This window comes from Sardina pilchardus, chromosome 1 (genome assembly GCF_963854185.1).
Source record: "Sardina pilchardus chromosome 1, fSarPil1.1, whole genome shotgun sequence".
NCBI lineage: Eukaryota > Metazoa > Chordata > Actinopteri > Clupeiformes > Clupeidae > Sardina > Sardina pilchardus.
The window spans coordinates 23,340,490-23,484,668 of NC_084994.1; the positions used below are offsets into that span (position 1 = coordinate 23,340,490).

Below are 144,179 nucleotides of genomic sequence, written 5' to 3' on the forward strand. Positions count from 1 at the left end.
ATAAAAGCTGCAGATCATAGACAGAGAAAGCATATGCTCTGAGAACAGAACACAACTGCATGTCAAGTGTAGCCGAGGGTCTGTCTACGCAGAAACAACAAGTGCATTTCTACATGTTCGTGACAAAATGTGGGGGATAGAATCGCGTTTCAGTGGGAATGCTGCAACTTATGTCTTTTTCTTCTAAAGACAATTATGTACGATATAAATGACAATTTATTTTTTTTACCGACCCGACCAAACATGACCCGCATATCATTAAAAATATTTTTTCTTGACCCATAACCGCGGGTGACCGCGGGTGACCGCGGTCGCCCGCTCGATTTGGATCAGCCCGCGCATCACTGATACATACATACACACACTCAATCGCAAAAAAATGTAGTTGTGCATCTTCAAATGGATGAAATAACACCACCAAACCCAATCAATGTCGAAATGTTGATTATATGCACGATTTTATCGTAAATTAGTTTTTGTCAACGTTAATGTGTCAGCATGAAGATGCACTTAGTTTACCAAATCTGACAGCAGGTCCAAAAATTAATTGTGACATTTACTGTAGGCTACACTCTTATCTCTGACCTAATGTATAGCCTTCGAGGCTTTTCATTATGTAAACCAGCCCAATAACACACAACTTATAGACGTACAGCCTAGATCATGTAAAAGTAGTTTTAGCGCAGTGAAACTTACTTTAATCACTCTTTTTTTAATCAATTCGCTTTGAAGAGACTTCCGTGGATTCACTTCCATTCAATATGTAACCGGCAGAGTAACTGTTGTGTCCTCTTGTGCTCACCGTAGCTCCCCTTCCCTCAGTCACGCCCCCAGTTAGCTTGCCAGTGGCTAGTCACTCATTAGCGGCAAGGGCATTTGGTTTAAAACCGGCACATCGGGTGGACTAGTAAGTGATCCCTCTGCTCGTACGTCCTCCTCACACTGTTCGCTGCGCGGTCGCCTTGGAAAGGTGTTTAACTGTGTACCAGACGCTTCCGGGTAGTATATTGTAGATCTACCGAAGGTCTTGGCTGAAAGACGCCGTGCGAACGCTGTGCAAACGCTCTCACTGTCTCTTGGAAGACTCGTAAGGTTTGCGTACGGGGATGTAACCAGGGAGTCCCATTCCCATTTAGGTTGAGTGTTGTATTCGGAGAGAAAGATTGTCACTGCTGCTTTGCCTCCGGTGAATTTAATGTATGCGTAGCTCTTGCCTCATTTTGTTTTCTTTATTTTGTTATTTTGCTTGCTCATTTGATTTGGCCTAAACATAGGCGTGGCTCATGATTATATTATCTGCCCTCTTCTCTGTGTGTCAGTAATAGGTGTGGTATTGGCTGCCCCAGTAGTCTGCTGTGGTAATGTACGGTGTTAATGCTAACATCTAGTTTTGCTTATTCTTGACCCAACCAGTTAGGCTTAACTGCAACACAAGTCTCTCCTTCTCCCTTCCAGAGAAACAGAGTGTTGAAGCTGTTCCGTGGGGCAGGTCGCTGATTCTGAGTCCTCCTCTTCGCGCATTTCACACAGTATTTGTAGTGGTAACGTGCACCTCACTATTTGCAGTGATCACTCTTTGTAGTACCTGTGCCTTTGAGTATGTGCGTGTGTATGTTTGTGTGAATAGGCAACAGCATCAGCAACACGGGTGGTGTGTCGGTCTCACTCCTCTTCCAGGACAGGTAACCTCGCCCTAACAGCTGATTCATTGGAACCATTGATTGTTCGTATTTTCATATCTCTGGTGGCAGCCACTACCTCCCTCTTGCTGGCCTAATAGGCCCAATATGCGTATCCCTACGTATACTGAGAAATAAAACTCCATACTGCTTTTTACTGAACTCTTGTTAATAAATATTGTTTATTTTTATATTGAAATACCACGTCTCTGTCATTACTTCAGTATCTGTGTGTGGGAACCCTCTTGTCTAAATTAAGGTGTTGGAGGTCTAGCTTAAGTAAATCTTGGTGTGAGAGTCCCCAGGTGGCGTAGTCGAGCACCCTAGAGTCAAGACCTTTTGTCATATGACTGCGTAGGTCACAAACTGGCGTAGTCGGCAGGATTAGTATACAGAGACGTGTGTATTTTCAATTGTTTCGTTTTTGTTTCATGTGGTTATTTGTTGTGTTTCTTTCTGAGCTACTGTTTAAGAGGCAATACACTTTCTAGTAGGTAATAGAGGCAAAGCAGCAGCTGGTACATCGGGGGACCCGACGACTGTACCAGGAGACGCCATATCGCCACACACTCTTGCTGCCAACCCAGAAGTAACCTATCCCTTCTGTTTCAGTTATGTCTGAAGAGTTACAGGAACTGAGGGAGCAGGTGCAGCAGCTTCAAGCGGACAAGGACCGATTGCTGTATCTCCCTAGGGAAAGGAAATGTCCTGTGTTCAGGGGCAGATCTGGTGTTGGTATTGATGAATGGGTGGAAGAAGTGAATGTGTGTGTGCGTGCAAGAAAGTTGGGTTCACGTGACGAAGCCTATTTTATGTTTGATCATTTAGATGGTGAAGCAAAAGATGAGATACGTTATAGGTCTAGGGAAGAGAGGGAAGACCCAAAGGAAATCATATCTATTCTTAAAGATCTTTATGGATGTTCAACCTCTTATGTTGCCCTACAAGAGAAGTTTTTCTCCAGGAAACAGCTTGATGGAGAGTCCCTGCAGGAGTATTCCCATGCTCTTCTCTCTTTAATGGATAAGGTGAAACAAACTTCTCCTGCTGAATCACTGCCCCAATCTGACTTACTATTACGTGACCAGTTTGTAGAACATGTCATTGACTCTGACCTCCGTAGAGAATTAAAACGGTTGGTGCGCCAGACTCCAAGGATGTCCATGTTGGATGTGAGGGCAGCAGCCATTCGGTGGGAGCGTGAAGGTAGGCCCAGTGATTTCAGTCGGGGTAGAAGTTATTCTGTCCCTTCCCTCTGCGCTATGCAGTCCTCTAGGAACCAGTATATTCCCCCTCCCCCTGTGAACCCAGCTAGTTCAGAAATGGCAGAGTTGAGAGCAATGTTGCTGAAACAACAGGAACAGATTAATGTGTTAACTAGCAGCTTGACTGCTTTACAGGGACCTACACGCTATGTCAGGTCTAGCCGCCCTTCCCCTGTCACCTGTAGGCGCTGTCAAAAACCCGGTCACTATGCAAGAGAATGTGACAATGAGCGAGTGGCCCCCTCTCCGACTTTAGATCCCCAAACCCATCGTCGGGCTGACTCCACTTCTCAGACGTCGGAAAACTAGCTCCCTCCAATGTGCAGAGCCACACGTTGGGTGGGGGCAGTATGGGCTCTCAGAGACAAACCCCGGCACGCCATACTGTGTCATCTCTTGTTGGACAGTGCCCCCAGGTAGCTGTCAGGGTAGGGGGAGTAATAGTTAACTGTTTATTGGATACAGGGTCCATGGTGTCCACTATGGTGGAAAGTTTCTTTTTAGACAATTTTCAAGACCAGCTCCAGCATTGTCATTGGTTGCAGCTTCGTGCTGCAAATGGTTTAGCAATACCCTACACAGGCTATGCAGAGTTAACTGTTGAGTTGCTAGGAAGAGTAATCCCTCATCGTGGCTGGTTAGTAGTGAAAGATCCCCCAGGTCAGCCTCTTCCATCTGCAGTGCCTGGTGTACTGGGAATGAATGTAATTCGAGAATGTTATGATGAGCTGTTTGGCCAGCATGGCCCCGCCCTTTTTGACCTTCCACCAGTGGTTCACGCTTCACCTCCATGGCAGAGAGCTCTGCAACATTGCCACTTAGCCCAGTTCAATTTCCCTGGAACTAAGACAGGGGTGGTTAAAGTTCGGGGTCGGAGGCCCATCCACATTCCTGGCGGCACTGTCAAGTTGGTGCCTGCCACCTGTTCTCCCCAGTTCTGTAGCGCCCCTGCTGTTCTTTTTGAGCCGGTTACCACTTCGTTACCTGAGGGCCTTCTTGTTTCACCTGCCCTAGTTCAGGTAGAGCAAGGTACAGCTTTTATTCCCATTGTTAATGTTGGATTTACCCGTGCTACAATTTACCCCCGTAGTTCAATAGGTGTAGTGGCCCATGTCACAGTTGAAAGTCTTCCTTCAGGCATTACGGAGGTTGCTCAGGGAGCTAATACTGTCACCGCCACCCTCAAGGCTCACACTGGGCAGGTAAACGGTGTGAAGGAGAAGATTCAGGCCATTGACCTGTCCGTGCTCTCAGAGCCTGACCAAGAGCGTGTGAGGGCCTTCCTGTTGAGGCATGAGTCTGTTTTCTCAGCGTTTGAGGGTGATCTTGGCTGTACCAACCTGCTGTCACACGACATTCCCCTGTTAGACGATCAGCCTGTTAGGCAGAGGTATAGGCGTCTCCCCCCTTCTGACTATGAGGCTGTGAAGGCCCACTTACAGCAGCTTTTAGACAGCCAGGTTATCCGGGAAAGTAGTAGCCCCTATGCCTCTCCCATTGTTCTGGTGAGGAAGAAGGATGGCAGCCTCCGCATGTGTGTGGATTACCGACAACTCAATCGCAAGACACGGAGGGATGCCTTTCCCCTTCCTCGCATAGAAGAGTCCCTAGATGCATTGTCTGGGGCACAGTGGTTTTCTACGCTGGATTTAGCTAGCGGCTATAACCAGGTACCAGTGACCGAGGAAGACCGCCCAAAGACTGCCTTTTGCACGCCCTTTGGGTTATTCGAGTTCAATCGAATGCCCTTTGGGCTATGCAATGCTCCAGGCACCTTCCAGCGTTTAATGGAGAGGATGTTTGGAGCCCAAAATTGTCAGTCCCTCCTACTGTACCTGGACGACATCATAGTGTTTTCGTCTAACGTCAATGACCACATGACCCGCCTAGACTTAGTGTTGAGCCGACTCCAGAAAGAGGGTTTAAAGGCTAAACTGGAGAAATGTTGTTTCTTTAGGAAAGAGGTCCAGTATCTGGGCCATTTGATCTCCTGTGAAGGCGTGTCTACGGACCCAGCCAAGGTGTCTGCCGTCGCCAACTGGCCCCACCCTACCAATGTCTCGGAGTTGAGATCTTTTCTTGGATTTGCTAGTTACTATAGACGATTTGTTGAGGGATTTTCAAAACTAGCTGCCCCGTTACATCGTCTGGTAGCTGAGCTGGCAGGGACTAAGACAAGGAAGGGCCACGGACCACGGCTAGATGGATCCTGGACCGACTCCTCCGAGCAGAGTTTCCAGGAGTTGAAGAGGAGGTTAGTGAATTCACCCACTCTGGCTTTTGCTAACTTCACTCTCCCCTTCATCCTTGAGGTGGACGCCAGCCATATTGGTCTTGGAGCGGTGCTCTCGCAAGAGCAGGATGGAAAAGTTCGCCCAATTGCCTACGCCAGCCGTAGTCTTAGTCCTCCTGAGAAAAACTATAGTTCCATGAAGCTGGAGTTCCTAGGCATGAAATGGGCAATGACGGAGAAGTTCCGGGAGTATTTGTGGGGCCAACAGTGTACAGTCTGGACCGATAACAACCCTTTGAGCCATCTTGATGCTGCGAAGTTGGGTGCAACTGAGCAGCGATGGGTAGCTGAGTTGTCTGCTTACAACTACACCATTCGCTACCGTTCAGGTCGGTCGAATAAGAATGCAGACTCTCTGTCCAGACAACCCGCTGCAGGGACTGCTCTACCTGTGCCCGTGCAGCAAGCTGCCCAACGAGAGGGGTGTCTTCAGGTAACCCAAGCGGCCATGTCTGTCTTTCCTGCTCGTACCACTGAGGACCTAAAGTCTCTGCAAGCAGCAGATCCAACTATCAGTGCCTTCCTCCCATTCTGGCGGGTGCGGAAGTCCCCTACCACTACAGCCCGGGAACGTCTACCTGGACCAACCAAGGTACTATTCCGCCACTGGGATCGCATGGTGGAAACTGCTGGTCTGCTGTACCGCCGGATTCACCGGCCTGACGGAGGTGAGGAGGTTTACCAACTCCTGCTGCCAGGATGCCTAAGGGGTGAAGTTCTTAAACAGCTCCACGATGATCACGGCCATCAGGGCATCGAACGCACCACTGAGCTAGTGCGGCAGAGGTGCTATTGGCCAGGGATGAGGGACGACATCAAACAGTGGTGCCTAGATTGTGTGCGATGTACCCTCGCCAAGGCCGGTCACCTCAAGCCCCATGCACCCATGGGACATCTGATGGCAGCCCGTCCTAACCAGATCCTAGCAGTGGACTTCACCTTTCTGGAGCCTTCCAGAGATGGTAAGGAGCAGGTGTTAATAATAACTGATGTGTTTTCTAAGTTCACACAGGCGGTGCCTACCCGGGACCAGAAGGCGGCGACAGTGGCCAATGTGCTGGTCCGGGAGTGGTTCTTCCGGTACGGGGTCCCTGCTCGCCTCCACTCCGACCAAGGCCGCTGTTTGGACAGTGCGACCGGTTTAACCGCACAATGCACGATCTGTTGCGCACCCTCTCGGCTGAGCAGAAGAGTCGCTGGCCTGAGTATCTGCCTCAGCTGGTGTTCAGCTACAACACCACCATCCATCAGTCAACTGGTGAGTCTCCACATCTCATTATGTTTGGTCAGGAGCCTCAACTACCTGTTGATTTCCTTTTGGGCAGGGTACCAGAACCAGAAGATGGCAGAGTGAGTGAGTGGGTGCAGGAACATCAGAGACGTCTAACTGTGGCTTTCCATGGGGCTAGAGAACGGTTACAGGCGGCTGCAGCACGGAGGAAGGAACGGCATGACCAAGGAGCACAGAGTGTTCCATTGGAGGTAGGACAGTTTGTCTTTCTCAGAGACCATGGAGTGAGAGGGCGCACCAAGATCCAAGATGCCTGGAGCCCAACCCTACATCAAGTGGTCCGAGCCCCACCTCCTGGTGGTGTGGTATACTCAGTAGCCCCCGTGCATGACCTCAACAGGAGTCGGCAAGTACATCGGACGATGCTGAAGCTTGCTCGTCCACCTCACTGCCCAGAGCCCCCCGGTGTACCCATGGAGCACCCGACAGCAGTCGCTCAGGAGACTGAAGATGATCACACCGGTCAGTGGGTCCTTGTAAGGGCACCCGGAGCCCAGATACAGCCTGCCCATCTTCACCCAGTTGCCCCACCTCCTGAATCGTCTGGTCCGGCCAGCCCCGTGGTGCAAGTCGAACTGCCCGCTCCGGTTCCATTGACCCCTACAGCAGCTAGCCCCGACCACGGTATCCTAGCTCCACGAAAGACCTCCCGGACCAATGCCGGAACCCATGGAAATCTCCATCACCTTCCAGTGTCAGTGGTGAGTAGGGCAGACGGGGCTATGAACTCCCAGGTACCTAGTTCTAGTAGTGGGGTAACAGCAGTTTTCAGACCCTGGTGTTAACATGGCTATTTGGTTGTTGTTTTTCTTGTCACACTTTTGTCCGCTTTATTTTATTTCTTTTTCTTTGTATCTGCGGGACGCCGACAAAGAACGGGGGGGTAGAATGTAACCGGCAGAGTAACTGTTGTGTCCTCTTGTGCTCACCGTAGCTCCCCTTCCCTCAGTCACGCCCCCAGTTAGCTTGCCAGTGGCTAGTCACTCATTAGCGGCAAGGGCATTTGGTTTAAAACCGGCACATCGGGTGGACTAGTAAGTGATCCCTCTGCTCGTACGTCCTCCTCACACTGTTCGCTGCGCGGTCGCCTTGGAAAGGTGTTTAACTGTGTACCAGACGCTTCCGGGTAGTATATTGTAGATCTACCGAAGGTCTTGGCTGAAAGACGCCGTGCGAACGCTGTGCAAACGCTCTCACTGTCTCTTGGAAGACTCGTAAGGTTTGCGTACGGGGATGTAACCAGGGAGTCCCATTCCCATTTAGGTTGAGTGTTGTATTCGGAGAGAAAGATTGTCACTGCTGCTTTGCCTCCGGTGAATTTAATGTATGCGTAGCTCTTGCCTCATTTTGTTTTCTTTATTTTGTTATTTTGCTTGCTCATTTGATTTGGCCTAAACATAGGCGTGGCTCATGATTATATTATCTGCCCTCTTCTCTGTGTGTCAGTAATAGGTGTGGTATTGGCTGCCCCAGTAGTCTGCTGTGGTAATGTACGGTGTTAATGCTAACATCTAGTTTTGCTTATTCTTGACCCAACCAGTTAGGCTTAACTGCAACACAAGTCTCTCCTTCTCCCTTCCAGAGAAACAGAGTGTTGAAGCTGTTCCGTGGGGCAGGTCGCTGATTCTGAGTCCTCCTCTTCGCGCATTTCACACAGTATTTGTAGTGGTAACGTGCACCTCACTATTTGCAGTGATCACTCTTTGTAGTACCTGTGCCTTTGAGTATGTGCGTGTGTATGTTTGTGTGAATAGGCAACAGCATCAGCAACACGGGTGGTGTGTCGGTCTCACTCCTCTTCCAGGACAGGTAACCTCGCCCTAACAGCTGATTCATTGGAACCATTGATTGTTCGTATTTTCATATCTCTGGTGGCAGCCACTACCTCCCTCTTGCTGGCCTAATAGGCCCAATATGCGTATCCCTACGTATACTGAGAAATAAAACTCCATACTGCTTTTTACTGAACTCTTGTTAATAAATATTGTTTATTTTTATATTGAAATACCACGTCTCTGTCATTACTTCAGTATCTGTGTGTGGGAACCCTCTTGTCTAAATTAAGGTGTTGGAGGTCTAGCTTAAGTAAATCTTGGTGTGAGAGTCCCCAGGTGGCGTAGTCGAGCACCCTAGAGTCAAGACCTTTTGTCATATGACTGCGTAGGTCACAAACAGGACTAGGCAGAGCCCCTTTAGGGAGAGCCGGTCCACTTCCTATTAACTCCATTGTACCGGATTGTTCCTGCAATCTGTTGAAATTCCGATAGGGGCGTTGCCGAGCAAGTGATAAATGAATTGTGGTCTATGGGGCTAAGCGGCTAGAACTCGTTTTTTTCACAGTTGACAACTTCTTTTCTTAATGTACATTGTCGTAGTAGCTACCTGAGTATAGGTTTTCCACTGGAAATGAAATAAAAAGTCACTCATGTCCTTTCTGCTTTTCATAGGATGGGCCGTTTTCCCTGTAACATGCTAGCATTTAGCTCATGGATGCTCGCGACAATCGCGACCGATTACGACCGTCGTGAAGCTGAACCTTCTTTTAGGTCTATGGCCGTAAAGTGGTTCGCTTGTGTCACGTGACATGAAAACTTTGAAAGGGTTTTTAGGAATAACAACAAATATTGAAAATTGCATTGGTCAGCTGATTGTCAAGTCAAGTTATCCTGCATCGCATGCATTAATGCAATATCAGGAGAAAAAAATATATAAAGACAAATGTGGCATTGGGGGGTTCAGCTCATAGACAGTAAAAGATATGGACAGAGCTATCACGTAGACGGCAGCAGAGACAGAGGAAGCAAATTTCAACGTTTTTTTTAGGTCTTCTTATTCCGTCATAGGTCTCCTGCGCAGGCTCAGATGTCGTACATGTGACGTAGGCACGTAGTCTGACCGAGTCTGACCTATGGCGACGCTTTACTCTCGCTGGACGCATGCGCCTTTAACACTTTAGCATTGACTTTCGAAAAACGTTAATTACTCCGCCGATAAGACAGTTACGAGATTATTATGTCAATTTCACAATGTAGTATGTACCCCGACAATAGAAAATGTTCATATAAAGGCTTAAAACGCTTCAGCTGTAACGTTATTTGATGTCAAAGTGGCGCTTACGCCCCATAGGATTCAATGGAATGGCCAGCTAGCCACGGTCTTCTCGTTAGCATGGCGGCCGCCATACTGTCTACACTCTCAGAACGTTCGCTGCCCCCTTGGTTCAGCTCCATTGCTACCCATTCATTCATCACTTGCTCGCGATCGCCCTCTAGTTGCAGTACCATGCGGAAGTATTTAGCAAGTGGTCCTTCTCCCCTTATTAGACATTCTCTGGACTAGGCAACTAATATGGAAGCCCGTTTCCGCCACTTGGTGGAAAAAAACTGGCAGATACTAAGTCATAATTATGAGATGCAAAGTCGTAATTATGAGATAGAAAGTCATAATTATGAGATAAAAAGTCATAATTATGAGATGCAAAGTCATAATTATGAGATAAAAAGTCGAAATTATGAGATAGAAAGTCATAATTATGAGATAAAAAGTCATAATTATGAGATAAAAAGTCATAATTATGAGATAAAAAGTCGAAATTATGAGATAAAAAGTCATAATTATGAGATAAAAAGTCGAAATTATGAGATACTTTCTCATAATTATGAGATGGTAAGTCATAATTATGAGATTATAATAAAGTCGTAATTAAGATTATAAAGTCAAAATTTTGACTTTATTGGTTGGTAGCCTGCCTTGACCTCGCATCACTTCCTTCCCGTTCAAAACTGTTGCCGGCAGTGTTGCGCACGTTCACACTCTTCAGTAGCCGGCCTACCTAAATCTAACAAGTTAGGATTATTAAAACAATATTTGAGATGGGAAAGTGGTGCTAAATTTCTATAAACTTTATTCAGTGAACGGGTAAAGCCGTCTGTTTGTAAGCAAAATCAAGAAATACGATCTCTTAGTTCTGTTTACCGTTACCTAGCAACCCCAACAACAAGTGAGTAAATAATTAGTATTCTTCGTCCCATTACAGCAGGGCGTAGTGCAGCGGGTTAATGATCGGTTTACCATGCCTGAGGTGTGGGGTTCGACTCCCAGTAGACCTGCTGTTTTTTGCATATCAAAGTATGATCGATTACTTCTTTTTTCTTAGATGACGTTGCCTCGCGGCAAATAAGAGTTTGTGCTTTTTGAACCTATAATATATGACAGGTTCAAAAAGCACAAACTCTTATTTGCCGCGAGGTAAAGTCATCTAAGAAAAAAGAAGTAATCGATCGTACTGTGACATGCAAAAAGCAGCAGGCCTACTGGGAGTCGAACCTTACATCTCTGGCATGGTAAATCGATCATTAACCCGCTGCACTACGCCCTGCTGAGATGGAATTGAAGAATACTAATTATTCATTCACTTGTTGTTGGGGTTGCTAGGTAACGGTAAACAGAACTAAAAGATCGTATTTCTTGATTTTGCTTACAAACGGACGGCTTTACCCGTTCACTGAATAAAGTTTATGGAAATTTAGCACCACTTTCCCATCTCAAATATTGTTTTAATAATCCTAACTTGCTAGATTTAGGTAGGCCGGCTACTGAAGAGTGTGAACCAAAGATTCTAGAACAGAGCAAGATGGATCACTGGCCGGAGAACACGTTGGATTTTTTGAAGTACATTTTAACGCTCCATGGGCGCCATTTTGGTAAGCCGAAAAGTAATAAATCGTGCCTTTCACACGGCCAGATCATTACCGAGTAACAAAACAAAACAAAAAACAGCTGGCAACGGCAAAAACAGCTGTTGAGGTGGGTTTATATGATTGGAACTGTGTCAGAAATGTTGCTGAGCTTACCGAAATGGCGTCCTGTACCGTACTTCATTCTTTTGACGCAACTGATCCATCTTGCTCTGTTCTAGAATCTTTGGTGTGAACGTGCGCAACACTGCCGGCAACAGTTTTGAACGGGAAGGAAGTGATGCGAGGTCAAGGCAGACTACCAACCAATAAAGTCAAAATTTTGACTTTATAATCTTAATTACGACTTTATTATAATCTCATAATTATGACTTACCATCTCATAATTATGAGAAAGTATCTCATAATTTCGACTTTTTATCTCATAATTATGACTTTTTATCTCATAATTATGACTTTTTATCTCATAATTTCGACTTTTTATCTCATAATGATGACTTTCTATCTCATAATTTCGACTTTTTATCTCATAATTACGACTTTTTATCTCATAATTATGACTTTTTATCTCATAATTTCGACTTTCCTATCTCATAATTATGACTTTTTATCTCATAATTATGACTTTTTATCTCATAATTATGACTTTCTATCTCATAATTTCGACTTTTTATCTCATAATTATGACTTTGCATCTCATAATTATGACTTTCTATCTCATAATTACGACTTTGCATCTCATAATTATGACTTAGTATCTGCCAGTTTTTTTCCACCAAGTGGCGGAAACGGGCTTCCATAAACTAAAGACTGAAAACCAGGAAGAGCTTTTCGCTCTGACGTGACGTAATAGGCTCAGTGCACTAAAATCACTTAGTACTGCCGTTTGACTTCCGGTGGAGCGTTAACTATATTGAAACGGCATCTTCTGTTTTATTCTGCTCCCTAAATATTCACTAAGACACGAAATATCTTGTTTTCCCAATAATACAAATTTCTTCGTGCTCAAATCCTTCTTTATCGTAAAGTGTTGATTCGCTAGGTGCAACACTCAACTGGGTCCGTGTAGACACGAATTACCATAGCAATAGCTGCAGGTTCTAACATACCGGAAATCTAACGGCAGTACTAAAAACGCTTGTGCACAGAGCCTATTGCAGTTATTGCATTGGTTATGAGATGGTATAATCTTGAGTTATTGTTTGATTTAAATAGACTATGCTGGCTTCTTGTGTGTGTGTAATAAAGTAGTGGTGACTGGTTAGGGACAATATTACCACAGTTGTGTATCCATTAATTTAAATAAACCTATTTCTGTTTATTAAAGGAGCATTTCACCCATTTGCATTAAGCTTTATATTGTTAGAAACCCAGTCATATTTTTGAATGGTCGTGCGTCATTCCCTCATTTTCCCCTGAGATGGGAGGAAAAAAGCCAAAAACGTACTTTTGGGTTATGTGGATAAAAGCCAATAACTCCCAGAATTCCCTGCCTTTCACTGCCTTACCAAGCCACCCACCGGGAAGTAGCTACAAGTACACAGAAGGACTCATTAATGTAACATTTTGCCATTAATAATGATTCTGATGATGAAATGTCCCGCAAATTGACAGCATATGCTAGAATACCCGACCTTTAACAAGTATTAGTATCGCTAATACTATTTGTGCAATAACATTAGGCTAGCTGACCTTGTGAAAGATAGTCCATCCTAGTTTGAGCCATCCCGGGCAAAGCCTCCTAATCGACAGCCAGTGATCCTGATCGACAGCCATGCTTGCTGCAGGCCTTGATGGAGGCCTCCTGTTCTGTGCTGTATTACGACTCGTACAGGTAATCTTGTGCATCAAATTTACATACCAGATCTTCAGAATCCCCATTTGCCATATCAGTTTCAATATCAGCATTCAATGAATTAGTATTTAATATTAAATTGTAGTTACTTTTATTCACGTTTGTTCAAAGATTTAGTGTAGGCTAAGCCGTTTTCACTCCCTACTTCGATGCAGCTCCATAGGTTCCCATTCAATTCGGTCATGTTTACCCTAAATGGGGGTGGGTGCGTGCAACACACACAAAGTTTCCTGATGTGTACGTATTGTCATTGCTTAATCAAATCAATTTGTGATAACATATTTTTTTATTACTTATGTGCATTAATAATGTAGGAATATTTATTTGATTATTCCTTAATAATACTTCAACTTCAACTTCATGGAAACACATTGTGTTGTGCAAAAAGTTTACATATGTCTCCATTCCTGAAAAAAATATTGTTATGAAGAATATGTGCATTTCTCCCATAGGGACATGTTGTGTTCTATAGTAATTATTCATTCATATTGATGCAAATGATTTACTGTACTTCTGAGATTTTGATTTTCTTGAGATATTTCTACTACTTAAACAGTCATGTATTCATCATCTCACAATATTAATAAAAATAAATACTGTAAACACAGTGCAAAGACAAGCACAGTAAAGAGTAGTGGTTTTATTTCTTATAAAATGAAATATACATTTTGCACAAATATTACTCCAGGCAGTTAACAGTAACGTTAGCTTGGACGCTACGCAGGAACTCTATGAATGGACCTACTACAGTGCAGCGGAAATCTATGGGTCTCTAGCAAACACCTAGCCAGTCCTTAGCAGTGCACCTTGTGCGCTAGTTTATTGCTGGATGGAAGGCTATCCCTCAGTAGCACCAAAACGATGAAAAACAACATCTATGCAGGAAAAGCTCTAACTAGCCAAGTCAAAACAAACATTGAAGTGTGAAGACTATCATCTCACCAAAAGAGGTCATAGAGTACAATTATATCATATATAAAACAACTATTGTAGGCCTATACATTCTAAAATTGTACAAAAATATATATTTTAAAATATCACAATTTATTTCATATTCAAAAAAATATTTACCAGGCATGCTAAACAACAATGATCACAAAAATATGTAGGCTATAAAATCTGATGTCAACACACAATTCTTATGTTCACAGGTACAATGTTGTAAAACCAGACTCATTTACTTTGTGAATAGAGTCTGGGACCTCATGATTGGAACATGTTGGTAATGTGATGGGCCTAGACTTTCAAGTCAACGTTAACGTTTAAAGGGCCACTTCACTGATTAGCAATAAGCTTTGTATCTTTAGAAAACCAGTCATGTTTTTGAATGGTCGTGCATCATTCCCTTAGTTTGCCCTGAGATGGGAGAAATAAGGATTTCAATGTTGGACTTCCTGCTGTCAATGTTGTAAAAATCATCATTTTACATCATTGAAAGCAGGAAGTCCTATTCATGGGCTTAATTGAAATCCGTATTTCTCCCATCTCAAGGCAAACTGAGGGAATGATGCACGACCATTCAAAAACATGACTGGTTTTCTAAAGATACAAACCTTAATGCTAATCGGTGAAGTGTCCCTTTAAGTCAGGGGTCGGCAACCTGCGGCTCTGGAGCCGCATGCGGCTCTTTAGCGCGACCCTGGTGGCTCCCTGGAGCGTCTTCAAACATGTATGAAAATGAATGGGGGGATTTTTGTTTGTTTGTTTTAATATGGTTTCTGTATGAGGACAAACCTTCTTAACGTTTTCCAATGTTGTAAAAATGTGCATAATAAATATTAACGTTCAACATTTCTGTCAACGAAGATTTGATAGCCTGCGACACACGTTTCAGGGCCAGGCAGGTGGCTGTAAACCTATGGTTGTAAACAAACCGGCAGGTGTGTCAGCATGGCCATGCCATGGATCCCAAAGGGAAAAAGAGAAAGATAGCCGATGAGATCAGGGAATTTAAGCCAGAATGGACCGAATAATTTGCTTTCATTGCCATTGCGGAAGGATTGCCTGCATGTTTGCTTTGTAATGAGAAGTTGGCGAACAACAAAAAGAGAAAGACATTTAGAAAGACATTTTCAGGGAAGGCACGCTACATTTGCAGCCGACTACCAAGTTGGGACTGAGAGAAAAAGTGCGATTGCAGTAGCCTACTTCTGGAGAAATTTTGTTGCAACCTGAGAGATATTAAAACGTGGAAAACAGCGGTTCACGGATGGTGATTACACGAAGTTGAACTTAAAGCACCATATACAGCGGAGTAGTCACGTGGTGTGTCATTCTCTCCGACATGCGCTGCAGGGAAAAACATTTAATCATGAAAGCTCATTATGTAGCCTCGTTGTAGCCTACTCAGTCATTTTGATAGTAGGCTAATATAGATAATATACACTTACAGCCTGTGTTGCCTTCATATAAGGCTTACATGAGGCTTTTAATTTTTTGCGGCTCCAGACAGATTTGTTTTTTGTTTTTTTGGTCCAAAATGGCTCTTTGAACATTTTGGGTTGCCGACCCCTGCTTTAAGTCATTGGCCCAGCCTAACCAATACCATTGATCAGGATTCCTAATGTGTAAGGGATAACGGCCGAAGAGGTGACTGGTTCGATGGAAATAATGGCTAGGTGGAGGTTTAGAACTCTGGCGATGTGTAAAGCATGCAGACGGAGTTACCTCCACCTAGCCATTATTTCCATCGAACCGGTCACCTCGAAGGCCGTTATCCCGCTTATCTCCCGTTTGTATTCATCACCTGTATATTTAGAATATCATTTTAGTCCACCGTTGCCACTTGTGTAGTGTTCATTTCCTATTACAATGTAAACGTTTACATCCCTAAAACTGCCTTGATTGTAGAACTACTTTCCGCCACATACAGTATCAACTTTCTACTTGCAGGACTGCGGTTACTAGTTCTAAATGGATGGTTGCTATGGCCAGTCGTTAGTTTTAGGAATAGTATTTTAGGATTATAACGCTGGACTCTTGTTGCTGGGCTGCTCCAGTAGCCTATCCCCCTTGAGCTGGTAATAATTGCACTGTAGTCCAGGTCTAGGTAGAACCAGCCGGGGGTTAAAGGAATACGCCACCCAAAAATGAAATTAAGCTAGTCTCGGTCACCCCCAGAGTTAGAACAGTGAAAAAAACCCGGTTAAAATCCGTCCGGGCATTCTCCTGCTTTGGGAGCAGCGATTTTAGCTTTAGCTTAGCACAGTTGCTGTAGAAGAGGGGTGTCAGTGAGCACGTCCTCCAAAAAAGCGACCGAGACGTCTACATTTTTTTCTAAATATATCTTGGGAGCCGTGTGTTCAAAACGAGTACAAATCATAATGCAAAATCGAACGAGACTATTACCTGGGCAGATCTTTACTTGGAACTATATTCAGCCTCATCGCCGACGAAGCACCGCTAGCTAGGCGCAAAGTTCTCACGTAGCACCACTTGAGTTGGGAGCATAGGTTGGGAGTTTACAAGACTGCTACGTGAGAACTTTGCGCCTAGCTAGCGGTGCTTCGTCGGCGATGAGGCTGAATATAGTTCCAATTGGTGCATTATGTAGTAACCAACCAAAATTGACATTTCCGTTGATTAAAAACAGCATGATAATGTGTATTTTACTCAAAAATGCTAAGTAAGAGGACAGTATGTCAACTATTGCTCAGCTTACATTGTAACAATCCACCTTTTAACTTTGGTTGTGCTCATTTAAACGCACAAGGGGTTCTTTTCAATTAATATTTGCAGTCATATTAGTCATGAGATCAAGTTTGGAGGTTAAGTGCTTCTGATAGTTAACCAATTTATTGTCAACTGGATGATGAATGACAGCAATTCTATAGGCAAGATGGGTGTGCTATGCATTCTGTTTTCTGTTGTCAGATATTATTATATTATTGACTAAGTTAGAGCTATGACATAGCCAACCATAAGCTAAGCTAACACATATTATCATAAAAGGTTAAGGTTTTCTTTTGAAGTTCATTGAGGACATAGTATCTCAGTCTAAATCCTGCTTAGTTTGTAGTACAACAAAGTAAAATTAATAATAATAAATATAGCCGCAAGCGGTGATGGCGGGCCAGGACATTTCGGAATCTATAAAAGAAATACGTACTTGTTGGTGGGCATGTGCATTAGCAACACACATGCCCACCAAATTTGGTTAATTTTCATCAATGTATGTGTCAACCACAACAGACAACAGGCTAGGTGGCGTTATAGAGTCCCTAAGCCACACCCTAGGCCAGAGCTCTGTCTCTGACTAAGGCTTAGTTCACACTGGCAGTCGAAATCCGATTTTTTGCTTATCTGGATTGTATATAGCTTGAATTTTGGGTAGTCTGAACTGCCAAAGGTGAAGGTGGTTTCAATATCACTTACTATCGGATATGACTCAATCTGAACAGTCGAACCACTTGAATAGGATTTCAACGTATCCCTTTCGTCATTTGCACTGCGACAAACAATTGCAAAGTAATTCTGAGTGACGGAAGTGATTAATTGATTGATTCAGCGCGTGCGCCAGGCCATGAGAACAGTCAGTCAGAAAGATCAGATTCTGATCGGATATGCAAGACATCGGATTTCGACTGCCAGTGTGAACTAACTGCAGCAATAACACACAAGCCTACCTAATTGTCGTGAATTAATGTGTCAACCATAATAGACAATGTGCTAGGTGGCGCTATAGAGTCCCTAAGCCACACCCTAGGCCAGAGCTCTATCCCTGGCTAGCTGTAGCAATAACACACATGCCCACCAATTGTGGCTCATTTTCGTAAATGTATCAACCACAACAGACAATGCGCTAGGTGGCGATATAGAGTCCCTAAGCCACACCCTAGGCCAGAGCTCTGTTTCTGACTAGCGGCAGCAATAACATAGCCGGACGAGCCAGACCCACATCAAGATGTAGGGTCTGGACACTCACCGTAGACAGGGCTCAATCGGAGGGGTGGGATAAACAGTTGTCTTTCAAATTCCCTCCCCGCAATAGGATAACGCTAAACGAATCATCTTCTTGTTTTCAAGTAGCAGGATGCGTAACCTTCCCTCTCCACGCAATAGGATAATGCTAAACGAATCATCTTCTTGTTTTCAAATAACAGGATGCGTTACCGTCGCAACTTCTGGTCGCATGTCAGTCACCATTATGTTAAGCCCACCCACCGATCTATACACGCTGTGATTGGACCGCTGGTGCTGGGGGTTCTCAGCTCCCTGGCTCAATGGATCGTGTCTAGACTGCCCCGCCAGCCAAATTACATTTGCTGCCACTAAGGGCGTCTAGATTTCTAGGCTAGCAATAACACACAAGCTCACCAAATTTGATTCATTTCGTGAATGTATATGTCAACCACAACAGGTAACACATTAGGTGGCGTTATAGAGTCCCTAAGCCACACCCTAGGCTAGAGCTCTGTCTCTGACTAGCGATAGCAATAACACATGTGCCCACCAAATTTGGTTCATTTCCGTGAATGTATGTGTCAACCACAACAGATAATGTGCTGATAGGTGGCGCTATAGAGTCCCTAAGCCACACCCTAGGCCAAAGCTCTGTCTCTGATTAGCGATAGCAATAACACACAAGTCCACCAAATTTGGTTCATTTTCGTGAATGTTTGTGTCAACCACAACAGATAACGTGCTGCTAGGTGGCGCTATAGAGTCCCGAAGCCACACCTTAGGCCAGAGCTCTGTCTCTGACTAGCAGAAGCAATTCCACATATAGCTGCCAGGTTACATCCCATTTAAAACCTTTTTTCTGCCTATAACACCAACTTCCTGTTTGTTAATAAGACGCCATAATTCTGAATTTCGCCATTTCAATATACTTCGAAAATTAAAAAATCTGGTCGCAATTCCTCTTGAGAAACTGCTCAAGATCATTTTAGAGCTTATATGACATGATTTCGATAAACCGTCTAGGAGAGTGTTTCAAAATATGTGCAAAAATCATAATCATAACTCAAATTCTTCTTCAAAGATTCACTATTAAGTTTAAATGTAAAATTGAATTTAATAGAACACACATATCCACCAAATCTGGGCCATTTCCATGAATGTATGTGTCTACCACAACAGACAACACGTTAGCTGGCGCTATAGAGTCCCTGAGCCACATCCTTGGCCAGAGCTCTGTCACTTAGTAGTGTTACCAATTCCACACATAGCTGCCAAATTTCAAAAGTTTCAGAGCATGCCAAGTTGGTGAAAAAAAGGCAAAACGTGGCCCGGAAGAAATTTAATCTGAGCAAAAACAATGAGGCCTTGCACCTACGGTGCAGCCGCTTCAGCGGCCGCACCTTGGTGCCCGGGCCCTAATAATTTACGTTTGAACATTGTCATACACTAGCAGGCCTTGCCTAGCCAGTAATAGACACCATGAATCCCAATCAGTACCTTGCAGGAGGAGCAATATCAAGTAGTGGCTTAGGCTAAGTGCCTGAACAGCATAAATCAAATGGAATTCTGATAGGCAGTTCCCTCTATATACTGACAGTTTGGCTATATGTGTGTGAAATGTGAGTCATGGCCTGTTTTACTGTAGGTAAAGAACATTGTTAAAATTCACTTATTATTCTGCAGTTCCATTGTGTGATCAGTGTGTTAGGCTGTATGTTGCAGCTGAATTGTTTTTCATTTAGTTGCTTAAATACTTAATTGCATCGTTAAATTAATACTTATTTGTAAGCATTAATTTTGAGTAAAATACACATTATTAAGCTGTTTTTATTCAATGAAAATGTCAATTTCGGTTGGTTATTACATAATGCACCAATTGTTACATTTGGCAAAAAAAAAAAAAACGCAACACCCGCATTATGTAGTAACAACCGCAATATGTAATAACTTATTACATAATGCAGCAAAATGTATTACATATTGCGTTCAAGAAGTTTATTACATAATGCGGCAGATTATTACAGAATGCGGCAATTATTACATAATGGCGTGCACATTTATTACATTATTACATAATGCGGTGTTATTACATAATGCGGTGCTACAAGCCTTATGTCGTGTGCAGTCTGTTAAATAGTCTAGATTTCATGATCTGTACCCATTTTTTTTGCATCGGGGGGGGGGGGGGTGGGTTCTTTGAGATTGTGTTATCTGATCTGTGATTTCACCATCTCATTTAATAAAGGATTAGTCTGTTTGAGGGCCAGCCTTGAAGAAAGTCAAAGTCAAAATGTTTTGTGTAACCCATTTCTCCTAGATGTGATTGATCTCAGTTTATGTCTATCTAAGCCTTCTGACCACTGATCTGTGAGTCAAGACTGTAACATTTTCCTCTGACATCAGTGTTTCTTGTTTATTTCTCTCTAAAATAATTTAGGATATCCTGCATTGCGGACTATAGGAAGATGTCATATAGTCATGAGGTCTCTCAAGGTTTTTCACCAGGTACTTATCCCATTGCTTAAGAATCCTGTAGAACTCCTCCTGGGCGTGACCTCCTTTATTTTCAATCATGACTAACAGAGTGTGGTTCTGTTCGGCTTTTGAGGCCTTGCTCGTCACCACGTCTCTCTCCAGAGAGTTCAGAACTCCACAACTCTCCAGATCAGTGAGGATGGGCGCCAGGAGCCCGAGACGAGTCTCCAGCGCTGCTTTGTGTCTGTGGAAGAAGTCCTGACCTGGCGGGGTGTAGGGACTTGACAGCATGGTATCCAGACCTGGAACAGGAGGCTTCGGATATTAAAGTGTTCTGGGGTAAGATGAACATGAACAGAAAATCAGCCAGTATTTAGGTTTTATTTTAGGTTTTCCTATTAGATTCAGGAGGGGTGTAGCAGCCGATAATGTAATAAAGTCCAATAACGTAATAATGATCAATAACATAATAATTGTATTGTAATAAAGCCAATAATGTAATAATTTGCCAATATGTAATAACATTTCTGAACCAATAATGTAATAATGTTTTGCCAATAATAGAATAAGTTACTACATTATTTTAGTTACTACATTATTTGCTGGTTATTACGTTATTTTATCGGCTTGGTTGGGGGAAAAAATATAAACATGTAATAACTGCAACCAATAATATAATAACATACTGATATCACTTCATTTAAGGTTTATTTACTAGATAAAAAGTGTCACACTTCCATGGCACAGTACTTAGCTCTGACAAATAGCTTGAAATTATAAAAAGACAAAGTACAGATGGTACGGGTTGAGAATGCTCCTTTCTTTCCCGCACATCGGGACTCCCGAAGCATCGGGAAAACTGCAACCGCAAGGGGGCAACATAGACCGCCCTAATAATATGAAGGTTCGGCTCATGGAAAAACCCGAGGACACCGCGCTGGTGACAAGCGGAGAAAAGAGACATGACGCTCGGCATGTTAGATTGCAGTTGCAGAGCCTACCTCACAGCTCTCTCACTCGACGTAGCCTATAACTCTGTCAGTCCAGCAGAGATGCCAGAGCAACGTTTTGGTCAATGGAGAGGGAGAGAAATGCTCCGCATATCCGTCTCATTTAATCATTAAAATGAAAGTGATGACTGGCGAAATTAATCAAACAACGTTTCAATAAACCATTGTTGAAATGAATGAAAATGGTTTTAGAAACCTATAGGCCTATCAGAAGGAAATAGCCTTCAATTCAACCTGAAATAGGCTACTCGAAAGGCAACCTTAGATTAATTCATGAATTCATTAGGCTACGGTTACAAGACCGCATTTCCGTGAATAGGCTATTATTGTCAATGTCAAGGCGAAGACGAAAGAGATGGACAAGATGGACATGTTGGCTACATTTACATGCTAGGAATACTTAGAAATGTGTATAGGCTATTTTAAAACGGAGGCATGTTCATTTTAACCGGCGACGCTGAGTAGCCTACATGTACCCAGCACTTGTTATCACAGATTTTGTCCCCACCACTTTTGACGACTGAAAATAAAATGTATTTAACAGAAATCTCTTTAATACATGCCTATGTTTGTCACTTTACTTATAACCGTAGGCTACATGCATGGAGAAGATCGCGCATTTTGTAACATTGTAACAATGGATGGTCAGATATGCGATAGGGCAGTGAGGGTGATTCATTGTAACCATCGACTAGGAGGCCTATAGCTCCGCAATATAAGTTTCTAGCAACGTATGTATCGTATGCATGTTCATGTTGATTCAGAGATGGGCGTCAAGCTATATGACAGCATTTTATCATGTGGTGAATTAATAACTAACGTCAGTTTAACATGTCAGAACTTTTGATCGGCGTTTCAAGTCCATGATGCGAATAAAGCATGACGGTGTTAACAATCGAGCTGTGGCGCAACTGGTTGAAGCATGTGCAAGGTCCGCCAGCTATCGGGGTTCGAAACCCACTCGAAGAACCTCTCCGGAACTCATCAAGAGAAAAGTTGTCGTTTTATTAAAAAATGAAAGATTTTCTGTTTTGCGATTTTTTTTATGTTTGCGATGTCTGCTGAAAAGAAAAGTTAATAGCCTATGTGAATTCGTGGTTCAGCGCACACTCACGCACATTTTTACATTGACATAGTGTCGGGCTCAGGTGTCTGTCGAGAGAGAAGAGGGAGAGGCAGTCGTCCTCAGTGCCGGTAGGCTATAATGTAGTGAACTGGTTAGACGAGTGTGGGGGAGGGGACATGATCGCACAAGACAATTGCTCTTCATGAAATGGATCTCACATACGGCTGTCGATTTTTAAATGTAGCCTAGGCCTACTACACCACTTGCGAAATCGGACGTGGCACATAGCCTAATTATTAGGCTACTGGATTTAATATAGCAAATCCATGGACTTTGTTCATCCTATATATACAATAAGTATAACATCCGACAATCCAAAACGATAACGAGATCTCCCAGAAACGAAAAACAAGTTTGTTGAGTAGCCTAGTCCTTCCAACAATCTCAGCTTTTGCGTTTGATAGATAAAAGGCATCCTGTCCTGCTGTATTCCAATGAGAAAAAAAAACATCCAAGGTATAGGGTCACGGTAATGCAGAATGCATGAATCTCTCTCTCTCTCTCTCTCTCTTTCTCTCTCTCTCTCTCTCTCTCTAGCCTATATATAGACCTGGCTTTTTACCAAATGGCGAACCTCGAAAATTATTTAGGATATAGAGCCGTGTCCATTACGCACTACAGTTATTATGACCGCCGCTAGCGTAGCTAGCGAAGCGGTCATATAGTTGTTGTCAAAGTTTTTTTTTTTTTTTTTTTTTTTTTTCCGGTCATTTTTTGGTCAACGATTCCCGGGACACCGTAACACCGGGGCACATGAAACTTGGTGGGCATGTAGCCCCAGTAGACTTGTGCGGAAAAATTTTGTTTCGTCCCCGGGGGTCACTCCCCCCCCGCGCTGCCCCCGCCCGAAGCCCAAAAATTGCAGTTTTTCTTACATAACTACCTGAACCGTGGCACCGAGGATGACAAATTTTTTATGGTATGTTGGTCTCAAGAGCTCGGATCAACTTAGCTTATAACCAGTCATTTGTGATTTGCACCCCCATGGTAAAAATTGAAAATGTAATGTAATACTGCTTTAATTGCCCCTATCTTCAGATGAGATGCTATGAACTGCACCAAATTTCATGTGTATGATTAACCTGGCACCCTCTGGGATTATGCCAAGTTTTGTGGAATTTCATCCATGGGGGGCTATAATAAATGTATTTATGTGTGCATTTAGTGAATGGTCCCTCAACGTGGCTGTTCTACACTGAAGCCTAGAATGGCCTGTGCCCCATGTAGCTGTGTCACTGGCCACCCCCGTGGCTACCCTGTGCTTACCAAATAAAACAATTATGTATTTATTACGATTTTATATGAGAACGTCAAAAGCAGAACTAATGCAACAACGTTCAAACACTGCAGCCTGCTGCCACTGGTGTGTGGCGCTGGCGCTGCTCAGTGAGTGATAGATCAGATCAGAGAGAAGAAGACAAACGAAGAAGATGGAGTTATGATTTCTCAGTTCCGAATGGCGGCCATATTGGAATTTTCTTTACTGTCTATGCTAGTTTCACACTACTCTCATGTTGCAGTAAGCTAAACGATTTCATATCTTACGTGACTTGTTGTTCTTGCACGTAACTGTGTAACCGTCAGGCTTAGAAGTTGGTAAATGTCTTTACGTTTAGAAACGTTATCAAGCAAACTCCTCCGAGCAGATGCGAATAGCCTACAATGTCAGTAGGCCTACTCAAACCACCAGTCGCAGGCTTAGGACTAGGTAAGTAAAACATATCTTCTCTATATCTCTACCATTTTCATTTTAAAAACTGTATTTAAAGCGAACACATGTTTCCAAAATGTATTTATAGAGTCTGTACATGTGGTCCCTAGCTTGGTTTGCCCGAAAATTAAGTGGAAATATCCTTTAGAAGTGTTTAGGTGCTAGTTCGCATGTAACAGCATCTGAATTAATGAACTGGCATGGTGCATTTATACCTGACGATCTCTTTCAAGTAATTTAAATAAAAACCGGACCTCATGGTTAGTATTTATAGAGTCTGTACATGTGGTCCCTAGCTTGGTTTGTCTGAAAATTAAGTGGAAATATCCTTTAGTAGTGTTTGTACTCTAGGCACCAGTTAGCATGTAACAGCATGTGAATGAATGAACTGGCCACTAGCATGGTGCATTTATACCTGACGATCTCTTTCAAGTTATTTGAATAAAAAACTGACATCATGGTTAGTATTTATAGAGTCTGTACATGTGGTCCCTAGCCTGGTTTGTCTGAGAATTAAGTAGAAATATCCTTTAGAAGTGTTTGTACTCTAGGCGCTAGTTAGCATGTAACAGCATCTGAATGAATTAACTGGCCACTACTGTATGGTGCATTTATACCTGACGATCTCTTTCAAGTCATTTAAATAAAAAATGGATATTATGGTTAGTATTTGTAGAGTCTGTACATGTGGTCCCTTGCTTGGTTTGTCTGAAAATTAAGTGGAAATATCCTTTAGAAGTGTTTGTACTTTAGGCGCTAGTTAGCATGTGCCAGGTGTCATACCATTGCAGTAATCATCTCACTAAACACGTCTTTTCATATCCAATCTGTTCAACAGAGTTTGCCAGTCAGAAAAAAAAAAAAAAAAAAAAGAGTTTGCCAGTCAGACCACTACACCTTTGCCAGCACCACCACCCAGCAAGCTTCATCAACTCCAGCCATGCCGGTAAATACAGTGCCTATTGACAGCCTACACACCCTGTTCAAATGCCAGTAGCTTTGTTCATTGTTAAATCCTGTTGTTCTTAAATGTGTTATTGTGTTTTGGAAAGGTATTGCATTACATTACTCTTCACCTTTTGCTTTTGTAGTAGAAAACATGAAAAGGTAGTAAATTCAGCTCAATTTTGCTATTTTGGGAGGAAACACCACCAAAGATGCTGTTTAAGAGGATGCTGGGCCGGGCTTTGAGGAGGTCCCTGGCGCTCCAAATTAATTATACTGGTGCAGCAGGAAAGGTGGCTTTATAAGTCCTTACATCTGAAGAGTGTGTTGCATAATATCATTATTAAAAATAATTTTAATACATTGTTTAAGCATGTACAATAAATAAAGCATGTAAATGAGCATGTAAAATAAATAAACAAAAGCATGTAAAATAAATAAATAAACAAAATGTATTGAACCTAATACTATGTGTGGTGAGTCTGTGTGATAGTTGCTGAGGATAAATGTTTTTATATTGGATTATTAAATTACAGAATACATTTATAGGTTTCTCATCAGCAGGCACTGTCTTCACCTTAGTAAATTTGGTAACTTTGGTAAGCCCTGTAAATAATTGTAAATTGTTCTGATTGAGGGCAAATGGAAAGTGTTATAATGTATTATTGCTATTTTAGTACATCATTTTCATTATTATGGCCATAAATAAGGCCAATTAGAAGCTGGTGGGTAGTAAGCGGCAAAAGGGTGGCCCTTTATCTGGAGCCACTTCTGAGCCGCCGGTGGACCGCCAGAGAACTGATGAGCAAAACTCCAGCGGGCCACTGGTGGGTACCCGCGTTGGACCGCCAACTCTGCCGCTGGTTTGTAACAGTAATTTTAGCATTGCCCATGGTGGATTAAATGATTGCAAAATATTTATTGAGGTGAGTTTAACAAGTGTAATTTCATTGGCATATAATTCAGGCCTAAAGTAGATGGCTAAATGGCTACAATAGAAGGATACACGAAAAGCCCAAACTACCAAAATCTTCATATTTTATTACCACAGTTTCTATCTATAGGCCTCTCTTATTTGGTATACTGACTAGACATTATGGAACAAACAGAGGCTATTCATCTGTATTTCAGTATCTCAGTAGGTTAAAGTATTTTTAGATACCTCCTTGAAATTACTTTTTTGCAGGTTGTGATGTCTTCTATATATTGTTGACGTTACTGTCAAAATGGCGTAACTGTTAAATTCCAATATAGTGAGTAGGCTATTGGCAAAACCGATTTCCATTTTTATGTTGAGCCGGCAGGGGGCTCAGTTTAAAAAGTAACTAAGTTCACACACACACACACACATCAACAGATTCACACGCACAGATAAACACACTTCTACGGATTCCACACACACACACGCACACATGCACATTCACACACACACAGACAGACACACACACATCTTTATACAAGCAAACTCACACATGCACACACTCATATACACATGAGCTGCAAGAGTAGGAGATATATACATACAGTATATTGCACAAATCGGAGATACAGGAAAGTTGACAAGCGTAATTCGTTTTGGAGAGAATGTGCAGAACTGAGCGGCGGTCATATTGTGTACCGCTATGCGGTGCATCTAGTTTTTTAGGCTATTGTTTTATTTGAGTGTTTTTGTCTACCATGGCAAACATAGTTGAAACGTTCGCTCTAAACTTATGTATTGTTTTAAGAGAATATGCCAATGATAATGGCACTTTGTAAAAACAACAAATTCTTAGGATTTGTCCTCTCACCTGCAGCAGGCCCATTCAAAAGCCCATCCACCTCATTTGCATTTGAAAGAGCCAATCACTAAAGTGACACATTAAGTCTGGAAAAAGTAGCAAGCTAGCCTACTTTATGAGTTTTTTTGACCCCTCTAATAAATTGCCTATAGGCCTACTACGATATGGAGGAAGGGCTGCCTAACTGTTCCCCCTAAGAGTTTTTTCATAAGATAAAATGTTTACGCTATTTAAGTTTAGGATTTGGTAGACAAGACAACCTCGGAAAAGTTCTTCAGATAAACATTTTTTTATTGAATTAAAGGAAAGAAAATGTATCACCGGGGTTTCGGGGCTTGCGAAGGCATTCGTTGATCTTATCGATGCAGTCCTTGCGGCCACTTCTTCCCATCGTAAGAAACTTTCTGTGTAGTGTTGACAACACAAAGGCCTTCACGTTGTGTGGCAGTGCTTGCTTGCCCTTCGATCCATCCCAGTTGGTGGTTTTGCACCTGTCCCTGAGTTATAGTCTATATGAGTAAGCGCTTATGCTCTGACCGCATAATAAAAGAAGCACCTGCATTCCACAGCAGTGCTTATGGCAAGGCTATTAACACCTGTCACTGAGCTATGGACAAGCAGTTATGCTCGAAAATTATCATAATAACAGACACACCTAATTGTATGGCTCTATGTTTAAACACATACAATTAGCAAGCATTTCCTCCCGATAGCAGCAACGTTTGCTTTCTTTTTCTGTCGGTCCGCGGTTGCTTGGTCAATTGCGCAGCAAATTATCAGATCACCGGACCTAATTTCACTCCATGTCTCGCGGACCAGCAGCAGTCTCCACGTTTCGCGGCCCATAGTTTGAGAAACGCTGCATTAAAGTGTCATTTGGTTGTAGGCTATATGTTTAGCGATTTCTTTGTGTGTTTTTCATTGTAGTGTGTGTGCATTGAGTAGTTCCTTAAAATACGGTAGAGCGTCCCGTAGCCTATCTGTTCAATACGGAAGAAGACTAACTATTACCTATATATTTCTTATACGAAACGCGAAGAAAAAATACGAGGACTGACCGTCTCGTTTCTCCGCGTTTCCCCCAATACCATGGCGACAAAGAGAAATAGCCTAAATATGATTTGACATTTAAGCTGATTGCTGACAAATTTGCCACACAATTCGGGAGAAGCAGCGGACAGGAGCGCCACCACAAGCAAGCACTTCTAGCCCAAATTAACATGGCAACGTTGCCTATGACTAAAGTGTCTAAGTAGGCTAGTCCTACTAATATTACATTTGATTGGTAGCATGTTTGTAGCGCGCCAGTTTACCCATCCCCTACATCAAAACAGCTTAGAATCAATCAAAGAATCAGCTGTATCGGCGTTAGGCTGTAGGCGATTTTCTATAACCATTTCAACTGTCAATTTCAACAATGGTTTATTGAAACGTCGTTTGATTAATTTCGCCAGTCATCACCTTCATTTTAATGATTAAATGAGATTAAGGAGTCGACTATTGACGGATATGCGGTCTTCATCATTAAATGCAGCTGAAATGCGGGATGAAACTTTCTGCCACCTGGTGGTTGTTTGGATACATTGCCTTAGCCTCGAAAAAAATCGGCTTGACAGCCTGCGGGATCTCTTCGGGAGTCCCGCGGGAGAGGGTGCATTCTCAACCCGTACCCACTGTAAGGTAACGGTACATCTTTCTAATATGACTAGCTGCTAGAATGAAATCTCTGACAACAGCTCAATAAACAGCAAGGAAATGTGTGCTTTGAGTGGATATTGGTATTTGTACTGCTAGGTCCATTAGGCCTACGATTTCCAGAATAACATGATTCAAACACTGCCGAAGAAAATTAAATGTGTGTAAGGGTCGCGTATGTAACTCTTCTCGGCTTATACTTTGTTAAATGTAACATTTCCACCGTTTAAATAAAAAAAACATGTTAACAAAATAGTTACGACGGGACTTACACCTAGGGGAAGGGTGGTGTAAGTTAGTGTGTCATTTAAGTCATAACTTAGTGCCTACGTTGAAACTATCTGCTTGGTGCAACCCCTTCTATTTTAGTAGGTCGTAAACCTCAACGTAGCGCCAGTTTACGTTCGAACTAAGCTAAGATGGAACTTACGTTCAGCTGGTGCAACCGGCTGCAGATCTCCAATGGCTCAGTGGCCGCGTTTACATTATGTTTTTTAATTCCGAATTAGTTTATTCGGAATTACATAGATCGGAATTAAAATATTCTCCTTCGAGTTTACATGGAAATAATAATTCCGAATTGGCGTTTACATGGGACATAGGTTAATTCCGCTTTAATTCAATTTATTGTATCCCGCTGAACGTCTGGGGGTCAGGAAGGGTTCCGATTGGACAGGCGGCGCATGATCGTAGCCTAATTAATGTCTACCGGAAGAAAGCTTAAGCTGGCTAGCGGCTTTTTTGTCATCTCGAGTTAACGTTACAGCATGGACAATAACATAATGAAAACGGTTTTCGCAGTCATTCTGATAATAGGCCTACTATTTAACCGGAATAAACTTTGAATCGGAATGAAGGTTTACATGATCAAGCGATGAGTTAATTCCGATTTAACATCAGAATAAACCACCCACTTTATTCGGAATGAAGTTTCATTCCGAATAAACATTTTCAAGTGGAATAAAAGTTTACATGGTCTTTTTTAAAGCGGAATTAATTTTAATTTAATAAAGCTCTCATGTAAACGCAGGGACTGTCAGATCGTCTGCAATCCAAGGCTCTCCTGTGTGTTGGCTATCCCAATCTGACTCCTATCTTTGACCTGGACCTAATCTCTGTCAGTTCTTCAGGCCTGGTAAACCATCCTGCACTCTGCCTGTCATTACCATTACCTGCCTATCTGTCTGTGCTATCACCAGTGTGCCTGCTCGCCTGCTTCTGCCTGCTTCGGCCTGCCTGCCCGCCTGCCAGACGTGCGTGTGTTCCCTGAAGCAGGCCCGTCGCAATAAGGCAAGCAAACTCGGCAATTGCTTAGGGCCCCGAGCTTGCCTGATACATAGTAACATTTAGCATATGATGGAGGTGGCTTTTAGCTAGTTGGGTGGCAGCAGGCTAAGAAAAATAGTGATCTTTCAAAGTTAACATTCATCAGAAGCCTAGGATATGCCAGCTTGACAACGAGCGAGTATAGAACTAATGACTGGCTTTTGGCCATAGCAACCATCCATTTAGAACTAACGACTGTCATTGGCCTTTGGCAATAGCAACCATCCATTTAGAACTAGTAACGGCAGTTTGTCTTGTAAGTTGATTGAAATGTGTCGGGGAAAAGTAGTTCTACAAAACAAGACAGTTCTTGCGATTAAAACGTTTCAATTATTACTGGAAATTAACATAATGCAAGTGGCAACAGTAGAATAAGCGGGATAATGGACTTCACGCTGTTCGATTATGTACAGATTATATGACGCTGCACGATTATCGATTACATCGATTATATGACGCTGCATGTCAGGGTCCGGTTCACCCTGTCGGGACCTATTTCCCGATAATGACCGGCATTCTATACATTATCCTGCTTATTACACGGCTACTTGCCAAAACGAGAAAATAAACAACAGTTTGTCTTTAGCAATGACTTGGCTACCGTTTCGTGGTTCCGCTAACAAAATAAATAGTTCGCCACACAGATAAAAGTTGACAGTTTCAGGTGTTGCATGGCAACATCCTACTAGCTGAGTTTCACTTTCATTAGCTACGTTTACATGCAACCATCGGAATGACCAATCGGATCGGTCAATCGGATCGGTGGAAGTTTACATGGCAAGGAGTATTTTGGATGCGCGCGTTTACATGTCAGCTTCACGCGCATATAGCCTGCTAGCAGTTTTGCTCCCCGAGATGGACGTGAGAGCTTAATAGCCTATGACGTTTGAGGCGTGAGATATGCCCTACTTCCAATCCTCTGCCTCTGCTTTCTTCTGTTCAAAAGCAACATCATAGGCCTAGAGTTTCGTTTCTTTTCCTTATAATTAGAATGACTAAAACGACGAAAATATAAACTAAAATTGCGTCCTCCTAACACACTCACTGGCTGCTTTCACACTGCACAGCAAGTCGGTCAGCAAATGCTAACTTCATGCACGGTCATACTGAAGTATTCCAAAGCCAAAAATATAGCTGATTATCCTGTAATCTGACGGGGTAGCAAACCACCAAAACGTCTGACTGTTCGCTAGTTGGTTTGCACCTCAGATGTTGTTCAACAAGTCCCAGCAACACAAATTCAAACTTGTACGGAAATGCATTCAATCAGGTCCTTGCCGTCTACCTAGCTTCCACACTGTTCTTTCAGACATCGCAAAATATCTGTCTCCACTGTAGTCTCCGAAACATAGCCTACCTGTTAATATTTGGCTTTCAGAAAACGAGACTTCATCACTGCATTTCAGTCGTTGCTTTTACCAAAGCCTACGCAGCTGCCAGTTAGCGTAGCCTATCCAACTGCCTACAGCCTAGTAGGCTACTTCCTAAACTTCAAAGATGCTGTCAGATTTTGTGGTTGTTTTGAAAGTGTCACGAAACTAAATAGCCTATTCTTCCGATGCCATGTTATCCGTCACTGTTCAATCCATAGACCTAAAAGAAACATATGTGACCATTCATAGCGAAATCAGTCGTTTTGCGCACAACGTTATTTTGAGAAAATCAACAATAACAAACTTCCGGGTTAAAATGTTGAATTTCACGTTTTCGCCTCATTCGACTGTATACAGTCTACAGTTTCATATCGTGAACGCATTTCACGGAAAAACATACGTTTTGACTGTTAAACCCGGCGAAGATTCAACACATTTGCTGTCATTCCCGTTGTGCACGCGCTGCTTAAAAAGGTGATTTCTCCTCTTCTGGCATATCGTGACAGGAGAACCATGTCAACTTTGGATGCTGTTATCTTAGCGATAGTTTGTGTAATACCCTCGATATACATATCGTTGGAAAGCTTAGTTTATGGCCGTTCACGTGAGCACAATAACTTAATTTAGAGGACCCCTTACTAGTTTTCATGTAGCCCAGAGGGTGCTGCGACAGTCCTGAGGCAGAGGTATGGTGTCATCAAAATGATCTAGTAGAGTTGTAGTTTGTGCTTTTTCTGTAATGTAGTCTATCTACTTGTATTGTGCTCATTATATACATTGGCTACGTTGTTTTTATATCTTGCCAATGTTAGTTGGTTAGAGTTAGCTAGTTTGCAGAGCGTGCGGTTGTGGCTGCTATCGGTGTGAATGATATAGGCTACGTACAGAAATCGATGCGTCTTGCGTGATGCATGTCTGATTGCTATTTTTATATTTTGTGCTTTAGACAGAGCAATAAACAGCAAATTAAGGTTACACCGTGTTGCTTGGTTTTATGTAATAAAACCTGCCTGTAGCCGGCTACTTCAGCAAAACCCAGTTTCGATTTTAAAAACGCAATTGCGTGAGAGGGAGAATGCCTCTTTGCGGCTATTTATTCAATTGTATGGGGCACTAACATGAGATTGCTAGCTGTTGGCCACTTAACTAACGTTACCTAGTCAGTAAACTACCACTAAAATCATGTTTTTATTATAGCCTAGGCCTACATAGGCTATTCCCATGCTGATGCATCGGTGCAGTCTCCGGTTTCCTGTAGCCTACAGCCCCCGGTTTTGGTTGCCCGTCCCCGGGGAAAATACAGTAAAACTACCTAGCCCCCCCGTTTTTTGAAGACAAAACTTATATGTATTTAAATCGGATTGAGTCAACCTGAAAATGTCCCAGTTTTTATCCCACATTTTTGGGATTATCTTCCCGGTTTGGGCGGTCCCGAACATCGTCACCTTATCTTAAAATAGCCTAATTAACACCACTGTAAGAGGGGTTAACTAGATAAATGTATGATATGGAAAGCCAATTGGAACAAACTTGGGGCAGACAATAAGGGATAAAGGAAAACTGGGGGTAACAAATAAAGATAGGAGCCTAAAATTGAACATTTCTCTAGATCTATCTGTCTTTCTCTTCCATTCAAACGGGCAGTGTGGGCAGTCATATTGGGCGAAATCGGTCGTAAATATGGCGGCGTTCTACTTGATAGTGACGTAGGTGGCACAAATGAATACATGACAACTATTTTACTACCGGACGTGTCCGTTCCACCTCTTTCAATCCGACCCAAATTTCAATCAGATCGGCGATTTTCATTCCGATTGTCTTGTTTACATGAAGGAATTTCAACCCGATTGGGCCTGAATCGGATTAGAAAGGGTGCATGTAAACGTAGCTACTGAAATGCCATTGCAAAAACCGAATGTATTTGTTGCGGATGGATATGACAGACTTGAATTAGAAGCACAAAACCCATTTTCTTCGACAGCGGTCTGTTATACTTAGCAACGGTCTGTTATCGAGAAATATCAGACCTTGGGAAGGCCCATTCAAGTGAATAGAGCATTCTACAGCATTACGAAGAGCCATGTAATAAACAAACTTAATACACTTTTCTAAATGGAACGTCCCTTCGCTTCGGGCCGTATAACCATCTAGAACATGCATTAACTTTGTATAATCAAACGGCGTGTCGTCCATTATCCCTTACATATGCAGCCCCTGTGTATTAACCAAGCTGAATAAATTGCGCAAACTTAAGGTAGAGCCAATAAATAAAGACAGAGCATTTATGGTCATGATTTCGAGCTATTTGAAAGAGTGACATGGAAATGTGACACTTTTTATCCAGTAAATAAACCTTAAATGAAGTGAATCTCAAACTGCCTCTCTGACATATCAACATGGATGAGGGCACACCACCTTCAGCTAAACCTCTCCAAAATAGAATTGCTGTTCCTCCCAGCCAAACCTACAATATATCATGACATCAACATCAAAATCGACTCCTTGTCTGTTGCACCCACCAGGGCTGGACTGGGACCAAAAACGGCCCGGGCATTTTTGGCCATAGTGGCCCACCATGATAATTTACACGATAAAACATATGTGCACACTGTTTTGCTTGTAAAACATATTTAAGTAAACCGCAGTAGCCTGCATGGAAGCGAGTAGACTAGCCTACCCTTGCTAAAAAAAATATTAATTATTATTATACTATATATTTTATATTTCTATATATATTATATTATTATCTCTCTCTCTCTCTCTCTCTCACACACACACACCCACTTGAGTGACCTTTAAACCAGCAAGGATGAGGTTGTGCACAAAATATCATATGCTATTAAATGCTTCACTAAATAAAACCTGCTATAATTTATGTTGAGCATTTGCACAGTTTTAGCCAACAATTCACCTTGATACTATTTAGTGAAGATGTATAGGCTACACATCCCAAAACATTTTCATTGTTAATTCCATGGGCTATCACCATTCCTGTTTCATTCCATGCGTCTGACTGCATGTCTGTGTGTATGGGTGTCTGCTTGTCTGCGCAAAGAAATTTGATAGTTTGCTTGTTGTACTGCGTCAAGATTGACAACAATTTCGACCAATCGTGACTGTCTTAAGATTTCAGAAGGTTGATGGCGAGCCGACAACTCGTTAATTTGATGGGTATCGCAATTCAAATGCATGCGAGAGGGGTAGGCCTACACAAAAACCACACAAAAAGACGCGCTCACACTATAAAACTTTGTTTTGATTAACTGGGTGCCTAATCCTACATAGTAGGCAGGTTACATCTAAAAGAAGCAAGGGGAAGCAGCAGTCGCAGATTTCAAACTTTTAATTGTTCGTTGTGCGCCCAAAAAGTTCAGCCAACATTTCGGCTACTTCTTACCTGGCTCACAGTAGCTATTCTGACCTCCTCCTCAATCTGTCCCTGCTGGGTCACGTCTCTCACCTCTTCCTCCTCCTCCGAATCAATTTGAATAGCTACTCCTTCCTCTGCGTAACTACTCTGTTGCACACTCGCATGTGCCTCTCTGAAGCCTGTGCACTCGGTGCGGCTTCTGCACTGCTGCTATGTCGACGGCCCAGTTTGAACTTGTGGTGGCAAACATTTCTGTAATTTTAGCACATTTTTGCTGCATCCACTTGTAGGCTTTCGCCTTTTATCTCGCAACTTCTCTGCGCCCCCCTTACGCTTTTGTGGTTTGTCTTTGTACAATTTCATATACGGACGGTCTCAAACTCCGGTCGAACTTCAGTCAAGAGGGAGATGAGGCCGGGAGGGAGACATGGGAGGGGCCTGGGATGTCATTGGACTAGCCCAATGTCCATTAAGGCAGTCAACCAATGGGCCGCGATTCGCTACCGTTGCGGCCGTAAGCTATATAAATCAGCCTATTTTTTATTATTATTATTATTATTATTAGTAAATTATGACCGCGTCGGCCCAAATATATGCGTCGGCCCACCGGGCATTGCCCAGTATGCCCTATGGCCAGTCCATGCCTGGCACCCACCAGGACTGCAAGAAATTTAGGAGTCGTTCTTGACAACCAACTGACCTTCTCTGATCATGTAGCCTCAGTAGCCAGGTCATGCCGCTACGCGCTATACAACATACGGAAAATCAGGACCTACTTGACTCAAGATGCTACCCAACTCCTGGTACAGGCAATAGTCATCTCTCGACATGACTACTGTAACGCCCTCCTGACAGGTCTCCCAGCCTGCGCTGTAAAACCCCTTCAAATGATCCAGAATGCAGCAGCACGCCTGGTCTACAACCAACCCAGAAGGGCGCATGTCACCCCACTGCTCATCCAGCTACACTGGCTACCGCTGGCCGCCCGCATCAAATTCAAGACTCTAACGCTTGCCTACAAAGTACTCTCCGGCTCTGCCCCCACCTATCTGAATGCCCTCATACAGACATATGCTACCACACGACCGCTGCGCTCCTCAGCTGAGCGACGTCTAGCTCTTCCGCCAGCACGCACAGGTCAATCCAAACTTTTCTGATCTGTCGTCCCTCGTTGGTGGAATGCACTATCTTTTCCTACTAGGGCAGGGGCATCCTTAGCCATCTTCAAAAAAGGTCTGAAAACCCAGCTCTTCAAGGAACACCTCCTCTCATAGCACTACTTTAGACAATCGCACTCATTCATGCACTTATTACACACTTATTACACCCATTGACGCACTTATTGTGGCTTTTTATTGTTAGAAATGCTCTTAAAAACCTAAATGTTTTTTCCATGTTGTAAGTCGCTTTGGTTAAAAAGCGTCAGACAAATGAAATGTAATGTAATATCAGTATGTTATTACATTATTGGCTGCAGTTATTACATTTTTACTTTCAGCTTGTATGCCCTTGCAAACTAGATCTTGACCTCTTAACCATGGGTCATAGTGTTTAGCATTAAAAACTACTATTTGAGTGTAGGCAGATTCTTCACTCATAGAAGTAATGATATGTGAGTGTATGTATGTGTGTAGAGTATGTTATGTGAATAGGGAGATATTGCACAAAAACTGTATTACACTTCATACTGTTGTGTTGTGTGCGCTGGGTTGTATTTTAAAATGTGTAATTGAGCATTGTGGTGGTTTACTGTGTGTGATAAGGCCCTGTCAACACTATGCCGAGTAAATATGAATGTACAGTAATAAAAACCTCACTCTCACATTTTCTCTAAACCTACAGCTTTTGGACACCCAATTAGTGGTTTTATAATGTCTTATCTACCAGCAAATTGGGGAAACCTCAGAACAACTGTACTTGGGTTTTGGTCATGGGAACTATGTACAAAGCACCTTAGCAAAGTTCACTGCTTACCTACTGATGTCTCACTCCTCTGGTAAGCTGTTAATAGAAACAATATTAAACTACAATTCAACCAATTGTTTCTTAACATTGTTCGACTTACAGTATCTAACAAAAGTCACAATTCTGCAAATATTTTGTCCTCGTTTTTGTGGCCAGAGGTTTAGACATTAATGGCTGTGTGTTGAGCTATTTTGAGGAGACAGTCAAATTTACACTTATACAAGCTGTACTTTACATTTAAACAAAGTGTAATTTCTTCAGTGTTGTCCCATGAAAAGATATAATACAATATTTATAAACATGTGAGGGATGTACTCACTTTTGTGAGATACTGTATACTTAAAAAGTACATTTCAAAAAGTGTCTGAAATCTTTTTACCTGGTAGGTTTATATAAGTATACCAAACACAATCATCACCAGTATTACGTAGATGCAGATGAATGGGTTCCATTTTGGGTAAGACCACCTGAAATGTTGGACAGTAGTGTTGATGGCTGTCATCAAATGTACCCTTCTGAAAGAGAAGAGGAGTTAATCTCATAATCTTTGACTGAACCATTATAAATCATTATTCATCAATCTGTATACCTGTGGAACGACTATGTGACCCTTCGGGTTGCAGGTAAGACTATATTCCTCATCTGGGATAAGATTACAAGCTGGTGGGTTATCAATGTAAATCTCTGTTCTCGTTTCTGGCAATGTTCTCCTCTTGTGACATATCTGAAATCCGAAGAATACCAAGAAACACAATTAAACTCTATGGCCATTTTAAATATTGGTAATCTAAATCTGTGCACTAATATGATTCTGATAATATAATAATGTATTTCCAATTTAAAGGTGAACTATGCAAAAATATTTTTTTAGCTTAACTAACTTAAGCCTTCAGCTTCAGAGTCATTGGAATGGTTATTTGACTTATTTCAGGTTGAATGACGGCTGTCTCACTTCCCGCTAGCGCCTCTGAGCGGAAAAAAACACGCATACAAAAAGAGAAAGTCTCAAGCCTCGCGATCATGCTCATGAAAAGGCAGACTGACCGATTGACTTCAACTTCAACTTTATTTTGTCCTCCAATGGGGCAATTCATTTGCAGGAGTGAAGAGCACAACACAACATACAACACAAACCACTCACATAAAGGGACAGATCACAGATGACAAAGGACAGATCACAGATGACAGCCAAAGATAACACGATGATAAGATGCACAAAATAACAAACAAACTGTACTGTGCCTAGACCAAGCTGGCCAAAGTGCTATTTGACTAAAGTGCACTGTGCAATAAGCTACCTCCTTCTCTTGGAGTTGAGGAGGGAGACAGCAGAGGGGATAAAATATGCTTATATCTGTTGGTTTTGATTGGTGGAAGTCTGAAAAGGGAACCAGAAAGGAAGGAGCTCAAATTGTTGGTATAGTGGGTGGGAGCTATCACACAGGATGGTTTTTGCTTTATTGTACAACCTTTTATTGCACATATTCTGCAAGGTTTCCTGTTCCAAACTAATTATTTTGCTGCTGATGTTGACCACTCTGGACAATAGATTTTTGTTTTTGACATTGAGTGATTGAAACCAAAAGATAAAAGAGAAGGTAAGCACAGACTCAACAAAAGAACGGTAAAACATGATCAACAGAGTCCTGTCAACTTGAAACTTTGCCAGTTTCCTAAGACAAAATTTCCTAAGACACTGCTCTTGTACACTGAAACAGTGTTGGACTCAAAGGTCAGTTTTCTATCAATAATGGTACCTAAGTACTTATAAGAGTCCACTAATTCAATGTCTTGACCCTGTATTGCAGTGTTAACAGGAGAAGGTTGTGAACTTCTAAAATCAATAGTCATGTCCTTCGTCTTAGGGGCATTAATTGCTAAAAATGAGTCTTGACACCAATTCATAAAATAATCAACAACTGGGCCATGCGAGAATTCATCCCTGTTCAACAGGCTCACTATCACCGTGTCGGCAGCAAACTTGAAAATGTGGTGGTTCTTATGTGCTTCTGCAATCATTAGTGTACATAATGTACAGTAGAGGAGAGAGAGCACATCCCTGCGGGATCCCTGCAGGAACAATACTATTATCCACAGAGAACTGGTCAATGAGTTTCTGTACCAGCAAATGAGGCTGGATAGTATTAAAGGCTGATGAGAAATCCACAAATAATAGTCTGGCATGAGTGCTAGAGACCTCAAGGTGGCGATAGATAAAATTAAGCAGGGTTAAAGTTGCATCTTGCACACCCCTTTTTGATCTATAAGCAAACTGCAAGGGGTCAAGCAAGTGTTCTGTCCTGGTTAATATTTTTCTTTACAAGTTTTTCAAATGATTTAATCACTAATGAGGTCAGAGCTATGGGCCTGAAATCATTCAAGGTCTTTGGACGGATGGTTTTAGCAACAGGTAGGACTATAATGGAATGTTTCCACATGGCAGGGACCCTCTGCAAAGAAAATGACATGTTAAAAATATGAGTATAAATATGACCCAACTGTTCCGCACAGTGGATGAGCAAACGGCTGCCAATGTTATCTAGACCGGCACTTGTTCTGAATTCGCAATGTTTGAAGGAGTTTATGACAGTGTGGACATTTTAAGGTCTTAAGGTCTTTCTTTTAAGGTGGCTCTTTCTTTACTAAAATCGTGCAGCTCAAATCTACAATAAAAAATATTTAGCTCATTTGCCAGGACCTGATCTGAAGAAAAGCCCTCTACCGCCACTTTTTTCCTGGTTTCATTGGTTTGCCCTGTCATTAACTTGAGGCAGTCCCAAGCAGAGCCCAGATTGTTGTTGCTTAGTTTATTCTCAACTTTCTGTTTGTAGAGCAGTTTAGACCTTCTGGTCTCCTGCTTAAACTCTTTTTGGACAGACACAAGCTCTAAAAGATTTCCAGTTTTAAAAATATGCTTCTTTTTATTTAGTAGCATTTTCAGATTTTTACTAACCCAAGGTTTGCTATTGGGGAATATTTTAACAGTCTTTTCAGGAATAACAATGTCCTCACAGTATGTAATCCAGGAGCTGACCACATCCGTCAGTTCATCCATGTCACCGGAGGATTCCTGGAACACATCCCAGGCTGTACTGTCCAGGCAGCCCTACAGGGTAGAGATGGCTTCCTCAGACTATATTTTGACAACTTTAGTGGCCACCTTCCCCCTCTGGAGAGACGTGCGGTAGGTAGGGATAAGGTGCACACAGCAATGATCAGCTGAGCCCAGCGGAGGGAGAGGGATTGCCTTATAAGCGTCTTTTATAGTACCATAGCACCGGTTGAGAATCTTGTTATTCCTTGTGGGGCAGGATACATACTGGAAAAAGTTACTGAGAGTCTTGTCCAGCGAACAGTGGTTAAAATCACCTTGGATTAAGTTGAGGGCGTCTGGAGAAAGCAGCTGGAGTTTCTGCACAGACTGGAAGATCTGCTCAACAAGCCCTGGGTGAATGTACACCACTGTTATAAAGATCTGTGAAAATTTCCGAGGCAAATAGAGCGGGCGGACAGACACAGAGAGTAACACAATGTCTTTGGTGCAAATACTCTCTCTAACAAGGACATTATTGACCGTTCGCAAAACCCCGCCCTCGAACGGCTATTGCCCAATCCTAGCTCAGCAACGGTAACTAAGTAGACGGGCGCCCGTCAAACATTAAGAATTCAGCAAGACGGTGCAATGATGCGCCTATGGCACGAGAAAGTCATACACCAGGTACCCCAAAAGTTTAGATGGAGGGGACGTTTATTCGCCTTTCCAAAGCCCAAAGCCCAAGTGGAAAGATGCCGACAATGGATTAAGCAGTGTGGGAGACCTCAATCACAGCTAAATGTCTCAACGATTCATAACTTTCCATATCAGAACGACACCTTATCACCCTCTTACATCACGTATGTGGCACATTAATCTCTTTACACACTAAGACGGCGGATTCGTAAAGAAACACAAGTATCCACACCTTAAGTGTATCTAACTTGAAAGAAGTACAAAACTGCTTGGAGGTTAGCCTACGTCTGCTCGAAGGTAATCAAAGCTAGCATATTTAAGTTTTAAGTTAGAACACTAACTGATCAGCAAAACCCGTAGTAGGAAATGCAGGCAGCCTGCTAGCTGTTCGCCCGTCAATGCACTGATTGATTATTTTGCTATCCACACAGATCATTTTTAGCAAGAGGTTGACGGTCATTAGAGGCTATAAAATCTATAAAACGGAACGTCTACTATGAAACTTGCAAAATAAATGTATACTTTCACCCAAGCAGCGTCAGGTGCACCAGTGCAACCTATATATTTTTTTCAATACATTTTGGGCGCATTTGAGCCCTGTAGAACGTCTGTTCTCATTTGTTTGACGGGCGTAGTAACAATAACTAGGGGGCGCGGCTTTTGCGAACGATCAATTACCCCAACGCTCATTTATGTGTAGACACACCCCACCTCCACACGACTTGCCGGTGATCTTGGTGTCTCGGTCCATACGAAACAGAGCTCCGAACCCATCAATCACCACGTCGCTGTCGGGGTCCAACTCCCCAAGCCAGGTCTCTGTGACTGCCAGGATGCAGGCCTCTCTGTACTCATGTTGGTGACGAATGAGAGTCTTAAGTTCCTCAGTCTTGTTACGAAGAGATCTTGCGTTGGATAATATGATTGAAGGCAGCGGAATGCGAGACAGTGATTGCCATCTCAAGCGCATCCTCACTCCCCCTCTTCTCACCCGCTTCCTCGGTTTGTGCCGAGCTCTGTTAAAGTCACTGTTTCCATGGTCTCCGTGGCAAAGTTCCTCGAGGTTAGGAGAAACAAAATCTGCGGGTGGCTTGCAGTTCCCAATACTACTGTGCTGGAGCAAGAAGTCCCTGGAGTAGGTAATCCTGTTTCCTTCAGAGACAATGCACAGCCCTCCCGTCAAGAGAAACGCGAACGCCAACATAACCAGTGCAAAAAGTAGGGTGTTGAGGGGTGTTGTAAAATATACATGCTAAAACTGTAAGCTCAGCAGAGAAATCTGCAAGCGTAAAAGGAGCGAAAAAGAAAAGCGAAAGCGAAACTGGCGATAAAATTGCCAAACCTGCATATAGTCCGGGAGCCAAATGCCATAATATAGGTGAACCTGGCTTTGTCGGTTAAAGTTTTTTTTTTTGCAGAATCTAGTAGACTAGGGGTACCTCTTTAAGATTCAAGAGGGTGCCCGGTGATATCCCTTGGGCAATTTCGTATATTAAGCCTTTCTTGTCCAATGTGTTGACTATAAGGCGGATATACTACAGGTGAATAGGGTAAAAAAATTAACAAGCAGATATCACTATGAAACTTCACCAGTTGATTACTTAGATCAATATGAAAAATAAATGTATTACAAGTTTCCTGAAATTTAATGTTTGAATATGCAAATTAGGTATGATGTAATTAAATATGCGCTGATTTGCATAAACGTAAAAAGATCAAATCTGAACATTGGACAAAGCCAGTTTCAATTTTTTTCTTTTCATTTTGTTGACATAAGAGATGGAAAGTATTATAGAGAGGGAATTATGGATATCTCATTTAGTTATTCAGTAAATCAGAAAATACTATACCAGCCTTTAAAAAATCCATTTTCGCCATGTTTTTTGGAATAAAATGTCATGTAAATCAGGCTGAGAATCATATATCAACAAACCCCTCTGCAAAATCCTTCTAAACATGGTTAGGTATAAGACTGAAAAGTTTGGTGTATGTAGATGCTTGTGAAGTGGAGATTTTGTTCTCCGAGTGAGAGAGGAAACTCATCCATATCCGCCTTATATTCAACACATTGGACAAGAAAGGCTTAATATACAAAATTGCCCAAGGGATATCACCGGGCACCCTCTTAAATCTTAAAGAGGTACACCTACTCTACTAGATTCAGCAAAAAAAAAAAAAACTTTAACCAACAAAACCAGGTCTGACCTGGGTTGGTTGCAACCTGACCCCATGGCTTAGTGACTGGTCTGGTCTCCCAAAAGCTCACGAGAACCTTAAAGGAACACTTCACTTTTGTCGGTTAAAGTTTTTTTTTTTGCTGAATCTAGTAGAGTAGGTGTACCTCTTTAAGATTTAAGAGGGTGCCCGGTCAGCGCATATTTAATTACATCATACCTATTTTGCATATTCAAACATTAAATTTCAGAAAACTTGTAATACATTTATTTTTCATATTGATCCAAGTAATCAACTGGTGAAGTTTCATAGTGATATCTGCTTGTTAATTTTTTTACCCTATTCATCTGTAGTATATCCGCCTTATAGTCAACACATTGGACAAGAAAGGCTTAATATACGAAATTGCCCAAGGGATATCACCGGGCACCCTATTAAATCTTAAAGAGGTACCCCTAGTCTACTAGATTCTGCAAAAAAAAAAACTTTAACCGACAAAACCAGGTCTGACCCCATGGCTCCCTGACTAATACCGTAAAACTTCAAATACCGTAAAACTCCAAACAATAGCCCGGCCTTTTATTTTGCCAAATCACCAAAATGCTCCGGCGTGTATTTGAGACAGGCCTTTAATTTAGTGTTGTTAGTTGAGTGTAGGCTCATTGTAGGATTAGAAATAACTACCCAATAGCATAAACAGACGGAAAGCATGACAACAGGAGGTTACCACATTATATTACGGTAGGCTACTTTATTTAGCCTATAATTCGAATATGTTTCACAAATCAGATCGTATTAGAATTAGCCTACTATAATAGGCTGTCTTAAATTATTGCCAGCTTAAAATAACGAAACGATGTGACAGCGGGCTGAACAATACAAGTTACCATCGAGCCTATGAACTTGTTGCCCCTGATAACACATCAACAATAAAGAATGAATGCTACCCTGTAAAACAACCGCAATCATGTGATTAAAAATGTGATTGATTGGCGAATTCCTCCTCCTCGTCGCTCTCCTCCACTTGCCTGCCTTGCTTGCGCAGCTTCCGACCAGATGCGCAGGGCTCTCCCTCTTTGGAGACAGACGTTGCAGCTCAGCCTTTACGCACCCTCTTTGGATCAACCGAGAAATATCTTGCCACTGCTTCTCCCGAATTTTATTCGGCAAATTTGACAACTGTCAGCTTAAATGTCATTTAAATCAAATCATGTCTTTGTCTTTTTCTTTTTAGCCATGGTATTGAGAGAAATGAGAGAAAGTGAAACTAAACAAAGAAAGTTTGTGATAAAATATGTTGTGTAGTGCGCAAATTTAACAAAATGGCATTAATTAAATAATGCAGAACTTAGCATAGGCCAATGTTGAAAAAAGTCAACCATTTGGAACTCTGGCTTTCACCTCCCCAGTCATGCAATTATAATTTTAGAGTGCGCAATCTGCACCATGCTGGCTTAAACAGACGATCTGACGGGTATAAGAAGAATAAATACAACCCGAAACTAAAAAAACAGACCAGGCTTCTGTTTGAGACCGGCCTTTAACCCAAATCTGTAGCCACACCAGGCGTTAAAAGAGACCCTATGCAACTTTCTGCAGGAGACGATTGCTCTTTGTTTACATCTGGAAGTCTGAGACGTAGAACCACGCTTGCAATTTATATATTTAAATCTAGCCTATACATGTATAAATATACACGCTAAAGCTGTCGGGGAAGCTCTGCAGAGAAAATGCAAGCATAAAACGAGCGAAAACGAACAACGAAACCGAAACCAGAGATGAAATCGCCAATCCTGCATAGTTCCTCTTTAACTCATTGGCTGCCAGCGATTTTCAGTGCAGAGCGCTCCATACTGCCAGACGTTTTACAGCATTTTGACTGTTTTTCCAAGATCCACCGAACGGTGAGCTTTATGACTATGTAAACACCGAAGGTACCAAATGAAAGAGTAGACTCTCTTCTTTCACCAGGAAAAACGGCTTGTTTCTATCGTTTTCCGTTCTTTAGTAATCGTCAGTAGAACATGGGTTAGTTTTGCTAAAAACACCTGTTTTTGACCAAAACATGGAGAAAACGATCTTTTTGTGAAAATCAACTTTTTAACGGTAGCGTTTCAGTAGTATGTCAACCACGATTGCACTGTTATCTCGTCAGTCTCGTCAAGGTTGCTAGGGACTGTGATGGTCGCTAAAGACTCTGAACAGGATGCTAGACTTAGCAAGCTAGCACTAGCAAGGTTGTTGTTAGTCTATATCACAATATCCAATGTAAATGGATCATACCGTTCACGTGTTTTCCATCCTTGATGTAAGAAGTAAGCATATTTATTCCCTGCATCGCGTGCAAACTAGATCCACTGTGGTCGATCTTCAGTGTGTTTGCTAGTTGTCTCTGCATGACTTGTGCACTCTAGGCAGATACTAATGATCCAAATGGCACTGTTGCCATCTAGAGGTTCGGATCGCCAGTGCAGTCTGTTTACAAGCCTGAAACTCTGCCAGATCGTTCCCAAGCCCACCCAGGAGCCCTCCCCATTGAAAACGGCAATTGACGTCTATAGACATAAATGGCAGTCAACGTATGTGTCTAAATTGACGTTTAAAGACGTCAATGGCAGTTAATGAGTTAAAAGAGACATGCATCTATTTGGGACTCGGATATTGTTTGAAGTTTTACGGTAATAGCCGAGTCCCAAATAGACGCATATCTCTTTTAAACGCCTGGTGTAGCTACAGGTTTGGGTTTAAGGCCGGTCTCAAATAGAAGCCTGGTTTGTTTTTTAGTTTCGGGTTGTATTTAATCTTCTCAAACCCACCAGATTGTCTGTTTAAGCCAGTATGGTGCAAATTGCGCACACTAAAATTCTAATTAAATGACTGTGGAGGTGAAAGCCAGAGTTCCAAATGGTTTCAAATTTGCGCACTAGACATTTTATCACTTCACAGGACAGACTCCGCTACTCGCATGCTGGCAACACAACAAGGTTCACGAGGTATGTTAAGTTTTAGTTTCTCTCGTTTCTCCGCGTTTCTCTCAATACCATGGCGACAACGAGAAAGAAATATGATTTGACATTTAACAGTTTGCCGAACAAAATTCGGGAGAAGCAGCGCCAAGAATTTTCTCGGTTGATCCAAAGAGGGTGCAAGAATGGCGACGTCTGTCCAAAGAGGGAGAGCCCTGCGCATCTGGTCGGGAGCTGTTAGCGCAAGCAAGGCAGGCAGAGTTAGCGGAGGCCGGTGAGGGAGAAGTGGAGGAGAGCGACGAGGAGGAGGAATTCGCCAATGAACTTGTAGTTGAGGATCGTGGTGATGATAGCGATAAATTGGGTAATTTTTAGGGCTGGGACTCGATTAAAAAAATTAATCTAATTAATTAGAGGCTTTGTAATTAATTAATCGAAATTAATCGCATTTTAATTGTATATAAATATATGACCTGAGAACAGTGAGAAGTATTTTTTTTTCACATGGATTTTTAGTATAGCCTACTATTGGATAATGACTGAATACATAGGCCTAAGCTTATGCAACAAAAATATTGTTTATTAATAAGTCCAACAGACCAGTGGAATTTTTGCCATAAAGTGTAGCAATACCATATTTAGAAATAGTACATTTTCAGAAATTCATGTAGCCTATAGATAGGTAGACCTTCTGTAAACTATAATACTGTGATATCCTGTTAATTGTGTCACCTGTTACCTTGAGTTGAGTTCATGAAATTGTTGTGTCCCTTTAAGGGGAACTGGGGGGCGGAGTTTACGTGTGTGCGTGTGTGCTTGTATGCGGTTCTGAGTGTGAAGTTTCTTTTAGGTCTATGAAAGTTGCACATGGAATTAGGTGCGGTGGATTACTGTTATAAGCGTGAGTTGTGGCTGTAACAGCAACTCGGTTGCTATTTGTTTAATAAATAAAGCTCAGAGGTTTCCCTCAAGTGTCTGGAGTATCACAATACTTTGTCCACGCTAGCAGCTAGCTGCTTTATGTTTTGCACTGAGGTGATACCTACGGTGATACGTCCTTGTTGCATAGGTTGCACACAAGACACAACCATGCTCTTATCTACGCTTCCATCCGTTCGTTTTTTGTAACAACATTTCCCATCCACGGGGCCAACCAACGCGGTCACATCAGCTTCTTTGTTCATGTTCACTGTGCCACTGTGGTTTGTTTTGTCTGAACCGAACTCATGCGCGTTACTTGGTGCTCCAGTATAATCGGTCCGTCTGAAACTCATCCAGTGAGAAACGTTCCGCGGTGCAAAAATAAATAGGCATACGATTAAAATGCGTCAATTTTTTTAACGCATTAATGTTTGTGTAATTAATTAATCGTAATTAACGCGCTAAAGTCCCGGCCCTAGTAATTTTTAATCACATGATTGCAGTTGTTTTATTGTTGATGTGTTTTGGGCAACAGGTTCATAGGCTCGATGGTAACTTATATTGTTCAGCCCATTGCCGTCACATCGTTTCGTTATTTTAAACTGCCAATAATCTAAGATATATTATAGTAGGCTAATTCTAACATGATCGGATTTCTGAAACACATTCGAATGATAAATAAAGTCAATAATGTGGTATGTTGGTAACCTCCTGCTCCTGCTGTCATGCTTTCTGTCTGCTTATGCTATTTGGTAGTTATAATTTATCCCCTTTAATTCCACACTGAAAAAAAATAATCACTGGATTTACTTGATTTTATCATCTACATTGGTTGCACATGAATGAAATGTCTAGGTTTACGAAACTGTGCATACTGTAAAAAAGGGAAACTCAGGGCTGTCCAATTTATCAGACCATATTATGTAACTATTACATACAATAGTTTAGTTTTGAATGAGACACATCCTTATTGTGTTCCAATAGTCATTCCAATTGAGTAATCCATTTTTCTAATTGAGTCATGTAAGGTAAGCGTATACAAGGGGGACAAGGAAAAGAGGGTTTTTCACAGTTACTAAACCACAAAACATAAAATGAAACACTCATGTTTTTCTATCAAACACAATGTCATAAAGTTGAACTGACATAGCATAGCCACAACGAATTTATCCAAAATAATTATGTAAGGTCAATGTGAAGCATCGAACCAGTAAGGCAAATGAACACATGGGACCGTTTTCTTTTTACAGTACATGCACAGACATTCAAAAAGATCACTACACACCACAACTTCATCTCAGATTAATTATTTGTGCCCTATTCATATTCCTTTATCTGTCAAATTGTATAGGTAATGTTGGGAATCTTAGCTGGAAATGAAATGTTAACTGCCTTCGAAAATCCTACCTCAAAGAGATCAACATTTTTTGGCATCAATAAAACCTTCAGTTGACTTGTGTTTTTGTTAAGAAAGAGTATGACCAGAGCTTTTTCTTCCTTTTTGCTTCTTTCCTGGGCAAGTCCAAACTTGCAGAATCCAGTGATGTTTAAAAACACATGGGTGTCTGAAATTCTCAGAGGCTGGAGTATCTCAAACTTTGAGTCAGTCACATGTATTATGGCTAGTGATGAAGTCTCATCACCTGCAGAAACACAACAGGACAAAGAATAGTCTTTGGCACTCATCGGTAATTTACCAGTAACACAGCTAGTAGCATTTTGACTATTGGATTGATTTTGGACGGACATTTTAAACGCAAGTGGTCATTCCTACATACAGCACCCTTAAAAATGGACTACATTAGCAAAACTTTTAGACTAAGCTGAAAGAAGCTTAATTCATTGATTAATTTGATTGATTTAAAAGGCTCACTGCTTCAATATCAGCCACTCACTGGAAATGATGTGGCAGTGTGGAAACCCCAGCTGTCTGACTGTCCCCTGAAGACCTTTCATCTTGAACAGAGGTCCCGCTGCCACTAAACCTTCTTGTTCCAGCTTCTTGTAGTCCCAGGGAGCTGTGTGGTACTGCACCTCAGCTGCTGTGGCTGTTTTGAATATCAGTCCTGTGTAACAACACTGGTACACACCTTCGGAGCTACAGCTGAACCTGTAATCAGAGCCACAGGGATAAGCAAATCATACACATTTATTCAAGTTTAAAAAAGGTTTTTGCAAGACCCTACGACTGTCAAATCAATAAACCTGTATGTGGTCCTCTCCAAAGAAGCAGAGGTCTCTGGTGTGAAGACCTAGATAGATAGATAGATAGATAGATAGAACGTTACTTTATTGATCCTCAAGGGGAAATTCAATTCAAGGACCTGAGAGAGAAGCAACCAATTACATTATTAATGTCTGACAGATATACAATAAATATGATGTTACATTAGCAACTCACACATCACATACCTCTACATTGCCTTTGCATTCTCCACCTTCAGCTTTAAAATCATCTTCCCTTTTACCTGTAAGACAACATACTAAAAATGTATAGAGAGAACATAAACAGCAATTGTGAACGGAGACAGATATTGCAGACAATAAATGTGGGATGTCAATCATACCTTCACTCGGAGGCTGTCCAAGAAAATGTCTACAGAAAACAAAAATAAGTCTTTATAAAAACGTACAATAAGTTTTATTTTAGAACATTTAAAATCGATGCACAAACAATGTATTTGTATCCAACTGAAAATAGCGGTATAATGACTTCATACAGTTTACCTTGGTGGCTGCGGTGGAATGGATGTCTGTGGTAGCATGATGCCTGAGGGACCAGGGGCCCCACTGCTCTCTGCGTCACTTTCATCATCATCATCATCATCATCTTTAAAGAAATAAACTATTAGAGTCTCACTAAATTAGCCAATAAAGCAAAATTCCAGCAGGAAAATGTTCACCTGGGCCCTGTTGTTAGATGTCATTCTTCACCCAAACACAATAGTGTCATACAGACACAGGTCAGTCTCTGTAAGAGGTAATGTCCATGTTGCTGACTACTCATTAATATTTTCGTCATTACCGGTACTTGATTTAAGAAAAAATAAATAAACTTTACACAATTCTTCTCAATGTAAATGGGGGAAAAAGGAGAAGAAGACAAAGGTATGTGACAGCAAGCACTCAAATTATACTGCTTCTTTACATAGTTCAACAGGCATAGTGGCATCTCCCTCCTGTCCAAGATTCAGTGGTAATGTTTTGAGCCTCTTAAATGGCACAAAGCGTTGTCTACTTTGACATTATTGTCTGTCCCCTCCAGATAGGATTGTAGCCATCTAGTCATTCTCACCATTCTCACATTTTCCCCTTCTAAAAACAGAACTTACAAACATCTAAAACCAGAAACCAGTTAGAAAAATGCCTCTGCTGAAACGGATGTTCATACCACCAACCCAGTGGTAAAATAATTAAAATCAGGGTAATTTACCTTTGGAATCAATGGACAGTGCTCCAAAGAGGTCACTGTAGAAAATAAAATACAGTAGTATTAGCATAAACATGTTCTAACCCTAACCCTTAATTTGTACAATCACATTTCTAAACAATACAGTGCACAGACAGTTCTGTGGTCAACATCAGCAATGCAAATACTCAGTTGTCTAGAGCAGTGGTTCTCAACAGGTGCTGTGAGGCAAAGTGAGGTGTGCGGTGGAATTTTGAGGAACCCAATGCATTTGAACAGACTCATGAAATAGGCTAGAGGGATACTCTAAGGCTTAGTTCACACTGGCAGTCGAAATCCGATTTTTTGCTTATCTGGATTGTATCTAGCTTGAATTTTGGGTAGTCTGAACGGCACAAAACCGCATGAAATGCGATTTTTCCAATGCTGATTAGCACCACATACGGAGGTGGTTTCAATATCACTTACTATCGGATATGACTCAATCTGAACAGTCGAACCACTTGAATAGGATTTCAACGTGCCCCTTTCGTCACTTGCACTGCGACAAACAATTGCAACGTAATTGACGGAAGTGATTGATTGATTGATTCAGCGCGTGCGCCAGGGCTACCAGTAAAACAAAAACCAACGTTAGACTCAAGTCATCATTTTATGGTGAAACGTGGAAAACTGTAACGTTAAGGGTGACAAGGTATTTGCGCCGCGGCTACGCATAATAAGTTGGAAAATATCAAAAATAAATCCACTTTCATCCATGTTGAGTTATGTTACTGTACTGTTGCAGCTAACGTTGCATTCGGAAGAAAAGAGTTGTTCAGTCTTCTTTAGCCTTTGGCATATTTATTCAGTAAACTGCAGTTGACACATCATTCTCACGGTCAAGCTGCTATTCTTCTTCTACTACTATAATCCCCGCTAGAACAATTAACCAATGAGGCACAGCGCCTCCTCGTGGCACAAGCATATACACAGACAGTGCACAGCACACATCAATGCAACAACACATCACACACAACTGAGGTCATATTTTAACACCCCCACTTGAACTCAGGTTGCTATACTCTTAAGCAAAAAGAAAACAAAGATAGAATGAATGTGAACCCCTGTTATACACATATCAATCCCCAAAAAGAGCACCTGCAAACTTATCCAGTTTCAACTTATTCACAGGTTTGGTCATCACATCAGCAACCATGTTATCAGTAGAACAATACATCAAAGTCACTCTTCCCTCATTCACAGTAGATCTGATGAAGTGATACTTTATGTCGATATGTTTACACCTCTTTCTGTTTACAGGGTTTTTGGCAAGAGCAATTGTTCCCTGATTATCTTCATGTACTATAGTTTGTGTGTACTTGTAGTTGTCTATGCCCCTCAATAACTGCTCTAGGTATAGACACTCTTGTATGGTGGATGCCAGTGCCATGTATTCTGCCTCGCATGTGGATAGTGCAACGGTAGGTTGCTTCCTAGTCTTCCACGAGACTAGGGAGCTGTTCTGACTAAGGCTCACACAGTATCCTGTGGTACTGCGTCTATCACTGGTATCAGCCGCCCAGTCGGCATCACTGTAGGCCTGTATACCTAGCTCCTTGCTGTCGTTTCTCCTAAAACTTAACCCTTTCTCTGCAGTGCCTTTGAGATATCTTAGCACGTGCTTTACAGTGACCCACTGCTCCTCTGTAGGCTCAGCAAAGTACTGTGATAACCTGCTCACTACAAAACTTATGTCTGGTCTGGTACAAGTAGTTAGGTAGATGAGACTTCCTACTGCCTCCCGGTACAGCCTGACATCTTCCATCTTTACTGCATCCTCAGTATACTCTAGTTTTTGCTCACAGGGTGTCTCTCTGATCCTACAGTCTTGCATATTAAAACGCTGCAGTATCTTGTTAGTATACCTTTCCTGTGACATCTTTATACATCCATCCGTCTGACTGAAATCGATACCCAGAAAATGCTTTAGTTCACCTAAATCTTTCATTTTAAACTGTTCTGCCAGCATCTCTTTCACCTTTTTCAGTTTCTCTTCATTGCTTGCCGCAATAATCAAGTCATCGACCCATATGATTATGATCACCTTCCCTTCATTTGACTCTTGAGCATAAACACAGTGGTCAGCTGGGTTTTGTGTGAACCCATTCTCAGTTAAACAATCATGCAAAACCCTATTCCAATTGCGTCCAGATTGTTTAAGACCATAAAGTGATTTCTCTAGCTTATACACTATATCCTCTTTCTCTTGATAACCCTCTGGTGGATTGATGTAGATCTCATAGTCTATGGGAGCGTGCAAGTACGCCGTTTTCACGTCCATTTGGTGCAGGAGTAAATTCTCCTGTACCGCTTTCTGTAGCACTACTCTAACACTCGTCAGATCTGCCGTGGGTGAAAACGTCTCCCCATAGTCTACTCCCATTTTCTGGCTGTAACCCTTAGCTACAAACCGCGCTTAGTATTTGTCTTTTCCCTCTACATCAGTCTTAATAGCGTAAACCCACCTACCCCCCACTGTCTTCTTGCCTATTTGTAGTGCTGTCGGGGTAAAGGTCTTGTTCTCGTTTAAGGACTGAATTTCCTCATCCATGGCTTTTACCCATTGCTTTGAGTTAGCTGACCCCATTGCTTCCCCAAATGTCTGGGGAATGCCACACACGGCTCTGCAGCAGTAGTCTACCGTGATATGAACCCCATCTTGATCACAGTCATCAGTAACGAAGTCACCTAAGTAAGCTTGGTGTTCTCCTCACTCTATCTGGATATCTTCTACTCTCGGGTTCACCATTTGTGGCACTCTCCTGTGTGTGATTATGGTCACTAGACCGTGTTCCTATACCTGGGCTATCACCATGAGCACTTCTACTTCGCACACTTGGTTCTGAAGCATTTTCTGTACTCCCCTGCGTGATCTCACTAGCCCTGGGCCTCACACTGTCATCGCCATCGCTTGGATCTGGCTCACCTGTCTGTGTCTGTTTTTCCACAGCTGCCCTGCTCACAAACTTCACTAGCCTGTGTTTTTGTACTTTGTTCGTATCTGGATGATACACCAAATACGCCGGGCTGTTCTTGTCGTAACCTACAAAACGCCCCTGGTCACACCTGGAATCAAGTTTTCCCTTGTCCTGTTTGTAAGTGTAGCATACAGACCCAAACTTTTGCATTTTAGACACATTGGGCTTCTTGTCGGTCAGCAGCTCATAAGGAGTCTGCCCTGTACGCCTGTTATAACACCTGTTGCGTACCATTGCTGCTGTTTGTACGGCATATTGCCATAACTGCTTTGGTAGCTCACTTTCAACAAGCATGCACCTTCCCATCTCAAAAAGAGTACGCCAACCCCTCTCTGCAGTTCCGTTTTGGTGTGGGGAATACGGAGCTGACGTTTCATGTCTTATATTGTTTTTCCTAAGCAGTGCCTGAAAATCACCGCATGTGAACTCTGTTCCGTTGTCGGATCTCAGGCACCTCACTTTCCCGTAAGGGGATATATCTGTGTGAAAAGCGGAGATTCCGTTTTCACGGGTTCTGCCGTTTATGAGCGCTAACTCCATACACGCAGCTCCCACATAGCATTTACACTGATAAACTACAGTTCCCGACATGCCTCACATTCACAGACCCGCGGCGTTTCAAAGCCTAAAGCCTAAGCTTAAACTCTCCGTTTAAAACATCCACAATGCATGTCATTTCAGTCTACTACATTTATTTATCAACATACCTAGCGAACAGTGAGGTACCCACTGATTCAGCTCCATTTTCCATCCCGTAGTAACAATATAATCACTTTCCAAACATACACGACACTCACGCATTTTGTCTGCCGGCGTTCTGTTTGTGTGCACCCGAATTCTGGTCCCCAGGGGAAACACGAACCACGTTGGGGCTAGTTCCTTATTCCCTGTCCCGGGACAGTGGAAAGTGTGTGGTTTAGTGTGGGGGTGATGAGTCGGCGTGTGTTGAGCTAGTTTGTTATTGTTTGTTCTGATTGTTGCATGTAATGTTCCTGTCTATATGTAAAGTATATGTATGGCCATTTATGTCTTTTATATGGTGTAAGTTATGTGTTATGTTATGTATTATGTATGTATATGGGAAAGTACATTGTTACTGCATAGGAATTACACCCTGTTGTGTATTGGGTTCTTCCAATTAGCTTGGGATTGGTAGGCCTATTTAAGGGTGAGGCATAGACTGATGTGCAGAATGGTCTGGGATGGCAGAGCACTGCGTCAGCTTGCTGTGAGGCTGTGTATTGAAAGTGAGTTATGCGTTATATTGCCTATGATGGCCGGTTTTGTTTTCGTTTTCAAAGTATTTTTGTTTGTTTATTAGGGGTGTGCATTGGCACTGCCCTCACGATTCGATTCGATTACGATTCACCAGGTAACGATTCGATTCAATTCGATTCTACGATGCATTGCGATGCATTGCAATGCAAAGGGGGGTGGGGGGGAGTATTATATTAACCCATATCCTGATATAAAGAGAAAATACTGAAATTCTGATATTCATGACAGCTCACGTTATGCATAGCCTATATTCATATTACAACTACACCTCTTTAATTCAGCTATCTGCTTAAAGCCTTAAAATAATACAACAGTAAACAGTAGCATAGTTGGCTAGCTTACCACAGTCTACTGGTTGGACTGTTCAGTTTCCTTAGGGTGACCAAAAAAATCGGGACAGTCACGAAATACAAGCAGTTGTCCCGATCCCTAATCCTGCCCTAATTGTCCCGAAAAATTGTCTGATAGGCCTACATTAAAAAACTATTTATTCAAGGCTTCTCATTGCCTGTATGTTTAGGGGATTTAAAAACTATTAATTCAAGGATTCTCATTGCCTGTATGTTTAGGGGGGAAATGTGTGTAGCATAGCCTAGGCTACTTGCGCGATAATACTTTCTCATTGTTGACGTAGAGGCTCAGGCAGCTCTGTGACCTGATGAACATACCGCTAAAAAGCACAAGCGAGTGCACAAGTTGCAGCCGTGAGGGAGCTGCCACAAGAAGTGATTGGTCGTATAAAATGAAAGTTGCTGATGTCTGGGTTACACAAACAACAACACATTTGTTAGGTTTTCTTATTGACCTATAGGCCTAAATAAAAAATAATATGTTGACATTATGTAGGCCTAGCTTAGGCTAGTCTTATTAGCGTTGCATTAGGCTTGTTTACCAAAAAAGTGCGGAGAGGGGCTTTACTTATACTGTTCGGTAAAGTTGCACGCATAGTCTACAATGGAAATCGTTCATGGAGACAGACGCGTTGTGCACGGAGAGGGGGGGCTGTGGCTGTGTGTGTGGGCAAGAGACGAAGGGGGAGTAGGGGAAAGAAATGCAGCTTTACGAATACGATGCGTGTTTTAAATTGCGTTAAAAAAATAATGAATAACAGAACGCATGTGGCGGCTGTGTTGAATCTGTGGTGCACTGCCACAAATTAGTCTATGTGTGGGGAAACACTGTACAGGCGGCGCATGTCATTGCAACATTGCTCTGGAAATGCCACCGGAATTAATGGAAACGTCAACTTTACTGTACTCGAGGCCAGAAAATAAATAGTGACATAATCGATTATGGCACATTGCCGCATCGATGCTGAATCGTGCATGCCCCGCATTGCAATGCATCGCCGAATCGATTATTGCTGACACCCCTATTGTTTATTATTGATTAACTCGCATCTGCGCACCGTAAATAAACCTGCACCTTTATCACGGAAACTACGGTATTTCTTGTCTGACTCCAAAACACTCTTCCAAAGTCCTCTGGACACGCCCATCCCTCTCTGTGAGTTAGGGGTTGCAAAGCCTCTTTCTCACAATTGGTGGCAGCGGTGGGATCGTGGCGCCTCCCGGGAAGCCGAAGAAGAGGGGAGTCCAGAGACGATACCTGTTGAGGCAGGGAATGTCAGTCAGACGGCTGGTCCAAGGGGACCTGCATGAGAAGATGTCCGGTGATGAGGCTGAGGATGGAGCCAAAGGTAGAGAGCCAGGCGTTGTGTTGGGAGCAGAGGGAGAGCCAGAGGCGCTTGATTTAGGTTCTTTGTATAAGCTCATTACAAAGTCCCTAAAGAACCAGGAGCGTGAGGCCTTCAAGCAGGAGCAGAGGTGGCGCAGTGTCCAGATCCAGCTGAACAGCGTTCGAGATGAGCTGGAGGCGGAGCGGAGGGGCGACGGTGATCGACCGAGGCAGCCGGTGCCAGGGGATGATTGGCGCCTGCCAGCAGACCCCCTGCATCCAGCAGCACCACCAGCAGCCCCCCTGCGTCCAGCAGCACCACCAGCACATCCCCAGCGTCCAGCAGCACCTCCCGCAGCCCCACAGCATCCAGCACCAGATCCAGCCGCACCAACTCCTGCAGCGTGGACCAGGAAAGCAGTGCCTAAGCTAGAGGAGGCAGATGACATTGAACAATATCTCACCACCTTTGAGAGACTGGCCACGGCCTACAGGTGGCCAAGAGCAGACTGGGCTGTGTACCTGGTGCCTTATCTCACAGGGCGCGCTCGGGCTGCTTACGTGGCGATGGACATTATAGAGGCCGTGGACTATGACAAAGTTAAGGAGGCCATACTGACAAAGTATGACATCCATGAGGAGACCTACAGACAGCGGTTCCGGGATCCAGAAGTCCAACCAGGGGAGACCCCTAGAGAGTTGTACAACCGCCTTAAAGACCTCTACTGCAAATGGTGTAAGCCAGCAGGGAAGACCGTGGAGGAGATAGGAGAGATCTTCATCCTGGAGCAGTACCTGCGCTCCCTGATTCCAGAGGTTCGTGTTTGGGTGAAGGAGCACAACCCGACAACAGGCCAGAAAGCGGCAGAGCTGGTGGAGGCGTTCCTGGGTGCTCGACGGGGACCAAAGACTTGCTGGTTCCAGAGCCTCAGCCGGCCTGCAGCCGGAGGTAAGTCTGGGGGATTCGGTGGGGGAGTTGGTCCTAAGGGGTTTGGGCAGAGCAGAACACCTAACACACAGACCTACACTTCTCCCTCTACCTCACAGCCTAGGCAAACCTACCCCGCTCCCTCCACTTCACAGCCTAGACAGGCCCCTGCACATCCAACCCCCCTGAATAGGGCCAGTGTCATATGTCACTTCTGCAATCAGGCAGGGCACATGATTAGGGACTGTCCGGTCCGGAAGGCCAAGGGAGCAAGCATGTGCAGTGTGCCTAGACCAGGGAAGGGGTCTGAGCAGTATGTTGGTAGAGTCCAAACTACCCCTGTTAGAGTGAATGGCCGAGCTACATTTGCACTCCTAGACACAGGCAGCACACAGACCTTAGTTCAGCCTCATCTGGTAGAGAGGTCAGGTGGGCTGGGGAATGGGCAACTAAGGGTTTGCTGTGTCAATGGGGATGAGCATGTGTATCCTGTGGCAGAGATTTGCCTTGAGGTCAGAGGTCAGGGTTATTGGCTAACTGCTGGTGTAGTGAAGGGGTTAAGCTATCCGGTAGTGTTGGGGCAAGATGTGCTGATACTACCTGAGCTGGTGCAATCCTCAACGCCAGTTAGCATGGTGGTAACACGGTCCCAAGCAAATGCTAAGGCAGAGCAGAACCCAGAGATCACCACACTATTAGGCATGCCATATAGCCAGGCTGAGATTAGCCCCCCTGAGTGTGTCAAAACCCATAAGAGTCGCAAACAGAGGCGAAGAGAGAAACTGCAGGGCACAGTGCAGAAGATGGGAGAGCAGGGGCCAGTTCCAGAGGTTACAGGGGATGACTGGTGGGAGCTTCCCAGTAACTTTGGTGACCTGCAGAAAGAGGATGAGTCATTAACCGAGCCTTTCAGTAAAGTGACTGAGGTGGAGGGCCAGAAGACAGGTGTAGCCACAGCCTTATCTGGGGAGCACTATGTTATCCAGGAGGGCCTATTGTACCACCAACCTGAAGGGGGCAGTGTCGAGCAGTTGGTAGTCCCAAAGTGTCTGCGAGACAAAGTGCTGGCCTTAGGTCATGATATTCCCTGGGCAGGACACCTAGGCAATGTCAAAACTCTGGAGAGAATAGGTGGGCGGTTCTATTGGCCAGGGCTATACAGTGAGGTCCAAAGATACTGTAAATCCTGTCCCACCTGTCAGCTAACTAGCAGCCATAAGGTTAAGCCTTCCCCTTTGCAGTCCCTTCCCATTATTGGTATTCCATTCAGCAGAATAGCGATGGACATAGTGGGGCCCTTGGAGAGAACACAGTCAGGTCACCGATTCATCCTGGTTGTGTGCGACTATGCTACCCGATACCCCGAAGCATTCCCTTTGCGCAAGATCACAGCTGGGGCGATTGCCCGTGTCTTGCTTCAGTTGATCTCTAGAGTAGGCATACCAGATGAGATCATCACAGACCAGGGCACTGCATTCCTATCCAAAACACTTAAGCAGGTATACAGTTTACTGGGGATAAGGGGAATAAGGACAACTCCCTACCACCCTCAGACTGATGGGTTGGTGGAGAGGTATAACAGGACTTTAAAAAGTATGCTGAGGAAGTTTGTTGCAGCTAATGGCAAAGACTGGGACCAATGGCTGCCGTACCTCCTCTTCGCCTACAGGGAGGTGCCCCAAGCCTCTACAGGGTTCTCGCCCTTTGAACTGTTGTACGGGCGACAGGTGAGGGGCCCTTTGGATCTATTGAGGGAGGCCTGGGTGAGGCCAAGGCCTGCCGAGACCAACAGCTTGCTCGCGTATGTCCTCAGAATGCGGGACAAAATGGAGGAGATGGCAAGTCTGGTGGAGGAGAACATGCAGCAGGCCCAGCAGACCCAAGCTCGCTGGTATGACCAGGCAGCAAGACAGAGGACCTTCGAGCCAGGACAACAAGTTCTGTTGCTTCTACCCACGTCCGAGAACAAGCTTCTGGCCCGATGGCAGGGGCCCTATCGGATTACACGTCAGCTGGGGCCGGTGACTTATGAGTTGGAGATGCCGGAGAGGCGGAAGACCAAGCAAGTCTTCCACATCAACCTCCTAAAGGAGTGGCATGAACGGGCGTTGCCGCTCAGCCACCAGCTGATGGTGCAAGCGGTAGTGGAGGAGGAGGATACTCCGGAGCAGTTTTTTCCTTCAGGTGTCCCCGCCACCGAGTTGGACTTCTCACACCTGACTGCTGAGCAGGTGCAGGAATTGCAGGCAATCATGCCTGAGGGCCTGTTCTCAGAGCAGCCAGGGTGTACCTCGGTGGTGGAGCATGACATCCCCTTGAAAGACTCCCGGCCGGTGAGACAGAGGATGTACAGAATCCCTGAGCGCTTGTTGCCTGCACTCCAGGAGGAGTTGGAGGTGATGAAGCAGCTTGGGGTCATTGAGCGTTCCTACAGTGGGTGGAGCAGCCCTGTTGTCTTAGTGCCTAAGAAAGACGGGAGCATTCGATTCTGCATTGACTTCAGGCAGGTCAATGCTCAGTCCAATTTTGACGCCTACCCAATGCCGAGGCTGGATGACCTCATAGAGCGTCTGGGAAGGGCGCACTTCATCACCACTTTGGACCTTTGTAAGGGGTATTGGCAGGTTCCTTTGGCCGAGGGAGCTAGGCCATATACTGCCTTCCGTACTCCACAAGGATTGTACCAGTTCACTGTTATGCCATTTGGCCTGCAGGGGGCGCCAGCCACCTTTCAAAGACTAATGGACCGGGTCTTGGAAGGCACAGGTGCCTTTGCAGCGGCCTATTTGGACGACATAGTCGTTTACAGCGCCACCTGGCAGGAACACCTGGAACATTTAGCCGAGGTGCTGCGGCGCATTCACCATGCAGGGCTGACGATCCAGCCAAAGAAATGTGCCTTGGCCCAGCAGGAGGTCAGGTATCTGGGACATATTCTCGGAGGTGGGGTGATAAGGCCTCAGAAGGATAAAGTTGAAGCTGTCCGGGACTGCCCGCGACCCCAGACCAAAAAGGACATACGGTCTTTCTTGGGGCTTGCAGGGTGGTACCGGAGATTCATCCCGAACTTTGCAACACGAGCAGCACCTCTCACTGATCTGACCCGGAAGTCGGGTGCTGCACAGATCCAGTGGGGGGAGGTGCATGAGCGGGCTTTCCAGGACTTAAAAGAGACACTGTTAAGTGAACCTGTGCTGCAGAGTCCGGACTTTCAGAGACAATTTACGGTTCAGACCGATGCCTCTGGAGTTGGACTGGGGGCAGTGCTTCTCCAGGGGGAGGCGGAGCAGCAAAAGCCGGTGGCTTACATAAGCCGTAAGCTCTTTCCACGGGAGACCAGGTACTCTGTGGTGGAGCTGGAGTGCCTGGCAGTGAAATGGGCCTTGGACACTTTCAAATATTACCTTTTGGGTAGAGACTTTGTACTTGAAACTGACCATAGGGCATTGCAGTGGTTGGGAAAAATGAAAGACTCAAATGCACGCATAACCCGCTGGTATTTGTCCATGCAGCCATTCAGGTTTCAGGTTCAGTACAGGGCAGGGAAACAGAACCCTGTCGCTGACTTCCTGTCTCGTCACCCTAGTGACGAGCCTTCCGAGGGGGGAGGAAATGTGAAAAGCGGAGATTCCGCTTTCACGGGTTTTACCGTTCATGAGCACTAACTTCACACATGCAGCTCCCACATAGCATTTACACTGATAAACTACAGTTCCCGACATGCCTCACATCCACAGACCCGCGGCGTTTCAAAGCCTACCGTGCTAGCGACCGCTAGCAACCTCTCCGTTTAAAACATCCACAATGCATGTCATTTCAGTCTACTACATTTATTTATCAACATACCTAGCGGACAGTGAGGTACCCACTGATTCAGCTCCATTTTCCATCCCGTAGTAACAATATAATCACTTTCCAAACATACACGACACTCACGCATTTTGTCTGCCGGCGTTCTGTTTGTGTGCACCCGAATTCTGGTCCCCAGGGGAAACACGAACCACGTTGGGGCTAGTTCCTTATTCCCTGTCCCGGGACAGTGGAAAGTGTGTGGTTTAGTGTGGGGGTGATGAGTCGTCGTGTGTTGAGCTAGTTTGTTATTGTTTGTTCTGATTGTTGCATGTAATGTTCCTGTCTATATGTAAAGTATATGTATGGCCATTTATGTCTTTTATATGGTGTAAGTTATGTGTTATGTTATGTATTATGTATGTATATGGGAAAGTACATTGTTACTGCATAGGAATTACACCCTGTTGTGTATTGGGTTCTTCCAATTAGCTTGGGATTGGTGGGCCTATTTAAAGGAATACGCCACCCAAAAATGAAATTAAGCTAGTCTCGGTCACCCCCAGAGTTAGAACAGTGAAAAAAACCCGGTTAAAATCCGTCCGGGCATTCTCCTGCTTTGGGAGCAGCGATGTTAGCTTTAGCTTAGCACAGTTGCTGTAGATGAAGGGTGTCAGTGAGCACATCCTCCAAAAAAGTGACCGAGACGTCTACATTTTTTTCTAAATATATCTTGGGAGCCGTGTGTTCAAAACGAGTACAAATCATAATGCGAAATCGAACGAGACTATTACCTGGGCAGATCTTTACTTGGAACTATATTCAGCCTCATCGCCGACGAAGCACCGCTAGCTAGGCGCAAAGTTCTCACGTAGCAGTCTTGTAAACCCTAGATTCTACTGGAACTTCACAAGTGGTGCTCCGTGAGAACTTTGCGCCTAGCTAGCGGTGCTTCGTCGGCGATGAGGCTGAATATAGTTCCAAGTAAAGATCTGCCCAGGTAATAGTCTCGTTCGATTTTGCATTATGATTTGTACTCGTTTTGAACACACGGCTCCCAAGATATATTTAGAAAAAAATGTAGACGTCTCGGTCACTTTTTTGGAGGACGTGCTCACTGACACCCTTCATCTACAGCAACTGTTCTAAGCTAAAGCTAACATCGCTGCTCCCAAAGCAGGAAAATGCCCGGACGGATTTTAACCGGGTTTTTTTCACTGTTCTAACTCTGGGGGTGACCGAGACTAGCTTAATTTCATTTTTGGGTGGCGTATTCCTTTAAGGGTGAGGCATAGACTGATGTGCAGAATGGTCTGGGATGGCAAAGCACTGCGTCAGCTTGCTGTGAGGCTGTGTATTTAAAGTGAGTAGTGAGTTGTGAGTTATATTGCCTATGATGGCCGGTTTTGTTTTCGTTTTCTAAGTATTTTTGTTTGTTTATTATTGATTATCTCGCACGTGCGCACTGTAAATAAACCTGCACCTTTATCACGGAAACTACGGTATTTCTTGTCTGACTCCAAAAACTCTTCCAAAGTCCTCTGGACACGCCCATCCCTCTCTGTGAGTTAGGGGTTGCAAAGCCTCTTTCTCACAATGGACTACACGCCTGTTGATCATTAAATAATTGATTACTAGATGATTATAACCTATTTGAAGTAGCTCTTCAACAGGATCATATTTGCCTTCCATGTTTGCCTGCCAAACACCAGACCTCTGGACACCTGGGTTCTGAACACTGGTGCCCCACAAGGATGTGTCTTATCACCCCTGCTATTCTCTCTGTACACAAACAACTGTATATCAACTTCTGCATCTGTTAAACTGCTTAAGTTTGCGGACGACACCACCGTTATAGGCCTCATACGTGATGGGGAGGAGTCTTCCTATCGGGATGAGGTAGAAAAGTTGGTGCAGTGGTGTGCAGACAATAATCTCATCCTCAATACAACAAAAACCAAAGAACTCATAGTTGACTTCAGGAAAAAGACAGACCAGCACCTTCCCATCTCCATTAATGGCCAGGTAGTGGAGCGGGTACCCTCCTTCCGTTTTCTAGGCACCACTATCCATCAGTCCCTATCATGGAACCCGAACACCAGTCTCATCATTTCCAAAGCCCATCAGAGACTACACTTCCTCCGTCAGCTGAAGAAGTTTGGGGTCAGTCAAGCAGGCATGATCCACTTCTATCGGGCTACCATTGAGAGTGTACTCTCCTTCGCCATCTTGGTCTGGTATGGTAGTGCCACCAGCCAGGACAAACAACGGCTTGAGAGGGTGGTGCGCAGGGCCTCAAAAATCATTGGCTGTAGTCTGCCTACCATAGCCTCACATTACATCACCAGAATCTCCAGGAAAGCCAAAAACATAATCTCTGACCTCTCCCACCCAGCACACCATCTATTCACACCCCTACCATCAGGGAGAAGGTTCAGGAGCATCACATGCAAAACATCACGCTTCAGGGATAGTACCTATCCACAAGCTATTCGCCACCTGAACATGCACTAAGCACTTATGGATTACATACCAGGCTACCTCTCTTTGCACTTGTACAACTGTACTGAACTGCTGCTTTCTGTGATCCTTGCACTTTGTTGCACTTTTTCTGTATATTAAGTGTTGTTACCCCTGTGTTATTGTGTTGTCATTATGTGTCTTATATGTGAGCATACCAAAACACATTCCTATCAATTGTATTTTCATACTGTTGAAATGGCTATAATAAACTTGAACTTGAACTTGAACTTGAACCAGCAGCTCATTTTCAATTTCATAGGAGCATAACAAACGAGCAACTATGCAGTGGGTGTGTTTCGACTCACAGATGAGGGAGAATTTAAGTCACAATCAAATAATGTTTAGTTTCTTACAAAATAGCTACTAAGGATAAAGGTGCTATCAGTTGTCTGCCAACGAATTACTTGTTTGTCATCAAGCCAGTGGTGCAAAGTAGGCTTTGAATCACTTTTGAATAGAAATATTATAATATAAAACATTTTCCTGCATGCACAGAGTTAGCTTAATTACACACCAACAGACTATCACACAAAAAGGGTCAGCTGTGCATTTGAAAGACAGTGTGGTGGCCAATACCTGGATGAATACATAAATCCATCCATAAATACCGGTATCTGATTGCAGGCTGAGGACCCAGAGTAACTCTCGGGTCCTGGTAGACTGGCTTCTGTCCTGTAAGATAGGAAAGAAATATAAAACAAAACTCTCAAACATGTTGTTTAATGTAGAACATCTCACGATATATTTTAAAGCAACACTAAAGAGTTTTATACCTTTTAATAATGTTTCCAAAATCATTTCAGTGGTTCATCAACTCGTAATAGTGTGAACAGCACTTCTGCATTTGCTTCGCAGCCCTCTATCAGCTATAACCGCACTATGTAGTTTACCAAATCGGGTAGCAGATCCGTAGTTCGATGGAGTGAGAGATAAGAAACTACAAATTTGACTTGCTTAGATGTTGCAATACATCATACTTCCATAAAATCATGCAACATACTCTACTTTATCTATGGACACCGTTATTTGCTGGATAAACAAATAGTGTGCATGTGCATGCGACAGAGAAAAAGTGCTTTAGTGTTGCTTTAAAGGCCCTGATGTCTCTGACCCCATTTGTCTCATCATAAAGACAGTAATAGACAGCAAAACTGTATCTAATGCATCTAACTGTATCTAAGTATGTGTGTGCACATTGACAGTTGCTGGATAATCCAGCTGGATGATATTTTGTGACTAGAGGGGATGAGTCCCATGATCCCAATGCACTTACTGGGGGTGAACACAGGTTTGATGCAGTGTATTTACTCACAGATGAGGGTGAATTTAAGTCACAATCAAATAATGTTTAGCTTCTTACAAAATAGCTACTAAGGATAAAGGTGCTATCAGTTGTCTGCCAACGAATGACTTGTTTGTCATCAAGCCAGTGGTGCAAAGTAGGCTTTGAATCACTTTTGAATAGCAATAATATAATACAAAACAGTGTCCCTCATGCACAGAGTTAGCTTAACTACACACCAACAGACCATCACACATAAAGACTCAGCCATGCATTTGAAAGACAGTGTGGTGGCCAATACCAGGATGAATCCATAATGGGTTGAAAAGGTAAGTCATAATAGGCTGAAGACTCTCCAAGCGTAGGGAAGTGAGAGGGACTGCTCAATAGGCTCCCTGATAGAGGTGGGGCCAGACTGCGTTCTGTCCTATAAGATGGGGAAGAAATCAAACACAAAACTCTCAAAAACGTTGCTGATTGTAGAACATCTCAAGATATAATCTAAAGGCCCTGATGTCTCTGACCAAAGCAGTCTCATCATGAAGACAGTAAAAGGCTGCAAAACTGTAGACTGTGGTAGAATATATAAAAGTATATAATATGTGTGCACATTGACAGTTGCTGCATAATCCAGCTGGATGATATTTTATGACTAGGGGGAGATGAGTTCCATGATCCAAAGGCACTTAACTGGGGGGTGAAAACAGGTTCTATCCAAGTGCAACCACTTTTGTTAATTTCTGGAAAACCCACTGCCTAATTTTGAGATTTAACAAAACCCTCTTTGGAAATCACAAAACTATTGTCATCGCATTGATGTATTGTGTGTGTCAAAATATCAGTTTTCCATTTAGTGCTTTATCCAAATATGAAGAGTACAGTGTCCACTAAAAGAATGTGTGAGATTTAAATGTGTCCCTACACTTAATTAAGGAATTATGTGGTTGGTGTTTTTGGATGTTTGAGGTGGCGGCACATACTGTCAGGATATTTCAGCTTTTGCGATCCAGATCATCAATTTACTCTGCTTTAACATTCTTCGGTGCTTCCAAATGTAGCCTTCAAAGTACACTTTTTAAAAGTGTGTGCCATCCACCCCAAATACAAACATGAATGTCCTTTTTTTGCTCACAGAAGCAGAATATGTAAGTACTTGTTTCAGAATCTCAATTCATTCCCATCTCAGTAAGCTGACTTACTTGAGAGCCTCCAGTTTACACTTTGGATCTTCCAGTCTCTCTGTAAGCAGCTTCACTCCTGACTCCTCCAGATCATTTAGGCTCACATCCAGCTCTCTCAGACAGAGGAGGTCAGAACCCAGAGCTGAGTTCAAAGTCCAACAGCTTGTGTTTGTGATATGACATCCGGAGAGCCTTCAGTCAAACAGAACAAAATAGTAATAATGATGTGTAGGGGCACATTGATTAAACAATTATAGGATAGCACATAAGTAGTATTTTCACCCAAGTTTCATCTTTACAATTAAATTACAGACTACTAAGCACAGTGCACTTACAATACTGAGAATTCCTATTTCACCTCACTGGGATGGAAATTAGCCACCCGCCAAATGCGTGTAGTTTTGAGCGCTGGCGGGTGAAATATGTCAACACACCCGCCACTGTGGCAGGTAAGCAACTACTTCTACTTCAAGTTGTTTATTTCAGCAGAATATTAGCAGTCGCCGCAGAGATAAGAACACACGCCTTGTATCAATAATCCTCAACATCGATGGACATGACTGTAAAATGTTTCACTGTGAATTTACTGTAAATTTCTGGCTAATAATTGCATGACTTTCACAGTAATTTACCGGTACTATTTCACAGTAAATTACTGTGAATTTCATGTTTTACTGTAAAAGTCATGCAACTCAGTAGCCAGCCATTTGCTGTGAATTTACAGTATCATGTTGTGTATAATCACAATACCATACTGTATATTTTCATTTTTACTGTAAAAGTCATGCAATTCAGTAGCCAGCAATTTACAGTGAAAGATATTGTACATTTGATCATTTGATTTGTGATTTACCTGACCTATACCAACATGTTTTGGATCTGGTCAATAAAAGCAACAACAAAGAAAATACCATTTGAACTTTTAATGAACACTTTTCAATGAAAATCATTGAGCAGGCCATACAAACATTATAATATGAAGACATAGGATTGAACAAAAAAATATTACTGGCCTGAGACGGTGCAGCATAACCTTGTCTGATTTGACACGGAATGAGTCAGGGGGTAAATAGTGCAGTGTGTAAGTCCATGTAATGTAGTATGTGTGCTCAGGATGCGAATGGCATGAGGAAAGAAACTCCTCCTCAGTCTTCTGTTTTAGCCAAGTGGGATCAGACGTCTGCGTTACCTCAATGGTTTAAATAGTCCATGGTCAGAGTGTTAAAAAATGTTGGCCCCCTGTCCGTCCTCTTCTGGTCCTGCAGGGGTAGGGTGGTGCTCTGATGGTACCTTCGGCAGTAAATCAAGTATCTGTAAAAGAGTACAATAGGCCCTGTCCATGAATATAACTAATACAAACTACTCAAACTATAGTAATCTTTTGTGACAAATAAAAAAAATACCCACATTAGCAACCTATAAGTCAGATGCAATAGTTACAGTATAAGTAATGCAGATGTCGGGTGCTTTTATTTTGATAGGAGGGATATTTCAAAGTGACCCCACAGTTCTGAGCAATAGTATATCTGTGTGATATCATAGCTAAGTGCAACACTGTCTCCAGCAGCTCAAGCCTTTGTACGTACACCACCTTTCTGATGCCTTACATCGATCGTCCCCCATCTGACTTGCAATAGCAGCCTTTGGCTCCACACTGAGATTGTGACATGGCACCTAAAAAATAAAGCAATTGTCATACACCTTGTCATTGTTGAGCAAGATTAAAAAAATGAAGCATTAAAAAATGAGTAAGACAAGTCAATGAAATGTACAAACAGATATTATAATTACCTTGTGAAGGCACCCTTGCCACCACCACCATCACCATCTACTGTATGTTAATTCCTGGTATCAGTTTATTTGTGAGGGCTCTGTCAATAAAAGATAGGATTTAAAGGGATAATCCGGAGTGAAATGCACTTTAGATAAATTTTTCGGACTATTGGGAGTACATACGTTGAGTTGACACCAAAATCATGTCGTTCGGATGTATTTTGAGAATGTTCGAGTTCACCGTTTTTAGCCAAAACTCGTTAGCCTGGAAGTGACCGGGGCAAGTCCTTTCGCCGCTACAAAACGCTATTTTTATACCTCTTCTACTGTTCCAACCAACACTACACTTACGTGGTAGTGAGTAGAGGGTTCCTAAAGCCAAACCAACGTATCCCCACGTCTTTATGTGGTCGGATAGAGAGTCCAGAATGAATTTAATCGAGTCCGTACCTTTCCGGAAATGTTATTAAAATGTTGTTAACACGTTGCTAGCTGCAGCAGCGACATTTCCGGAAAGGTACTTACTCGATTAAATTCATTCTGGACTCTCTATCCGACCACATAAAGACGTGGGGATACTTCGTTTTGGCTTTAGGGACCCTCTACTCACTACCACGTAAGTGTAGTGTTGTTTGGAACAGTAGAAGAGGTATAAAAATAGCGTTTTGTAGCGGCGAAAGGACTTGCCCCGGTCACTTCCAGGCTAACGAGTTTTGGCTAAAAACTGTGAACTCGAACTTTCTCAAAATACATCCGAATGACATGATTTTGGTGTCAACTCAACGTATGTACTCCCAATAGTCCGAAAAATTGATCTAAAGTGCATTTCACTCCGGATTATCCCTTTAACATAAGTATGCATTCTATACAATACACTTGAAATAATGAATATGATCAGTTTGGCAGATATTCACAACACTTTACATTTCAATTTCAATTTAATGTCGCTTATAGAGCGCCAATACATTACACATGTCTCAAGGCGCTTTACAGAGTGTTAGACATTCAAAGAGAGCCCATGAGTAACAGGGGCAAGGAAAAACTCCCTAGAATTGGAGATACATATAGGAAGAAACCTTAATTTAAATTAAGGTTTACCACCAACACAATGGTAAATAGGGGTGTCACGATACCAAAAAATCAGTAGTCGGTGCCAATACCAGTAAAATTACACGATTCTCGATGCCAAATTCGATACTATCGTTAAAAAAAAAGGATTTTCTAAAATCCCATGTACTTAATGAATTTCTTTATTGAAATATTTGCAGAATACTGAAATATAATTTCTATAACATACAGAGCATAACAGAATACAGTATCCAATTGCGAGCAAATCACATAGGCTTACACATAATTAATTAAATCACTTTTCTAATGGATTGTATAAAAGCCAACAAACTTGCATCTCCTTTTTATCACTCTGCTTTCATATAATGTGAATGATTTTTTTTTACAAGATGTAAAGTCTTTATTTGAAACACACATACATTCTGTAACTATTAATACATTCTATATGAAATTTCTGATCTTCATTAGCAGCAAACTTTATGCAGATTATAGCCTACTATTCATATTACAACTCCACCTCTTAAATTCAGCTGTCTGGTTGAAGCCTCAACATTTTGTAAACAAAGTAGCAGGCTAAGCTTATCATACTCTGGTTGGACTGTTCAGTTTCCCCACATGTGTTTAAGTTTCAAGGTAAGCTACTTTTTCTCCTTGGGACAGAACCTTTTAAGTCTTGGAGTTGAAAAACATTGGTATTGAGATGGTCAGTCAACTTGAATGCAAGAGTTTTAATGTCTGCAGCATAGACTAGCTAATGATGCTAACCGGATTTTAAACAGCAATTTAGCTAGTCGTCTTCTGTGCGTCATTCACGATTGTGAATGTTTTATTTGGATTAAATGTGCATGTCGTGGGCGGGTGTCCATTGAGCACGTACGAGAGCGGGCCAAGGAGAACAAGTTTACTTTTACTTTACTTTTACTGTTTGGTAGTTGCACGTAGGCCTATAATCTACAAAAGTTGCGGAAGACTATATGCTTCCACCCGGGCAGCGTCAGGTGCATCAGTACGACCACGCTTCCAGGAATGATCTGGTTGGTTTTCATGGAGACAGACGCTGTGTGCACGGAGGGGAGAGGCTGTGTGTGTGTGTGTGTGTGTGTGCATGAGAGACAGACGCGTGAGTGACAGAGAGGGAGAGCAGGGAAAGGAAATTCAGCTTAACGAATGTTGCGTGTTTTTCAATACCGTTAAAAAATAGATAAGTAAATAAAAAAAAGTAACGAAACGCAATAGGCTATGTGGCGGCCGGTGCAATCTGTGGCGCATCACCACAAATTAGTCTATGTGTGGGAAACACTGTATTGCCCCCATCAGTTCCGGAAGAGTCGCAGCACCGATGCTTATGCTGGCGTCGGTGCTTACGGTGCTTCAAAAAAATAGGCATCGTCGGTGTTTTTTCATTTTAGAATCGAGAGGTATCGCAAGTATCGGTTCTCGTGACATCCCTAATGGTGAACATGGATATTTCAAGAGTATAGTATTTTAAGTAGCTGCATTCATTCACAGTAGAGCACTCACAATGGTACCAATAAATACATTCAAAACACATTAACACTTACGCCACGTTGAGGGAAGCAGCTATGGCTTCTAGACGTCATCAATTAGCAAGTAGTGCAATCAGGACAGACCGACTTTACCCGGGATGGTTGATGGAGCCCACTACACAATCATAACAACAAACAGACAAGGAAGAGAGGGGATAAACGTACAAATAAATGCACACATCATAATGCTATATGTAATTCTGTACATTTTTTGTATGTGATTGTGTGCAGGGCTGGACCTACATTATTCTGGGCTGTCTTCGTATGGAAGTGGCACAAATTTGGAATTTTCAAGAATGCGCTCAGTGTTCGCAGGGCACCAGTCCTCACAATGCAATGTCTGTAAACAGAGGGAACAGAGGGAGACTAAGATTAATAAGTTGCAAAACACATAGAAGATAAAAAGATCATCACTGAAGCACTACTACACTCATATGCATTTTAAATAAACACATAGTTCGGCGCAGATTAGGTATATCAAACAAGGGATAAATAAGGGCTATGAAAGGAAGAACATGAAGCCAAACACTACCCTTCACAACCTAAAGTGCATCAATCCCCCCATTCACATCCTTGACACGTCTGTTAATGACATTTGGCCATACTAAACTGCAGTTTAGTTAAGGTTAAGGTGGGAGATAAATTACTACATTCATTAGTTTTACTGGTCCTCTTTCCCTTTGTATCGGCACTACTGTATATCAAATTTAAATTAAGTTATCTACCTAAGCCTATGTCCCATGACAATTCTTAAAAGTCACGTTAGTTAGGAAAGTAACGATAACAACTCTCATCTGTGCCTGCAATGTTAACTTAATGTTAGCCTGCATGGCTACAATCAGCCACTTTAAAGATAGATAGATAACGTAAACGTTACTTGCGCCTGATATTTCATTAAAACTAAAACTACATTCACAACGACATCTTACACAGACGTATTGTTGGATATGATATTAACTACCATTCCAGATAATGCACATAATCGTGAACTTAGCTATTGAAAAAGCTAACTCTGCAAATGTTAGCGATTCTTAGCTCGCTAGCTAATGGCTAGCCAGCCACTTCTAACACAACGGGTTTTGGTGAACATTACAGTATAACACCAATATATATATTTTAATTAAATTCCCGTTTCTAAATAACATACAAAAGCACTGTACTTCTTACCTTGGATATGATGGCAGAGTTTGTACAGCTTACACATGCAGAAAAGTGATGATTGAAGTCACTGGTGGACGGCTGAGTTGAAAACTCAGTGGAGGGTGGCAGGTGCGGGTGGTAGGGGTGAACGTTAGAAATCGCCCCACAATGCTGTGCGGTTCAAGTGCAATTCAAATTTCACAACAAGGTGCTGTAATGTGATAGAGCTACTGTGATTTTACAGTAAATGTTTGAGTAGGGGAGAGCCGGGTCAATTGAGACACTTTTCAGTTAAACGATCTTTTCAAAGATTACGTTATGTACACAAACATTTTTATCATGTGATCAACAACTCACATGTGTTGTGTCTTAGTTACAAGTGTAATTTAACACATATGTTGGATGATCACGCTGTTTTCAAACTTTGAACGTAAGTTGACATTTGTCTCAAATGCCCAACCTATGCGTGTCGTTTGAGACACATAGGAGGGGCAATTAATACAGCATGTTTTAAACAGAAACTACTGACCTTACTCACGTTTTTATGAAGCATATCGGACAACATACTAGTGTACTCGTCATCCCGTAAATGTCACATTATTTCTCGCAATATAACTAGGTCAAACAAATATTTGTGTCCCGTGCGTAACTTCTGATCAAAAAAAAAATCTACCGCATGTAATATTTGTTTCCCTCACTTCGCTGAATATCTGTGGATTCATGTCATACACATGTTTTGTTCATTCAAAATATATGTTGTTCATTCAAACAAGTTGTTGTTAACTCAAACCAGTTGTTGTTCCTCGCAAAACAGTTATTAATTCGGTGAAATACAGATATTGATCGTGTAATGTGGCCACATCCGGGTTATAGCGTTAGGGACATTTAAACAGCTGTACCAATTGAACCTCCAGCGACTACTGACACTTAAACCTGTTTTGCTTCTAAACTTCAAAACTATGACATTGCATACTTTAGGGTCTGTTTAAGTACGAATTCATCTGTTGTTTGATCATATTATTATTGCATGGCACCCAAAATAGAACTTTTGATCACAAAAAAACTACCGCATGTAAGATTTTACTTACCGTAGACGAAAACCGGTTCCCGCTATAACTTTTGAATGGCGTGACGTAATTTCACGAGATTTGCCAGGATTGGTAGGTGTTATGTGCTAGACGTAGTGTCAAAATCTGACGGCTCAAGCTTGGATGGTTTTCGAGGAAATCGCTGTGTATCAATTGCCCCATGTCCCAATCGACCCGGCGCTCCCCTACAGTAATTTACTGTGAAATAATAATGTAAGGTATTGTGAAATCACAGTAATATTTAACAGTTCTGGAACGGAGCGCCTTGTTGCCTCTCATCATTGCGTCAGAGCTATAGGCTACTCTTCCCGTTAAGGTGGCAGCTAGATAGCCTACAACCATTGACTTACAAAGAGGCTACCGGCTAATACGTTTAGGTAGCCTAGGAAATACATTGGATATATATAACAAATATACCAAACTCCGAGTCATGGTACCTAAGTTAAGCACCCAGCCAATTAAACATGACCAAGGAAAAAGTGAACGGGACAACTCACGGTAACCTACCTAAATCATAGAAGTTAACATTGCAAGACACTTATCTTTGCCAGAAATATTTTCCTTACCTTCTTAGTTTTTTTGAACATTCATGTTATTTAATGAAAACATGTATCCTTGAACTATGCGTGATTTTCCTAAAACCGAATGAAACCTAATCATGTTCACGTACTTCTTAAAGTGACAGGCACTCAATTAGACCTACACACCACCCCTGTAATATCATTAAAGACAAGTGTAATCAATATGAAGTATTCAAATTACTGAATATTTTGAGTAGCCTAATTATGCATATGCTATAAATTGTTAACAAATGTATAAAGTGTATGAATTCAAATATGAAATAGAAACAAGACAAGCCATTTGAGCAGGGTTGAGCATATGCTTTAAATTGTTAACAAAATATATAAAGTGTATGAATTGAGCAGGGTTGTGCAGAGACTAGATTGCCACTGCTCTGAATGATCTGTATCCAGCTTAAGGCAATAAGGTTTTGCCTATATTTTTGTAATGTAATAGAGACAGTCACACTTTTTAAAAACTATTTCAGCTTTTGTGTAGGCCTATCAGTGCTTTATTGAGGACAATACCACAATAATACCGAAAACCGTGATCATTTTGGTCACTATAACCGTGGGGTTAAATTTTCATACCGTTACATCTCTACTTAGTATAATGTATGGAACGGTTGAATATATACTGTATATTGGCTGGTAAAAATGTTGAGTGGCTGGTAGATTTTAAAATCTACCTGCCACAGTGGCAGGTGGACAAAAAAGTTAATTTCCATCCCTGCTGTACACGTATATTGAAGTTGTGCATGGTTTTATTTCAGTCAGCCTATTAGCTGGTTTCATTTTCATTGAGCTCAATGCAAATCAAACCAGCTAATAGGCTAAATAAAACCATGCCAATCTCTAGGTATAGTGAAGGGTATGTGATGATGTGGGGCTATTTTAATTCCATTCCATACTTACAGTTTCTTTCAATTGCTTACACACAAATCCTCACCACAATTTCTAAAACCTTTGACTCAAACTTCACAACTCTACATCAATTCAGCAAAACCATACACTAACTCTCAGCTTTGACACAGTTTTCAATTTAGCTTTTAACTTTTTGCAATTCAATACACACAATTTTCTAGGCTACCTAACACACAAAAATCTATCAGGAATTACTGTAACTTGATTTCAATTATTATATTTCAAACACAACCAATGAAAATGCCACACTTATGTGCGGTACCAAACTGAATTCACAACAGCAACTGATTTATTCAGAAAAATATGTTCTTTTTGCATATTACTGTATTTTCACTCTTATATGGCAATTTTTTTTTAAATCCATAAAAACAAAAGAGCTTTAGATTTAGAGTTACAGTGTGTAAATGATAGACATATGTTTATAATACTATGGAAAATGTGTTTCTGATGCGAGACAAATGCTTGCTTTCGAGATATGTTTACAATATTTTGAACACTGTGTTTGATTTTGCAAGATAGGGGGCACTTTTTGCATTTTCGTCAAAACACAGATAGAGCTTTGAAAATGTGTGTAAGCAAAAAAAAAACTCTAAGGCCAAGGGGATTTTATCAGGGCGCATAGTGTCCTGGATCCATTAGGCCTAAATAACTGCCATTTACAGTTTTTCTCTGAAAAAGGTTTTCTAGCAATTGTGGAAAAACTGTAAAAAAATAATAAAAACTATGGCTATGTCTCATTCCACCTACTTTCGTCAGTGCCCTGAGAATGTGCACTGACCACTTACTGCCGTAGTGCCCACTTTCGATGATCCCACTGTCCCAAAATCAACACTTTTGTTAACACACTTACAGGAAATGACAGGCGGAATGAACGTTACAAACGTGACGTGCTAGGTAGCTAGGTAGCATTAGCATGTAAGGTTACGTTAACTCTCCCAATGATTGTTGGCTTTAGTCAGTGATGACATGTAATTAATGTATTAGACAACAGTAAACGTTTTGTATTTCTGCTGTTACTTACATTAATACCAGAGTTAACATGTATAACATGCTCATCCCAGTGGCTGACTGGCTTAACGTGCTAGGTAGCTAGGTAGCATTAACCTGTAACTTTTAGGCTTATTAACTCGCCAAATAATTATGTCGGCTTCAGTCAGTGAGGGACATGTAAGTCAGTGGTTGGCAATAGGCGGCCCGCGGGCCAGATGCGGCCCGCAAGCAAAAATATCTGGCCCGTGAGATCTTTTGAACCAGAGAATGGAAAAAAAAAAACTTTTTAAAAATCGGACTGTCAGTCTCAAACATGCTCTTTATTTTGAAACGTAACTTTCCAGAACAGAAGAATTTCAAGCAATCTAAATGCTTAGATATTTGTTTCATCTGAATACGAGTGAAGAAGCACGCAGCGAGGTGCAGCGTTAACGCACAACATGCAAAAACAAATGAAGTCAGTGGACAGCGCTGGTTCTCAAATTCCAAGCTAGTCCCTAGAACACATGTTGTCATTCAAACAACGGACATAGGCTTATGGTGATAATTAAACACGACTTCTTTTAAACAGGCCTGACATCAAACAGGCAATTTACGCACATAGAACTGTGAAAAGTAAAACACGAGTTTCAAACATAGCGTGCGTGTTATTTAGGAACGCAAAATTAGCATGCTTAGTTTCGTGGTGCCGTCTTGTACTCTTTGCATGCAGAGACACCCTCGTTAGTTGTTACAGATCAGGTGGGCTTTGCATTAATACAATTAGGGAGGATGAATAGTTCTCTGCCCATTCATCATTAAATATCCTGTTTTCGCTGTTAACTTTTCTCTTCAGATTTTTTCATAGTGCCATTTTTTGACAGCTAACAGCAACGCGTGGCAATGTTTTTCTGGTGGTTTTTATTTTTATTTTTTAAAGACACAGGCATATAATAGCGCCCCCAATGACCAGTCGACAAATTTAACCTAGCCTACAGCCTGCTTGAATGTCTCTGCTCTGTAATTTCAAGAGCGCCTATCATTTTTACCTCCTCCGATATTAATTAATTAAATTAGCCATTGTTTTGGTTGTGAACTTGTGGCCCGCTATGTAATGGCTTGGAAAATATCTGGCCCGAGGCCAAACTTAATTGCCGACCCCTGATGTAAGTGATGCATTAGACAACAGTACAATGTCTCGTTTTACCACCATTGCTTACATTTATGAAAGCAGAGACAACCGGACCTGCGACGATACAGGCTCGGTTGAATTGTCCGCCATTGTTTTCAAATTTGAAAAACCTCCACGACGTCCTCCTTGGTCCCTCCCCTTCTGCTTTTTAGTCAAGATGGCGTCCGTTTAGTGCGAGTAGGGTCCATCGTTCCACACTGAACTTTTTGACCGTTTTTAGGGGGTCATCCGGGTACCTTCAGTGCACTGACTTTTTGTGTTATCTACACTATATACTTAAAACTAAGTGGTCGAAGGGTAGAAGTGGGCGGAATGAGACATAGCCTATAACTATATTGTGTGGCGCAGTAATATCCGCACTCTTGCACTTTCAGTTTCACTTTGGAGTGAGGATAGGCTACGGTGCCGAGTCTTAGTGCTCCCAATTGTTATTCCACCACACAATTTAGTTATCCCTCTTACCTGCTTAGAAATGCACCACGTTTTATTTTGTGTCACCATATTGGTCGTGTGACTACTCGTGTAACTCGTGTATTTTAATAGGGAAAACATGGAGGTGTTTGGTCGCTTCTAACTTCATCTCTGTTTGGATCCTAATTAATGGGCTAGCTACTGTAAGTGCTATCAAAGTTGCGCCGCGCACCAGAGCCAGTGAGTGCACGCATTGAAACATGAGAGGTATATCAACTCGTCTAACTTAAGGGAATAACATAGTTTAATTTGAAAAAACGGTGAAGTGTTCCTATAAGGCATTATGATCAATTTCCAAAAGATTTTATATTCCTCTTTATAGTCAACTTTGGAATTTGTTCAAATACTTATGGAGGGCACTGTAAATGTTCTTCTGTAAAATACAATGTGCATGGCCCCAGCTGTGGTGCAACTGGCTGGGGCACCGGCACCATACGCCAGTGATCCGGGTTCGATTCCCGCCCCGTGGACCTTTCCAGATCCCACTCCTACTCTCTCTCCCATTCACTTCCTGTCACTCTCCACTGTTTCGGTCATTAAAGGCATTAAGGGGGGAATTCTCCCTTTCGCGCGTAAATAGCGGACTTTCTCATTGACCTTCTGAATGCCATTTAAAACCAGAAAGAACACCAACCAGTCTTTGATTTTGAAAACATATGCAAGGTGAACTGAATGAAGAACTGCCTACAGTAAAATGGTGTCATCACATAGCTTAACAAAGAAATTACTTAACGAAATTTCACTTTTGCTTTGACGTTTGTTTATAAAGAGTCAAGACGTGCTTGAGGTGTGTAGAATTATAATTAAAAAACTCACGGTTGACAAAAAGGTTTCGCTGACAGCTGCCTCGCATAATATCAATTTATCTATGCTAAGAAATATGTAGACTGACATCTGCAGCTTCGAACACAGTAGAGAGACTGGCATAACGAAAAGACGAGAGAATAAACTATATGCTGCTCCACTATGGTGCAGACGTCTGCGCAAATGTATGGATGACTTCGGTGAAGTTGGAAAGAAATCGACAGATTCGAACAAAGTATGCTATGGGATTATGACTTCTCGTCAAGTTAAAACTGAAGATGCATAATCGGTAAGCTCCAATACTGAAAGTGGGTGATTATAACGGGAATTTCACTATTTAACAATGTAGCCTATATATGAAGCCAGTGAAGGTAATGGCGTGAAATATGCCACCGTCTGAAACTGTAATGCGGAAAACATGAAGCTGTATCAGCTTATAAGCATCACATTTGATACTGTAATATCAATTTGTAAATTCCGTGTTGCCTACATGTATTTAGAACGAGGCCTTCTGCCGACATGAGCAATATGCTGTTTCACCTTTAGTGGCGCTCGACCTTATTCCAGCCCTCCAGAGTGCGTAGCAGGAAAAGTTGCTTAAGCCATGGCAGAATGCGCGCACGAGTTGTATATATAAGAAACGCCCAGATTTTGGGGTTGCTCCACCCAAAACGCGCAACTCTCTCTACCACGCGTAAATGACTGATTTAAGTGGATGGCAGAATCCGCTTAGAGGGAAATACCCGCAGTTACGCGTTTTTTTGGACTTACGCCCCCTTACGCGCATGGGAGAATTCCCCCCTAAATGCATAACAAAGGCACTATTTTGTAACACTGAAATGTACTGTATATAATTACACTTTTGTGGTAGTGTGGCGAGAGTTTCTACAGAGAAAGTATTGTAGTCTTTTGAAAGTGTACAGAGATGGCTTCCTTGTCCTGGTTACATCAGCAGGTGCATACGATCGAATCAGCGCTGCACAGATCTGGGTAAACTTAAGACTTGTTGTATTGAAAGATTCAGCCAGATCTGTGCAACGCTGATTCAACTGAACGAGCCCACTGATTTGACGATAGGATGATAATGACGCTTGGATCATCAAGATAGATGATAAACATATAGATGATAATTGACGTTTTAAGATTTTGTGAGAAATGCAAAATGCAATGGAAAATGCAAAACTACCGTTTTAAGTAAATCTGAGGACTGCATTTAGCAATAAAACTGACGCGTTGTAACAACCTCAACAGTTGGGGTAACAGTTTTATAGTCTGAAAGCAAACAGAGGATTGGTTCTGTGAGGGTGCACTATCAGTTTATTATGCACATGAACTGCAGCCATAACACCAATGGTGGCAAATGTTTTGGAAAATAATATGTTTATAATCATATTTATTTTGTTATGTCATGTTTCCTTGGAACAAATTGTTGAGTAAAGTTTATGGTTGAATAATTCATAATTTATGAGTGCTTTGAATCCTGTTGGCACCACTTCCTAAATTATTCTACTAGTGCTCTACTGATTTTGCTCACACAATCTAAGAGACACCATGCACTACTGACCTTAGTATTTCTAGTTTACAGTTTGGACTTTTCAGTCCAGAGCACAGCTGTTTCACCCCAGAGTCCCCCAGGTCATTTCCACTCATGTCCAGCTCTCTCAGAGCACTGTGTGGCTGCTGGAGAGCCGAGGCCACCATTACACAGGAATCATCAGAGAGGCGACAGTTTGATAGTCTGAAAGCAAACAGAGGATTGGGTTTGTGAGGGTGCACTATCACAAATGCAATCATATTTATTTATTTTTTCATGTTTCCTCGAAACAAGTTGTGTTTGAATGATATCAAAACAGTTAAAACATTTGAAAAAGTCATTGCCTTGCCATACTCATGTTAAAGTCAGATATATAGTACAGAGTTGGTGAAGATAATAGCAGAATTCTTAAAATAACTAAAAACAAGTAGTCCGGCAAATAGTGTTGTATTTAGTGATGTGGGTGCTTTACTTTCTTAGATTTTTACACTTCTTTGTCAAAAATGTAAAGTTTATGGTTGAATAATTATAGTCATTCATGAGTGCTTCCAACAGTGTTGCCACCACTTCCAAAGTTATTCTACAAGTGCTCTACTGATATTGTTCACACAATCTAAGAGACACCATGCATTACTGACCTTAGTATTTCTAGCTTACAGTTTAGACTTTGGAGTCCAGAGCACAGCTGTTCAACCCCAGAGTCCCGCAGGTCATTTCCACTCATGTCCAGCTCTCTCAGAGCACTGTGTGGCTGCTGGAGAGCTGAGGCCACCATTACACAGGAATCCACAGAGAGGTCACAGTTTGATATCCTGAAAGCAAACAGAGGATTGTTTTGGTGAGGGTGCACTATCAGAGGTAATTACAAATGCAACCATTACTTCATTTAATTTCATGTTTCCTTGAAACATAATTGTGTTTGAACCTTATCAAAACAGTTTGAACATTAAAAAAAACATTGCCTCACCATACTCATCAAATTCAGAGAGTTGGTGAAGATAAAGCAGAATTCTTAAAACATCTAATAACAAACAGCTCTGCGATTGCTATTGTATTTAGTGATGGAATTAGTGCCTTACTTTCTGAGAATTTTACACTTCTTTGTCAAAAATCTAAAGTTTATGGTTGAATAATTCATAATTAATGAGGGCTTCCAATCCTGTTGGCACCACTTTAAAAATGATCCTAGTAGTGCTCTAGTGCATAATCTAACAGACGCCATGCATTACTGACCTTAGTATTTCTAGTCTACAGTTTAGATTGTGCATTGTGATTGTGTCTGTTAGATTGTGCACTAGAGATATATAGATAGATAGATAGATCAATAAAGTATCTATCTATCTATCTGTCTCTAGTGCATAATCTAACAGACACCATGCATTACTGACCTTAGTATTTCTAGTCTACAGTTTGGACTTTTGAGTGCAGAGCCCAACTCGGCCCCAGAGTTCCGCAGGCGATTTCTACTCATGTCCAGCTCTCTCAGAGCACTGTGTGGCTGCTGGAGAGCTGAGGCCACCATTACACAGGAATCATCAGAGAGGCCACAGTTTGATATCCTGAAAGCAAACAGAGGATTGTTTTTGTGAGGGTGCACTATCAGAGGTAATTACAATGCAATCATATTTATTATTTCATGTTTCCTCGAAACAAATTGTGTTTGAATGATATCAAAACAGTTCAATTAAAAAAATTTTTTAAAAAAAAGTCATTGCCTTGCCATACTCATGTTAAAGTCAGATATACAGTAGTAGAGAGAGTTGTTGAAGATAATGGCAGAATTCTTAAAACAACAAATAACAAGTAACCTAGCAAATAGTATTGTATTTAGTGATTTGATTAGTGCTTTATTTTCTTAGATTTTTACACGTCTTTGTGAAACATGTAAAGTTTATGGTTGAATAATTAGTCATTCATGAGCACTTCCAATAGCGTTGCCACCACTTCCAAAGTTATTCTACTAGTGGTCTACTGATTTTGCTCACAAAATCTAAGAGACACCATGCATTACTGACCTTAGTATTTCTAGCTTACAGTTTGGACTTTTGAGTCCAGAGCACAGCTGTTTCACCCTTGAGTCCTGCAGGCGATTTCTACTCATGTCCAGCTCTCTCAGAGCACTGTGTGGCTGCTGGAGAGCTGAGGCCACCATTACACAGGAATCATCATAGAGGCCACAGTTTGATAGTCTGAAAGCAAACAGAGGATTGGGTTTGTGAGGCTGCACTATTAAAGGTAATTACAATCAGGTACTACAGCTTTAACACCAATGATGGCAGCTCTTTCTTTACACAAACGGTATATAAACCAGATCGATTGGATCGAGTTTGCATTGTCACAATGTAACAACATACTGTATATTTGATATGATGCAATGATATGTCCACCATGTCCAAAAAAGTTGGATAAGGGCCATGTTTTCCACTGTTATTCACCACCTCATTTAACTACATTGTATAAACGTCTAGGAACTGAGGAGACTTGGTTGCTAGACTTTTGAGAATTAAATGTTCCTCATCATCAATGCTCATCAGTACGATCTTAATCATATTTTCTAAAAATCAATACAATTTATCCAGCTTTATTAGTCTTCATCATTTCAACCTTTTGTTGTCCCTGCATCTTAGAGACATATTGCTGACATCAAATTCAAAATATGGCAATATTTTCTATGAAGGTGTCAAATTGGTCATTTTCAACAACTGATAAGTTGTCTATGTCCTTTTTGCAGCTCAATACAGGTTTATGACATTTCCACATGATCAGTGATCACATGTTGTTTTCATATGTATTTTACATCTCAATTTTTTTGGAATCAGAGTGGCATCTGGCCTGATGCAAGGATATGACTATAAACATGGTGGTAGAAGAATAATGTTGCACTCCAATGTGGAGTTACAGTTTTACAGTCTTTCAGAGTGTGAACCCCTCCTCTTTCAAGAGTGTAAACATGAGCACCAAAGTATGTATCAACATGAAGTCAAAGTCATCCCCTTAAAATAAAAATGAATATAGAATGTGACACTCACTGGGCCTTTCTACAGCAGTTCACGAACATGCTCAGTACTGACTGGTGTTCTGAGTGGTGACACTTCTGGAGGCTAAATTCACCCAGAATACCTCCTGACATCTGAATTAAGGTGCTAATCTCTGACCAATGAGAGAGTGAAAATTCTCTCTGTGATCTCAGGAGGCTCTCAATGTCTTCAATCACACTGGGGTCTTGCATTTCAATCTGACAGTGGAGAAGATCAATGCATCTGTCCATAGAGACATCTGCCTGTTTACCCAAATCTTTTATGTATTTCAGTATGCTTTCAGTTGTCCCTGATCTGTCACAAGAATCTGTCAGTAGACTTTGCAAAAGGATCTGATTGGACTCAAGAGATATTCCGAGGAGGAAACGCAGAAAGTATTGGTGTCCACTCTTCCTCTCCAACATGTTATCCACAGCACTTCTCAGCAGGGTATCCAGGGAAACATCTTCAGCCTGTATTCTGAAATTGCCCTCCAACACATGCTTTAGGACGTCCATGTTTTTGTTGTTGTAGGCATAAAACACAAAGAAAGCAGCCAGAAACTCCTGAATGCCCCTATGCTTAAAGCAGAAAACATTCTCCTGAAAGAACTCAGACTTGCCTGGATTGATCTCTGTCTGAAATGATCTCTGTCTGAATAAAACCCCCAAAATTGAATCAGTCTCTGCCATATCAATTTCACAGTATCTCAAATCCTGTTCAGAAAATGTGAAACTGTTTTCCATTAACTGTCTCAAAGCTAGTTCTGAAAATCTCAAAATCATTTCCCTTCTTGATCTTTGGGGCTTCCCATCGACCATTTTCTCACCCTCAATATGCACAGAACTACTCTTGGCCTCAGCATCTGTCTTCATCTGACTACGAAGAAAATGTGAGTACAGTTCAGTGCAGGTTTGTATCATCCTGCTTTCACCCTGTTCAAGCATATTCTTAAAAACACTGACTGCAATTGAACACAAAGCTGGGATGTGGCATATGGCATGGAGGCTTTTTGACAACTTGATTTGATGCAAGATGCTACTTGTACCAGTGATATCATTTAGAATCTCTTTGACGCACTCCTCCATTTGCGAGTCAGAGAGGGGAAGAATTTCTGTCTCTCGATTAATATACCAAGAGGGAATTTGGTTAGTCGATGATCCACATGATGTTATCCACACTTTTGCAAAAGGAAGCAAACTGCCTGTGATAACATTTGTTATTATTGTGTCGATAGACGATATTTCTGATACGTCACATAGCATTTGGTTGTTTTGGAAATCCAAATGAAGTTGGCTTTCATCCAGACCATCAAAGATCACAACAATTTTGGAGTCATCAAATCTCTTCAAATCTGCTATATTGCCAAACTCTGGGTGGAAATTAAGCAACAGCTGGTGCAGACTACAGGAGAAGTCCTTGACTAGATTCAGTTTCCAAAATGGAAACATGAATACAAAATCTACATCCTCATTTTCTTTTCCATCAGCCCAGTCAAGAATGAACTTGTGCACAGAGTATGTTTTTCCAATGCCAGCTACACCATGGGTCATTACTGTTCTGATTACTGTTCTGATTAGTGTTCTGAAATCATGTGCTTTGAAGAGGTCATTGCAGGAGACTGAAGTGAACTCAGGCCAGGTTATATATTCTCTAGCATCTTTTCTGATGATCCAGTGATTGGTGTGACTTGCAGCTTTTGACATGCTTTCACCACACTGCTCAATCATCCTCTTCAGACTGGCTTTGTGAAACTTCAGGAACCCGTCTTCCTCCACTGAATGAACAAAACACAGGATACAGAGGGTAAGTATTCTGTAATGTTGAGAAATGTCTCAATTACTGTATCTCAGAATTATCTCAAGTTTCGTAACATTTCTGCAATATTACTTAACAATATTGTAATTACTTGCTGTATGTTTCTGTTTGTGTTATGGTATTTCAATGCTTTTGTTCAAAACTAGTCAGGAAAGCAGTAAGTCTTCTCTCTGGTGTTGTGTATTTTAACTGAAACAAGTGACAGTTATGTTTTCTCACCAGTTCTTACAATGCCCGTCAGTTCTGACCCGGAATGACGACTTTTCTCCGGCCCAGAAACACTCTCTCCACTCTGTTCGTTGCTGTGAGATGTGGTACTAGTATCTTCTAAATGTTTCTGTCGCTTCAACTGTCCTTGAAGAAATATGTGGGGTGTGCTCAACTCTACTGGACTGGCACCTGTAATAAATTTCCCAACACCATCAGTATACTTTGCTTCTTTTCTGGATTTTGTTGTTTTGCACATCTACAGTATCTCCCCTGCTTCCTGTCCACAACCTTTGGGTCCAATCACAAACTAGCTTATTCAAAAGATGCACCGGATCGTTTGGCTGATTGGTTGAAGGACTATCCAAGTGTACGGAGTCATTTGAACGATGCCCATTGATCATGCCTCTTGTTCAGTAGAAATAAAGCACCGACTCCCCATACTAATGGTCAATCTTAAAAGATTAAGCTTAGTATGGTGATAGCCAGACTAATGTATCTATGCATCTCTCTCTCTCTCTCACTCTCTCTCTCCTGATGCATTTGTAATTTGTCTTGTTTGTCATTTGGTTAAGCTTCCTTTGTTCACCTGGCATCCAACTTGTTATAGTAAATATCTAAATTTCACCTTACATTCAATTAAAGTGATGCAATACATTTAAGTTCATGGCTTATTGGTTAATAGCATGGTATTATCATTTTTGTGATATCTATATATCTATCTATCCTTGTTTGTCATGCCACTACTCTGCTACTACTGGGTAATTATTCAAAGTCAATATCTTGAAGTCAGATTAATCATAGTTTATCGTAATATTCACCACTGCTTCACCATTCTGTCCTGTTCAAGACACATTAACATTCCCGCTAGGTTATGGGGACGCTGGCGAGACACGCCGCTCCGTCTGGCATCATGTTTTTTTTTTGTAATGTTCGTAATTTCATGTAATGTTCTGTTCATTTTTGTATACGTTTGTCTAATTAAATGTTTTAACTCTTTATTTACGCTATTTTGGATAGTCTTGTGCTTTTCTTAGTCTTTATTTTTCTGCTTACAAGTTGGTCAGGACAGCTGTGGACCTAGATACCTACTGCGTGCGATGTGCTGCTCTGGGGTGCGTTTCTAGAAGAGTTAGCAACGGCGTTGTTAAACCACCGTGGTGCGACGCAACTTGGTATGCCTGCTCTTACTCAAAAGTGACATGGAGAGGTAAGATGCGAACAGCTGTACTACTAGACACGCAACAGCTGTACTACTAGACACCGATTTATTATTGTGATAATTCGTAATTAGTCTAGGCCATATATATTTTGTACTGATATTTTTCCGATATTTCACACAAATAAGTACATATATTGGACAGCTTAAGCAAACCGTTTCATGTGCTTGCATAGGTTTACGTTTTTTCCTGATAGCAATGATAATGCCAGCATTAATCACTTTGGGTTTAAATTAGACACGTCGACACATAGTGGGTGCCTCTCAACATCCCTCCTCTATCCTCAGTCCACTATCCCATTGTTGCCGCCCTATCATTCAGTGAGGACGAGGATCGAGGAAGGAAGAGAGGATCTATAAAAGACAAATGATAGGCAGCCAGTGACAGAGACTTTCTAGTGGGTGGGGTATTATACGTTGACACTTTTCCCACCAATGAAATGGGCCGCTGCGTCCTCAACAACGTTGTTGGAACAACGGTGTTCGAACACCGGAGGTAGCAAATTGCGACACAGGTACGATGCTTTCTGGAAACAGGTGTAACACTGTCGTTGTTTTATCACAAGTTGCGTCGTACCACGTGGTTTAGCAACGCCATTGTTAGCTCTTCTAGAAACGCACCCCTGCAGGGTTGCCTACGACTTCGGACTGTTCTGTGCTTCTGCTGCTCTCCAGGGGTGCGTTTCTAGAAGAGTTAGCAACAGCGTTGTTAAACCACCGTGGTGCGACGCAACTTGCGATCAAACAACGACAGTGTTACACCTGTTTCCAGAAAGCATCGTACTTGTGTCGCAATTCGCTACCTCCGGTGTTCGAACACCGTTGTTCCAACAAAGTTGTTGAGGACGCAGCGGCACATTTCATTGGTGGAAAAAGTGTCAACGTATAATACCCCACCCACTAGAAATTCTCTGCCACTGGATGCCTATCACTTGTCTTTTATAGATCCTATAGATGCTGTGATGATAAGCCACCTGCCTTAACCACTATACTAATGAACGGTGTGCTTGACCCGAGGGTTTGTAAATATCATAACAGTAGCCTACCAAAACGCAAACCAACACGCAAATGAACGCAATGTAACACACGTAGCAAGAATGAGCCCAACGGTATTTTAATTTATATTAGCTTATAGTATAGCGCAATCATTGAGTCACGAGAAAACAACAACTTGGTGATTTTTGGTTGGGCGCTTGTGATTTTTGGTCAGGCGATCTTGCACTGACGACATCACCAACTGGAACTCCCAAGGTAGCCTACAGATGGTACGGGTTGAGAATGCTCCTTTCTTTCCCGCACATCGGGACTCCCGAAGCATCGGGAAAACTGCAACCGCAAGGGGGCAACATAGACCGCCCTAATAATATGAAGGTTCGGCTCATGGAAAAACCCGAGGACACCGAGGCGCTGGTGACAAGCGGAGAAAAGAGACATGACGCTCGGCATGTTAGATTGCAGTTGCAGAGTTGTCGAATGTTTACAGCCTACCTCACAGCTCTCTCACTCGACGTAGCCTATAACTGTCAGTCCAGCAGAGATGCCAGAGCAACGTTTTGGTCAATGGAGAGGGAGAGAAATGCTCCGCATATCCGTCTCATTTAATCATTAAAATGAAAGTGATGACTGGCGAAATTAATCAAACGACGTTTCAATAAACCATTGTTGAAATGAATGAAAATGGTTTTAGAAACCTATAGGCCTATCAGAAGGAAATAGCCTTCAATTCAACCTGAAATAGGCTACTCGAAAGGCAACCTTAGATTAATTCATGAATTCATTAGGCTACGGTTACAAGACCGCATTTCCGTGAATAGGCTATTATTGTCAATGTCAAGGCGAAGACGAAAGAGATGGACAAGATGGACATTTTGGCTACATTTACATGCTAGGAATACTTAGAAATGTGTATAGGCTATTTTAAAACGGAGACATGTTCATTTTAACCGGCGACGCTGGGTAGCCTACAGTAGATTTTGTCCCCACCACTTTTGACGACTGAAAATAAAATGTATTTAACAGAAATCTCTTTAATACATGCCTATGCTTGTCACTTTACTTATAACCGTAAGCTACATGCATGGAGAAGATTGCGCATTTTGTAACATTGTAACAATGGATGGTCAGATATGCGATAGGGCAGTGAGGGTGATTCATTGTAACCATCGACTAGGAGGCCTAGCTCCGCAATATAAGTTTCTAGCAACGTATCGTATGCATGTTCATGTTGATTCAGAGATAGGCATAGACTACCATAGGCTGCTGGGCGTCAAGCTATATGACAGCATTTTATCATGTGGTGAATTAATAACTAACGTCATTTAACATGTCAGAACTTTTGATCGGCGTTTCAAGTCCATAGCGCGAATAAAGCATAGCGGTGTTAGCAATCGAGCTGTGGCGCAACAGGTTGGAGCATGTGCGAGGTACGCCAGCGATCGGGGTTCGAAACCCACTCAGAGAGCCTCTCCGGAACTCAACGAGTGAAAAGTTGTCGTTTTATTAAAAAATGAAAGATTTTCTGTTTTGCGATTTTTTATGTTTGCGATGTCTGCTGAAAAGAAAAGTTAATAGCCTATGTGAATTCGTGGTTCAGCGCACACTCACGCACATTTTTACATTGACATAGTGTCGGGCTCAGGTGTCTGTCGAGAGAGAAGAGGGAGAGGCAGTCGTCCTCATTGCCACATATAGGTAGGCTATAATGTAGTGAACTGGTTAGACGAGTGTGGGGGAGGGGGCATGATCGCACAAGACAATTGCTCTTCATGAAATGGATCTCACATACGGCTGTCGATTTTTAAATGTAGCCTAGGCCTACTACACTTGCGAAATCGGACGTGGCACATAGCCTAATTATTAGGCTAATGTATTTAATATAGCAAATCTATGGACTTCATCCTATATATACAATACGTATAAAATCCGACAATCCAAAACGATAACGAGATCTCCCAGAAACGAAAAACAAGTTTGTTGAGTAGAGTCCTTCCAACAATCTCAGCTTTTGCGTTTGATAGATAAAATACATCCTGTCCTGCTGTATTCCAATGAGAAAAAAAACATCAAAGGTATAGGGTCACGGTAATGCAGAATGCATGAATCTCTCTCTCTCTCTCTCTCTCTCTCTCTCTCTCTCTCTCTCTCTCTCTCTCTCTCTCTCTCTCTCTCTCTCTCTCTCTCTCTCTCTCTCTCTCTCTCTCTCTCTCTCTCTCTCTCTCTCTCTCTCTCTCTCTATATATATATATATATAGACCTGGCTTTTTACCAAATGGCGAACCTCGAAAATTATTTAGGATATAGAGCCGTGTCCATTACGCACTACAGTTATTTTTTAGGCTATTGTTTTATTTGAGTGTTTTTGTCTAGGCCTACCATGGCAAACATAGTTGAAACGTTCGCTCTAAACTTATGTATTGTTTTAAGAGAATATGCCAATGATAATGGCACTTTGTAAAAACAACAAATTCTTAGGATTTGTCCTCTCACCTGCAGCAGGCCCATTCAAAAGCCCATCCACCTCATTTGCATTTGAAAGAGCCAATCACTAAAGTGACACATTTAGTCTGGAAAAAGTAGCAGGCTAGCCTACTTTATGAGTTTTTTTGACCCCTCTAATAAATTGCCTATAGGCCTACTACGATATGGAGGAAGGGCTGCCTAACTGTTCCCCCTAAGAGTTTTTTCATAAGATAAAATGTTTACGCTATTTAAGTTTAGGATTTGGTAGACAAGACAACCTCGGAAAAGTTCTTCAGATAAACATTTTTTTTATTGAATTAAAGGAAAGAAAATGTATCACCGGGGTTTCGGGGCTTGCGAAGGCATTCGTTGATCTTATCGATGCAGTCCTTGCGGCCACTTCTCCCCATCGTAGGAAACTTTCTGTTTAGTGTTGACAACACAAAGGCCTTCACGTTGTGTGGCAGTGCTTGCTTGCCCTTCGATCCATCCCAGTTGGTGGTTTTGCACCTGTCCCTGAGTTATAGTCTATATCATGGGTCTTCAACCGGGGGTCAAGGCGTTCTGCGTGAATTCATTAATCCAACGTTCTCCGCGATACCATCAAAATGAAACGATAACGATAATCTTGTGTGTTTGTGTTTCCTTGTGTAAGACAAGTTATATTTATACAAGATGCAGAGGCTCTCTGTCTGTATCAGGTTGAGCAAATTAAGCTTTGCCTGAATTTAGCTGAATTTATACCACCAGAGAGGGTTAAAGCGGAGCTTCTCACACTTGAATATTAATTCGCCAATGTGAATGTAACGGTAAACACAGCAACGTTGTATCTAAGACAGCGGCAATATAAACGAAAATGATAGCAGTGGTATAAACGGGATAATCAACTCCGCGCCGTGCGTTTATAGGAAAATAATGCACTGCAATAATGCCTGCGGCGTCGGGACCTTATTAACACTTAAAACGTGCATAATTTTCCTAGAAACGCACGGTGCGTCGTTGATTATCCCTTACATATCCACCTTAGTTGACCCTTGTGACATTCATTCTATTATAGGGCGAGTTTATGCAACACTATGTAAAGAATTATCAGAAACGAGTTGTATAAAGCAGTTACCCCCCTGTTAATAATAACTTATGTTTAGAATGTGTGCGTTCGTGTGTGTGCGTGCGCGTACGTGCATGCATGTAGGCACTAATGACTGACGGTTCAAATGATAGGCATGATTTGAGGTGTGCCAGGTGTGACAACGTTGCCTATGACTAAAGTGTCTAAGTAGGCTAGTCCTACTAATATTACATTTGATTGGTAACATGTTTGTAGCGCGCCAGTTTACCCATCCCCTACATCAAAACAGCTTAGAATCAATCAAAGAATCAGCTGTGTCGGCGTTAGGCTGTAGGCGATTTTCTATAACCATTTTCATTCATTTCAACAATGGTTCATTGAAACGTCGTTTGAATAATTTCGCCAGTCATCACCTTCATTGTAATGATTAAATGAGATTAAGGAGTCGACTATTGACGGATATGCGGTCTTCATCATTTTGAAATGCGGGATGAAACTTTCTGCCACCTGGTGGTTGTTTGGGTATATTGCCTTAGCCTCGAAAAAAATCGGCTTGCCGGTCTGCGGGATCTCTTCGGGAGTCCCGCGGGAGAAGGTGCATTCTCAACCCGTACCCACTGTACGACACAGGTGTGACTGCCCAGGGGCAGTAGTTCAAACGACCAAAATTTGCGTCCTTGTTTGCGATTGAGGGTTTGAACTACCTTTTCTAGAAACACCAAATTCAAGAACGACGGAGCGAACTCCCAAGATTGCGACGCAAGTTAGCAAACGACGCTTTCTAGAAACGCACCCCAGATGGACTGGCTTAGTGTTGAATCCTCTGGGTTGGTCTGACTTTTCCAACCCTGTTATTCTATTTTTCATTTTTTTTAATTCATTTTCAGAACTGTTGACTTTTTGTCATTATTTTGATGTTGTACAGCTAAATTTGTAAATAAAACTGGAAAAAGATGGGTTTTGATTTCAGGCTGTAAGACAAAAAAAGTTACTATTTCAAAAGGGTATGATGACTTTCTATAGGCACTGTATTAGGTTATAGATGCTGTGTGTTATTATGCAATTTACGTTGATGCCAAAAAAGTGGATGACTATGACACCACACCCTGAAGAAGGCTGCCTGTGCCGCTACGCTTAGGTTGCTTCTCCCTATGTTTTTTAAACTTTGATGAAATAGGCAGTTAAAAAAAATTTTTAAAATGAAAAATTATATTTTTGAAGAAGAGTGCCTTGGATTTCCTTTTTTTCTACATTCATTTGAATTTCTGAGCACCCTTGACTTTTTTGTCTTACATAATGAAAATATATATTTTCTTTTTTCTCACTTATCTTTGGAGGTCTTTGTAGGCTAGCTGAAAGCGTGTAAAGCATTTGGGTTGCACTCTTTGCATGTTAAATGCGCTATACAAATAAAATTACTTGACTTGACTTTACATTTCGCAATAGTGCATGTTTAATCCTCTGCTCTTCTGCTATGTTAATGTTCAGATGTCCAGATGGATTGATGCCCTTTGTCTGACCCTACACAAAATATAAAATTAAACTTACATACACATTAATCAAACATTAATTAAATTATATCAAAAGCTAAACATATTAGGTTATAGATGCTGTGTTATTATGCAATTTACGTAATACGTTTAAGTGGATGGCTATTACATGATAATATCACACCCTAAAGAAAGCTGCCAGTGCCGCTACGCTTGGGTTGCTTCTCCCTACGTTTTAACAACTTTTAAAAATATATATATATTTGAGGAAGAGTGCCTTGGATTTCCTTTTTTTCTACCTTCATTTGAATTTCTGAGCACCCTGGACATTTTTGTCTTTTCATAATACAAATATATTTTTCTTTTTCTCACCCTCTGTGAATAGGTGCTGATGTGAGCATGGTTGCAATGCTGGGCGTGTTGAATATCTGCGTCTGCAGGTAGGACAGGTGTACTCTCCAGTTGCATTCGGCTTTTCCAGGTGTTTGAGAATGCACTGCCTGCAGAAAATATGTTGACACGGGACGCACACAAGATCCTTCTGATTCTGTTCACAAATGTTGCACAAATGTCTCCTGTGTAACCAACATGAGATCAATTAATATACAGTATGTAGTTAGACATCTCCCAAACATTAAAAATGCAGTCAAGGATTTTATGCGATATCAACATTTTTGGAAACATACAGCAATCATCTCCTCATAACCGTTAGCTATCCATTCTGTGAGTATACTGTAAAAAAAACATATTTCTGCACTGTACATATCAGTCTATATGGTCCATACTAAATATCACATTTCACATCATTTTTCATTAGAGGAGGCAGAAGGAGAGCACAACTCCGTTACTCGTTACAGCTCATGGAGGCTCATTTATCACACATTACTGATGCCGACCATGAACTAAAAGTATTAAACAGAAAACTGATCTCCAGATGGCAGACATGACATGCTACTTGGAAAAATATAGGATTACACTATTATTGAAGGCAGCTCAGGAAAAAGTATTTTAAGAGGGCAAGCATGCATGAATGTATATCAAAGGAGAATTCAGGCAATTTTGTAGATCTCCGTTTCTCAAGGTCACCGAGAACTATCGCTACAAAAAAAACTGAAAAAAAATGTTTTTACCTAGCTTTGAGTTCCCACAGCAACAACTAGCTTCTAGGCAACTACAGTGCTACACTCGGGAGGCATGTTTATGAGCCCCCATGTTCATGCCCCCATAGTGTAGCACTGTAGCTGTCTGGATGCTCTAACCGTAATTGGTGACCTCCAGAAACAAGAGATCTATATAAAAAATCGCCAGAGTTCTCCTTTTATTGATACACTGCTGAAGATTTAATTATGAAGTACATTCCAAAAGGTTCTACCTTCTGGAAGACCTTACACGAAACCTTCCAGTCGAGGGGTTCTTCCTTGCATAAGCTGGCGAAATATAACTGGAGAGAAAGAATAATAAATAATAACCCTAGTACAACGATATCCTAATGTTGTAGAGTGCAACTGATACCTTCTGCAATGAAAAGTTTTGTACATCCAGGTTGGTAAATATGTTTGATTTAAACAGAATTCTTACCTTTCAGTTACTCCAAGTTCTTCTTTCCTCTTTTCGGGGGCTATAACAGAGGAAGTCTCATCTGTAGTCTTTGTAGGGAGACTCTCTTCTATCATGGGAGCACTCATTTTCCAAGATGTAGCTCCCCGAAGCTGTAGGCATTTAATTGGAACAAATACAGTAGTAAATAATACAAAAATATTGTGCATGATGCAAGTAATGGCCGCTCATAACCAGCAGGTCAGGTCATCATAGTTGCTATGGCATTATCAGGGCTGTGGGAGTGGCCATAGAGAGTGTGGGACTATGATTGCACACTCCAGGCTGCTAGAGGGCGCAGCAAAGAATTTATACAAACAGCAAAATATCATGCCCTTTTTAAGATAACAGAAATTAGCCTGGCCGCAAAACATTAGGCAGAATGGGAATTGATTCTCCTACTCTACTACTCTGCTACTGTCAATGACCAGTTTGCCATGAAACATGTTTTATCCTTCCAGATGCTGATATATAACATCTAACATCAATAATGATATTCCAGAAAGGCTGAATTGGTGCTTGCCCTGAAGTGGATCAGCAGCATGCTGAGTAATAGGCAGTAGCCTAAGTAGCCTTTATAGGGTGGAACAAGCGTTTTGTCTTCTTTTGTGTCCTATGATTTATCCTATCAAGTCCAATGTCATGTTTTCCTGTGTAATTCCGTCAAGGAGGTTATGTTTTCATCGGGACTTGATTGTCTGTTTGTTAAGATAACTCAAAACGTTATGAATGGATTTCGATAAAATGTTCAGGAAAGGTCTGAAATGACCCAAAGAAGAGAGGATTAAATTATGGGAGTGATCCGGATCACCGTCTGGATCCAGGAGGTGGTTATGTTTTCGCTTGGCGGAAGTCTCAGAGTGCTTTTCTAGTCTTCAGATGTATTCACGCTGCCTTGCCATGTATTATTATGTCTCTTGACCTCTCACTCACTGATTGTATTCTAGCAGAAGAATCCTATGGGCTTGTAGCCTTTGCTTTGCAGTCATTGGTTTCCCTTAGGCTACAGAATATAACATCTAATGGATCTATTCTGTCATGGCCGAATGTAGCCGAATTACAATGTAGGTGAATCACACAAGTAGTACAAACAAATTCAGTCAGTATTGTGGGTTTAATACTATCCGTTTATGAGCAGACACCTGCACCTGATTTACTATTAACTGTTAACTGTTAACTATTTTAGGGGGAAATCCAGGGATACTTGTACATGTAGAGGCAGTTTGTCTGAAATCTTTGACTGTCTGTATCCATAATATGCTTCTCATAACATAACCTGCATGTCAGGTCATCATAGTTGTTACCGTGGTAATACCAGGGCTGTGGGCGTGGCCCTAGAGAGGAAGGGACTATCACACCGTCATGCCTGTGAAATATCACGCCCTTTTTGAAATCACAGAAATATAAGATTTGTCCACTCCTCTGCCCCCTCTCCAAACTCCTGCAGGTTACTGAGCCTATTCACCCCTTTCCACAGCTGTATCTAATCAAACAGCATGCAGTCTGCATTCATGAACTAAGTGCTGGATGTTACACCTGCGGCAAGGGAGTTGATGAAACCCAAAACCTCACACGTGTGACTAGCCAGTTTTCAAGCTAATAGAGTAATTGCCTGGACCACCCCATCGGCGGACAGGTACATCTAAAATATGCTTGGCTTTCACACTGACCCTGATTGGTAGAATAAAACTTGAAGCATATTGAAGTTCTGAGTGTGCCATGACAGTTGTTTTTGGTTTCCATGCTTTCCATCACTTTGTCCACTTCGACCAATTGACATACATTTTTGAGACTTATTGCAACATTTTTTTTTCTGTAGGCCTAGGCTATGGGATCCCACCCGTTATGTCTCACTTTCACTGGGTTGAGCCTAGTGGAAATGCGCCAGTAAAAACTCACAGGCTTACCTTAATTACTATGTGGCTATAGACGCCTATAGCCTGGGTTGAATTTCTAAAGTTATTTTGTGTAGGCTATACGCTGCAGGGAAAACGTATAGAGCCTTCATGTCACATCGGATATAATCAGAATCAGATAGGTATTCCGACCTCCGATAGAAGAAAAATGACTTGAACGCAAGGTCGGGTCACTCATGCGGATATCTTGAGCCCCGAGGTAACCAACTTGACGTCACTGTCATATTCTCCAACCACACTGCCTCCACAACACAAAAGGTGAACTTCACTCTCATTACAAACAGGCAGGTAGGCTAATTTATCACTACATTAACAATAGGTTACAGATAGAAACACCCACCCAAGACATTGTCTTAAGTTTCTTGTTCAATCATAGTAAGCAGTTCCAATAACGGGATTTTAAAGTCGGGTATTCCGAGTTGAAGGCATAACGCACAGCGTTCCCAAATCGAAAGTGAAACCGAGTCGATTGTTCTGCACGATCTGAATCTTTGTGTAGCCTATGCATTTTTCTTTTACGCTACAAGACACTGGAATTGACTGAAATGTAGTAAAATTAGCCATTGCCTATTGATCCATGACAAGATTATCTAATTAGCGTCGAACCAACATGTCGAAGTAGCATTCGCGAATCATCTGTGACCTTCCACGGCGAAATCATTCACAATGTCCAAATTTTCAAAATCAAAGTTATTACGTTTTCAGGAAGGGGCATAATCAACCTTCAAAACGATACCTATATCTAATGAATTGAACGTCATATTACTGAAATATAAACATTCAAAGGAGTTGAGTTCATCCTGTCATGCCAATAGAAAAACGGAGAAATCTGCCTCTGAAGTTAACCGTCGGCTCAACACTCACAAACGCTTTGTAAGGTCGCCGCTATTACAAGATTTACGGTACTTGTATCAACGACACAGCACACGGATGGCTTGGTGGTTGTCAATGAGTGCAATTACCGTAAATATTGGAATAGAGCGGCAAAAACGAGACGCCTCTAACTTCCTGCTTCCTCTAACTTTCTCACCTCAACAAACTCACGTTTTTAGACTACAAAAGGTCAGTTTTTCGGCGAAATGTATTCACGGCCGTACAGTGTAGACCTCCAACTGTTTCAAAACACTTACAAAAAAAATTCCACGATTTTAGCACAAGTGACATAAATGGCCATTTTTCTCAGAAACGCCTGTTGCGACAAGCGACTGGTTTTGCCGTGGAACGACACATAGGCTATTACGTGGCGTAGGCTACCAGGCTACAGTGCAAGTTCGCCAAATTAACTTTATAAAGTCGATATCTAGGATCGGCTATAGCCTACTTACCGTCTACTCGTCAACATTGCAGGCTTGATGGCTGGCTGGCAGGCAGGCAAGTAGGCAGGTAGGCAATTTAGCCTAATTTCCTTTAGGAAAAAAACCCACCGACGACACGCATCTGTGTTGGTTTTTAGTTTTGAAAAAGAAAAAAAAGAAAAGCAGTAGCCTATGGAAAATGTCCATCAACCTTCACAGGGATCGGGTGTGTGAAATAATGACACAAGTCAAGTAAAGGCAAATATTGTGAAGGCAAAGCAAGGCCTATTCATCAGAAACCACTTCCTGGGAGTGGGACCCGATTCGCAGGTTAAGGTTCTTCTTCTTCTTCTTCTGATTTTATTGGCGGTTGGCACCTTTTCTTTGTGCATTACCGCCACCACTTGACTGGAGTACGGAACAGGATTCACTACTCTACAGAGATATTCAGGATATTCAAGGATCTTTGTCTGCACTAGTATAACCCAAATAAACAAATAAATAAAACAAACAAAACAAACAAAAACAAAACAAATTAGAACAAAAAAAAAGATTTTATATCCTTTTCAGGAGGTTTGTATCTTTCAAAAAAGAAAGTAAAAAACCAAAAATATCCCCTGAGTTACTTTGCAATACTGTCTTCAGATCAAAGGACACATTATTTGCTACCAGCTGATCATTCAATCTCTGTCTTGCTTGATGGTATTTATTGCAATGGAGAATAATATGTTCTACCGTTTCTGGCGTTTGACTCTGGCAAAACTCACAGAGACCACTATCGTGTTTTTTCATTACAAATAATGTGCTGTTAAGTCTTGTGTGACCCAGTCTCAACCTTGTCAGTGCACTCTCCTCCCACCTGGACCTGGTAGTGTGTGTGCCTTTCCCCACTTTCCCTTGTATTCTATACAAGTGTCTCCCTGTGCATCCATTGTCCCATATATGCTGCCATTTATGTGTGATCCTAGCCTTAACCATACTTTTTACCTCCGCCTTACTGTATTTGATGTTAATGTCTATATCCTCTTTTTCTGTTGCTTTTTTCGCATGTTCATCAGCCAGCTCGTTCCCCTCAACACCTATATGAGCTGGAACCCATATGAACGTCACCCTCCTTCCTGACGCTTGCAACCCATATGCTAATTGCAGAATTTCTATTATAAGGTCTTCCCTTGACTCAGACTGAAAGTTCTGGATGCTTATTAGAGCTGCACTTGAATCTGAGGCAATCACTGCTTCCATATAGTTGCTACTTTCTAGCCACAGCAAAGCTAGCCATATGCCCACCATTTCAGCTGTATACACAGCTAGGTTATCACTCAGTCTTTTCGCTATAGCTAGGTCCATTTCAGGAATCACATAAGAAACCCCTACTTTACTGTCAGTACTTTTAGATGCATCTGTAAAAACCTTAACACATTGCCTGTATTTTTCTGTAATATAACTGTTTACCTTGTATTTGTCCACTCCTTCCTCCTTCTTTTCCTCCAAGAGCCCTAGATCCACCTTCACTTCCTCTAATATCCAGGGAGGTACTGTTGGATATGCCACAGTAGGACTGATGTTTAGAGAACCAATTCCCATTTCATTCACCTTATTCTTTATTATCCACCCATAGCTTTTTACCTTCATGCTTGCTCTCTCCTGACATTCCCTTAATACTGACTGGGACATATGGTTCTCTTTATGTCCCTTGACATTTGCCCAGTATACCAGCGCCAGCTGGTCCCTCCTTAGATGCAGGGGCATCTCCCCCACCTCCACTTGCAATGCAGCTATTGGAGATGTTTTAATTGCTCCACTGATGATTCTCATAGCTTGATTATGCATACCATCAAGTTTATTTAAGTTTGACTTTGAGGCTGACCCATAAGCTATACATCCATAGTCAAACACTGATCTCATTAGACCTATATAAATTGTCTCCAATGCTGACCTAGAGGCACCCCAATCCACTCCACCCAGACACCTCATGACATTTAATATCCTTTTCCCCTTGTCTACCATCTTTTGGATATGATGTGCCCATGTCAACCTTTTGTCAAACCAGACTCCCAGGTATTTAAAGGTTTCCACCCTCTCCAGTTCTTGACCAGCCACCATTATTTTCAACTCTTGGTTAATATTTTTCCTTGAGAAGAACATAACCTTAGTCTTCTCTATTGATATTCTAAAACCCCATTGCACTGCCCACTGTTGCACCTCATTCACAGCATCCTGCATCTTGTTCACAATATATTTTATGTTCCTCCCCTTTTTCCACATTGCACCATCATCTGCAAACAACGCTACTCCATCTGGGCCTCTCACATCTTTGAATATCTGGTCTATCATTATAGCAAATAATAGGGGACTAACAATGCTTCCTTGAGGAGTGCCATTTTCTGCTCTAAAACTTCCACTTATTTCCCCATCTACTCTCACCCTCAATGTTCTTTCAGATAAGAAAGCTCTGATCCACCTATACATCCTTCCCCTGACTCCCATCTGATTTAACTTAATTAAAAGTCCTTCTGTCCACATCATATCGTAGGCTTTCTCTATGTCAAAAAAAACTGCCACCACTGTTTCTTTATTTACTTGGGCCTTTCTTATGGCATCCTCTAGGCACACCACTGGGTCCATAGTACCCCTTCCCCGTCTAAAGCCACTCTGGTACCACTGCAGCCACCCTTTTGACTCCACCCAATATGTCAGCCTGTCATTAATCATTTTTTCCATTGTCTTACCCATCTGTGAAGTTAACGCTATTGGTCTGTAACTGCTTGGGCTATGGGGATCTTTCCCTGGCTTCTTAATAGGTACAATAATGGACTCTTTCCACTCCTTAGGGATGATTCCCTCTACCCATATCCTATTGTACAATTTAACCAGTACATCCTTTCCTCTGTCACTTAGCTTCTCTAACATGGAATAGCAGATGGTGTCTTTCCCTGGAGCTGACTTTCCTAATTTCCTCAGTGCTCTATTCAACTCTGCTTTTGTGAATGGCGCATTCAGACTATCCCTTTCCCCATCCTCATTCTCAGAGGTATTCTGATATTTAGAAACAGTTTCTTCTCTACCTTTCTTTTCTTCACTACTAAGGTTTCCTGAGCTATGCACTTTAGCTAGAGTTCTCCCAATAATTTCTGCTTTGTCCTTACTTGAAGTTATACTTTCACCTTCATTAATCAACACAGGATATCCATACTCCCTCCCATTACCTTTCATTTTCCTGATCATCCCCCAAACCTTCTCTATAGGGGTAGTTCTGCCTAAGGAATCACAAAACTTCTTCCAGTACTCCCTTTTTGCTCCCTTGACAGTTTTCCTCACCATTGCTTGCGCACTCTTATACTCTATCAAATGCTGAAAACTGTGTGTTCTTTTAAGACACCTAAATGCCTTATTTCTTTTTCTAACTGCATCTTTACACTGTCTTGACCACCATGGCACTATTTTGTTCAAACATTTAGGCTTGGACTTTGGAATAGCTGCACCTGCTGCTGCTAGAATACTTAGACTAACTTCGCTAGTAAACACTTCAATATTTTCACTGCCATCACTGAATGATAACCACTCTTCACTTAGTTCCGCAAACTTATCCCAGTCCGCTTTCTCAACCATCCACTTCTCAACTTTGACTTCATTCTCTCTCACTGCCTCCACACCTACACTTACCTTTATGGGGTAGTGATCACTTCCAACTGTATTCTTTCTTATTACCTCCCAGTCACATTTATCTGCCACATTCCTAGTAACTAAAGTTAAGTCTATTGCTGACTCTGTTCCCCTAGCCACATCTATCCTTGTTCCAGATCCATCGTTAAGACACACTAGATCTTTATCTTCTAAAAATTCTTCCAGAACCCTCCCATTTATGTCATCCTTGTCACCCCATAAAGTGCTATGTGCATTAAAATCACCACACCAAATTACTCTACCTTCCAAATCTTCCCAAATTTCCTCAAGCTGGCTATTCTCTAGCTGCTTGCATGGATTATAAAAGTTAATCACTTTAATATTGCCCTCCTTTGCCCATACTTCCACAGTGACATGCTCCACCTCCCCTCCTTTCCTAATTTCCCTATATTGCAGCCCTTTCTGTATAAAAGTTAACACCCCTCCACCTTTCCCATTTTCCCTGTCCCTTCTTACTGCATTATACCCTTTTATGACAAAATCTAGTCTGGGTATTAACCATGTTTCCTGGACACAAATAACATTTGGCTTCTCCTTAGCATCTTCCACATACTTCTTAAACTCCTGGCCATTCGCAATTAAGCTCCTAGCATTCCACTGGAGTATTATCAACACCATTACAAAGAACCACCCCATGACTGTGATTGTTGAGTTCCCTCAAGGGTTTCTCTAATATTTTCCCACTGTAACCCTTTCACATCCAGATACTTTTCAGCAGTTTTAACTATAATCTTAATCCTTTCGGTTCGACTAGTCGTCTGGGCTGAACAGTTAATGATTTCCGCCATGAACAGCACAAAGCCCATTTTACTCACTATCAGAGTTTCTTCTTGAATCCTGTCACATTTCCTACAACCCTCATTGTCATTACTCTTGCCCTCTCCTGTTGGAGACATTCTTGGTACTTTTTTAGCAGCTTCTGCATACGTGATTCCTTGGCATACTTTAACCCTTTCCACATCTTGCATTCGCTTGTACACCTCGCACCCACCATACGCAGCACTATGCTCCCCACCACAATTACAACACTTTTTCTTTGCCCCTTCCTCACATTCATCATATTTATGTTCCCCACCACATTTGCTACACCTTATTTTCCCCTTACACACTGCTGCCACATGCCCATAGCGTTGGCAGTTGAAGCACCTTAATGGAGGGGGGATGTACATTTTAACATCGTAGCTCATGTACCCAATAAATACTTTCTCAGGAAGTCTTTCTTCCTCAAAGGTAAGCATAATAGAGAGGCTATCACATATCACACCATCCCTTTTTGTTTTTAATCGTTTCGCCTCGCTGACCTTCACATTTTTTATATCTGCACACACTCCTTCAATTGACTCCTTCACCGGGATTCCTGTTATTACTCCTCTGACTCTACTTTGAGCTTTCATACCCTTTACTTTCTGCCCATTCAGTGCATTTACCTTGATTGCCTTCTTTAGCTGATCCTCATCCCTGCACTCCACCAACAAAGACCCATTCCTCAACTTTTTCACACTCCTTACCTCCCCAATTTCCTTATGAATAGCTTTAGACAGTTGCATAGGGCTCCACTCATCAAAAGTCGCTCCCTCCTGCACCAGTGCAATAAATACCTTACATACTGTATCATTTCCTTTATCCTTTAATTCAGAATAATCCTCAATGTTTTGTAATTGAGACTTTTTCTTCCGTTTGTTTGCACTCGCACTCGTACTCGCGCCAACCACTTCCATCACTGTTCCGTCACTCCAGTCCTCCTCTGTCCGCAGGTTAAGGTAAAGGTAGCCCTACAATTTAGCCGCTGCCACACCCAGTTATAATGTCCACTCTCTTATAGGCTACTGGGAGAAAGGTGATACGATACTGCACGTGTAGCCTAATCTACATGCACGTGCACTTCCATTTCTTTTATTCATTCCGTTCACTTACTCATCCATCCCTCTACATTCACTGAATAATTCACTCATTCATTTGTTTTCAGATTTGTCTTCATTAAGGGCTGCTCAACAATCAGGAACCCCCATATACAGCCATCAAGAGTAGGTGGGACCTGAACACAAAGGAGCACAGAACACCAACACACAGCTGTAGCCTAACACATGCTAGGACATTTCCTGTTGCCTTAATCTGGCAGTAAATGGCTATAGTCATGCTGATTGTTGATTTGTTGATTTGCTTTGTTTTCTCCTGTTTACATTGTAGTGTGTGTTGTGTGTGGTGTCTTAAGCTACTGGGACCTTCAATTTCCCTTGGGGATCAATAAAGTAGCCTATCTACAGTATCTATCTATCTATCTATCTAGGCCATCTATCTCTCTAGTTACCATTCAATAAGCATTGATATGGAACAGTGATTAAAAATGTTTTCTTATCAGGTCTGCTTCATAGGTACTTCATGCAGTATTTGTTAGTTCACTTCTCTACAATAAGACAGATGTTCAATGTCTGAATGTGTTCTAGTGTCTTACCCTTAAGCCTATTGTTTACTCAGAAAAAGCTAGTTGAATTTACTTAAAAAAAACATGAACTAATTAAGTACCATTTACTTAATATGAACAAGTTGTGTTCACTTAGAAAGTGTAAGCTTATTAAGTTACTTACTCAGAATAAACAACCTGTGTTCACTTAAAAATGTAAGTTCATTGAACTTAGTTTTTTCAAGGCAGTGAGTTTGCATACAATTTTTAAGTAAGGTCAACTCGTCAACATTTACAGTGTTTAAGTGATTTTGACAACATAGAAAAATAAATGTAATCCTGGTCATTCAAGGCCATATCTAGAATGCAAAAGCTCATTTTAACTTCACTTTACCTTTTTCTTTTCCATGATACAGTACTATGTGTCAAAATTAAAATTCCAACAGAAAATAAAATCTTGGACGTTTCATCTTCCACTGTGTAATTTAATTCCCAACATCCACAAAGCCTGTATGTGAATTACCAGCAGGTGGGGCTAGAACCACAGAAAAGACTGTGAAACAGTAAGCAGCTTGTACACTCCTTTGTGCTATGTGGTGTAGTGTGTCTGTTTGGACATGTTTCTGTAGTTATATAATCATGGAGACTTGTTGATGACCTGTTATCTTTCTCTCTCTAGTTGAAACTGGTCTCTCTCTCATTCTCTCCCTACACACACACACACACACTAACCCACACACACATAATTTAATCACATAGGCTATGTAGAATACCTCTTTGGTTCTAACACCGCCTCACTGACTGGTGAACACACACACAGGAAGGAAGCACACACACAAGGACCGGCCCAGGACCAGGAGGAGCCAACAGAGGGAGCACTGGTGACATGGACTCCTCATGTTACCATGAACACACGTTAAATGAGTGTGTTTACACTAGATTATAAAAAAAGTCATTTCATTACATCCACTTAACTCTCGTATTATTACATTTTGAGGTCTTCTAGAATATAACCATATGTGCCACTTTTGCATACTGTAGATGTTTTTAGTTAGACGAAAAACGTAAAATGTCAAGGTGTTGCAGACTGCCTCCTAGTGTCTGAAAAAAAGGCCCCCGGACCTCCGAGTGCTAAGAGCTCTGAGATGTCCGACACACCAAGCAGCAGATTGGTGGTCATTGGGTAGTGTGACCCGCACATACAGTTGTAACTGTGTTTTGTGTTGGCTGTACATACCTGTGGAAAGTTGCAGGCTACTGGCCTGTGTGTGTGCCAGAGTTTGTGTGGGTGTATAGTTAGCTTCTTTTCGTTAGTTTTGTTGCCGCAGGGTTTCAACATCTTTTATTTTGAAGTCTAATACAACTCCAGGTCACTCGGCTATTTCCTGGTTTGGGTGTTTACCTTTCTGGTCAGTGAAAGTGAAGACCTGGGCTTTAACTACGGCAGACGTAACAGCATGATTGATGAAGTCAACAGGTACAATGAGTATTAGGACAGGGAATTTTTATTCAGGCTCTTCTCAGGACTTCAGAGTGATCACAGTGATCTCCTCACACGGGTTACAGTACAGTACTGTATTTTATACACATGAAGTACACAAGAATAGAGGCCTTTAGAGGAGAATGGAAAGAAACTATAAAAGTACAGTACAAATGTACAACTATAAAACATTAAAAGTCAAGTTATACATTTAAACAGGCACTGTCTTGTCAGCTGATACAGCTTTCATTCTGCTGTGGAATAATAAGTTTAAGAAACTGCTCCCTTGTGACCTATACAGTAAATCATTGCACAGAACCAACCAGCATCAGACACCATTACAGACACTGTGTACAATAACACAACACATAAAAGGACTGTAAGTGGGGACTTTTCACATTCGAAGTGACTAGTAAGGGATAATCAACGACGCGCCGTGTGTTTATAGGAAAATAATGCACGTTCGAAGTGGTAATAAGGACCCAACGCCGCAGGCGGAGGGGACTTAACACTTCGATAAGTGCATTATTTTCCTATAAACGCACGGCGCGTCGTTGGTTATCCCGCTTATACCACTGCTACTATCACTTTCGTTTATATTGCCGCTGTCTTGGATACAACGTTGTTGTTTTTACCGTTACATTGACATTGGCAAATTAATATTCAAGTGTAATAAGCCCAAAAGTAGGGAACTACTTCATAGCCGTGCGGTATATAGAAAAATAATGCACGTTCCAAACAGCGCATCACAATAGGAAATTTGACCAAGCAGTGGTATATACAATTGAACACATACTACAGTCCCTGGTCCCTGATGACCTTATTTAAATCACCATAAATTCAGGAGGTCTCAGCACAACAACTACAGCCATTATTACAAACCAATGAAACAATGAATGAGAAGGAATAATACACTATGTGCTGTGTATTCATCAGAACTACAGCTTCTTTTGTGTAATCACTTGCAGTAGTACCTCGTGGGGCTTTTCCACTGCAGGGTATTGTATAGCCGAGTCGAGCTGATATCATGCAATGGAAAAGCCCCTTTGGATTACAAGGCAAGCGTGCTAGCAAGTGAGCTAAAATCCATGTGGGCTAGCACCTTTTCCTAGCATGTTTAGGGTCAGAAGGGAGGTTTGCCTGATGTGTAACAGTGGCCAACTGGCAGGCCTACAGTGGCGTATACAGTAGCGATGCAGTATGTAGGCCTACCAGCTGGCCACCGTGCTTATTTGATAACCTAGTTTCAAGTTTCAAGTTTTTTTGGATTTTTTTTACTAGAGATCAAAGTCAAAAGTGGTTATCCATTCCATACAGTGCAACATGTTAGCAATAGCCTGGCACCCGCCTGACTGCGTACTTCAGCTCATTTACATTTCTCTTCATACTCCATCTGGTAAAGCTTGATCCAGTTTCGATACAGATACAGAGGGCGTTCCCAAGAGTGATTACATTTAAGTTTCAAGCCTATCGTTATTGTTGTGTCCCCCGTGGTTATCATACATACGTCATTACCAAACGTTAGTGATTGAACTCCAATGAATTCAAACTTCAGACAAGCGTCCACAATCGTTTGTCAATGAATCTAGACCAGATTCTCTGCGAAGAACACATGGAGAAGAACTACTTCATGTTACGTCAATAGCATCATTAATATGCCACTGCCTCTTGCGTGAATGACTGTTTAAATCTCTCCTCAACAAATTGGGATGTTCAGATGTCCCATAAACATGAGGTCTTTCAAGGTCTTTCACCAGGTATGGATCACATTGCTGTAGAACCCTGTAGAAGTCCTCCTGAGCTGGACCTCCTTTCTTCTCCAGCATGAGCAACAGAGTGCGGTTCCGCACGGATCCGTCCTTGTTCTCCACCTCTTCTCTCTCCTGGGGGTTAAGAACTCTACATTTCTGCAGCCCAGAGAGGATGGGCCTCAGGAGTCCTAGACGAGTCTCCAGCTCTGCCTTGTGTCTGTGGAAGAAGTCCTGACCTGGTGGGGTGTACGGACTTAAAGGACTGGACTCTGCAACACAAAAGGGAGACATCAAAATTCTCTACCTTTGTTCTCAAGTTGGGCTACACCACACTTTGACGCTGAAATATCAATGATCACTGTTGACACATCAATGTTTGTGCGTCTATGTCTGCGCTTTAAGTGTGTAATTTACATGCAATATATTTTTAAAGTTGAAGAAACGTTGAGTTTATACTTTCTCCAGTGAAATGTGTACCTGCTATGGTTCCTCCTTTATGGGAACCTGTTAATGAAAACAACAATGCTTAATGGAAATGCAAATCAGCCATTTCATTATTAACAATTGTACATGTCATGGAAGTTGCATCATATATTTCTGAAACTGGCTTACGTTGAAGGTTCACATAAGTTTGCCATACACATTCCGTGCCATTTTCTTTTTCATTTTGCTTTTTTTCATGTAGATATAGGTTAATGGGCTCTATGTTGGATAAAGCCACTTGAAAGGTTGGATAGTAGTCTTCATAGCTTTCAACATCAAATTCTGCAATCTGTTAACAATCAGGGCAAATGACAAATGCAAAACAAATGTTATTTCTTTATTTAAAAAATATCACATTCATTCAGAAAATTGTTTACTGTTTACCTTTGGAGTTACTGTGTGCTTTTCGGAACTACAGGTGAGACTGTAGGTCTCATCTGGGACGAGTTTACATTTTGATGGAGTATCAATATAGATCTCATTTCTTGGCTCTGTCATCTTCCGCCTATTTTCAAATACCTGAAATTGGAAGAATAAAACTGACTGACATTAAATTTTCAACAACATTCAAAAGCAAAGATATATTTTTCTTTTAACTCCAGATATAGTTAGTACATGTATCTAAATGGTACTAAAACTTTTAGCAAAAAATCTGCATTACTTCCTTGTATATTCCTTGTAACAGAAAGCAACTTTGTCTCAGAGTCTCAGACTCATTAGTTCACCTGTTATTTTATTAGCATGTTCTTTACAAATATAATGTTATGAAGGTAGCTGGTTATGAAATGTATGTAATCTTGTAATCATAATCAATGTCCTTGAAAATCCTACCTCCCTGAGAACAACATTTTTTGGTAGCAATAGAACGTTCAGCGTGAGGTGGTCGAGAAACAGTAGCACAAGAGCTCGGATTCTACTATGGCCGTTTCCCTCACTGTGTTGTTCCTTGGCGAGTCCAAACTTGCAGAATCCATTGATATTCAAAAACACATGGGTGTCTGACGTTCTCACAGCCTGGAGCTTCTCAAACGTTTTGTCTTTTATATGGATTACAATTAGTGATGGAGTCTCTTCACCTGCAAAAAAAAGGAAAGATGATGCATAGAAGAGAAATAGAACTTCCTAATCTGGCTGGGAAATGTTTAAAATACCTTTGTGGGATACTGTGAATTGTTTTTAATCTTAACTTGAAGCAAGGATTAATATATTTGTACATTTCCCATTTCCAAGACTGTTGGGGCGCTATGTAAAATGTAGATAAAAAGGGAATGCAATACAAGTGGCATATTCACAATAGAACATGACCAATGTATCAAATATACTGTACATTGTACTCATAAACTAAGAAAGTATTCTATCTTATGAAATAAAATATATAGCTAATTTCCAATTTGATGTCATCAATATGTCTCAAAACAGCTGGGCAACATGCATAATGCATTCCATTATCACATTTTGGAAGGGCTCACTGCTTGAATATCAGCCACTCACTGGAAATGATCTGGCAGTGTGGAAACCCCAGCTGTCTGACTGTCCCCTGAAGACCTTTCATCTTGAACAGAGGTCCTGCTGCCACTAAACCTTCTTGTTCCAGCTTCTTGTAGTCCCAGGGAACTGTGTGGTACTGCACCTCAGCTGCTGTGGCTGTTTTGAATATCAGTCCTGTGTAACGACACTGGTACACACCTTCGGTGCTACAGCTGAACCTGTAATCAGAGCCACAGGGATAAGCAAATCATACACATTTATTCAAGTTTAAAAAAGGTTACTGCAAGACCCTATGACTGTCAAATCAATAAACCTGTATGTGGTCCTCTCCAAAGAAGCAGAGGTCTCTGGTGTGAAGACCTAGATAGATAGATAGATAGATAGATAGATAGATAGATAGATAGATAGATAGATAGATAGATAGATAGAACGTTACTTTATTGATCCTCAAGGGGAAATTCAATTCAAGGACCTGAGAGAAGCACCCAATTACATTATTAATGTTGCATGTCTGACAGGCAGATATACAATAAATATAATGTTGCATTAGCAACTCACACATCACATACCTCTACATTTCCTTTGCATTCTCCACCTTCAGAATTAAAAACATCTCCACCTTTACCTGTAAAACCATAGATTAAAAATGTATAGAGAACATAAACAGCACTTGTAAACGGAGACAGATATTGCAGACAATAAATGTGGGATGTCAATCATACCTTCAATTGGAGGCTGTCCAAGAAAATGTCTACAGAAAACAAAAATAAGTCATTATAAAAACGTACAATATGTTTTATTTTAGAACATTTAAAATCGATGCACAAACAATGTATTTGTATCCAACTGAAAATAGCGGTATAATGACTTCATACAGTTTACCTTGGTGGCTGCGGTGGAATGGATGTCTGTGGTAGCATGATGCCTGAGGGACCAGGGGCCCCACTGCTCTCTGCGTCACTTTCATCATCATCATCATCATCATCATCATCATCTTTAAAGAAATAAACTAGAGTCTCACTAAATTAGCCAATAAAGCAAAATTCTAGCAGGAGAATTTCCACCTGGGCCCTGTTGTTAGATGTCATTCTTCACCCAAACACAATAGTGTCATACAGGCACAGGTCAGTCTCTGTAAGAGGTAATTTCCATGTTGCTGACTACTCATTAATATTTTCGTTTCATTACTTAGATGCTTGATTTAAGAAAAAATAAACTTTACATAATTCTTCTCAACGTAAATGGGGGAAAAAGGAGAAGAAGACAAAGGTGTGTGACAGCAAGCACTCAAATTATACTGCTTCTTTACATAGTTCAACAGGCATAGTGGCATCTCCCTCCTGTCCATGATTCAGTGGTAATGTTTTGAGCCTCTTAAATGGCACAAAGCGTTGTCTACTTTAACATTATTGTCTGTCCCCTCCAGATAGGATGGTAGCCATCTAGTAATTCTCACCATTCTCACATTTTCCCCTCCTAACAACAGAACTTACAAACATCTAAAACCAGAAACCAGTTAGAAAAATGCCTCTGTTGAAACGGATGTTCATACCACCAACCCAGTGGTAAAATAATTAAAATCAGGGTAATTTACCTTTGGAATCAATGGACAGTGCTCCAAAGAGGTCACTGTAGAAAATAAAATATAGAAGTATTAGCATAAACATGTTCTAACCCTAACTCTTAATTTGAACAATCACATTTCTAAACAATACAGTGCACAGACAGTTCTGTGGTCAACATCAGCAATGCAAATACTCAGTTGTCTAGAGCAGTGGTTCTCTACAGGTGCTGTGAGGCAAAGTGAGGTGTGCGGTGGAATTTTGAGGAACCCAATGCATTTGAACAGACTCATGAAATAGGCTAGAGGGATACTCTAAGTACTTACAGTGCCCTCCGTAAGTATTGGAACACAGGCTAAAGATCAATTTCCATCTTTTGGAAATTGATCTTAATGCCTTAAATTAACAAATGAGGAAATATCTAGGATAACCCTTAGATAACCCTTCACCATACCTAGAGATTGGCATGGTTTTATTCCAGTTAGCCTATTAGCTGGTTTCATTCTCATTGAGCTCAATGCAAATCAAACAAGCTAATACTGTAGGCTAACTGAAACAAAAACCATGCCAATCTCTAGTCTAGAAATTGAATTAAAAAAGGACAAAAGGTGAAATCAGTGATAAAACTTTCACCTGAATGTCTTTGCTTTACTTCTTACTCCTGAGGGTCCAGGCTGACTTTGGAAACTATCGTCCCATCCGAACCTGCATGAATGTGACAGACAGCATAGAGAACATGCATAAGGGGAAGAAATAAAGGCATCAGGCAACAGTCAATATGCCAGCCAGAGTATCAATCATGACCAACCCTTGTTTTTACTTTGCATGTTAAATATTATGCAAGGTTGCAGAATTATTAAATGTGTGGGGCAAAGTAATAACCCAGACATCTGAAAAAAGAAAACAAAAGAACCGAACCAGCATTTTTAGTGTACCTCTCCATTTCCTGTGGAATAGACACTGCTCCTGAGAGGCCAGCGGCTTCATACTTCTCTGATTCACTTTCATCACCATCGTCATCATCATCATCATCTTCTTCTTCTTCTTTATCTTCATCTTCAAACAAATGAACTGTTAGTGTCTCACTTGCTAGCCAACCACCTAGCTAACCATCCAGCATAAAAGTGCAATGTACCTTGGGAATCACTCAACAGTACTCCAAAGAGGTCTCTGTGGTGGAAAAGAAATCAGTGTTTTGCCGTTATTAGTAGCATTGATGGACAACACATTTGCCACTGTGCCATAACTTTGAGAAACCAACATACTGTAAGTATGCATACAAGCATAGAGCCAACTATGGCGCTTCCAATGCCATTTATATTCCGATATTAATCTGATTAAGACAATAAGACACTCCCACATAAACAGCATTTTCTGAAAGCCTTAACCAGAATAAGATCATATTCAGAATAAACAATAACCAAATTAAGGTATGTGGACTATTCCAATCTTATGCACAATATTGAGCAAGGCTTTACCACGAGTTGCTCCAGGGAGATTGAGATTGTCCCTTGTAATGATTGACATATGTCAGTTTTAAATAAAAGTGTTGTAAAATGAATAAAACTAAATTAATGAAATACAACATTAATACAGTATTATGTACTGCACATCACTATGAAATCAAATTACAGATGGCAAAGTAGTAACTTTAAACATTAAACATTCCATCATTTAGTTTAGGGGGCAGCCATGACCTACTGGTTAGGGCTTCGGGCTGGATTGGGATAAATGCAGAGACCAAATTTCCCTCTCGAGATCAAAAGAGTATGCTTATATACTGATACCTATCTATCTCCTGTATATGTGGCAGGAGAGGTCCTGAGGGGGCTTCATTGCTCTCTGAGTCATTTGTATCATCTCCAGCATCCAATGCACTGTAGAAAATGAGCAAAGTTCATCACATCACAACAAACAGCAACAGCAAATACAGGGTTATCACAACAAAAGCTACACTAGATAGATATACTTTATTGATCCCCAAGGGGAAATTCAAGTAAGTAAACTAAGTAAGGTGTATTCTGCTCAACACTGTGTCATTAAAATACACCGTTACAACAATGTTAGATAGATAGATAGATAGATAGATAGATAGAGTCTTTATAGTCCTATAAAGGATATTCTTCTTAACACGTCAATACATTCCATAAACAGACTGCAGCATTTGATGTTCACATCACAGTCTCATACATATAACATATCACACATCACATATAACATATACCATTAACATCAACATCAACATTAACATTAACATAAACATTAATTAATTAATTAATTAGGGCCCAGAGTCATCCATTTGTGGTTAAGTTGAGGTAGTTTCACAGGGGTAAGAGCTTGACATTTTCATCTCATTAGCCAACAGCTAGAGCCCACATGTTCATGTCCCCAGAGTGTAGCACTGAAGCTGTTTGGCAGTAACTCAAGCAAGATATTCTTCCTCTTTCCATTGATCATCGTCTTGAAGACACATTGTGTGGCTGCCTCTTGGGTGGCATGGAAAGGACTTTGTTGTGCAAATTTGCATTTCACCCTACAGCTCAGGCTGGAAACCAGGGGGTCAGGATTTGACTGAGTAGCTTCGCCGATTAGCAAGGCACTTCCTCGTCGCCATTTTCCAGAAATACATCATGTCCGGTGCCGTTTTCCCTGCGTTTTCCTCATGCTGATTGGTGGCTGTTCCACTCTCAGCTCATGCACGAGCTTAGTGTGGGCACGAGCTCTCCTTCTGTACCTTACGTCAATCAGTAACATGCCACTTAATTGGCTAAGTAAAACGGCACCGGAAACAAGCCCCTTGAAACGCCATGTTGAAGCCTGAAAAAATCGTTCAAGTTTGGCAATTTTCACTAGCCTAGCATTCTCATTGAAATGAATGGGGGCGGGACTTGTTCACTTTCTCCAGTTCTTATAATACCTCCATGCCGGAAACCTACAGTGTACACATCTTCCTGCTTCCTGTCCACATTTGCTACAGTAGGTCCAATCACAAATTGGCTTCTCCACCATGCACACCCAGATCGTTGGTCTGATTGGTTGAAGTACTATCCAAGCGTACAGAGTCATTTGAACTATGCCCATTGATCACACATTGGTCACGCCTCTTGTGCAGTAGAAATAAAGCGCAGATTTCCCAGACTAATGTTCAATCTTAAAAGACTGAGCTTAGTATGGAGACAGTCAGACCACTCAATCACTGCACTCAACTTAGAATAAGAATAGTAAGTAGTCCACTCTGAGATTACCATGTTAGATAGGTTAGTTAGCTGCTACCTAACCCCCACCTATGAGCTTCTTCCTACCATACTTTGGTAGGAGGGGTTTATTGATTCTATCCAATCACCAGAGACAAGTGATTGCATGCCCGCTCAGGCTATGGATGAAGTGTTGTTTTCCCTGTTAATAGTACCATCAAAATGATTTTGGAAACAATATTTCCATGCAAAAAAAAATCCATAGCGCAGCTTTAAAGTGTGAAATATTACAACACAGTGACTTACCACACTCTAGATTCATCTCCTTGTTGCTCTCTTTTGCAGGTGACAATTTTCATGAACCCATCTTGAGGAGCCTTGAATGCTGCATATATGGGTTCTCTGAATACTGAGTGAAATGTATATAGGTGATGAGCAGAATCCCTGACACTGTAGAAAGACAAAGAGTCACCTGGCCAGTCTATGTACACTGCCACTTTGTCAGAGAAACAAGCTTTGTAAGGGATAGCAGTGACTGTTTTATTATTCCTGGCCAGGTATGTTTGCTCATTCTTGTCCAGACCCCAGAATGTGTCATGATTGACATGTTTCCCGTCACTCCTGATCCCTTTATATGTTGCAGCCACACTCCCAGAGCCACCAGTCCATTCCACCTCCCAGTAACAGCGTCCTACAAGACCGTCTGTACACAGCACATGGAAAAGTGCATTCTCATGTGTAGGATTCTGTGGCATCAGACGAATTATGTTCTTGCCCAGATCATAGGTTGAGATGCATTTGGAAGCAGTTTCCGGATCCAGAGTAAGATCGCAGGCATCTGTATACATAGGACACAATATCATTTAGAGTATTCAAATGACACATCTAGGCTACCTGTTTTTCCCTATTTTATTTACCCTTTGATAATGTACTTTATAGCATATTTATAGTAAATCTGTTTGAGTGGACAACGACTGTTAGATGGAAAAGTGATCAAAGATCACTACGAAAGGCAATTGATCAGCATTCATTTTTTACTGTAATAAATTAATCCAAATGAACACGTTATTTTGACAGCCCTAATAATAATATGTAACTAGAAAAGCACTCAGAGAGCGCAGACCTCCGCCTGTATTGTTCTTCCTAGGTTGTCATACATTTGAACCTAAACTATTCAGATCGCCACCACGTTGCCATACTATGCTATTACACCACTAAGCGAAAAATATATACGGCTCCGGAATCCCGACGGTGTTACGGATCACTCCCAAAATTGAATAGTTTCTTCCTTGGGTCATTTCCGACCTTCCCTGAAAATTTCATACTTTTTGAGTTATCTTGCTAACAGACAAACAAACAGACAGACAGACAGACAGACAGACAGACAGACAGACAGACAAACAAACAAACCCCGGCGAAAACATAACCTCCTTGGCAGAGGTAATAATATGTAATATGACTAATAATACTTACATATCTTTAGTGCATGGTCTGTAGCACATCTGACACTGCAAAAAAGTTTTTAAAAAATCAAAAACATAGGTTACAAGCAAACTAACTTTGTCAGAAGTTGGAAGAACTATACTGTGAAATCCAATAATTATACACTGTGCAGAATGTGAATATTTGCAAATCTCATAAACTCATATTTAGTTGCAAAAAGATTAGACAACATATCAAATGTTGAAACTGACTAATTGCATTATGGTTATGGTTAGGGTTTGTTGACATGCAACTTACAAATTATAATAGTTAAAATGTACAGTGAACAGTTAGCAATAATACACAATAATGTCAATGCAATATTAACGATCAATAGTTTTCATTAGGCTGAACAGATGTATGTCTTTAGAGTCCTCTTGAAAGACCCAAGACTATCACCAGATCAACCAGATCAAAACTATATTATATTCTTGTTTGAACAATTCATTGCTCATGAGTACTACCAATCCCCTAAGCATCACCTCCAAACATATTCCACCATGAATTACTGACCTAAGTATTTCTAGTTTACAATTTGGACTTTACCAGCAGAACCAATTTAAATACGGTTGGGAATGTAACAGGAACATGACCTGGAAGAGGTTGTTTGGATTTGGGTCCAGTGACCATGTAGCTGGAAAGACTACATATTATTTATCATAGCATGGCAAAAACAGAATCCTCAGCAAAAAAATGAGGAATTGATGCCAGAAAAAAAATGTTATGGGTGTCTTTAATTTATTCGAATCCTGGTGAAGGTTTAATCAAGAATTACATTTAAAAACTTCAGGTTCTACCTTAGGCATGACTTTGCACCAGTCGAGAGGTCCATCCTTTGAGAGCCCAACCTAAAGGCAAGTTTTTGTTGACGAGAGAAAGAATACATCCATAATAGTGTAGTTTCCTTACTTTGGTTAAACTGTGGCTTCATTTCATGCACTAAGCAATATTGTAGATTACAACTGGAAATTACCCTCTGTATGAAAAGTCCAGAGACCGGAAGGTTGATGGTTCAAACCTGACTCCTCCTGACTCCTCCTGACTCCCGACTCTTCCTGTGTGTGAATGAGTGAATGTGAGGCATGAAACTGTAAAGCACTCGGAGGAGTGAGAAAGCACTATATAAATGCAGGCAATTTACCATTCTAATGTAAAGAACCATTATCCAGGCTGATAACATGCCTGTACAAAACAGATATCTCACCTTTTAACAATTCCAAGTTGACCTGTGTTTAGTCTTTTCCGAACCACACTGTTTCCTCTTTTCATACCCACAGTGCGGGGATCTACTTTGGATGTGCAGGCCTCATCTGCAGTCTCCGTAGGCAGACTCGTTTCTTCCACTGGGACACTCATTTTCAGGATGTAGCTCCCCAGACCTGTTGTAGGCATTTCATTTATACAAATACAGTAGTCTATAAATAAAATAATTACAAACACAAAAATGTTGCATGCCATTTTCTTTATTCTGAACCAGGGGTCAGCAACCTTTTCTCTTAAAAGGGCCATTCTTTGACCAGAAATAAAAATGTATCTGTCTGGGGCCACCAAGATATAGGAACCATTGAAAAGAAATCAGTTTTAAACATCTGGTATGGTATATTTGCTATACTCTGCATATGCTATCTTGTACAGTATAATATTTCCACTAACTGTAAATGTGTTGGGACAGCTTGAAGCTTAATAACTATATGAAATCATTAAACATTTGTATAACTTCCCTGTTTAGAGAAAGCCACAGAGTCACTAGAGAGGTGGTAAAGGGCCACATGTACATGTAGATGACTCCAGGCATAAACCATGCTCATATAGCTTATATTATATCTTAAACTAGCACTTATACATCATGGTATTTTTGTGACTATTATCTATTGTTTATTGCATATGGTAGTTGGTAGTTACCGTACACAATATGCAAATCAATGAAATTGTACATTTTCACAATGTTACTATCTACTTAACCGGTCTTAAGGAACAATAAAGAACAGTATACACATTTAAAAGTATATTAATGAAAACAAACTGCATTTGTTGCACATGTACACTCCAACACATCCATAGCATTGGTACATCGTGGTACATCTCGGAATAGGCCAGCTTGCATCGAAACATTGTTCATCTTATGTAGATTATAAAAATACATTTCTAGCCTGTGAAACAAAGCCCTGATTGCTAAACTAATCTCAAAGCTACTGTATGTGTAGTGTAGTGTATGTCCTCAACTTTCCTCAACTGATTACCATTGTAGAAAGTGGCAGAAAATGTGAACCATCGGCCCCAGCCGTGGCACAACAGGCTGGGGCACCTGCACCGCATGCCGGCGACCCGGGTTCGATTCCCGCCCCGTGGTCCTTTCCGGATCCCACCCCAGCTCTTTCTCCCGCTCGCTTCCTGTCATTCTCTACTGTCCTGTCCAATTAAAGGCATAAAAAGCCCAAAAAATAACCTTTAAAAAAAAAGAAAATGTGAACCGTGGAAAAGACAAAAGATTATACGAGATAGTTCATTAGATAGAAGTCTTAATATAACTGCTTGATTCCAGCTTGCTCTAAACCAAATAAAAATGTGCAAATGCAGCAATGATAGATAACTGGTATGAAAAGAATATTTAATTAGAGTAGAAGTGTGTTTTTACTAAAAGCTTAAAGTGTGGTTTTGTTTAGCTTTAGAATGTGTTTTGCTTAATCCTTTAGAGCACAATTGTTTAGCCCTTAAAGTTAGGCCCATATATGGGTTACATCCGAATGCTGTGTTAGAATTTTAAGTTTAATAGTTTCAGCGTAGAGCCATGTATGGACAACATCAGTGTGCTGTGTCAGTATTTTAAGTATGAAGAGTTGAGGGTAGCTACCAGAAAGAGGAACAACAAATAGCCAATCAGCTGACTGTAATACCAGTGATAGATTCAGGTTCAGCTGGGCAAATATAAAAAAGGTCCCGGGACCGGGACTGGGGGCGCTCTCCATCACCTCTTCTGGACTTCTTCAACTGAGCGCAAGAAGATTTTTTTATTTCAATAAAGTCAGAGCCCTAACCCTAGGTTAGGGATTCTGTTAAAAGGCAGCAGAGTCCTTCTTCGAGTTTTCTTTTGCCTCCCCTGTGTCAACGAGAATATTGATCTCCTTGCAAGAATACTTTTTTCTTGCGAGAGGCGCACGCCTGCAAGGAGACCCGGCTGGAAAGGGGTGAGTTGTCCGTTTGAAGGGCTTACTTTCTAGACACTGTTAATGGGCAAACACTTATTACACAATATATTGACATACACTGGAGTAGCGAACTCAGCTGTGTATTTAGGAAGGAAAGTCCTAGACACTAACGCGGTCACAAAACCAACCGGACTGTATTTCGCCGACATGGTCCTGTAATTAAATGACACCAGATTGTATTTAGCAGACATGTATCTGTAGAAAAATGACACTGGATTGCATTTAGCAGGCATGGTTCCGTAAAAAAATTAATGTTCGGGGGCCTTTGTAAGGTCCGAAACCTGCACCATACAAGCAAAGATAAGGAAATCTGTTTTTAGTAACTAAAGTAGGTAAAAACGGAGTACAAATTATCATTTAGATCTGTTATATGCCAATGAGTGCTATACAGATTTGTCCTAGAAAACCCCATAGTTGATCACCTGGCCAAGACTTTAGAATTAGATTAAGTTTGTTGTATGTTTCCGATGGGATGAGAGAAACTGTTTTCCTCCAGCCGGGTTACACAACTTACAATTAGGAACCTAGAACCCCTTTAACCCCAACCATTCACCCTCATCACGAATAGGAGAATATATCTGAATTCCCAATCCCAAATTAGATTTAATAGTTGTCTTCTATGTCATAGAAATCTGTCACTAGAACAGTTATATATGAATCTTTCTGTGACCACTAAGAATAGGTCCCCATTGTCCCTACACTGACAGGCACCAGCCTTTGTAATAGGAAGAAGACTTTTAGAATCATTGTCCCAGATTAGCTTATGCAGTAAATGGCCAAGTCCCCCTATAAGAAGAGAATCACATAATTAAGCACGTTTGCAGGTAATAAGGATTTTGATTCATGTATCAGTCCTTTCGTGCATCCTAAACCCATTGAAAAGGGGCCTTTGCCACAGAAACGACACTGATATATCCCTCATGTTGTCCTCAAATCTTACCGACGTTCGTTGTCCTTGGGGTCAATTTGACCCCAGCTAAAAAAACTCTCAAAAAATGATTAAAATTATTTTTTTTACCCAGTTTTTTTTGTGGTAGGTACTTAACAAGAGTGTAATAACCACCATCAAAAGCCCTACAAAACAATCCCACCCCCCCACACCCCTTTATGAACCCTGGAACCCTGACTGGCAATATGGCCAATCCAGTGTCAACAGCCCAAAGGCTGACTTTTTGGACTTTTTCAGACCTGCCAAAATAACTTATATGTAATATGTACTTGTTTATGCAATAATGATAATAACTACATGTTCTCATACTATTACAATAATAATATCCATAATTTGTCAAATATTCATTTTCATCATGTTTCATAAAAATGGGGTCAAATTGACCCCAATACCACCAACGTAACTATTTTTTTTACAGGACATTGGAAACATATTTTTGTGCAAATTTCATGTTTACTCTGTTGTACCCTTCAAATGAGGAAAAGTCATGAAACTTGAAGCAAAACAAAAAAAGTGAACCATATATTTTATGATGTTAAACACTGCTTGGGGTCAAATTGACCCCAAGGACAACATAAGGGATATACTTCCCCTTTTTCGCTGAGCAGTCGCCTCAAAGAGTCAGAAAGGGGGAAACAAACTATCTTTAGCAAGGCAGAAATCTCTTGCAGAGTCTAAAGATAGTATAGGCCTACACACACACAACCAGGTTAGCAGAGTGAGGGATTCACAGTAGTCTAACAGGTATTATATATGCACACACTCTGAGTAGCGGTCTCAGCTGAGACATTATAGGAGCGGAGCCCTGTAATCATCAGATAGGATACAAAACGCAACACCATACATTACATTACATTACATTTGGCTGATGCTTTGTAACCAAAGCGACTCTGAACATGGTAATCAATTACGGTAGAGTATGATAAGTGCATCAGTCAGTGCTATTTCCATACAGTCAAATGTTCTAGTCATCTATTAGAAGTGGGGTTTGAACCCACAAGGACATGCGTCCATTGGATGTTTATAAGTCCAACACCTTAAACACTCAGCCATCCTATTACTCCCTATCACCCCCCTATATGTTATTATAGGTGTGTTTCCTAAAACCACAGTTACTAACTAACTTAGCAACTTTGTTGGTTGCAATGCCATTTCCCAGGTTAGCAAAGGTTTTGGGAAACGCACCCCTGTTGGTGATTTATTGTTAACACGTCACTCACAATTATTTGCACCCCTGCTTGTAATACCCTCTTTAGACTACTGTATTCTGAGGTATTCTCATTGTATTCTGGTGTGTTCATAGAGTACTCCTGTGTGTAGTATGCATACCATTGTACACAACTTTGTCTAATACCAAAAGCCTGACCAGATGTGGACACTAAGGCAGGCCTAGGCCTTTGTCTATTTACCATCAAGAAGGTAATGGTGAATTGTGGCATGGGAACATCAGTGATAACATGGGCCAAAGGAGTTAGCGTGTTGTTCTGTTCTGTATGTCTGGTATTTACCATCTGGTCAGAGCCGGTTGCCACGTTGGCGTGATTGACGTTTGTATTTTAGTATAACAGGCTTTGTCTTAGGTTTTTGACTCGGAGATGGAGCGAGGAAGTGAATCGAGGAGCATCTTCTGTTAGAATGCTCAGCAGACCCTTCTAACAACAACCCCGACTGCTAGACTCTGGGCAGTTACTGTTCAAGAGTTGCCTGTGTTCTGTTATTCATTGTTTTACCATCTAAAATAAATCATGTAGTCACTGGTTCTGATTCGACTGTCAGACCTTATTGAGAGACCACCGCTCGTAATATTCTCCTGACACACCATTAAGTTGGAGAATACAAAGCAAGGGATTTAAGACCAGTAGGTTTACAAAATTTCCCCACCATAATTCTCACTAGACATGGAGTTCGTTTCAGTATAGTTATTCTTCTATTTAGCCTCTGTGTCGCTTTTTCATACCTTAATGAAAAAGAAAGTTATGAATTACATCTGAAAGTTCATATACACTGATTAACTTAAAGAAGCTGAATAAAGCCTAAATAGGAAAATGCTTTTGTTAGATTTTGTAAATAGGCTACCATTGTTCTATGGGTGCCAATAATTCACTCTATAATTATCCAATTCAATCAATAATCTGACCATTTCACTGCATTCTTTACATTAGTAATCATATGCATGTGACAAATAAAATGTATCCTTGTAATTGTGGCCGATGTATTTTTTTCACAATAGAACAAATGTGCTTCCCTTTTCCTCGCTGTTTTCATTGTAAAATTAGAACTACAATAAATCATCAAAAGATTACTTCAGCTTTAGTAGAGATGCCAATTATTCTGGAGAGTACACCCCTGTATGTATGTTTGTAAGTTATTTCTAAACCTAGCCTTTCCTTTGGGTGGGCTCAGCCCACCCCTGCCCGTGCTTAGAGCTGGCCCTGATTCCGATCCTAACATCGAGCTGAGACGCTGTCGATGATCTTTCCACAGATTTTCGTCATTTATCATTCGTGGTGCAAGTATCTGTGTAGAATAGGCTATTTATTCCGTGGTCTATCAAGCTTAAACCTACTCTGGTAAAAGTTTGCAGTTTAGACTTACCGTTCGCATCTCAGCACTGCAACCCGTCCCGGTTTTACCTGGATTGTCCTTTTTAAAGAGTCACTTCACCCCATAGCTCCACCCACTTCACATTTCTGAAAACGGCTTTCAAAATGGGCGAGACGTTCTGAAATTTGGAGAGAGAGTGCAGCACTGCTGCAACCAATCAACCATGGTGATTTCGTGTCAATCTGGGAATGAGTGCTGCAGACATGGCTTATCACAGGTATGTTTCATTAGGTTCTGCCTATATCCAGACTAGGCTATACATAATGGACGATTAAAGCAGTATTGCTTACTTGAACATTTATTGAATATACGTGCAGTTAACGTCTCCACATTACAAGTCCGCCCGTGCGGTGTAACCCTTAAAACAGTCCCCGTACAACAACAGTACAGTAATTAAACAGTCCTATTGTTACATCTTTCTTTTCTTTTTTTCAAGTTAGACCCTTTCCCTGAACGCAGGTCTTCTAGTGCAATAACCGTGTAGCATATGCTCTGCTCATTTATAACAGATCCAATACCATAACATAAGCAGTTAAGTACAGCTCAAAACATAACAACAAACATTTTTTTTTTTTTTTTTCTCTTAGTCCATACTCTATTTATTCAGTATAGTCTTTCAGGTAGGAGGGTCTGACAACTCGTCGACCTGACCTGGTGACCGTGTCTCGGTCTCCTGCTGGGCCATCTGATGGTATGGCTGCCTCAGTCACTGTTTGTGTGGTTGTGCTTTGCGTTGGTGTGAGCTCGGTGAGATTGCGTCTGAGGTGGCGGCGATTACGTCTCAAAACACCTCCTGACTCTAACTCCACCTCATACGATCGATGGCTTACCTGTTGGACCACTTTCGCTGGTCTCCAGCCCTTGTATGTGTCACAGGGTTGTACTCTCACACTGTCACCACTTTTAAGAGTGTCCATGTCCTTTGCTGTGCGGTTGTAGTACTTCTCTTGTCTTTGTCTGTTGTATCTCAGTCCCTGTTCGTTGTGCGTCACCTCCGGGTTCAGTAGAGTGTCCTTTGTGGGAAGCAGGGTCCTGGTCCTCCTGCTCAGGAGCCTCTGTGCTGGGCTTGTGTTGAGGCCCTGGCTTGGCGTGTTGCGATGATCCAGCATGGCCAAGTACGGATCCTGTCTCGCTGCTGCAGCCTTCCGCATCAGGCACTTGGCTGTCTTTACCGCTGACTCTGCCTTCCCATTACTTTGCGGATATCCTGGTGACGATGTCCTGTGCTCAAAGCCCCACTTCTGGCTGAAGTGCTGAAACTCAAGTGATGCATATTGGGGTCCGTTGTCCGAAATTACAATGTCCGGAATCCCCTGTCGGGCAAAATGAGCCTTGAGTTTTTTTATCACTGTGCTGCTCTTGGTGTCAGGTAGATAATCTACCTCCCAAAAGTTTGAATAATAATCCACTGTTACCAGATAGTCTTTATTATGAAAGGAGAAAAGGTCTGTTCCTACCTTGGCCCAGGGTCGGCTGGCCATGTCATGTGGGTGTAGTGTCTCTCTTTGTTGCTTTGGGTCCACTGACCTACATATGTCACATTTGGAGATGGAGTTTTTGATCTCCTCGTTCATTCCAAGCCAGTACACGCACTCCCTCGCTCGCCTCAGACATCCCTCTACTCCCAAGTGAGAGGAGTGGATCCTGTGCGTCATGTCCATCCTGAGTGCATCAGGTATCACCGCTCTGTCCCCTCGGAACACTATGCCGTCCTGGAAACTCAGTTCATCTTGGAAAGTGTGGTAGTGCCTGATGTCACTTGGTAAGTCTTTTTTCCTCTTTGGCCACCCTGCCAGTATTCTGTTTGCCACACTCTGTAACTTTGTGTCATCTTTAGTTGCAGCCCTGATGGCACTCAGCCTCTCTGCTGAAATGGGTAGGTAGCTGACCATATTCACAGTCTCTATCTCTGTTTCACTCTCTCCTTTAGTGCTCTCTGGTAAGTATGCTCTACTCAGTGTGTCTGCAAGTAGCATATCCCTGCCTGGAACATAGGTCACAGTAATATCATACTGCTGCAGCCTGAGTAGCATTCTTTGCAGTCTCTTAGGTGCACTAAGTAATGGTTTGCTATGTATATTCTCCAGAGGCTTGTGGTCACTTTGCACTGTGACCTCCCTACCATAAGTATACTGATGAAACTTTTCCATTCCAAATACTATGGCCAAGCATTCTTTTTCTATTTGGGCATAGCCCTTTTCCGTTTGTGTGAGTGCCCTACTACTAAATGCTATTGGTTTACCTTTCTGTGTCAGGGCGGCCCCCAGTCCTGTGTCTGATGCATCACACTGAAGTGTCAACTCTTCTTCCTTGTTGTAGTACTGTAGAACTGGTGCTTTAGCAATCTTGTCTTTCAGTCTTTGAAACGCTCCTTCTTGGATGTCTGTCCATTCCCACAAGTTCTGCTTGTGTGTGAGTTGTCTCAGAATCTCACAGTCATCCGAAAGGTGGTCATAGAACTTCGATAGATAGTTGACCATCCCAACTAGTCTCTGTACCCCTTTTACGTCTGTCGGCCTTGGCATTTCTCTGATCGCCCGTACTTTCTCCGGGTCAATCCTCAGCCCCTCACCCGTGAGCAGATGACCTATGTAGGGTACTTCTTTTTTTCTGAGCTTGAATTTGTCCGCATTCAGCTTGATGTTGCGCTCTCTGCACCTGGTTAGAAAGCGCCTGACTTTCTCGTCATGGTCCTTTTCTGCCGCCTCTTGTGTTGCTCCTTCCCCTGTGATTAACACATCATCTGCTATGATGTAGACTCCTGGGAGGCCCTCCAGGGCCTGCGTGAGCTTTCTTTGGAACACTTCCGGTGCAGGGCTTATCCCCATTGGCATCCTTAGCCAACGAAAGCGACCAAATGGGGTGGCGAATGTGGTAAGGTAGCTCGACTCTTCTTCTAGTTTGACGTGCCAGAAGCCTTGCCTCACGTCGCAGACTGTGAATACTTTTGCCTTTGACATCTCCGGGAGTATGTCATCTATGGTTGGGAGTGGATAGTGACTTCTCTTTAGTGCACGATTCAGCGGTTTTGGGTCTATGCAGATCCTCAGCTTCCCATTAGGTTTTTTCACTGCGACCATGCTACTGATCCAGTCTGTGCTACGTTCCACTGGTGTGATTATCCCTCTTCTCTCTAGATCTTTGAGTTCTTCTTGTAGTGGTGTCATCATAGCTACAGGCACTCTGCGCTTTGGCAGTTTCACTGGCGGTACTCTGTCATCTATCTCTATTCTATATTCACCCTCCATGCAGCCAACCCCAGTGAACACATCCTCAAACTCCTCTTGTATTTTGTCCATGGTCATGTGCTCTCCCTTTGTCACTTGGCTTGGCTTTTCCTTCACTATGCTGTCAATAGCCAAAATGTTTTCGTACTGTATTTTTATCAACTTCATTGCCTCGCTGGCTTTCCTGCCCAATAAAGGGATTCTACTACTCTGATCAACTACTTGAAACTCTAATCTGTATAGTTTGTTATTTCTGGGGTTTCTGACCTTCACCTTGCATACCCCCAGCGGAGTCAACTTGGTCTTGTTATACATCACTAGCACTTTCTCAGTGTGCTGTAATTGTGTGTTTGGGTTTAGCAGATCGATGGGGATGATATTACAGGTGGCCCCACAGTCTATCTGGAAGTTTACTAACTTTTCCCCTTGGCCCCCTTTGATCTTCATCCCTGCAAAGAGCTGCTGGCCCTGACTGTGGTTGTCTTTGACCTGATTTACAGTCTCATCCTCCCTATATACATCCGTTATACAGTTAACGTCCTCATAAGAGTCACTGTCACTGGTAGTCTCCTCTGCAACTGCATGTACTTTCTTAGCTTTCCTACTGGTCTCTTGTTTCGATCTGCACTGAGCTGCAAAATGATTTTCCTTTCCACACTTCTTGCACTTTTTTCCAAAAGCTGGGCACTTTTTCTTACTCCTCTCGTGTGTTTTCCCACAAAACTTGCACAGTATCTCATTGTCTTTTTGTTTCGCTTCAGCCTGTTTTAGTGCATGTACCTCCTCCACTGTCTGTCCTTGCAGTGTTCTGTTATCCTCCCTCGACAGCTCTGTAGCTCTACAAATATTCAGGCATGTATCCAGTGTCAACTTTTGTTCCCTGAGTAATCTCTCCCTCAGTGCTGAGCTATTTGTACCACACACAAGTCGATCTCTGATCAACGAATCTCTGATATCGCCAAAATTGCAGGTGCTAGCCAATGTTCTCAAGTCTGTTACATAGCTGTCCACATTTTCATCCAAGCCTTGGTTCCTCGTGAAAAATCTATATCTTTCTACAGTCTCGTTTACCTTTGGGTTGCAGTACTCGTCGAACTGCTTGATCACTGAACTCACTGTGGTCTTTGCTGGGCCAGCACTCGCCAAAGTTGCCCAAAGTTCTCTGCCTTTTTCCCCGACGAGATAGTTGAATAGCTTGACTTTCGTCGTCTCGTCTGCATCTGGCATAGTAAGGTCCATGTACAGTTCGAACTCCTCCTTCCAACTTTTCCATGTCTTCGCTAAGTTGTTGGAGTCCAACGCCAAAGTTCCCGGGGGTTTCAAGCCTTCCATCGTTCTCAGCTAACGTTAAATAAACTTCTGTTTATCTAGTGTAGTAATGTTCGACGTGCACCGCTGCCACCATGTTTCATTAGGTTCTGCCTATATCCAGACTAGGCTATACATAATGGACGATTAAAGCAGTATTGCTTACTTGAACATTTATTGAATATACGTGCAGTTAACGTCTCCACATTACAAGTCCGCCCGTGCGGTGTAACCCTTAAAACAGTCCCCGTACAACAACAGTACAGTAATTAAACAGTCCTATTGTTACAAGGTAGGCTAATCAGGGCAGCAGGTGTTGGGGCGTTTCAGTCCTAATTTGTAACGACCCGGTGACGTAGTGTCGGACTAGAAGTGCAGGACAACGTCATCATTCCAATAGTATTTTGGACCAACATGCCATGGCATGTTTTCAAACGGTAGTATGCGCGAGAGAGCAATATATCCAATACAAAATCAGACGAAATGTTACGTTTGTCGAGAAACACGATTTTTGTCAATATTAACCCTGGTAATAGACAGTTCACCACTTATGAGTATTTTCAATCAATCAACAGCTCAAAAAACCTATTTTAGGGTGCAGTGACCCTTTAATAGCCTGTTCCGGGAAATGTAGGTATCCCCTCAGGGACACTGAATGACCCAGTAGGCCTAATGTTTCGAAAGGTTACGAGAATATGTATGTTCAATATGTCCTACAGTAGCCTATTTCTCTGCATTCTACGTTGTGCACAGCACCGTCTGTGTCGCTTGTGTGTAGAATGCGCTATCATTGGTTCTGTAAGGACGTGACGTAGCCTATCTAGCGCGTAGGCCTACGTCTTGGCAGCTACTAAAAGCGGCAGAAGCAGTGAATATTGAATAGCCCAGTTCAGCGTTTCTCAAACTGTGGGGCGCGCCCCACTACTGGGTCGCGGAGATATGCCAGGTGGGGCGTGAGCTGACGTGAAAAAAGGGAGATTTTTCTTTCTGTATAGTTGTCTAGCCTGGATACTCAACTTCATTCGTTAGGCTATCGTTAATATTGGTGGCGAGGCGCAGGACTAAAATGAGTAGGCCTAAGTAAGTTAGTAGCCTACGCTATATTATTTGTGTAGCGCTTTTCACAGATACAATCGCAAAGTGCCAGTAGGCTGCATAATAAAATAGCCTACACATAACAAGAATAAAAAGCAGAGCTGCCAACTCTCACGCTTTCGGCGTGTGACACACGATTTTGCTTGTTTACACACGCACTCACGCCATACATCCATTTTCTCAAGCAAGACAAAATCTGATTTTGGGCTGAGACTAGTTCGTTCCTTTTAAAACTCCCCAATGGCTAAGAAGCGCCACTGTAGGCTACAGTAGGTTAACCCTATTCGTTGCATAGATAGACATCCAAGTTTGCGACAGAAGGACAGACCCGCGGGAGAAAATCTCAATCTGGTCAGAGAAAAGGGGTATGTTAACAATGTCACAAATCATACATAAGCTTATCATTAATTAAGAATTCACTCTCTTAAACTTAACATCTTGAAAGAAATCAGTTTGTGTGGATGAACTTGATTCCCTAGCCTACATGTTAACTTTAGACATTGCACTGTTTTGTTTGCTGGAACGTGTGGATAAATAACTTCTGGAGAGAGCTAAATCACAGTGCTCACTAAAATCATAAAGGAACATTGCAAGACACTCATCTCTTATAGGCTATGATCCCTGAAAGATTTTCTTCAACTTGTTAGTGTTTTGAACATGTATTTTATCTAATGACACAGAAAGCAAAATTAATTGCATCCACATATCCTTATCATGCATCTTTTATTTCACTCGCGTTAAACCGTCAGATAGAAAGCCACCTCACGTATTTCTTAAAGCGACAGGCACTCAATTACACACACCACGAATGCACACTCAATTAGGCCTACACACCTTTTAAAAATATAATAGGCCTATGAGTAAGTGTAACAGTCTTGAAATCAGTATAGCCTACAAATGACAATTTTTTTTAGCTAGCCTACTAATAATGATGCAGATTGTAAAATATAAACATTATCAACAAAATATGTAGGCCTATAGTTATAAGAATTCCAAAATATATGACATAGAAACATATGACTAGCATTTTCTATGTGTGTGTGGAGGGTCGAGCAGAATCTTATGGCCACTGGTGTGAATGATCACACAATATTCAATATTAGGTTACTAATGATTAAATCACCAAATACACTAAAATAGTTTTTAAAAAAGTATCGAAAATGTATCGAAATCACAACTCTTGACTTAGTATCCGGATCGAAACAATAATTTTGGTATCGTGACGCGTGCTGGACACACTTTTGGTCACCCCCGACAGAATCTCACTCCAAGGTTTTTTGAAAAGTTGGCAGCTCTGAAAAAGCCAGGCATACGTTACACACAATAAAACAGGTCACCAGACAGTTAAAAACAGACAACCCGCAAACTTTAAAATAGAATAAATAAAGAATAGGAAAAAAGGGGGGGAAAAGGCAGCAAATAACAAGGTACAGGTTTAAAAAATGCCATCCTAAAGAGGTGGGTTTTTATCCTCCCTTTCAAAAGTTCAGTACTGCCAGCAGACCTAATCTCCATGGGCAGTGCATTCCAAAGTTTGCAAACAGCAATGCCCTATCGCCACTAGTCTAAAGGTGGTTGTTGGATCGGAGGGAGAGGGGAGCAGAGTGAGAGTGCATGAGGTTGGTGAGATATTCAGGTGACTGACCATGAAGGGCTCTATATGCTAATGTGAATATTTTGAATGGGATCCTATAGGCCACAGGGAGCCAGTGGAGAGAATGAAGGAGAGGGGTGATGTGAGTGTGTCTGTTAGACCTGGTGAGGAGTCTGGCAGCTGCATTCTGAATTAGCCCTTTTCACGTGATTCTTCTTCTTCATTTGGCGGCTGGACATGCCGGAGGATACCCAGCAACGCTTCGTCTGACATCACCGTGAAAAGGGCTAATTGATTACAAGGTGCAGCACAGATTTGTGAAGTGAGGAAAACAGCATTGCAGTAGTCAATACGGGATGAGATGAAGGCATGAATGAGCATTTCCAACTCTGACTGGGACACCACAGACCTCTGCTTGCATATGTTACACAGACGAAAGAAACACGATTTAGATAAAGATTTAATGTGACTGTCAAACATCACCCCTAGGTCGCATGCACTGATGAAAGAGGTCCAAGGTTTTCCTGTATCTTGGGCAGCATTGCAAGATGACCGTGTGTTCACAAGACTGGCCAGTAAAAAAGAAAATTGAACGTTCAACATAAGTTATCCCAATTAGTGCAGCAGATTAGTGAAAAAATCGCTCACTTTGGTATAGAAGCATGAAATTTGGCACAGATACTCTCTAAGGGCCATTATTCTGGAAAAGGGCGCTGGCCACTCAAAAATTCAATATGGCGGCCATTTTTCAAGATGGCCGCTATTTCTGTCAAATGCTCATTATGTTGATCGTTCAAACTGTGATGAAGGCATAACATTTTGTGAAAATAGTCTCTTAAGAATGTTTTTTGGAGAATGGTGCATGTCTAAAAAAAAAATCAAGATGGCCACCACCATTTTTCAAGATGGCCGCCATTTCTCTTAAATCCGCCATTGCTATTCAGTGGTTATTATAAATCATTCATCAGTGATCCAAGCATAACATTTGATGAAAATACTCTCTAAAGGACATGATAATGGATGGGAAAAGATGCTTGTCCCAAATTCAAGATGGCTGCCATTTTTAAAGATGGCCACCGTTCCTGTACAATATTAATTATTTCAATTTTTCATATGGTGATGCAAGCATAAAATTAGGCAGAAATACTCATCAAAGAAAACTTTTTGGGGGAAAAGGTATGTGCCACTCAAGAATTCAGGATGGCAACCATTTTCAAGATGGCCACCATTTCTGTCAAATAGCCATAATGTCTGCTTTGTCTGCCTCCTCTCCTTTGACCTATCCGGCTTAGTTAAACTTGCCAGGGATATAAAATCCATGCCGGCATAGCTCTCAGGTTCATTAGAGTACACAAGCCTCTCCACCATGACAAGGTGCAGTCCACAGAGAGGAGGGACCACTGTTAGAAAAAGGAAATGTCTTTAGACCTTTTTTGAAACAGTCAGTGGATTGTGATGCCCTGAAGGTGTCAGGGAGAGCATTCCACAGATGTCGGGCAGGAGCACAGAAGGCCCAATCTCCCATGGTCCTGAGTCTGGTTCTGGGTATGAGGAGGTGTGAGTTAGTGGAGCGGAGGGAGTGTGTTGTGTTTTGTGGGTTGATTTTTGGGGTGAGATTTGGATGTACTCTCTCTACTTTTGGATGTAAGTCTCTGCAGACTCTTGCTAGGGATCCTAATGAGAAGTATGTTACAGTAGTCCAGTCTGGAGGAGACAAAGGCATGAGACAGCTTTTCGGCATCTGAGAGAGAATGGGGTGGAGTTTGGAAATGTTACGGAGGTGGTAGAAGGTCTTGCAGAGGTGATTTATATGGGCTTCAAAGGTGAGCTGGGAGTCCATTTTTACACCAAGAGTTGTGACTGTTGATGAGAGGGGGATGTTTGAGCCAGAAAAGGTGATGCTGGTTATGGATGATGATTTGGTTTGCTAAGGGGTGGCAACCAGGATGGCTGTTTAGTTGGAGGAAGGTGTGCTCCATCCATACCTTTATCTCCTCCAGACAGGAGATGAGTTGTTTTGATGGGGATGACTGTGAGGATGGGGTTGCAGCTGTGGCATTTACATAGAGCTGTGTCTCATCAGCATAGCAGCAGAATGATTTTTTTTGCTGACTGATGATTTGGCCAAGGGTGAAATAGAGGATGAAGAGATTGGGGCCAAGGGCTGAACCCTGGGGGACGCCACAGGTGACTGTGTGTGGATTTGATCTGGAGTGACCCAGGGACCCAGTATTCTGTCCGGTTTGTGAGGTATGTTTGGAACCAACTGAGAGCAGTGTCATTGAGTCCAGTCGTACGGTGGAGCCAGTTTAAAACGATGTCATGGTCAAAAGTATCAAATGCAACAGAAAGGTCCAGGAGGATGAGAAGGAAGGGAGAGCCACCATCAGATGAGATGAGGAGGTCATTTTTGATTCTGATGAGGGCAGTCTGTGCTGTGGGCAGAGCAGAAACCAGACTGAAATTAAAAGAGTTGGTGGTCTTGAAGGTGGGTGGCAACTGCTTTCTCAAGCACTTTCGATATGAAGGGAAGATTGGAGGTGGGCCAGTACTTGGACAGGTCTTCTGGATCAAGAGTGGGTTTGTTGAGCAATGGTGATTATGGCATATTTTTAAGGCAGGAGGAACATGACCAGTTTGGAGGGAATGATTTATAATAGCGGTGGTCAGGTGGGTAAGGACAGTGATATGGGTTTTCACCAGGGAGGTTGGGAGAGGGTCCAGGGGACAGGTGGAGGATTTCATCTTCCTGATGATGTTCTGCACCTCTTCAGATGAAACCTCAGGAAAACAGTTTAGGGGTTGGGAGATGTAGGAGGAACAGATAGGTGGGAGGACCCAGAAAGGGCAGAGTGAATATGTGCAATTTTTTTAAAAATCCATGAATTTATTTTACTGCTCTTCTGTAGTGGCAGTAAGCGTGTGTGTGTGTGTGGGAGGGGGGGGGGTGGTTTCAGAAGGTGATTGACAGTGGAGTAAAGCTGCTTGGAATTTCCTGGACTGTTTCTGATGCCATCGGAGTAAAACTGTGATCATACATCTTCGAGGGACTATGAATATTTGAGTTGTTGCTCCCGGTAGTTTGTGGACAGTGCGGCCAGGGGCTTTGAAATGCCGCTTCAAGGACCCGTCCTGCTGCCTTCATTTTACAAAGCTCATTTGTGAACCATGGAGCTGGGCAGGTGAAGGTGACTATTCTGATTTTAACAGGGGCATGGAGGTCCAGGAGGCTGCTCAGATGGCTGATGTTGAATGTCTGCTGCCAAGAGTTCTGGGTTTATGTTTGTTAGGTTTCTGAAACATATATTCTGCTTAGGCTTGGAGAGGCTGGATGGGGATTGCAGATCCATAGAAATGACCTTGTGATCAGACACACCTAGATCATACACCTGCAGGTTGGTGAGAGTTTGTAATGACCAGGTCCAAGGTGTGTTCCCTGGTGTGTGTGTGTGTGGGGACATCAACAAATTGTTTAAAATTAAATTTTTAACCCCATGTTGAGTTCCACGGCACTGAAGTCACCAGTGTGCCCTGGTTGTGTAATGACGTTCACTTTATTAACCAAAACCTTCCTTTACACATTAAACTGAACTCTGACAGAAAAGGTGGCCATCTTGAATTTTTGAGTGGCATACACTTTTTTCCATGAGAATGTTCATTGAAGAAGGTTTGTACCAATCTTGATGATAGCATCATCCTATCATAAATTGATGTAAGGATTTTTAAGAGAAATGGCGGCCATCTTGAAAAATAGTCGCGGCCATCTTGATTTTTTTGAGGGACAAGCACCGTTCTCCATAAAACATCATTTTTCACAAAATGTTATGTGTTCATCACAGTTTGAACGATCGACATAATGAGCATTTGACAGAAATAGCGGCCATTTTGAAAAAAATGGCCGCCATTTTTAATTTTTGAGTGGCCAGCGCCTTTTTTCCAAAAAGTGACCCTTAGAGTGCCAAATTTCATGCTTCTATACCAAAGTGAACGATTCTCTTGAAATATGCAATTAATCTGCTCCACTAAATGTCTGATTGAGACATAGGCCCACTAAAAGTGGCTATAGTTGTGGCTAAGGTAGGCTATGGTAAAGGCAAATCTATTGTCATCCCTCTACTGTAGCAAAGAGGGAGCAAAAGCAAACACCTGTAGTCTATCTAAACAATCAGGTCAGCTAAGATTGATTAAGTGACCTAGATAAGTTTCCTCTTCATAGCTTGAGGTGTTTAGGGCTATGCACAATCTTGCTGCACAAAGGCCAATTTTGTCTTATGGGTCTAATGTCTAATGGACATTTTCACTTGTGAGCAAAGCAGTTGGTTGGGTCATCAATTTGTCCAGGGTTTTTTTTTCATCAGACATAAGTGGCAACCTTAGCATTGCAGCACTGCAGGAATGCTTGGTAGTGGCAGCAGCAAACAAAGGTAATTTACTTTCAAACGCAAAAACACCTTCATGCATGCAGCATCAGTGTTTCGTTTTGAAGATAATAGGCCTAATAAAAAAAAAACAATATGAGAATTATTAATCCACCAAAGTACTGGAACCAGGTTAAAGAATGACACAAGTAACAGCATACAATTTAGCCACTCCCAATCACCAAAAAGGAAGTAGAATTCCACTTCGCAGTCAGAGCATACAGATGTGACCCAGAATTTCTAACAAATTCTGGGTCACACCTGTGTACTCTAACAGCTCTGTGGTAGACAATTTGTTGAAGAAGGCTTTATCCTCGGCCATGCCATATTCAACACTGCACTTTCAACTCTTGAAGGTACATAGGCCATCGTTCAATTACATTTGATTCATTCCATTCACTCAGTTACCCACTCATCCATTCATTCCTCCTTTCGCTCATCCATTCATCACTCTATTCACTCACTGAATCATTCAGCCATTCATTTTTCATTCAGGTGTTTCTTTATGTGTGTTCATAGTAACATGAGGAGTTCATATCACCAGTGCTCCCTCCTGGTTCACCAGTCAGTCACCAACCGCTGTGTTAGAAACAAGGAGCTATTCTACATTATGTAATTAAATTCTGTATTATAAAATAAGGAGGAAAACATGTATTTTTTAAAGAGAGAAAATAAACAAAATCACTCTGAAAATAAAGTGTTTGATATCTAATGGCTGTGTATGTGTCTGTGTGAATCTTTGTGATTATTAACAGAATCACACTTTGTTGAGTCAACATTTGAACCGTGAGGAGTATCGGAAGTTGTTTTGGATACTCTGGCTTTTCTGTAGTTCTGGCCTGACCTAGGCTACCGGTTATTCACATGCAGAGCAGCCTATTTGGAGTTTCTCATCTTTTTGAATTGTTATTTTGACACATTTCTATCATGAAAATGTAAAACCCTAAGTCAGGATTAGCTTTGCATTTTAGATATGGCCATGAGATAAAAAAAAAAAATGGTAAAAATGCAACATGCTACTCATGCTGATAAAGAATGTTTAAAGTGTAACTGCACCCCATAACTCCATCCACTTCACATTTCTGAAAAAGGATTTCAAAATAGGCGGGACATTCTGAAATTTGAGAGGGAGTGCAGCACTGCTGCAGCCAATCAACCATGGTGATTTCGTGTCAATCTGGGAATGAGTGCTGCAGACATGGCTTATCACAGGTAATCAGGGCAGCAGGTGTTGGGGCGTTTCATTCCTAATTTGTAATGACCCGGTGACGTAGAGTCGCCAGAGAAGTGCAAGACTACGTCAGTATTTTGGACCAAAATGCCATGGCATGTTTCAAACTGTAGAAGGCGCGGAGAGCTATCTCCAATAGGCCTACAAAATCATACAAAATGTTACTTTTCTCAGGAAACACAATTTTTGTCAATATTAACCCTATATATAGTTCACCACTTATGAGTAATTTCAATCAATCAACAGCTCAAAAACCATATTTTAGGGTGCAGTTACACTTTCAATGCCAAATGTAGGCATTTAATTTAATTTTTAATTCAATTACAGTAATGTTATGTGCTGTGTGATCATGCCTAACAACAGCCCTTAATTGTTCTAAAATCACTGTAACCATACGACCTGTCAAGGTTCAATGCTTAATTTGAATGGAATGCAAAATAGAATTGTTTCACCGTCAGGTGGAAAGTCTTAACTTTCCTAGCCTGACTCCCGCCAGATCCTTGTAGTTCGCTGAGCTTCAGCTCAGCGAAACGCCTCTGGTGGAGCATGGCGGAACTACAAGGGTCTGGCGAGAGTCAGGCTAGGAAAGTCTGTCTGGGCGCTGCTACTTGGAGGCTGAGGCAATTGGTGATGTGGTTGGATAACAGTGGCATATAAAACTATCCAGAGGAAAGGGGTGAGTGATTACAGTGACCTGCCCGCTCCATACAGGGGCACAGGCCACCCCCAGAATCCAGTCGGCCACCCCACCATAGATTTGATAGTTGGGCTTGTCAGCATGAAAACTCTCCAAGTTTATATTCCTTTCTTAGCCAAAACAAGTGTATTACATTGATTTGATGCCGGTGAAATTATTGAGGCTAAATTCACGGGTATGCATTGCCATGTTATGAATGTCCTGTGCCACTGTTCCTACCATTGTAATGACATTGTTCTCCACGCACATGGTGGACAACATTCTACTGTAGTTCACTACTGCTTTACTTCTAAATACTCTTGTTCTCCTTGCACTGCCTCTATGTTATGGGCTTGAAATGTTCTACAAAACATTTGTTACTTGTTGTTTGTTACTTCATACTGTATGTCAAGTTGTGCATTCTCAATTATACTTTACCTAATCAGTTTGCTTATTAATAATGTATAATTTGATATTGAAAGTAAGGCTTTACTATTGTGTTACTGTTCACATCCTCACTGGCTCCAGCAGAGTAGGAGTGTACCTGGACTGGACAACAGAGTAGGAGTGTACCAGCAGAGTAGGAGTGTACCTGGACAGCAGAGTAGTGTACCTATACATTCCTGAGCATAAACTTCAAGGTCATAAATTGTAAATAGAGTAGAATCTTTATTGTCCTCTCAAGTGTAAATTAATTTGGCCCCATGACACATACATACACACAAGACTTCACAAGGGATAACAACCACACAGAGGCTTTGGACATCACAAGCTGACATAAGATTGAAAACTTTATCTTACAAACTCGAGATAAAACATGCACAACATATCATAGATTACATACAACACATACATACAGACAGACAGAAATGTACATAGAAATTACTATCGACAGTCTACAGCTATTAAAACACATACAAATGTTTGTTCCAGGATAGCCAAATTAAGGATGGAATGAAAGATCTCTTTTATAATATATCTTGTTGCTGTAAGACATATTGTCTCTTGGTACAAACTGTAGGCTACAGCACGTACAAAAAAAATCTACAGTACAAATACTGTATCTGCCATGCCATTTTATAGCAGTTACATTAATGCATCATGTCTATTCCACAGATATCAGCTATTGTGTAACCAATAAAACAACAGATAAAAGTGTTCTAGAATGATGACACTTCCCTGAAAAACCCTTTCATTGTCATTCACCCTTGTGAATGACAATCACCTCGTCATTCACAAGTTACATACCGTATTTTATACACATGAAGTACACAAAAATAGAGGACTTTAGAGGAGAATGGAAAGAGAAACTATAAAACTATAAAAACCTGTACAGTACAAATTCATTTCAAATTCATGATTACAATTATTCTAAAACATGGAAAGTCAAGCCATACATCTTTACCGACATTGTCTCTATTCTACAGATTTCAGTTGAAACAGCTTTAATTCTGCTCTGTTGCTAAATAATGTTTAAGAAACTGCTCCCTGATGACCCATACTGTAAATCATTGCACAGAGCTACCCTGAGGTCCCAGCACAACCAATGCAGACACTGTGTTCAATCCACCCGTTTCTGTGGGATGCTGTTTTAAAGAAAAAAATGGGTATAAAGTCCGGTGAGGTTGCAGTATTGTGTGTGCTAGTTAACAAAGAGTTAAGAGCCAAGTATTTCTCAAATTATTATTGACTGTGTAGAGTTGCAAAACTGAGAGATGTCATACTGAGCTCAGGGACAACATGTGTCGTTTGTGGTTATAGCCTACAGTACATATAACTGGACTAAACTAATTTGGTGGCTTAAAATGTAACGTCATTTTTTACATACACCTAAAACTAAATTCAGCCAGCAATGGTACAGTTTCCAAAAGGCGATAAATCAAAATAAATCAAAATGAATCATGGGATGTAGGAAGCCTGTGGATAACAAAACACATTAAAGGACTATAACAGCTTATTTGTCTCCTTTTGAAATAATTGAGGATAAATATGCATTTAGTAATTCAGCAGACAATTCCAACCGAAATTACTAAGAATACTGTACAGTTATACATGTGGTAAAAGTGCAAAAACATGCTTAATACAAACATGTGTACGTCAATGAGTGGTAGAACACAACTGTCTCCTCAATGACAGATGAACTGAGCAAGTCAACACATTTATTCCGTTCCAGGTCATTTTGTTCCTTTGTTCCGTCCACGGAGCATAACGAGAGTTATGGTGTAGCGGTAGCCTGTTCCATTATTTATAGTGGATTTTTTAAGCATATGGTCCTTGAACAGAACACTTTAGTTGTTCACCCAGTGTAGCCCGACTGTAACAGTTAAAAGACATTCATTGTGCAAATGGAGAAGAGCTCTAGCCTACTTCATGTTACGGCAATAGCATCATCAATATGCTACTCCCTCTTGTGTATGATTGTCCCCTCTCAACAAATTGGGATGTTCAGATGTCCCATAATCATGAGGTCTTTCAAGGTCTTTCACCAGGTACGGATCACATTCCTGTAGAACCCTGTAGAACTCCTCCTGAGCTGGACCTCCTTTCCTCTTCAGCATGAGCAACAGAGTGCGGTTCCGCATGGATCCATCCTTGTTCTCCACCTCTTCTCTCTCCTGGGGGTTAAGAACTCTACATTTCTCCAGCACAGAGAGGATGGGCCTCAGGGTTCCTAGACGAGTCTCCAGCTCTGCCTTGTGCCTGTGAAAGAAGTCCTGACCTGGCGGTGTGTACGGACTTGAAGGGTACATCGCTGGAACAAAAGAAATGTATACACCATGAATCTCACAGTTCACCCATGACACATCTTACAATTATTCTGGAAACCATGTAACCGTAAAATATTGCTGAATGTAAAACCTGGACTTTTATGTGCATATAACCAATATCAAAGTCAATGAATTATAAACATCAACAATGTGTAATGGATAAAGTGCATCACCACTGACAGACCACATAAAATGGTAACCCCTCCTTTTACAGTATTTACCCAGTAAATACATGGTAGCCTAATCGTACAATATTATTCAACATGTCAGCTGAAGAAACAGAGCAGTAGAGTTGCACCTCTGACAAAGGCTGTTAAGGGAAAGTTAATGAAATGGTGTTCATCAAAATCTTTGTCATCAAGCTGTCAAATTAAACATGGACTTAACCCTATGTCAAGTCGTTGAGAGGTAGAGTCCGCACTCAGGGGCTTGAATTTGTACAAAAATGTTCAAAAAAGCCGCAAAAACATTACATTTGACTGACGCTTTTTAACCAAAGTGACTTACAACATGATAAAAACACTTAAGCTTATTAGAACACTTCTGTTCTAACAACAAATTAAAAACCACAATAATTGCATCAGTGAGTGTAATAAGTGCATCAATGAGTGCAATTGTCTGTAGTAGTGCTATGAGAGGAGATGTTCTCTGAAGAGCTGGGTTTTCAGACATGTTTTGAAGATAAAGGTGAAGATAAAAAACATTATAGGCTCTGATAAACAAAAAAGAAAGACAAACGTTTCGGGCCTAGCCCATCATCAGTGTCTCCCAAAGCACACAGCCCTAAAGCCACGACGTCAAATACATTGAAACATGCAGAACGGCTAATTGTAGGCCTACACGGGAGTATATTGCAACTTTGTGTTCGGTTTATTTCGATATTCTGATACACTTTGTGTGCCTATGACAAAAAGTGAGGCGCTGGGCATAATGAAGGGGAGACTGCAGCTCACTGGTAGTTATCGTAAGTAACTTCAAATCAGCGCGATTTACCCTTAGGCTACAGGCTACTGATAACATTATAAGATCCCGACGAGACATTTCTCATTAACTGTCAGGGCCTATGAAACTCCATCCGTATCTCACTGTATATTTGTGGTATATCTATTTACCCGCCACAGTGGCTGGTAAGTTAGTTGACCAAATCTACCCGCCAGTGCACAAATTCACCCGCATTTGGCGCGTGCTAATTTCCATCCCTGCCAAGGCAGCACAAGCTGTCAGTATCAGTAGGCACGGCTATGGCAGCACAGGCTGTCATTGTAACACGCAGTCTGTAAACTTGGCGAATTTAACATCCCTAAATTGCTGTTTGCATAAGTAGTAGTTGCTTTGTAGTGTGCTCTGCATGAAGTGAAAAAGAAAAGTGAAATAATTAACTGAAGAGAAAAGTGAAATAATAATAACTTGGGCAACATGGGGAAGGTCAGAGTTCAGGAAAGTTGTGAATAGGAACCATGTAAAACCCACTATATTAAAGTTCACTACTTACCTGCTGACGTCCCTCCCCCTTGGTGATCTGTTAACAGAAATAACATTTATTGAAAACCACAATGAAGGTTTGAGGGCCAGATGTGTGTGTGTGTGTGTGTGTGTGTTGGAGGGGGTGCGTCCATGTGTGTGCATGCCTGTGTGTGTGTGTGTGTGTGTGCGGTAAAGGCATTGATTATGCTGCGTTCACAAACACATTCCTCAGGTCATGAGATATTTACTTACCTGGAAGGTTTATGTGAGACTCCCATACACCCATACTCCCATTGCCATTTTCATGCAGATACAGATCAATGGGTTCTAAGATGGATAAAAACACCTCAAATGTTGAGTAGTAGTCTCCATAGTTGTCATCAAATTCAGCAGTCTGTAAGACAGACAAAATTATCAGGACAAAAGTATTGCACTAATAGGTGCATTCACAACTGCTGGCTCCCAGTAAAAAGGTTATGAAAATAACAAAAGGTAAAACAAAAAAAACTGTTATTGCCTTTGCAGTAATCTGCTTGCCCCCCCCCCCCCCCCCCCCACACACACACACACACACTCCCCCAAAGACAATTGATGGCCAAGTCACTATGCATAATGCATAAAGAGTCCTTTCTACACAGAATCCCAATTGTTGCTGTACCTTTGGATTTATTCTGTGTTCCTGTGCACTGCAGGTGAGTTTATATTCCTCATTTAAGATCAGTTTGCATTTTGATGTAGTTGGAATGTAGATCTCATTTCTTTGCTCTGACATCTTGCTCCTATTTTCACATACCTGAAATAGGAAGAATACAGAAAATATGGCAACATTAAAGATGCACTCCAGCCAGTGATTTACCTCATGTGATTAATTTATGTTTAACCAAGTAGCGCATCATTTTTAATACATTTTAATACTTTAATACATACAGGAGGACATAACATATGCTCACTGTGAAACTCATACCTCTCTGAGAACAACATTTCTTGGTAGAAGTAAAACATTCAGTTTATACTTGTTGAGAAAGAGTATCACAAGAGATGGGATCTCTTTCGGGATGTCTTCCCCTCTGCATCTTTTCTTGGCAAGTCCAAACTTGCAGAATCCAGTGATGTTTAAAAACACATGGGTGTCTGAAGTTCTCAGAGGTGGGAGCATTTCAAACTTTGATTCAGTCACATGTATTACGGATAGTGATGGAGTCTCATCACCTGCAGAAACACAACAGGACAAAGAATAGTCTTTGGCACTCATCGGTAATTTACCAGTTACACAGCTAGTGGCATTTTGACTACTGGATTGCCAGATTAGCATACTTAATGCTCTCAAATGTTTTGATTTTGGACTGAAATGCCAAGTGGTCATTCCTACATACGGTACCCTTAAAATGGACTACATTAGTGGCTCTTGAAGACGTAGCTGAATGAAGGAATTCATTGATTTATTCAAGAGCATGTTTAGACAGCAATTGCCATTAGCTAAATTCTCACTGGAAATGATCTGGCAGTGTGGAAATCCCAGCTGTCTGACCATCCCCTGAAGACCTTTCATCTTGAACAGAGGTCCTGCTGCCACTAAACCTTCTTGTTCCAGCTTCTTGTAGTCCCAGGGAACTGTGTGGTACTGCACCTCAGCTGCTGTGGCTGTTTTGAATATCAGTCCTGTGTAACGACACTGGTACACACCTTTGGAGCTACAGCTGAACCTGTAATCAGAGCCACAGGGATAAGCAAATCATACACATTTATTCAAGTTTAAAGGAATAGTTCGGGATTTTGGACATAGGACCTAATTTCCAACTTAGTCAGGGTGAATAGGTCGGTGAAGACCATTTTCAGTGAATTTCTGCTCTTCCTATGAGTTGCAGCGTTCATCTCGTGCTAATCTGTCTACACCGACTTATATCACCTCGGCAACGTTGGAAATTAGGTCCTATGTCCAAAATTCTGAACTATTCCTATAAAAAAGGTTATTGCAAGACCCTATGACTGTCAAATCAATAAACCTGTATGTGGTCCTCTCCAAAGAAGTAGAGGTCTCTGGTGTGAAGACCTAGATAGATAGATAGATAGATAGATAGATAGATAGATAGATAGATAGATAGATAGATAGATAGATAGATAGATAGATATAACGTTACTTTATTGATCCTCAAGGGGAAATTCAATTCAAGGACCTGAGAGAAGCACCCAATTACATTATTAATGTTGCATGTCTGACAGGCAGATATACAATAAATATAATGTTACATTAGCAACTCACACATCACATACCTCTACATTTCCTTTGCATTCTCCACCTTCAGAATTAAAAACCTCTCCACCTTTACCTGTAAAACCATAGATTAAAAATGTATAGAGAGAACGTAAACAGCACTTGTAAACGGAGACAGATATTGCAGACAATAAATGTGGGATGTCAATCATACCTTCAATTGGAGGCTGTCCAAGAAAATGTCTACAGATAACAAAAATAAGTCATTATAAAAATGTACAATATGTTTTATTTTAGAACATTTAAAATCGATGCACAAACAATGTATTTGTATCCAACTGAAAATAGTGGTATAATGACTTCATACAGTTTACCTTGGTGGCTGCGGTGGAATGGATGTCTGTGGTAGCATGATGCCTGAGGGACCAGGGGCCCCACTGCTCTCTGCATCACTTTCATCATCATCATCATCATCATCATCTTTAAAGAAATAAACTATTAGAGTCTCAATAGCCAATGAAGCAAAATTCCAGCAGGAGAATTTTCACCTGGGCCCTGTTGTTAGATGTCATTCTTCAACCAAACACAATAGTGTCATACAGACACAGGTCAGTCTCTGTAAGAGGTCATGTCCATGTTGCTGACTACTCATTAACACTTTCGTCATTACTTAGATGTTTGATTTAAGAAAAAATAAATAAACTTTACATAATTCTTCTCAACGTAAATGGGGGGGAAAAGGGAGAAGAAGACAAAGGTATGTGACAGCAAGCACTCAAATTATACTGCTTCTTTACATAGTTCAACAGGCATAGTGGCATCTCCCTCCTGTCCATGATTCAGTGGTAATGTTTTGAGCCTCTTAAATGGCACAAAGCGTTGTCTACTTTGACATTATTGTCTGTCCCCTCCAGATAGGATTGTAGCCATCTAGTCATTCTCACCATTCTCACATTTTCCCCTCCTAACAACTCTAACCAGTTAGAAAAATGCCTCTGCTGAAACGGATGTTCATACCACCAACCCAGTGGTAAAATAATTAAAATCGGGGTAATTTACCTTTGGAATCAATGGACAGTGCTCCAAAGAGGTCACTGTAGAAAACAAAATACAGTAGTATTAGCATAAACATGTTATAACCCTAACCCTTAATTTGTACAATCACATTTCTAAACAATACAGTGCACAGACAGTTCTGTGGTTAACATCAGCAATGCAAATACTCAGTTGTCTAGAGTTCTCAACAGGTGCTGTGAGGCAAAGTGAGGTGTGCGGTGGAATTTTGAGGAACCCAATGCATTTGAACAGACTAATGGAATAGGCTAGAGGGATACTCCAAGTACATACAGTGCCCTCCGTAAGTACTGGAACACAGGCTAAAGTTGACTATAAAGAGGAATATAAAATCATCTTTTGAAAATTGATCTTAATGCCTTAAATTAACAAATGAGGAAATATCTAGGGTTAGATAACCCTTCACCATACCTAGAGATTGGCATGGTTTTATTCCAGTTAGCCTATTAGCTGGTTTCATTCTCATTGAGCTAGGGTGACCAGACGTCCTCTTTTGCCCGGACATGTCCTCTTTTTGAAACCTAAAAATGTGTCCGGGCGGAATTTCAAAATCGTTCGGGATTTTGTTATTCTAGCCTCAAACGTGTTTTCACCGAATTTGCATTGCTCTCTCTTTCATTCACATAGTAGCCTAATCACACCCTCCCCCTACAGTTCGCTTTGCATTGAGTTGAAGTGTAGGTGTAGACTACACCTACACTTCAACTCAATGCAAAGCGAACTGTAGGGGGAGGGCGTGTAGAGCCTGGCCTTAGTGGGGAGTACAAATGAGATTTGTCACCGTACTTTGATCTACCGTCTGTTTTAATCAGTGTTGTTGTTTATCGCAATTAAAAATACCCTTAAGGGCCGAAATACATTATTATTTTGACATCAAGTCGCGGGCCGTACCTGGGCCGGACGCGAGCCGGGAGTTTGAGACCCCTGCTTTACATTTTATAGCCTACAAATGTTTGTTTTTGCACGTTTAACACTATTTATGTTCAAAATAGCCTTTTGAGGCAGTGTTTTTCTGTTAGTGTTGGGCCAGCCAATAAAGCTCATTATCATAGCCTACAATACAAGTCACCATGGCTGTTGACACATTTGTATGAATGCACATGTTCATAGGTGCCCCCCCCCCCCCCCCCCCCCGAAGTGTCCTCTTTTTTGCAAACACAAATCTGCTCACCCTACATTGAGCTCAATGCAAATCAAACAAGCTAATAGGCTAACTGAAATAAAACCATGCCAATCTCTAGTCTAGAAATTGAATTTAAAAAAGGACAAAAGGTGAAATCAGTGATAAAACTTTCACCTGAATGCATTACGTCTTACTCCTGAGGGTCCAGGCTGACTTTGGAAACTATCATCCGATCCGAACCTGCATGAATGTGGCCTAACATCCAGTGAGTATGACATACAGCATAGAGAACATGCATAAGGGGAAGAAATAAAGGCATCAGGCAACAGTCAATATGCCAGCCAGAGTATCAATCATGACCAACCCTTGTTTTTCTTTGCATGTTAAATATATATACTGTAGGTTGCAGAATTATTAAATGTGTGGGGCAAAGTAATAACCCAGACATCCGAAAAAAGAAAACAAAAGTACCAAACCAACATTTTTAGTTTTTTTAGCTCCCGCGGCTCATGCTGCATCCGTGTTTTTAAGGCTCTGGTGGTTTTACCCACATACGATTTACCACAGGGGAATGTAAGTAGGTACAGTATATAGCTGAATTTGTATATTACACAAGATTACTCATTTGATGGGGATCTGCTTTGCTGTATGTGGATGTTTAAAACTTTTGCAATGATAGGTGTAATTGCATTGACTACAAGTACCACATTGGCGGTTACCATCAGGAATAGGAGCAGGGATGTTTTGAGATGTAGAGGAATTGGGAGATAAATAGGAGTGTACTAGTTGATCTCTGAGGTTTCTTCCCCTCCTGTACACCATTAATGGCTGTTCATTAAATTTCCTTTACAATTCATTGTCTGATTTCAAGAGAGAAGATAAATAGGAGTGTACTAGTTGATCTCTTCCCCTCCTGTACACCATTAATGGCTGTTCATTACATTTCAAAAAATGTTAACGCACACGACAACTCATACTAAGAGTTTGGCATGCTTGGCCCCAGCCGTGGCACAACTGCCTGGGGCACCTGCACCACACGCCGGCGACCAGGGTTCGATTCCCGCGCCGAGGTCCTTTCCGGATCCCACCCCGACTCTCTCACCCATTCACTTCCTGTCTCTCTCTACTGTCCTGTCAAAAATTAAAGGCACAAAAGCCCCAGAAAATATACTTAAAAAAAAAAAAAAAAGAGTTTGGCATGCTTTATGTCAGTTATTAGCTGTTAGCTAATTAGCTGGTTTGAATTGCATTGAGCTCAATGAGAATGAAACCAGCTAATTAGCTAACAGCTAATAACTGACATAAAGCATGCCAAACTCATAGTATGTTAAGGGTATAGTGTTGACATGGGGTTATTTGAATAATATATATATATATAAGTGCTTCAGTGTTGCTTTAAAGGCCCTGATGTCTCTGACCCTATTTGTCTCATCGTGAAGACAGTAAAAGACAGCAAAGATGAGTCACATGATCCCAATGCACTTACTGGGGGTGAAGACAGGTTTGATGCAGTGAATTTACTCACAGATGAGGGTGAATTTAAGTCACAATCAAATAATGTTTAGTTTCTTACAAAATAGCTACAGTACTAAGGATAAAGGTGCTATCAGTTGTCTGCCAACGAATGACTTGTTTGTCATCAAGCCAGTGGTGCAAAGTAGGTTTTGAATCACTTTTGAATAGCAATATTATAATATAAAACATTTTCCCACATGCACAGAGTTAGTTTAATTACACACCAACAGACTATCACACAAAAAGGGTCAGCTGTGCATTTGAAAGACAGTGTGGTGGCCAATACCTGGATGAATCCATAAATCCATCCATATATATCTGATTGTAGACTGAAGACCCAGCAGCAGGGATGAAAGAGTAACTCTCGGGTACTGGTAGACTGGCTTCTGTCCTGTA

General features: G+C 41.6%; 3 protein-coding genes and 1 long non-coding RNA gene across 10 annotated transcripts in view; all 4 read right to left on the reverse strand.

The window, feature by feature from the left end:
* Positions 1-19,791: 19,791 nt before the first annotated feature.
* LOC134086012 (NACHT, LRR and PYD domains-containing protein 12-like) lies at positions 19,792-96,080 on the reverse strand. Of its 3 annotated transcripts, none has more exons than XM_062539995.1 (24): positions 95,825-96,080; positions 92,566-92,696; positions 92,360-92,428; positions 91,360-91,562; positions 83,763-83,942; positions 81,738-83,502; positions 80,724-80,897; positions 80,097-80,267; positions 79,347-79,520; positions 78,739-78,912; positions 65,657-65,830; positions 64,759-64,884; positions 63,752-63,847; positions 49,985-50,019; positions 49,279-49,381; positions 49,119-49,147; positions 48,964-49,019; positions 48,757-48,803; positions 48,447-48,661; positions 47,959-48,194; positions 37,349-37,483; positions 37,139-37,271; positions 36,769-36,795; positions 19,792-20,759 (listed from the first exon to the last, which is right to left on the reverse strand). In XM_062539995.1, exons 2-24 carry the CDS (start codon positions 92,670-92,672, stop codon positions 20,416-20,418), a joined length of 4,773 nt encoding a protein of 1,590 aa, XP_062395979.1. In that variant the 5' UTR covers positions 92,673-92,696; positions 95,825-96,080; the 3' UTR covers positions 19,792-20,415. The 3 variants fall into 3 exon arrangements, with proteins under 3 accessions (XP_062395979.1, XP_062395978.1, XP_062395980.1); XM_062539994.1 differs by having other exon boundaries at positions 37,139-37,274; XM_062539996.1 differs by lacking the exons at positions 91,360-91,562; positions 92,360-92,428; positions 92,566-92,696; positions 95,825-96,080 and adding an exon at positions 90,932-91,000 and having other exon boundaries at positions 37,139-37,274.
* LOC134086863 (uncharacterized) lies at positions 66,547-67,554 on the reverse strand. The gene is made up of 3 exons (XR_009939772.1): positions 67,430-67,554; positions 67,225-67,312; positions 66,547-66,949 (listed from the first exon to the last, which is right to left on the reverse strand). It is a non-coding gene; the product is annotated as an uncharacterized LOC134086863 (long non-coding RNA).
* An 8,907-nt stretch (positions 96,081-104,987) lies between the features above and the next one.
* LOC134077409 (caspase recruitment domain-containing protein 8-like) lies at positions 104,988-107,718 on the reverse strand. Its single transcript, XM_062532999.1, has 7 exons — positions 107,657-107,718; positions 107,085-107,299; positions 106,425-106,669; positions 105,978-106,112; positions 105,723-105,882; positions 105,588-105,614; positions 104,988-105,379 (listed from the first exon to the last, which is right to left on the reverse strand). Exons 1-7 carry the CDS (start codon positions 107,716-107,718, stop codon positions 104,988-104,990), a joined length of 1,236 nt encoding a protein of 411 aa, XP_062388983.1.
* Positions 107,719-134,400: 26,682 nt separating this feature from the next.
* Positions 134,401-144,179, reverse strand: part of LOC134085910 (NACHT, LRR and PYD domains-containing protein 14-like) — a 38,290-nt gene continuing 28,511 nt past the window's right edge. For 3 of the 5 annotated variants that reach the window (XM_062539988.1, XM_062539984.1, XM_062539989.1), the window contains 13 exons: positions 144,070-144,174; positions 142,443-142,523; positions 141,131-141,165; positions 140,446-140,551; positions 140,286-140,314; positions 140,131-140,186; positions 139,863-139,909; positions 139,348-139,562; positions 138,824-139,068; positions 138,518-138,652; positions 138,112-138,253; positions 137,888-137,914; positions 134,401-136,379 (listed from right to left, as the gene is read on the reverse strand). In XM_062539988.1, coding sequence (XP_062395972.1) covers positions 136,018-136,379; positions 137,888-137,914; positions 138,112-138,253; positions 138,518-138,652; positions 138,824-139,068; positions 139,348-139,562; positions 139,863-139,909; positions 140,131-140,186; positions 140,286-140,314; positions 140,446-140,551; positions 141,131-141,165; positions 142,443-142,523; positions 144,070-144,174 — 1,585 coding nt within the window. In that variant the 3' untranslated portion in view covers positions 134,401-136,017. Of the gene's footprint in view, positions 136,380-137,887; positions 137,915-138,111; positions 138,254-138,517; positions 138,653-138,809; positions 139,069-139,347; positions 139,563-139,862; positions 139,910-140,130; positions 140,187-140,285; positions 140,315-140,445; positions 140,552-141,130; positions 141,166-142,442; positions 142,524-144,069; positions 144,175-144,179 lie in introns of those variants that run through there. The other 2 variants (XM_062539985.1, XM_062539986.1) reach the window with 2 other exon arrangements.

What these genes read in the sequence shown, in the direction of transcription:
- LOC134086012 (XM_062539994.1), bottom strand. Translation starts at nt 92,672, where the DNA reads ATGAGTGCTCCCATGATAGAAGAGAGTCTCCCTACAAAGACTACAGAT. An exon ending in CGTGTAAGGTCTTCCAGAAG is followed by an intron (nt 91,563 to 92,359) that starts GTAGAACCTTTT and finishes TTGGTTACACAG; the next exon opens with GAGACATTTGTGCAACATTT. An exon ending in AACTGCTGTAGAAAGGCCCA is followed by an intron (nt 80,898 to 81,737) that starts GTGAGTGTCACA and finishes GTTTGCTTTCAG; the next exon opens with ACTATCAAACTGTGGCCTCT.
- LOC134077409 (XM_062532999.1), bottom strand. Translation starts at nt 107,718, where the DNA reads ATGGTTTTACAGGTAAAGGTGGAGATGTTTTTAATTCTGAAGGTGGAG. An exon ending in ACACTGCCAGATCATTTCCA is followed by an intron (nt 106,670 to 107,084) that starts GTGAGTGGCTGA and finishes TTTTTTTTGCAG; the next exon opens with GTGAAGAGACTCCATCACTA. An exon ending in AACTTATGTGAACCTTCAAC is followed by an intron (nt 105,615 to 105,722) that starts GTAAGCCAGTTT and finishes TTTCATTAACAG; the next exon opens with GTTCCCATAAAGGAGGAACC.